Source organism: Hyperolius riggenbachi, chromosome 10 (assembly GCF_040937935.1).
Source record: "Hyperolius riggenbachi isolate aHypRig1 chromosome 10, aHypRig1.pri, whole genome shotgun sequence".
Classification (NCBI taxonomy): Eukaryota; Metazoa; Chordata; class Amphibia; order Anura; family Hyperoliidae; genus Hyperolius; species Hyperolius riggenbachi.
Genome location: NC_090655.1, coordinates 219,999,449 through 220,121,344, shown reverse-complemented (window position 1 = coordinate 220,121,344; position 121,896 = coordinate 219,999,449). Strand labels below are relative to the sequence as shown.

The window sequence follows — 121,896 nt, the reverse complement described above, 5'->3', positions numbered from 1 at the left end:
GCTGCCCGCTGAGAGGGGGCGTGTCGCTCCTGGTCCCGCCCCTTTTGCGATCCGAATCGTTCATTTTGATGATTCGGATGATCGACTCATTAAATAGATTCGGATCAAAGATCCGAATCGTTCATGATCCGGACAACACTAGCAGGCTGTGTGTGCAGATCTCTGCCTGGCCCCACAAGTTATACATCTCTGAGCAGTATATTGCTGTGCAGGTCTGAGATGAGAGGAGTGCGCAGTGTGAAGGTGACAGTGTGCCAGCAGGAAGGAGCAGATACAAGTTACATTCTATCTGCAGGAAAAGAGCTGGAGAGGACAGGAGAGCAGACAGGCAGCTCACAGCCCACTGGTGAGTAGACAGAGGATGCTCAGCTAACTGGGACAGTATTAGGAGGGTGGCTCTGGTGTGTGTTGTACCGTGTTACTTGTCAATTGTGAAAGAAATTAGTTACATTTTTGGAGTGCATATTGTTATGGTACTGGGCAGTTCAGCGCGGGGCGAGCCGAATGATGCTGCCGAAAAACTCCCCAGTGGCGTTAAATACTATTCCCCCTACGAGTTGTCGCAAATCGGAGGGAGATGTAATTCGGGGTCTGGCAGCTGCCGGAACCCTGAATTGCCGCTACACACTCCGCGCAGCATTAACCACTTGAGGACCGCAGTGTTAAACCCCCCCTAAAGACCAGGCCATTTTTCATTAAATTGGCCACTGCACCTTTAAGGCCAAGCTGCAGGGCCCCACAACACAGCACACAAGTGATCCCCCCTCCTTTTCTCCTCACCAACAGAGCTCTCTGTTGGTGGGGTCTGATTGCCCCCCAGATGTTTGTTTGTTTATTTGCCTGTTTTTTTTTTTTTAATAAAGTGTTTTTTTTTTACTACTGTTACCCCCCCTTTTTCCCTCCCCCTGCCATCCAATCCCCGTAATCAGCTGTCATAGGCTTCAGCCTATGACAGCCGATCGCCTCTGTGCCTCAGGAGGGGACAGCCGTGTAGACCGCAGCGCTGTATGGGTAATTAGATGGCGGGTTTGCGTCTAACAGTCTCCGGAGCGGCGATCGCTGCTCGGAGACTGAAGGCGGAGCTCCGCTCCACCCACCAACCAGGAGATGAGCGCGCAGCCTGTGCGCGATCTCCTGCAAAACTCTGTCCCAGGACTTCACGCCAATTGGCATGGCGTGGTCATTAACAAGTTAAAGGATACCAAATGTCAAAAAGGTAAAAGAAACAGGAGGAGCAGGCATATACTCTTACCTGTCCTGATGCTTGTCGCTCCCCTCGTTCTCCTCTCTGCCCTCCGCATTGTGCTTAAAAGCCCCCCTGGGACCCTCTTCCAGGTCGCAGTAGTCACACTTTAATGCACAGTTGCTGCCCGGGCTGCCCAAATCCAACTGCACACATCCGTGCCCGGGAGCGATCTGCGCATGCGTATAACATCAGTGCGCCTGATGGATGTGCGCTGTTGAATTCGGGCAGCCCGGGCAGTGCCTGTGCATTAAAGAACGACTCCTGTAACCCAGAAGAGGGTCCTGAGGAGGGGCTTTTAAGCATAATGCGGGGGGCAGAGAGGAGAATGGGGGGAGCAACAGGCATCAGGAAAGGTAAAAGTATAGGCCTGCTCCCCTGCCCCCCCCCCCCCCCCGTTTCTTTTACCTTTTTGTCATCTGGCATCCTTTAAAGCTTTGTCCTACAGATATAAATTCCCACTGTCATCAGATGCAATTTGGTACTTACCCCATATGCTGGTGACATTTGTTTTACCTTTACTTGAGCAATAAAAGCAAGCTATATTTTTATCTTGAAACAACCGATTCATTGTTAATTTATTTTATACGACACACCCCAGGAGTCCAGAGCTGTGCTTCCACCTGTGTGTTCACTGCTCAGCCTAGTGCCCGGCATCTCCTACCACATGTAGCATGATTACACATGACATGAGAAGAGTGAGATACTGACACTAGAGAGAGCAGGAGATGGACAGGATGTTTGAACAGGCACACTGGATGAGAGCACAGCTTCTGCTGCACTATACTGCATTTACACACTGGGCTGAAGGAGTGCAGGAGTGAGAAGGGGACAGATAGTGGCACAAGGGGACAGACACAGGCACAGGAGGACAGAAGGGGGCACAAAGTGGGAGTAGAAGAAGGCATAGTGGGACAGAAGCATGCACAAAGTGACAGAAGGAGGCACAAGGGGGCAGAAGAAGGTACAGGGGGACAGGGGATGGCACAAAGGAGGGCAGAAAGAGGCACAGTGGGACAGAGGGATGCACAGAGACCAGAGGTAGCACAAGGAGACACAGGGGGACAGAAGGATTCACAAAGGGGGAAGAAGTAGGTACCAAGAACTGAAAGAGGCACTATGGGTAAAGAATGCAGCACAAAGGGGGACAGAAAGAGGCGCAGGGGGACAGAAGGATGTGCAGGGGTGTAACAATCACCCCCGCAGTGGATGACACTGGGGGGCTGGGGGAAGCTCTCAGCCTGGCGGCTCTGAGGCTTGCACAGGGCCATTTTTAAGTGCAGTCTGGGCACAGTGCAGGAGGGGGTGCAGCAGACACACACACACAGCCGTGGGAAGGGGTGCCCTACTCCCCCTTCCCTCTCCTCGGGCTCCCCTTCAGTGCACCCACCATCCAGAAATTAGGAGCAAGAGAAACAGAAGATCCGATCACCAGCCAATACTTGCAAAGTCACCTTTCACCCCTCACACCGTTCGTAATTTATTGCCTCTGAAGAAGCTGGACATCCGGTGAAATGGCTGTTAGGCCAGAATCTTGTATCGTATGTCGGATGGTGTGAGGGGTGAATAAAAGGTGATGTTGCAAGTATTGGCTGGTGCCCGGATCTTCTGTGGAGACAGAGAAGACGGGCAGGCGTGGAGCCCTAGAAGAGGTGAGTCTCCCTGCTCGGCCGCTGCTCTAAATTCAGGGGGAGGGGGAAGCGCTGAAATGGGGCCTGAAATGAGGGAAGGGGGAAGTTGGGCCCTCTGATTTGGCCAACCATGCAATTCAATTGGTACATTCTGATTAGCACATTCTAATTGGTCCAGTCTTGCAATCCTTGCCCAGGCAATGTACCACACGCCACCAGCTAGTAAAAAATAATTTCTGAAAACATATTCTACCAATTCACATGCATCTCCACCCCAGTAATTAAATGAGCTGCAACCCCCCTTCCACCCTACACTGAGCTGCAACATGTAAAATTCTCTCCACCTCCCACCCCCCCATGACACCCCCATCCAGTAGTCAAATGAACAATTGCACAGCAGTGTCATCTGACATGCAGGATACTCTCAGAAGCCATCAGCATGGTGCCTGTTTCTTCTGTTGGAGCGCAGTGCTCCTCTGCAATCGCCGGCTTTTCATTTAGTCCGGGTGGGCCAGGCTGTATAAGTGAGGAGATGGAAATCTTTAGAGGGCTGATCAAAAAGGCTCAGTGTGCTGAATCCAGCCTGCAGGCCATACTTTGGGGACCACAGGTCTAGAGGAAGGACGTATACATGGCTTTTAACGTCTATAATGCTGGGTACACACATTACAATTTTTCATGCGATTTAGCCACCCAATTGTTTTTTTGGCACAATTTCACACTCGATTTCGCACTCGATTCTCTTATCTTCATTCATTTTTCGCATCTTTTTCAATTCACCATTATGAGAAATCGAGCGCAGAAATTATCGGGAGCAATGTCGGACATGACGGATTTTATCTATCTGATCCATCTATCACATAAAAATAAGGAACGTGTGTACCCAGCATTAGAGTGAGATCTGAGAAATAATTGGTTCAGTCTATGTAAAATTTATATCAAGCATGGGTTTCTTTTTTTCTTTTATAGATTTTTGGAGATTAGGGGGAGAATGCAAACTATATTTTCTTTACAGTTCCTCCAGTATATTGTCATTTGTCAAAACTGATATCTGGAAGTCCCTCACCTATCTATGCAAGCAAAGTGCAAAAATTTCACGCCTAAACACCACCTTTGGAGCAATCCATTTCAACAGGTCATCACTACCACAACTGACGCTATTAATCAAATAATCCTCAATAGTATCATCAATTCCATATACAATATTATGTGTATATTAAATGATGTGGGGAAGTCTAGTAGGGATATGTGAGGAAACGCAGAAAAGCCGCCGCGTGTGCCAAGAGCTAGGCGGCTGACTCCGTGTCCTACGCGGCGGTTTGCACGCGTCTGGTTGTGTGGTGGAACGCGGAAAAGCCGCCGCATGTCCTGACAGCAAAGCGGCTGTTTGCATGCAGCAGCATGTGCTTGGTGTGGCTGGGTCTGTTAGTGCACCTAGGCAGATGGAGAGCTATGCTCGCGCGGGCCTGAATTCAGGACCTTTATACCTGCAGAGGAAGTGTCAGCTGATCAGGAAGGTCAGCTGATTCCTGCAGGACTCATGATTGGCTGAATGGTTCGGGCGGGGCAGCAGAGTCCAGCAACTATATATTCTGCTGCTTATTCAGTTGCTGGTTGTCTGGCGTTGCGATCACATACGTGGGAGCACCCAGATCCGTAGTCAGATCCGCAAGTGTGCCGGGACCAGCTGGAGCTGTAATCCTACACTTAGCTAGATTTTGTTGATAGCTTAAAGTACTAGTTTGATTGTGATTATCTGCTATGACTTCCTGCTTGCCTGACTATCCTCCTGAACTCTGATCTTGCACCTCGATATTTCTGATACTCTGTTGCCGAACCTTGGCTCGTCCCTAGACTCTGTTTCTGCCTCCTGATTTTGTACCTCGATATATCTGATACCCCGTTGCCGAACCCTGCCTGCACTTAGACTCCGCCTTTGCCTCCTGATCTTGTACCTCGATATTTCTGATACCCTGTTGCCGAACCCTGCCTGTACCTAGACTCCGCCTCTGCTTTATGATCTTGTACTTTGTCTGTCCGTGTGTGTACGACCTGGCTTGTCCGACCTCGAGAACCGACCTTACTCTTGGAGGCGGTTCCCCGTCCTGTCAGTGACATCTCCTCCTGAGTGTCACTTTCAGACAATCCTTTCTACTGTCAGTCTGACTCCTCCCGTCTTGGAGAGCTCAGGTCTGCGGAAGGAATCTGTGCAGTATTCCTTGCTGCACTGAGGCCTAGTCCTCTAAGTGTTACTGTTGCACCAAACACTATACTCTACTCAGGTGAACAGAGGTTAGCTAGTATATCGGATTATCGGTGATACTGCAGATCACTTATAATCTGGTATACATCTGTATTCCCAGTGATACTGCAGATCACCGGTAATCAGGTCCTCTCTGTGCTTCACCGATCGTTACAGGATAATTTTATTTGTGCTCATATTATTTATGCTGAAGCTAACGTCCTTCTTTGCTGTACCTGTTCTGAATGCAAGTTGTGTAATTTTGTCCATATTCTGGAGCTCTGCACATCTATGCTGGTAGTTAATTCGGATACAGCCTCTGTCTGGAAGCGCTTCCAATTTCACCTTCTGTAGAAAATAAATGTAGGAATACTTATGGCTAGCTGCATCCATGTGCTTCAGCTTGCATTTTAAATTTTTAGATTAAGAATTAGTACATAATTTGCATCTGATTTTCATTCAAGGCATGTATTTAGCCCCTGTTGGGGATCTGCATGCCTCTGTTGGTTTTAATTTCATTTGCACCCTATGAGTGCTGTCAATTATTTGATGTCCTTTTAAAAAAATGTGTGTACCATTTATAGCTAGAAGCACTAGGTAAAAATAATATTTTTATTGCTAGACTAGTTGTAGGTCTTCCCTGTGAGAGCCCGTCATTATCATGGGAAGGTCTAGAAGGGAATCATTTGTGCACATATTATTTATGCTGAAGCTAATGCCCTCCTTTGCCGTACCTGTTTTGAATGCAAGTTGTGTAATTTTGGCCATATTCTGCAGCTCTGTCTGCATATCTATGCTGATAGTTAATTCAGGTACAGCCTCTGTCTGGAAGCCCTGCCAGTGTCTTCTGCTGTACAAAATAAATGGAGCAGTCCATTTTACCAGATCATCACTACCACAACTGATGCTATTAATAAAATAATCCTCATTAGTATCATCAATTCCATACACAATATTGTAATAATAGAATGGAGGGTCCAAGAGTAGGAATAAATCATTTGTCATTTAGTAAGAATAAATAATGTGTCAAAGGACAATATTTGTATTTTCACATAGGCTTTAAGGCCTTGTTCACATCTAAAAATCTAAATCGCAGATGCCATCGGTTTTCTTTTCTTTTTTTTTTTTTTTGTGCGATTTTTTTTTTATCGCCTCCTGGCACTTACCTGCGTGCTGTGATTTTTATAAAGCACTTTTCTAAGCACTTTTGCAGAGTGATTCTGTTTTTTCACTTCGTGACGTCAGTCAGGAAGTGAAGTCTTTCAGCTGGAAATGAATAAATACAATGTATTTATTAATTAAAGCGCTGGGAAAATCGATATACAAAGCATTTTTTCAAGCGCTTTATGATTTCCCTATATCTTCCATTGAAGCAAATCGCCCCCAAAATAGTACAGGCAGCACTTTGGTAAGAGGATCGGAAATCATTGCACAAGTACTTTTAGGGAAATTTTGAAAATTGCTGGCGCTTAAAAATAGCCGGAATCTAGAGATGGCCCAAACGGTTCGCTGGCGAACGGTTCCCGGCGAACTTCCGGGGTTCGCAATTGCGGAGAACTTCAAACTTTTCTGGAAGTTCGGTTCGCCCCGATAGTGCATCATGAGGGTCAACTTTGACCCTCTACAGCACAATCAGCAGGCACATTGTAGCCAATCAGGCTACACTCCCTCCTGAAGCCACTCCCCCCCCCCCTTATAAAAGGCAGGCAGTGTCAGGCTTTTCACTCACTTGTGTGCGGAAGTTCGCGAACCGAAAATCTGAGGTTCGGGTTATCTACCGAAATTGCCCTTAGTATGAACAAGCCCTAACTGCTGACTTCATTTGTATCATTCTCATTTTGTTTTTCAAAGTTTAACTTTGGTAGTGGTATATCAAATCTCCCATCAGCTGCACACACTGTAATATAAGGAACAATGAAACAAATCAGACATTATAGAGAGTTGTGCTGTAAGTGATAAATCACTGTTTTTTGTTACAGCGGTTGTTACACGTTCCAAAAGAACTTCCAAAAAACACTATTAATGAAATAATCCTCAATAGTATCATAAATTCCATATATAATATTATAATGATGGAATGCAGAGTCCGGGAGTAGGAATAAAAAAAAAATTACATTAGAAAGAGTAAAGAATGTGTCAAAGGACAATACTTGTCTTTTCACATAGATTTTAACTGCTAGCTCCATATGTATAGTTCTCATTTTGGTTTTCAAAGTTGAACTTTGGAACATCAAATCTCCCATCAACAATGAAACAAACAGAAACAAGTAAGACAGATATTATAGAGAGTTGTGCTGTAAGTGATGAATGACTGTTGTTTTCTGTTACAGCCGTTGTTACACATTCCAAAAGAACTTCCAAGAAAACAGACATCATGCCAGATTCCATCCCTAGTGACCAGGAACCAGTCAAAGAGCAGAATGTGACAGATGACAGATTAGTGACATCAGATGAACAGAGTGACAGCTGCAATGAGTCAGAGTACAACCCCTCTAATGATGAGCTGGACTCCCACTCTGACACAGAGGAGCAAGAGCAAAAGACAACATCCAAAGGAAAGTCGGAGTTCTCCTGTGATGAGTGTGGGAAACACTTCATATATAAATCCTATCTAGCGATTCACAAGAGGCTACATACAGGAGAACAACCCTATAAATGTCCAGAGTGTGGGAAACATTTCACTCAAAAACAACATCTTCAGAGTCATCAGCGTATCCACACTGGGGTGAAGCCTCTTCACTGTGATGAGTGTGGGAAAGGGTTTCATAGTAAATCAGCGCTTATAACTCACCAGAGGTATCATACAGGAGAAAGGCCTTTCCAGTGTACAGAGTGTGGGAAAAGTTATGCTGCAAAAAACATACTCCGTAAACATAAACTGTCCCACATGGAAGTCAAACAATTTTCATGTTCTGAGTGCAGTAAAAGCTTCCTCACCAGAGACCATCTACAAACCCACCACCTTGTCCATACCGGAGAGAAGCTGCATGAGTGTCCTGAGTGTGGGAAATGTTTTTCTACAAAGTCACATCTCACCAGGCACCTGAAAACCCATAGCAAAGAGAAACGCTATAAGTGTTCTGAATGTGGAGAAGGTTTCCGCCTTAAAAGTCACCTTGTTCAGCATGAAAGCTGTCATATGGTAGAGAAACCATTTAAGTGCAGTGAATGTGGGAGAAAGTTTACCCGGAAGTCTGATCTTCTTACACATGAGAGAAGTCATACAGCAGAGAAGCCGTTTGAGTGCCGTGAATGTGGGAAAAAGTTTAGCAAGAAGCATTTTCTTCTTAGTCATGAGAGAATTCACACAGGAGAGAAACCGTTTCAGTGCCGTGAATGTGGGAAGGGGTTTTCCACTAAGTTTTATCTTCATATACATGACAGAAGGCACACAGGAGAGAAGCCGTTTGAGTGCGGTGAATGTGGGAAGGGGTTTTCCACTAAGCCTGAGCTTCATAAACATGAGAGAAGTCACACAGGAGAGAAACCATTTGAGTGCCGTGAATGTGGGAAGGGGTTTTCCACTAAGGCTGAGCTTCATATACATGAGAGAAGTCACACAGGAGAGAAACCGTTTGAGTGCCGTGAATGTGGGAAGGGGTTTTCCAGTAAGTCTAATCTTCAGAGACATGAGAGAATTCACACAGGAGAGAAACCATTTGAATGCCCTGAATGTGGAAAGGGGTGTTCCACTAAGGCTGATCTTCATATACATGAGAGAAGTCACACAGGAGAGAAACCGTTTGAGTGCCATGAATGTGGGAAAAAGTTTTGCTCTAAGAATAAACTTCTTAGACACGAGAGAATTCACACAGGAAAGAATCGGTTTGAGTGAAATGAATGTGGGAAAAAGTTCCTCTGCAAGTCTAAACTTCCTAGATACAAGATCAGTAACACGGGAGAGAAACCATTTCTATGTGAAGAATGTGGGAAATATTTTGCTGTAAAAGAGACATTGACAACACATATGCTCATTCACACAGGTGTCAAGCAGTTTGCCTGCTCTGAGTGTGAGAAGCAGTTTCATGATAAGAAAGCCCTACGTCATCACCTCTCTACTGTGCATACAATAACTCTAGCATCCAGTATATCCAGGCCCACAAATAATGCCCAGATATCAGCCCATACAGAGGAGGGTCCTTTACAGAGTCCCAGATCTAGTCTTGGCTCCCCTAAAAAAATGTATGAGTGTTCTGAATTCCCCAAAGTATTTACACACAAAACTCACTTCAATTCCCACTGGAGAACTCACACGGGTGAAAAACCATTTGCATGCCCAGATTGTGGGAAGCGCTTCACTCAGAAAGGGTAGAAGGTTGCCCATAAATTGAAACAATATGGAGGAGAGAAGACATTTCAATGTTCTGAATGTGGCAAATGCTTTTTCTAAAATCTGACCTCACATACCATATGAGAGGCCACACTGGAGAGAGACCTTTTACTTGTTCAGAGTGTGGGAAAGGTTTTAAAGTGAAAGCAAATCTGGTCATTCACCATAGAACCCACACAGGAGAAACTCTTGCCTCATATGTGACAAATCTTTTGCTGACAGAGGCTCTCTGGCAAAATACAAGATAATTCACACAGAAGAGAAGCCTTTTGTGTGCTTAGAGTGTGGGAAAGGCTTTAAGCGGAACAAGGAACTTGCGTCTCATCAGAGGATCCACACTGGTGAGAAACCTTTTGTGTGCTCTGAATGTGGGAAGGCCTACAAAGATAGAGTCAGCCTCGTCCTACACCAGAAAAACCACACTGGGGACAAACGTTTCACCTGCTCTGAATGTGGGAAAAGATTCTCTATAAACTCTGAGCTTATCAAGCACAGGATGAGGCACAGCGATGAGAGACCTGTCCCTTGTCTGGAGTGTGGCAAATGTTTGAGAGATAAGTTGAGTCTGGTCATACATCAATGGAGCCACACCAGAGAGAAACCATATGAGTGTCAGGACTCAGGAGTGTGGAAAATGCTTTAGCGACCATGGAAGCCTTGGAAATCATGTGAAAACACACACAGCTCTCTAAAATGAAAGCTATTAACAGTGTGGGCTCTCTTCAAACAAAAGGACACAGTGCTAGTCTGATCAAGGGCTCCTCTTAATGTATCTGAAAACAAAAACAACATCAACTTCCCCTTATGAAAGAGGAGTCTGACATGCAGTGGGAAGAAACAGCCAGTGCAAGCACCATGGCCAGCAGTGCTGTTTATGGCTCAGAGAGTCTAACAGCTCCACTGGCTATTGTGCTTGCACCAGCTGTTTCTTCCCACTGCGTGTCAGACTCCACTCTCCATAAGGGTAAGCTGATATTGCTGTGCTTGTTTTAAACAAAACCTTGAGCGTTATTGATAAGATTAATTGAACCTCTTAGCGGCCATTTTGGGCTGAGCGGCAGCCATTTTGTTCTAAGTGGCCATTTTGTTTCTTTAGATGCCATTTCCTTTATAGTGTAACTTTTTATATTACATCAAACTAGCCAACCCGCGTCGTAGCATACACCGCATCTATCTATCTAATAGAGTACGTGCCTCAACCTTGAAGCAAGAAGAAGTAGGCTTTCCATGAGAAAATGTATGCGTGCTCAAACACCAAGTTTAACCCTAGCAAGTCTGGCTTTGCAAATCCGGCCTAATTGGCTATTCATGAGGCAATGTTCATGCAAATATGCATTTGCTTTCGCATGCCAAACTATGCAGGGTCCAAAAACCAATACCGCAAAGCGATCGCCCTGCGGGTATTAGTTCATGCTACATTAGCACTATCCAGGAGCGCCACGGGGAGGATTCTGAATGCCCCCATACAACCGGAGGACTGCGGGGTCCCAGGCTCTCTTACTGCCTGGGAACCACAGCGGCACCCCGGAGGGGGAGGCTGGGCGGCGCAGCTGCACCCCCCCCCCCCCAAGTGTGGTGAGCGCCGGGGAGAGCCATCCGCACCCACCTCCCAATATTAAAAACAGGCACTTACCTTAACGTCCATTGCGTTCTGCAACATGCACATTAACTTGGGGGCACCACATGAGAAAGGAGTGAAGCATGGGTCACCCCGAGCTTTAGAGCTCAGGGCTGGCTCACATACAACACTTCGGGGTGGGGGGAGGACAGGCGCAGACAACTCACTCCAGGGCTCACACCACCAGAGCAAGCCATCCACCACCTGCAAAAAATGATACAAAGGATACAACTGCAAAAAATGCTTTCCATGACAAAAATTTTGCGTGCTCAAACACCAAGTTTAACCCTAGCAAGTCTGGCTTTCCAAATCTGGCCTAATTGGCTATTCATGAGGCAATGCTCATGCAAATATGCATTTGCTTTCGCATGCCAAACTATGCAGGGTCAAAAAACCAATACTGCAAAGTGCTCTCTCGCTGCCTGGGAACCACAGCGGCTCCCCGGAGTGGGAGGCTGGGTGGCGCAGCCGCCCCCCCCCCCAAGCGTGGCCAGCGCTGGGGAGAGCTGTCCGCACCCACCTCCTAATATTAAAAACAGCCACTTACCTTAACGTCCATTGGGTTCTGCTACATGCGCATTAATTTTCTCATGGAAAGCATTTTGTGCAGTTTGTATCCTTTGGAGGCAGGTGGTGGATGGCTTGCTCCGGTGGTGTGAACCCTGGAGTGAGTGCGCCTGTCCTCCCCCCCCCCCCCCTCTGGAGTGCTGTATGTGAGCCAGCCCTGAGCTCTAAAGCTCGGGGTGACCCATGCTTCTCTCCTTTCTCATGTGGTGCCCCCAAATGAATGCGCATGTAGCAGAACGCAATGGACGTTAAGGTAAGTGCCTGTTTTTAATATTGGGAGGTGGGTGCAGACGGCTCTCCCCGGCGCTGGCCACACTTGGGGGGGGGGGTCGTCCACGCCACCCAGCCTCCCCCTCCGGGGTGCCGCTGTGGTTTCCAGGCAGTGAGAGAGCCTGGGACCCTGCGGTCCCCCCAGTTGTATAAAAAGGGGGCATTGTGAATCCTCCCCGTGGCGCTCCTGGAGGCCTGGAGCACACCAAAAACTGCTAGCAGATCCTAGTGCTAATGTAGCATGTAGCAGAGTGGCTGCATTGTGGTATTGGTTTGTGCATGCATTTGCATGAGCATTGCCTCATGAATAGCCAATTAGGCCAGATTTGCAATGTCAGACTTGCTAGGGTAAGGCCTCTTTTCCATGGACTGTGAATAGGCAGTGAAATGGCTCTCAAACTCTCACAACTGCTCACTGCTGCCTGGTAACTGCTCACTGCTGCCTGGTAACTGCTTGCTGCTGCCTGGTAATTGCTTGTTGCTGCCTGGTATCTGCTCACTGCTGCCTGGTAACTGCTTGCTGCTGCCTGGTAACTGCTTGTTGCTGCCTGGTATCTGCTCACTGCTGCCTGATAACTGCTTGCTGCTGCCTGGTAACTGCTTGTTGCTGCCTGGTATCTGCTCACTGCTGCCTGGTAACTGCTTGCTGAGCACACAGCTCAACAGTCCGTGGAAAAGAGGCCTTAAACTTGGTGTTTGAGCACGCATAAATTTTCTCATGCAAAGTACTTCTTCTTCTTGTTTGAAGGTTGAGGCACTTAGTCTATTATATATATAGATATATAGATTGCACATATTTTATATTTTAAGAATGCCATTGTGAAGCCATTTTTATGTGAAGTCACTAGGGAGATTTATGAAATGGTAAAGTACCTTTAAACTGTTATTCATATTTCCCACAAACAATGTTTCTCTGTCCAGTTAGCCAAGGTTGAATAACAACATCTTGCCAGGGAATGCTAATTGTTTCTTTAGCTGTCTGAACATTGCTAGAACTGCCCAAAACATAAGAACTTAGCCATAATATTTACTGTATGCAAGAATGATAGACAAGTCGTTGTTATGAGAAGGTTTAGTGCTCATTAATTATTCTCTGCTCATTATATTAATAGCATTCATTGGCTGTTTTTCCTCTATGATGTTCTATGATGCAAAATACGTCATTTTCGTCTTTATAACAGCAGAAAAGTAAATAAACCTTTGAGTGAATCTTGAACGCACATATCGCTCTGTGTGTGTTCTTTTCTTACTCCGGGGCCACCGATTTGACCGATTACCGAAGCCGACTGTGGTTTATGCATGTATTGTGTGACTGGAGTCTTGAGAAGAACCCACCATGGTTTTTATTTATTGGTGGTTATTGGTGGTTATTTTAAAAAAAGGCAGTTCTACTTACTTGGGGCTTCTACCGGCCCCCTGCAGTCACCCTGTGCCCGCACCAGTACTCAAGGATCCTCCGATCCCCTGCAACAGCTCAGTTTCACTTTTGGTGGCTGAGTCTGTTGCCGACAACTGTGCCTGCCTGGCCCTGGTCACTCATCCTCATTCACACTCCCGTCGCCGGGAGCGTCCTGCACAGAACGAAAAAATCTCTACTGCGCCTGCACAGGACGCTCCCTGGCCCTGACAGGAGGGCAAACGAGGACTCACAGCCAGGGCCACGCAGGCACAGTAGCCGGTGACAGGATCAGCTCCCCGAAAGCAAAACTGAGCCAGGCCGGGGGGCCTGAGGATCATTGAATACTAGCGCAGGCACAGAGCGACTGCAGGAGGCCAGTAGAAACCCAAGGTAAGTAAAACTGCCCTTTCTATAGCACTCAAGTATCTCTTTAAAGGTGCCCATACATGGTACAATTTTTTAAATTAGATAATTTTGTTCAATTATTCCATTAGATCAAATATAAAGATTTTTCCAAAATGTCTGATCATAATTTTATTGAAAAAAATGGGATACTCGATTATTTTTTTCTTGATCGGAAAAAAGTTTCTTTTAAAATTTAATTCGATTCAGTCGTTCTTGCCGAATAAACAGGAACATTTTTATTGTACCGTGTATGGAAACCATAAGTTTAAAAAGTTAATACACCAGAGTTGCTCTACTAGCGTGGGCTGTCTTTCAAATCGTTTACAAGTCTGGTCCATCAGTAGAAGACATGCACCAAATAGACACACAGTCCTTCTGATCACAGTGGGGTGTTGGAGGGTTCCAAAAATTAAAATTTGATTTATTGTTTAGAAGTGCCAATTTTAAAATACACATTGAATTCATTTTGAAATGCCTCCTAACCCTTCTCCCACCATCGAGCCAGCATCATCTAGTGACAACTGGGACACATTGGGCTCAATTCTGGTAGCTGTGGGAGGTGATAAAAGCATCAGTCGGGAAAATACCTCATTCGTTATTTTTTTTATTTTTTTTGAATTCTTGTACATTTTCCTGCCTGTTGCTTATAGTCGGTAAATTACCGACACAGGGGGAAAACATGCTTTACCAAGTGCTTTTCACTCGGTAAACAATGAGGTATTTTCCCGACAGTTGCCTCTTATACTGCTCCCCGATCCCCCTCCAGACCCCAGCCTGTCATTTTTCTCCGTCCACCCCCCTCCCGAGCCCAGCCTGTCATACTGCTCTGCTCCCAGACCCCCCTCCCGAGCCCAGCCTGTCATATTCAACCCCGACCCCCCCTCCTGAGCCCGGCCTGTCATACTCTTCCAGACCCCCCTCCCGCGGCACCCGGACTCCCGGAGGGACAATCAGTATGGATTCCCTTGCAGCGCTATAAAATATAGGTGCTACTCACCATTAAGGCACGCTCCTGCGTTGACCGGGCATCCTCCTTTTCCTCCTCCGTATAGCTCCAGCTGTTTACCGTACCGGGGACGCGGCTTAATGACGTCATCAAGCCGCGTCCCGGGTACGGTAAACAGCCGGAGCAGTACGGAGGAGGAGAAGGAGGATGCCTCGTGAACGCAGGAGCGTGCCTTAATGGTGAGTAGTAGCACCAATGCTTCTTAGCGCTGCAAGTGGATGCATACGGATTGTCTCTCTGGGTGGGTGGGGGGGGGGGGGGGGGGGCGGTCGGGTCGGATGATCGGATGAGGGGGGTCGGGGCACTATACTAGCTACATACTGGGGCACTATACTAGCTACATACTGGGGCACTATACTAGCTATATACTGGGGCACTATACTAGCTATATACTGGGGCACTATACTAGCTACATACTGGGGCACTATACTAGCTACATACTGGGGCACTATACTAGCTACATACTGGGGCACTATACTAGCTACATACTGGGGCACTATACTAGCTATATACTGGGGCACTATACTAGCTATATACTGGGGCACTATACTAGCTATATACTGGGGCACTATACTAGCTACATACTGGGGAACTATACTAGCTATATACTGGGGCACTATACTAGCTATATACTGGGGCACTATACTAGCTATATACTGGGGCACTATACTAGCTATATACTGGGGCACTATACTAGCTACATACTGGGGCACTATACTAGCTACATACTGGGGCACTATACTAGCTATATACTGGGGCACTATACTAGCTATATACTGGGGCACTATACTAGCTATATACTGGGGCACTATACTAGCTATATACTGGGTCACTATACTAGCTACATACTGGGGCACTATACTAGCTACATACTGGGGCACTATACTAGCTATATACTGGGGCACTATACTAGCTATATACTGGGGCACTATACTAGCTATATACTGGGGCACTATACTAGCTATATACTGGGGCACTAAACTAGCTATATACTGGGGCACTATACTAGCTACATACTGGGGCACTATACTAGCTACATACTGGGGCACTATACTAGCTACATACTGGGGCACTATACTAGCTATATACTGGGGCACTATACTAGCTATATACTGGGGCACTATACTAGCTACATACTGGGGCACTATACTAGCTATATACTGGGGCACTATACTAGCTATATACTGGGGCACTATACTAGCTACATACTGGGGCACTATACTAGCTACATACTGGGGCACTATACTAGCTATATACTGGGGCACTATACTAGCTGCATACTGGGGCACTATACTAGCTATATACTGGGGAACTATACTAGCTATATACTGGGGCACTATACTAGCTATATACTGGGGCACTATACTAGCTATATACTGGGGCACTAAACTAGCTACATACTGGGGCACTATACTAGCTACATACTGGGGCACTATACTAGCTATATACTGGGGCACTATACTAGCTATATACTGGGGCACTATACTAGCTACATACTGGGGCACTATACTAGCTACATACTGGGGCACTATACTAGCTACATACTGGGGCACTATACTAGCTACATACTGGGGCACTATACTAGCTACATACTGGGGCACTATACTAGCTACATACTGGGGCACTATACTAGCTACATACTGGGGCACTATACTAGCTATATACTGGGGCACTATACTAGCTACATACTGGGGCACTATACTAGCTACATACTGGGGCACTATACTAGCTACATACTGGGGCACTATACTAGCTACATACTGGGGCACTATACTAGCTACATACTGGGGCACTATACAAGCTATATACTGGGGCACTATACTAGCTATATACTGGGGCACTATACTAGCTATATACTGGGGCACTATACTAGCTATATACTGGGGCACTAAACTAGCTACATACTGGGGCACTATACTAGCTACATACTGGGGCACTATACTAGCTACATACTGGGGCACTATACTAGCTACATACTGGGGCACTATACTAGCTACATACTGGGGCACTATACTAGCTACATACTGGGGCACTATACTAGCTATATACTGGGGCACTATACTAGCTGCATACTGGGGCACTATACTAGCTGCATACTGGGGCACTATACTAGCTACATACTGGGGCACTATACTAGCTATATACTGGGGCACTATACTAGCTGCATACTGGGGCACTATACTAGCTACATACTGGGGCACTATACTAGCTACATACTGGGGCACTATACTAGCTATATACTGGGGCACTATACTAGCTATATACTGGGGCACTATACTAGCTATATACTGGGGCACTAAACTAGCTACATACTGGGGCACTATACTAGCTACATACTGGGGCACTATACTAGCTATATACTGGGGCACTATACTAGCTATATACTGGGGCACTATACTAGCTGCATACTGGGGCACTATACTAGCTATATACTGGGGCACTATACTAGCTACATACTGGGGCACTATACTAGCTATATACTGGGGCACTATACTAGCTATATACTGGGGCACTATACTAGCTGCATACTGGGGCACTATACTAGCTATATACTGGGGCACTATACTAGCTACATACTGGGGAACTATACTAGCTATATACTGGGGCACTATACTAGCTATATACTGGGGCACTATACTAGCTATATACTGGGGCACTAAACTAGCTACATACTGGGGCACTATACTAGCTACATACTGGGGCACTATACTAGCTATATACTGGGGCACTATACTAGCTACATACTGGGGCACTATACTAGCTACATACTGGGGCACTATACTAGCTATATACTGGGGCACTATACTAGCTATATACTGGGGCACTATACTAGCTACATACTGGGGCACTATACTAGCTACATACTGGGGCACTATACTAGCTATATACTGGGGCACTATACTAGCTACATACTGGGGCACTATACTAGCTACATACTGGGGCACTATACTAGCTATATACTGGGGCACTATACTAGCTATATACTGGGGCACTATACTAGCTATATACTGGGGCACTATACTAGCTACATACTGGGGCACTATACTAGCTATATACTGGGGCACTATACTAGCTACATACTGGGGCACTATACTAGCTACATACTGGGGCACTATACTAGCTATATACTGGGGCACTATACTAGCTGCATACTGGGGCACTATACTAGCTGCATACTGGGGCACTATACTAGCTATATACTGGGGCACTATACTAGCTACATACTGGGGAACTATACTAGCTACATACTGGGGCACTATACTAGCTATATACTGGGGCACTATACTAGCTACATACTGGGGCACTATACTAGCTACATACTGGGGAACTATACTAGCTATATACTGGGGCACTATACTAGCTATATACTGGGGCACTATACTAGCTATATACTGGGGCACTAAACTAGCTACATACTGGGGCACTATACTAGCTACATACTGGGGCACTATACTAGCTATATACTGGGGCACTATACTAGCTACATACTGGGGCACTATACTAGCTACATACTGGGGCACTATACTAGCTACATACTGGGGCACTATACTAGCTATATACTGGGGCACTATACTAGCTATATACTGGGGCACTATACTAGCTACATACTGGGGCACTATACTAGCTACATACTGGGGCACTATACTAGCTACATACTGGGGCACTATACTAGCTACATACTGGGGCACTATACTAGCTACATACTGGGGCACTATACTAGCTATATACTGGGGCACTATACTAGCTGCATACTGGGGCACTATACTAGCTACATACTGGGGCACTATACTAGCTATATACTGGGGCACTATACTAGCTACATACTGGGGCACTATACTAGCTACATACTGGGAAACTATACTAGCTATATACTGGGGCACTATACTAGCTATATACTGGGGCACTATACTAGCTATATACTGGGGCACTAAACTAGCTACATACTGGGGCACTATACTAGCTACATACTGGGGCACTATACTAGCTACATACTGGGGCACTATACTAGCTACATACTGGGGCACTATACTAGCTATATACTGGGGCACTATACTAGCTACATACTGGGGCACTATACTAGCTATATACTGGGGCACTATACTAGCTACATACTGGGGCACTATACTAGCTATATACTGGGGCACTATACTAGCTATATACTGGGCACCACACTAGCTATATACTGGGGACTATACTAGCTATACTGGGGCACTATACTAGCTATTCTGGGGCAACTAAATTCCCTATACTGGGGCAACTATGCTAGCTATGCCGCCACACCCCAGCCCCCCTCTCCTCCATAACCCGCTGTGCACTAGGTCGTGCAAAACACCCAGGCGCTCCCCCCCCCCCAGGTCCCCGGAGAAAAATTTGGCCAGAAAGTGGTCCCCGGGGCGGAAAAGGTTGGGGACCCCTGCCTTATGTGCTGTGGGATGGGCATCCGCAAGACTACTCACTGTCATGGCTTTCCAGCGTTGATCGCGCACCCTCCACTGTTCAGCTCAGGGCTACTGTTTACCGTACTGGGGACGCGGCTTGATGACGTCATTAAGCCGCTTACCCCGGTATTGTGAACAGCAGCCCGGCAGTGATCTGCCGCCAATCTCGTCGCATTTGTGGGGAAATCTGCTGCCAATCTCATCCTTTTAGTGGGAAAATCTGCTGCCAATCTTGTCGCATTTGTGGGGAAATCTGCTGCCAATCTCGTTGCATTTGTGGGGAAATCTGCTGCCAATCTCGTTGCATTTGTGGGGAAATCTGCTGCCAATCTCGTTGCATTTGTGGGGAAATTTGCTGCCAATCTCGTCGCATTTGTGGGGAAATCTGCTGCCAATCTCATCGCATTTGTGGGGATATCTGCTGCCAATCTCGTTGCATTTGTGAGGAAATCTGCCGCCAATCTAATTGCCTTTGTGGGTATATCTGCCGCCAATCGAATTGCATTTTGTGGGGATATCTGCCGCCAATCTGACTGCATTTTGTGGGGGTATCTGCCGCCAATCTAATTGCATTTTGTGGGGATATCTGCCGCCAATTTGCATTTTGTCGGAAAATTTGCTGCCATTTGACTACTTGATGAATTATCATGAGGCATGTAACTACATGATTATTTTATCTAAAATGTATCTGGTCGGACCTAATCTCTGTGAATAACACCGCTACTTACTTTGTGGGTTTTTTCGGAGCACTTTTAGGGCCCGTTCACACTTGTAATCGCAGAACGCTGGCGATTACCGCGAGTGATTTTCCCGCGATTAGCGTGGAAAAATCACTGGACACTGCGGCGGTTTTGGAGCGATCGCGATTAGCGTGCTTTGCACGCTATTCACGGTCGCTAATCGCGGAACGCTCGTCGCCGGCAAACTGCTGTCACTCGCTACATTGTGTAGCGGTTTTTGCTAAACCGCTAGCAGTTTGCCGTGAGTGGGAATCGCGCGATTCCCACTCAGGTGAGAACGGGTCCTAAGAGGCTGGGGGTCGGGAGGGGGAGGTCGGAACAAAGAACAAGCTGAAAAGGCTCCATGTTATGTGACCGATATCACAATTCTATCACAACACTGCATTTATCATGTGGTAGAGGTAGGTCTAATTATGTGAGGCAAAAGACATGCAAACACGCACCTTATTTCACTTCAGAATTCAAGTGTGAGGTATTTCACTACTAAATACCACACATTTATAGTAGAAAATTACCACATGAATTACCTCATGAAATTATATGAGGTAAAACTTTACTTAAACTACCAGAATTCAAAAGTTGATTTCCCTCATGAGGTAAACCCAATTCCATGAGGTAATTATTTACTAAACGCTACCAGAATTGAGCCCATTATCTTTACTCCAGGTACCACTAAATCTGTGACGGTGCTCTTTTATCCTAGTCATGGGATCTTCAAAGAAAAAAAATTAGGATGTCAATTTGACACTTCCACGGGACATGATAGTCCCGCTTCTCCATAGGTTTGCAGCAGCAGGATTCCTTCATGCTGCTGCGAGTGATTCGGCAGATGGATCTAAAAAGCAGCCGCATCACCCGAAGCCAGCTCTATAGTTCCGACACGCGCAGGAGTTGTAACAGGATCCCAGCTTCAAGGAAGGAAGAAAGGACGTCAGATGGTAAGTATGGGTTTTTTTTCCCTGCACTCGCTGACACCAATAACTAAAGCAGCCAGAGAAAGGGGGCAGAAAGCAGCACACAAATGCGCAAAGCAGCCACAGAAACAGGGGACAAAGCAGCCAGAGAAACGGGCAGAAAGCAGCACACAAATGGGCAAAGCAGCCACAGAAACAGGGGGCAAAGCAGCTGGAGAAAGGGGGCAGAAAGCAGCCCACAAACGGGCAAAGCAGCCATAGAAAGGGGAGACAGCCACAGACAGGGGGGACAGCAGCACACAAACAGACAAAGCAGCCACAGAAAGGGGGGACAAAGCAGCCACAGAAAGGGGGGACAAAGCAGCCACAGAAAGGGGGGACAAAGCAGCCACAGAAAGGGGGGACAAAGCAGTTACAGAAAGGGGGGACAAACCAGCCACAGAAAGGGGGGACAAAGCAGCCACAGAAACAGACAAAGCAGCCACAGAAAGGGGGGACAAAGCAGTTACAGAAAGGGGGGACAAACCAGCCACAGAAAGGGGGGACAAAGCAGCTACAGAAAAGTGGGACAAAGCAGCCACAGAAAAGTGGGACAAAGCAGCCACAGAAAAGTGGGACAAAGCAGCCACAGAAAAGTGGGACAAAGCAGAACACAGACAAAGAAGCCACACAAACCAGGGGACATAGCAGCCACAGAAACGGGGGACAAAGCATTCCCACAAACAAGGGGGACAAAGCAGCCAAACAAACTGGGGGGGGGACAAAGCAGCCACACTTGTTAATAAGGGCACATGGGAGCCATAATTGCTAACAAGTGGGACAAAAGGGGCCATACCTGTTAAGGGGAAACACTAAATAAAGAGGGCACAGGTGCCATACTATAGAGGGGAAATATATGTATATGTATATATATATATATATATATATATATATATATATATATATATATATACATATATGCGCATCAAGGGTTCCCCGAGATTTGAAAATTTTCCGAAGGGTTCCTCGGGTCAAAAGAGGTTGAGAAAGGCTGTTATAGAGTCTGGAGAAATTGGTTTAAACCCGTGAGAATTGAAGCAGATCAATTTTTACAATTCAAAATGATCTGATTGGCTGTTTTTGGCTCCACCCACTATTACATTTTGGATCCCAGTTACCCAGTGACTGACTGTACCAAGGTTGAAGTCCTTGCCAATAATTGTGAAAGAATGGCATCAGCTTATATAGTACCATTGAATAGCAATAGGTAACATTTGTCTGTTTTAAGCTTCACCCAGTTTTCAGAATACGCTACTTGCGGTGATTGCTACACACAGCCATGCAGGAGTATGCAGGAAGAGGATGTGTGGAGTGGAAAGAAACGGTGCTACAGTGGCAGCAGGTAAGGAAGGATAGAGATAAGAAGGGCCCCCAAAGTATCTGATGATATAAAAAATATGCACAGTTCTCACATTTTACTTTTAAGCGGTTTAAAACTCTGACAACATTTTCAACAAAAATGTGTTTTCCTACTTTTTATAACCCATACAATTATCACATTTGCTTTTGTGCACAAGTATTAATATTCATTTAGATATTATAACTTCCCAAAGTTCAGTTAATTTACTTTGAAAGCTGCTGGTGCATTTTATTTATAACTGTGTTCATTCTGTTTTAAAAGCTGCCAGCAGTTATTTCTCATCTGTTTTTCACTGCAGCACTCATCAGCTGAAGTCCTGCACAGCCAGAGAATGTTTACATAAATGTATCAAGTAAAGAATGTGTACACTTGATACCATTATAAGCAGTTTGGCTGCGTTCTCCCTGCAGAAGAAAGATGTAACCCTTTCAATGCTGTTTTACTAAAAAAAAACACATTGTGTTAGTATATTGTATGCTGTAAATAATCTTATAGAGCAAAGAAGAAAGTCTGGGTTATATTCCGCTTTAAGAGCTTTAGAACAATATGACTTCCACAAGTGACACACAGACCTGCTGCTACTCTCACAGCAAGTCACTATGCAGACAACAGAGACTCATTGGGGCACATGTGCTGCCTGTCCCAGCTACTCCTGGCTCCTGATCTCACCATGCTGTCCTGTCCTCAGGCTGGGAGCACACTTGTCTGTTTATGTGTTTTCTGCACAAGTAAACTGAGAACCAATGTTAATCAATTAGCTAGTGCACACTTGAGTGTATTTCCCCCATGCAGATAAAAACTGACAGCAGTGAAGCACTGCACACATTTTCTCTATCAATTACATTACTTCTGTGATGAAACTTGCATGTTTTTACACATACAGACACACATGGGGCTTGATTCACTAAACTGGGATAACTCCTATCAAGGCTGCTAGCGTTTCAAATTTTTCGATTGAAAATGTGCAATCGCGCGCAACCACAAAATGCACGCGAAAATGGACGTGATGTGCGTTATTACTATTTAGTGAATCAAGCCCATGGTGTGCATAAAACGAATACTGAAAAACGCACACAGAAAACTGACAAGTGTGTTTCCAGCCTCAGCTTATTATTACACTTACTCTGTCCTCCTCTGATGGAACAGAGCTGGCTCTGCAGACTCCTCCACCATCACTACAGTACACAACACTTTAGACACTTAAGGAGGGGGTAGAGAGGCTGGGGGCAGCCAAAGCACTGTACACAAGACCCTACTGCACACCAAATAGGGGCTATCTACAAATCTTTGTCTACAAAACTTTGTAGGATTCCTTATCAGTGGCTGAACATTGCAGTCAATAGAATAATTGTGCAGAGAACAGAAATATTTTTCTTTCTGCACCTTTAGCTGTCAGTCTCTCAGGACAGAGAGGCAGATTTAATGCAAACTGTAACTAATGTGGAACTGGACCAATCCAATGCACTTCCTGCTGATTTGCATGTAGGACTGAATTATTTGCATCTCTAGTGCTGACTATGCTCAGCTATGTGGAAAGCCAGAAAAAATTAAGTCTTTTTAAAGCTATGTCAGCCAGCTAAGTAACATTCTAACATGTTTCCCCAACCTTATTTGCTGAGCAGCAATGGCGTAGCAATAAGGGATGCAGAGGTTATGACCACACCCTATAGAGTGACAGAGACATAGCTAGTAGTTCTGGGGTTCACCAGCAAAGCTGTGATGGAGATCTCTTACATTTACACCTCCTTCCCTCTCCCCCTTGGTGACTCCCATGGTTGGGGGCTGTGGGGCGAATTATGAAACGCTTATATCTGCTATAACCGGAAGTATATAAAATCAAAACTTTAAAGGACACACGAGATGACATGTGAGATGATGAGATAGACATGTGTATGTACAGTGCCTAGCACAATAATAACTATGCTGTGTTCCTTTTTTCTTTCTCTGCCTGAAAGAGTTAAACATCAGGTATGCAAGTGACAGTTTCTGTCCGGGTTGGGACCGGGTCAGCCTATAGCATAACCCTCACTAATAAATAAATACAGCCATAAAACACTTTCCTGTCAGTAAATGGCTGGAAAGAGATAAAAATGGTCAATGATTCATGAATTTGAGCTCTAGCATACTTCAACAAAGGTGTCAATGAGCAGAGACAATGAAACAGTAAAAACTTAAAAACTAGATTTAAATCTAAAATAAAACTGTGGGATATCTAAAAAAAAGGTCATTTTTAGGAGAAGGAGGATAGAGACAATTGTTTTTCTCATCAGTTTATTTTCACCTCAGATGTCCTTTAAGGCTCCTATAAAAGGGAGCAGTCTTATTATAACATACACTCAACTATGAGTTCAAATTCAAGTATTTCTCAAGATTCTGGTACAAAAGTGAAAACAACTCATGGCGCTAAGGCGGTTAGTGTGCCTTATCTGAGTTAGTGTGCCTTATCTGAGTTAGTGTGCCTTATCTGAGGTTAGTGTGCCCTATCTGAGTTAGTGTGCCTTATCTGAGTTAGTGTGCCTTATCTGAGTTAGTGTGCCTTATCTGAGGTTAGCGTGCCTTAGCTGAGGTTAGTGTGCCTTAGCTGAACTTAATGTCCTTTAAGTAGCTTTGTGCACACTACAAGATGCATGAAGCTACATCGCGCATTGCAGCACGCACAGCGTAATGCGCCGATCTTAGCGCGCGGTGCGACAATAACGTCGCACCCGCTATACTGTAAATGATGCGACCATAAGGTCGTATAGGATGCAACAATAACAGTGCACTGATGCGCCGTTTAGGTCGCATCGTATGCGACCTTAAGGTTGCATCATGTACAGTATAGCGGGTGCGATGTTATTGTTGCAGTGCGCGATGTAGCTTTGCGCATCTTTTAGTGTGCACAAAGCTACTTAAGGGGCACTAAGTTCAGATAAGGCACACTAACCTCAGATAAGGTTAGCGCTGTAGTTTGTGCCCACTAAGTGATAAGGCACACTAACCGGCTTAGTGCCGGTTAGTGAATCAAGGCCAAAAATACTTTTACTGTGATTTATATATGATCTAGCTTAAGAACAATGGAAAACCTGGAAACAATCTGACCTGGTTAAACTACACTGGGTATCCATAAAAACAACACATATCATATTTGGGTGTGACCTTTTAAAAGGGAAAGCAAAACTTATTTTGAATGCAAAGATGAATACGGGAAAAGACCTGGGGCTTGATTCACTAACCAGCGCTAAGCCGGTTAGTGTGCCTTGTCTGAGGTTAGTGTGCCTTATCTGAGTTAGTGTGCCTTATCTGAGGTTAGGAAAAACAAGTTTGCTTTCTTAAAACAGAAAGAATTTGCGATAGTTCAGGTTGGAATGAGCTTGAGATGTCTCCCAGGGCATCACTGCTGAATATATGCAAATTAACCATTGTTACCCTTAGAAGCTAAACACACCCCCAGAACCGCTGGAATGCAACGATGTGTCAGCTTGTTAATTTGTACAGAGCCAGAATAATCCAACATTCATACAGACTGTTTCTGATTGTTTGATCCTCATCAGTGCATGGCATGGATTAATTTGGCTCTATGGAGTAGGGCTTGTAACACCGAGAGGTACAGACTAACCAGCAAGCTCATGGTGAACCAGAACTCATTGGAGTGTGTAAGGGACTACAATGGTCCTAAAAGCCCCCTTACTAAAATGCTAATAAAAACAAAAGTTTGCTTTCTTAAAAGAGAAAGAATTTGCGATAATTCAGGTTGGAGTGAGCTTGAGATGTCTCCCAGGGCATCACTGCTGAATATATGCAAATTAACCATTGTTACCCTTAGAAGCTAAACACACCTCCAGAACCGCTGGAATGCAATGATGTGTCTGCTTGTTAATTTGTACAGAGCCAGAATAATCCAACATGCATACAGACGGTTTCGGATTGTTTGATCCTCATCAGTGCATGGCATGGATTAATTTGGCTCTATGGTTAGTCTGAGGTTAGTGTGCCTTATCTGTGTTAGTGTGCCTTATCTGAGTTAGTGTGCCTTATCTGAGGTTAGTGTGCCTTATCTGAGGTTAGTGTGCCTTATCTGAGTTAGTGTGCCTTATCTGAGGTTAGTGTGCCTTATCTGAGGTTAGTGTGCCTTATCTGAGTTAGTGTGCCTTATCTGAACTTAGTGCCCCTTAAGTAGCTTTGTGCACACTAAAAGAAGCACAAAGCTACATCGCGCACTGCAGGATAACATCGCACCTGCTATACTGTACATGATGCAACCTTAAGGTCGCATAGGATGCGACCTAAACGGTGCATCAGTGCACCGTTATCGTTGCATCCTATGCAACCTTATGGTCGCATCATTTACAGTATAGCGGGTGCGACGTTAAAAGAAAAAGATCGACGCATTACGCTGTGTGCGCTGTGCGTGGTGCAGTGCGCAATGTAGCTTTGTGCATCTTGTAGTGTGCACAAAGCTACTTAAGGGACATTAAGTTCAGCTAAGGCACACTAACCTCAGATAAGGCACATTAACCTCAGATAAGGCACACTAACCTCAGATAAGGCACACTAACCTCAGATAAGGCACACTAACCTCAGATAAGGCACACTAACCTCAGATAAGGCACACTAACCTCAGATAAGGTTAGCGCTGTAGCTTGTGCCCACTAAGTGATAAGACACACTAACCGGCTTAGTGCCGGTTAGTGAATCAAGGCCCTGGTCTATTTAAGAAGCTCTATATTTCCCAACTTCCCAATGAAGTCACAGCTTGGATACCGTCATTTATGATGACAATAAAGAAAAATCTAAGGAAAAATAAACCCAATATAAACGGGACGTTTCCAATTTGCAATTTTGGAAAAGCCCACACCTTTCAGGGTGACTATATTATAAATAGAATCAAACAAATATCCAAGCTAATAACTCAATGATATCAATGTAATTGACATTTTATAAATAAATATGTGGAGTAGGGGATCCTGCCGGGCCTATAGTACCACTCCGATCTTTCCTTTCTGGAACCTCTTAGATGTGGGAGTCTTGTAAGGGCGTGTCTGTGTTCGGGTGTGTCTCCCTCTTCGGTGTCTCCTCTCCCAGGTGTTTGGTTTTTTGTGATGACTAGGCCTCATACTGTATCCTCATTACTATCTAAAAATCCGGTAACTTCTAACCAATCTGTAGTTTATCGGAGTGTCCAACCGATTGATAATAAACTATAATTCCCCCGAGCGTGCAATGTTTTTCATCACATGTAGATGTCACCATTGGCTTATTCATGGATTATACTGACTTTGTTATTGTGATACTTCTATTTTTTTTATCTCTGGACATGTAGTATTCTCCAGGACGTGTCACTATCGTATCATATTCAAAATAAGAGGTGAACTTTGCCCATATCAGTTGGTATTGCAATATGTTGAGTAGACAATGGCTGATAATCTCTTAATGCATTCCTTACACAGAAGACAGAGTTCTGTATACGATCTTATTTAACATATAATTAAGGGGCCCATACACTGATCAATCGATCAGAAATGGATTCTATCAAAGCTATCGATTTACGGCCGATTTCGATCGATTTGATCTATCTGACAGGATGGAAAATCTAGGTCGATCTGCAGCTGGCAGCAGATCGATGGCCCATAGAGTTGCATTGGATCTAAAGATGCAGTAATGCCCTGGTCGGATCTGCTGCAAATCTATAGGTGGCCATACACTTATAGATTTGCAGCAAATTCGACCATCAGATAGATTTCTGTCAGATGCCTGTCAAGTCTAATTTGACAGGAATCTATCTGATGTGTGCCACACACTAGGAACAGATTTCCAATACTGGAAATCTATTGAAAATCTATCTAAATGCATTATTGCGCCATTAGATCCAATGCAACTCTATGGTCCATGGTCTCCTGGCAGCAGATCGACCTAGATTTTCCATCCTGTCAGATAGATCAAATGAACTGAAATTGATTGAAAATCGATCGATTTGTTGATTTGAAAGAATTGATTTCTGATCGATCGATTCTATAGGATCGATCGATGGATCGATGGCTGAAATTGACCAGTGTATGGGCCCCTTATTAGTGTATGGCCACCTTTATGCCTAGTACTCACCATACAATCTTCTGTCAGATTTTTTTGAAATATTTTTCTCTAGAGACTGGTCATTATCACTGGTGCATTGTCTTCTGGTTATCTCCTGCTGAGTAGAACAATGCTTAATTGCTAGGCAGATAGATGGTTAGATAATTTCCAACATTTTGGAAATTATCTATCTGGCAGGTAAATCTAACAGAAAATCTAACAGAAAATTGTATAGTGTGTACCTAGCATTATACATAAAAACACAGGTAACTGTTTTAAATTAACCACTTCTCCAAGGCATTGTAAATGTGGTTTGTAAATATAGTTGTCTGTGTCTACATTTAAGGGGTCCATACACTGGTCGATTTCCGCCATCGAAAAAATCGATTCGATAGAATCGATCGATCAGAAATCGATTCTATTAAGTTCCCCATTTGATCGATTTGCAGCCCATTTTGATCGATTTGATCTATCTGACAGGATGGAAAATCTAGGTCGATCTGCTGCCAGCATAGCCCATAGAGTTGCATTGGTTCTAATGGTCTAATAATGCATTTAGATCGATTTCCAATAGATTTCATTCTGAAATCTCTTGGAAATCTGTTCCTAGTGTGTGGCACACCAGATAGATTCCTGTCAGATTTGACTTGACAGGCATTTTCCAGAAATCTGATGGTCGAATCTGATGCAAATCTGTAAGTGTATGGCCACCTTTAGTTAACCATTCACAATATTTTGAAGCAAGCTTTACAAACAGGTTGGGGCTTTTGTCAGCAACCAGTCAGGTTAAACATTCACGTTAACCGCTTCGGTACCAGCAGCCTCTGCCCCCTTAAGGACCAGAGACTGCTGGTCCAGTAAACCTCCGCTTTCCGAGGAACTGACGCTAAAATCCGCTGGTCACGCCATTCTGTCCCCACCGCAGGCTGCTCTCTCTGCCGTCTCTATTACGGCAGAGTGCTGGGCGGAGGTCAGGAGCTGCTTTCATTGGCTCCTGACCCTGTCAATCAGTGTAAGCCAATGGGATGGCCTTACCGTGATTATAGGGCTAGGAGCCAATGAAAACGGCTCCTGACCGGCTCACAGTGCTCTGCCATCATAGAGACGGCAGGGCGAGCTAATTGCGGCAGGGTCAAAGCGGTGAGATCGGTAGTAACTGCGGGGATACGTCGTTAATGGGATGTTGAACCTACGTCCAGTCAGGGCCACAGCGTCACCTGTTGGACATACTGTAGATTCAACCTACGTCTGTCCGGAAAAAGTTAAATAATGACTAAAGGTGGCCATACACTTATTGATTTGCAGCAGATTTGACCATCAGATAGATTTCTGTCAGATGCCTGTCAAGTCGAAGGGAAAGATCTACTTTTCTGGTCAGACAATCAAAGCCTGCCAGAGGGGGCTCCGCCATCTACACTTTCGATTATACTCCCATGGCCAGGAAACTTTCACAGGTGGTGAAGAAGAATTGGTCACTCATTACCAGAGACCATGCCCTACAAAAAATATTCCCTGATCCCCCACGTGTGGTGTACAGGAGGGCCCCCACTTTAGGGGATATCCTGACACGTAGCGAATATCGTTCCATCACACCTAGCAATTGGTTGACCAGGGAACGCCCCAAGGGAAACCATAGGTGTGGCAGATGCAAATACTGCCCGCAGATGTTAGAGGGTACCAACTTTAGACTAGGGGGCGTGCAGTGGGAGGTAAGAGCATTTATCACATGTCAGACAAAGTTCGTCTCCTACGTCATATTTTGCCCCTGCCACTTCTTTTACATAGGAAAAACAACTAGGCCACTGAAGGAAAGGGTGGGGGAGCATTTTAAATCCATCAAGTCAGGAAAGGGGTGCCCACGCCTGATTGAACATATCAGGGAGTCGCATGGAGGTAAGGCTAAATGTTTGAAATTCGCGGGACTCCTGCATGTTGCTAACTCAAGAAGAGGAGGCAACAGGGATCAGGAACTGACCCGACGCGAATCACGCCTGATCTTACGTACAGAGGCGATGGGGCCTGTTGGCCTCAATGACAGACTGGAGCTGTCATGCTTCCTTGACCCGTAGTACTGACACGTCCCTTGTTCCCACATGGTTGGCGTGGGATGAGGGACGAAGCTTTCTCCCCCCACTCCTGGCCAATTTTTAGACCCACAAACCCCCCCCCCCCCCCGGCCTGATTCCCTTATACATATCTTTGTCTACACGCTCTTCTTGTCGGCACCAATACAGGCGGAAGAGGCTTCGCCTGGGAGCTGCCGGCCCACCCCTTTGCCTCTCTTCTCTCCCCTTCCCCTTTTTCTACATTGTCCTCTGGGGACAGTTATGCTTGGTGGATACGTGACAGGATCGGGGGGTATTTGCCCCACGGCAGGACATGAGTCCTGGAAGTGGGGTACCAGGGAGTTCGGGTCACCTTTGGGGGCGGACTGTGGTCGGGCAGGTGCTGTTGGTCTGCGGGTGGCAAAGAGGACCAAGTTGGTCCCAGGGATGGGTGGTGGTCATACCCCCGTCCGTCGCCCTGGGGGGGCAGGTGGGTGCTCCAAGAGAGGCAAGTGCAGCCCTCTGTTGCTTCCCTCCCCCCCACCAGGACGGATCCAATGTACAGTTGTACTGTCGCGGACCCGCAGCGCCTGCGTGGCCTGGGGGTGTTCCGCCCCTGGAGGTGCGAATAGGGTCCTCCTTTGGTCCCCTTCTCCCCCTCTTCCCCGGCTGTAGTGATACTGTCCCCGGGTTGGCACCAGAGGATCCTGGAGCTAGTTTGAACATAGAGGTGTTTATGCCCCCCAGTACAGATAGTAAGGGGCTTAGTACCTTCTTCCCCTCTTTTTGCACTCCATTGGGAATCCCATAATATGTAAATGTGTCATGGAGATGTCCAGTTGAATAGGGTTAGGCACAGTGGAGGTGCAGTAAAGAGTCATGTAGGGCACAGGTTCAGGGACTTGACTCCTCTCACTTTCTCCCAACCTCAGGTGGTTTTTAGCAGGGCAAGAGGGTGATTTTAGATCTATAGTCTAATAAAATTTTCTTTTTAAAATATAATTGGAAAAGCAGGTAGGGATTTGAGGCACAGTGCTGACAGTCATGTGATGTGGAATGCACAGCCAAGGCACAATGAATGCACTAATGTTATAAGATGTGTCGTTTTGATGTACTAGATTTGTTTACATATAGGTCACGTAATGTTTACTGAGCACCATCACGGGATGTTTGTACAAAGTATGCATGTCACTTGTATTCGCCAAGGTATGGCGACTTGTTACACTAAATCACGCGTGCCTGACTGGCATGGCAACCACAGATGCAGGAGACGTCACAGGCCGGACTCCTCCCACTCACTCCTCTGCACAATCACCTTCCAGCACACAGGGACCAATGGCGTGCGTGGTGGGCGGGGCCTCCGAGTAACATCACGGAAGCCCGTACATGCCGCCATTTGCCCAAGGACAACTGCACGTGAGCAAGCGCCGTACCGGCGCGAAACGGCTGTCGCGCAGTCCTATCTTCCCCTGGTCACCCTCCCGCACCCGTCCATGGCACAGGTTTGATGTATCTATGAACATGTCTAAGAACATAAAGCTGTGATGTACATGTGCCTATCCATTTGCTGATTTTCCAACACTGGAAGAATAAATGTGTTTTAGGAAGCGGTGCACGGACTGCTCTTGATGTACTGTTCCCTATGTGTTGACCTTTAAGCCTGATTGCACGCTTCTGCATATAAAGGATCCAGGTTGCAGCAGGGAATTTTAAAGGGACGGGATTGTTTAAATACCACAGGTGCAGCAGACTTTTTCTTCCCCCGCTACTGAGTGCCGGGCAACCACCCCTGTCTTTGTGTAATACTGTAGATTCAACCTACGTCTGTCCGGAAAAAGTTAAATAATGACTAAAGGTGGCCATACACTTATTGATTTGCAGCAGATTTGACCATCAGATAGATTTCTGTCAGATGCCTGTCAAGTCGAATCTGACAGGAATCTATCTGATGTGTGCCACACACTAGGAACAGATTTCCAATAGATTTCAGAATTTTTGTCCCTAGGCCTTCTCTAAGGACTAGAGGACATGATCTGCGCATGGAGGAAAAACGTTTTAGCCATTTATTTAGGAAAGGGTTCTTTACAGTAAGAGTGATTAAGATGTGGAATGCATTGCCACAGGAAGTCGTTATGGCAAACTCTATACCTGCATTTAAAGGGGGCTTAGATGCTTCCTTGCGTTGAAAGACTTCCATGGCTACAATTACTAGGTAATGCCCAGTGATGTTGATCCAGGGATTTATCTGATTGCCATCTGGAGTCGGGAAGGAATTTTTCCCTTTAGGGGCTAATTGGACCATGCCTTGTAAGGGTTTGTTCGCCTTCCTCTGGATCAACAGGGATATGTGAGGGAGCAGGCTGGAGTTGTACTTTATACTGGTTAAACTGGATGGACGTATGTCTTTTTTCAACCAAAATAACTATGTAACTATGTAACTAAAATCTATTGGGAATCTATCTAAATGCATTATTGGACCATTAGATCCAATGCAACTCTATGGGCCATCGATCTGCTGCAGCAGCAGATCGACCTAGATTTTCCATCCTTTCAGGTAGATCAAATCAATCAAAATCGATAGAAATTGGCCACAAATTGATCAAATGGGTAATTTGATAGAATCGATTTCTGAACGATCGATTCTATAGAATCAATTGATCGATTGATGGCTGAAATCGACCAGTGTATGGGCCCCTTAAGGTTCTTTGGTCAGCAGAAGAGACATGAAGGGCTTGATTCACAAAAGCGTAATAACTGCTATCACGGCAGTTATGCGATCTGCCGCGTGCAAAGGATTGTGCATGTAAAAGATTACGCTTGTGTGTAAATGAAGGTGATCATGTGCAAACCTTCATTTATCACACAGCGTAATCCTTTACGTGCCAAAGCTTTGCGCGCGCAGCAGATCGCGTGATAACTGCTTTTGTGAATCAAGCCCGAAATCTTCTTTTATGTATAGTGTTGATGAAACATTTCATGAACAATCCTTCTATGAGAAGAAAATATATGAAATAATGTTTCTTCTTAAAGAGAATCTGTATTGTTAAAATCGCACAAAAGTAAACATACCAGTGCGTTAGGGGACATCTCCTATTCCCCTCTGTCACAATTTCGCCGCTCCCCGCCGCATTAAAAGTAGTCAAAAACAGTTTTAAAAAGTTTGTTTATAAACGAACAAAATGGCCACCAAAACAGGAAGTAGGTTGATGTACAGTATGTTCACACATAGAAAATACATCCAAACACAAGCAGGCTGTATACAGCCTTCCTTTTGAATCTCAAGAGATCATTTGTGTGTTCACCTTCTTCCCCCTGCAGCTCTCATCCACTGAACAGTGACAGGCTTCCTGCAGACAGCTCTGCCCTGTCTGTAATTCCTCAGTATGTGTCAGCCAGCTCCTTTCACAGCCTAACAGAGGAGGAATTTTCTCTCACTGATAAGAGAGCAGAGACGCTGCTGGCTTATGTAAATAACACACACACTGGTGTGTGCATAGAGGGGCCTGGAGAGGGGTGTGCATAACAGATCAGCACGGAAGAGTTGGCAGCCTTCCAGACACAGGGCGACAAGTCCGACAGGGGAAAGATACATTGATTTATTACAGAGATGGTGATAGTAGAAAGAGCTGCAGTAAGCCAGAGCACATTAGAATAGGTTTAGGAACTTGTAGGATGGTAGAAAAAAGGATGAAATTTTTGTTACAGAGTCTCTTTAACACTACATATATGAGACCTTCCATGAATAGGGATATGTATATTTTTAGCAATAAGGAGATTCATAAATGCCTGTCTCCATTCAATTACACATTCTTTCTCTTCAACTATCTTTACTCATCAGCCTTCAAACAAAACATTGCTTTAATAGTATCCAAGGCTGTACATACAGTACATCTCATGCTGGAAATACACGATGAGATTTTTAAGCAGATTTACTGTCCGATCGTTTTTTTGTGATCGAATTCCACTCACGTCTATGAGATATCAATCAGAAAAACGATCGAAAATCAGATCGGACATGTCAGAAATTATCCATCGAAGCATCTATCTGCCAAAAAAATCTCATGGTGTCTCTCCCAGTATAATATGTGCTTAAAGCTGGCCATACACTAGGCCGATTCCCCGCCCATCGACAGCAGATTCGATCACTGGGATATAGAAATAGATCGATCCCGTCGATCGCTCCGTGCGGGAAATTACCGTCAATCGCCCGCAGGTAGGGAGCGCGTCGCTAGCGGCGTTCGAGTGCCTGACGACCGACGCAATACAGCTGCAATACATTACCTGCTCCGCCGGCGCGACTCCCCCGGTCTCCGCTGCTCCGTCTCCGCGCTGGGCTCCGGATCCAGCAGACTTCACTTCTTCCTGTCCCGGCAGGAAGTTAAAACAGTAGAGGGCGCTCTACTGTTTAAACTTCCCCCAGACAGGAAGAAGTGAAGCCTGCTGGACCCGGAGACCAGACCTGACCAGACCTGAGCGGAGAAGAAGACAGCAGAGACCTGGGGAGTCGCGCCGGCGGAGCAGGTAATGTATGCGGGGGGGGGAGCGACGGCAGCACCACCTCCACAGATTGTGAACGGTTCAGGCTGAAATCGATTCACAATCTGTTTGCAGTAAAGGTAGCCATACGATCCCTCTCTGATCAGATTCGATCAGAGAGGGATCTATCTGTTGGTCGAATCTGATGGCAAATCGACCAGTGTATGGCTACCTTAACACTTAAGGCTGTTGCTACAACTCAAATAAACTAAACTGTCTGCTAACTAAGAAACAGAACTGGCTAGCCAGACTCACTATTAAAACGACATAAAATATCTATTATTCATAACTATGACCATCATGTATGTATAATATTTAAATCATAATACACTTGATAATCACTTTGATGAATCATACAATCCTAGAAGCGTATATTCTATATATAAGAAAAAAAAATATCTGTTTTTATTCGATCTATAAATGAATTAAATAATCGCTCATATTGGAAATCTGACAGAGCACATCTGCCTGGGGTCATCCAACAAGTGTGGCCACCATAAAAGTACTGCCCCCCCCCCCAGCTATTACAAGATGGATGAGGTTGGGGCCTGTGATGGATTCACCTGTGCCAAATGGGCCCAGCGTATGAAATATGTGCACAAAGGTGTGATTCAGAGTACCCCTTTAGGTTCCAGCCTGACTTAAAAAACAAGAAGTATTCTGTCAGTCCAAATATCCATATTCTCTCCAGCCAACCTTACATATTTTTGATACATTTTCAAAGGGATCTGATGAAAAGAGGCCGGGGCCCAAAAAACAAACAGACCCTTGGCACACTCCATCCCCATATCCTTTCAGGGAGAGATAATCCAGTGGCCTATAATCAACCTTGGAATAAAAAAATATTCATTTTACTAAATTAATCAGCTTTCCATAGATGCCAGCCATGTCAAAATGAGCAGATTATTATTATTATTGATTTATAAAGCACCAACATATTCCGTGGCGCTGTAGAAAGTAAGAAACAAACATGGGGTACATAATAATACAGACAATGGTGTACACCAATATACAAGATACATAATAAGTGACAAAATACAAAGAATGATACAAAAGCAAATTATAGAATTGGTAATGACAGTGATAAAATTAACATGATGAATAAAATGTATAATGGTTACCAACACACAAAAGGGGGAGAGAGCACTGCCCTTGCGAGCTTACAATCTAAAGGGAATGGTGGGGGGGGGGGGGGGACAAGAGGAGGGGTAGTATGCAGCAAATATATAGAGGCTGTGTGTTTTAGGATACCTAGTAGGAGTGCAATTTGGTCTTAGTACAAAGGGAAGTAGCCTAAGGTAGAACATATGCTTGTCGGAACAAGTGTGTTTTTAGAGAGCGTTTAAAGGCAACAAAGGTTGGCGAGTGACGGGTGTGTTGAGGGAGGGCATTCCAGAGGAGGAGTGGGGCGCGTGCAAAGTCTTGTAAACGTGAATGTGAGGAGTTGATTCTAGAGGAGGACAACAGAAGATCATGTGATTGCGATTGGGTTTGTATCTGGAAATTAGTGAGGATATGTACCGGGGAGAGAGATTGTGGAGAGCTTTGTAGCAGATGCACATTCATCTCAATCTCAAGGTGTTTGAGCCAAAAAGCGTCTGCCTACCAACTTCTGTGACAGAGACAGGGATTGAAATATGTGTTTAGTCTCTGAATAAAGCAGAAAATGCCAGGAGTACACATGCATCATTCTCTGCAGGGTATGATCAACTGATGCCGCAATATGATCATTTCAGATATTTCTTAGTTTTTTCTGCCTCTCATGACAGAGGGTGGAGCTGGATCATGTGGGAGACCCTGCTCATCTCCCATTATCATCTCTTACCTCCATCGGAGAAAGAGTTAAAACTAGTGGACACAGGCTGTCAGAAAGTCCCTGCCATGGCAACCATCAGGGGGGATAACTGATACTGCAGTGAGGGGCCCAGAGCTTCTGGGGGCCCTGCCCCCCCCCCCCCCCAGCGCTGGAAGGGCTGCATGTGCTGGCTGTGGGCCTGAGGCTCACTAAGACTACCAGACTACCTATACTGGGGGCAACTATACCAGGCTACCTATACTGGGGCACCACCTATAGTTGAATACCTATACGGGGGCATCTACACCAGGCTACCTATACTAAGGCACCACCTATAGCTGGCTACCTATACTGGGGGCACCTATGCCTGGATACCTATACTGGGGGCATCTATACCTTGCTAGGGCAGGGGGATGAGCTGAGACAGAAGGGGACAAGAGGTAACACAGGGGGTAAAAGAGGCACAGGGGGAACAGAGGCAGACAAAAGAGGCACAGGGAGAAAGGAGATGTGAACATGAGGTCACACAGAGGGACACAAAAGAGGCACAAACTGAGCTGAGACAGAGGGGGACAAAAGAGGCACAGGAAGAAAAGAGGGGGACAAAAGAGAACAGATAAAGGATAAGAACGGACCTACAAGTCTCTATCTCATTTGTTAACTGGGGACTACCTGTATTTTGCTAGTATTTGGCATAACCTACAACATGCCATGGTCACGCCAACTTCATCACACTGCGCATGCCGCTTTCTTCAGTGTCGGAGCAATGCACAGTTTTTGCCGCAGCGCACCTCACACATGGACACATGGGTGGGGTGGCTAGTGGGCGGGCATAGCAACCAGTGGGTGAGCCCAGGGAGGGGGGGGGGGCAGGCCTGATGATGTGTGAGGGGCCCCAAAATTTCTGATGACGGCCCTGGTCCCTGCCCCCAGTATAGATAGCCAGACATAGATGTCCCCAGTATTGCTAGCCAGGCGTAGGTGCCCCAGTGTAGATACCCTAGTTTAGGTGCCCCCAGTATAGCTAGCCAAGCATAGGTGCCCCAGTTTAGTTAGCCAAGCATAGGTTCTCTAGAATAGGTAGCCAGGCATAGGTGCCCCCAGTATAGGTAGCCAGGCATAGGTTCCCCCAGTATAGGTAAGCCAGGCACAGGTGCCCCAGTATAGGTAGCCAGACAAAAGTGCCCCAGTATAGATAGCCAGGCATAGATGCCCCCAGTATAGCTAGCAAGGCATATGTGCCCCCAGAATAGCTAGCCAAGTATAGGTGTCCCCAGTATAGCTAGCCAAGCATAGGTGCCCCAGAATTGGTAGCCAGGCATAGGGACCCCCTATATAGGTAGCCAGACACAAGTGTCCCCAATATAGGTAACCAGGCATACTGTAGGTTCCCCAGTATAGCTTAGCCAGGCATAGATGCCCCAGTATAGGTAGCCAGACAAAGGTGCCCCAGTATAGATAGCCAGGCATAGATGCCCCCAGTCTAGATAGGGAGGAGCCCCAGTGTAGATAGCCAGGTATAAGTGCCCCCAGTATAGCTAGCCAAGCATTGGTGCCCCAGTATAGGTAACCAGGCAGAGGTGCCCCCAGTATAGGTAGCCAGAAGTATTTGGGCAATCACAGAATGCAAACAATGACAAAAATAAACACTACTTGGAAACCTGAAACTGACTGAAAATCTGCAGAATTGTTAATTGGCATTGGCACAATTTAGAATTTCTGAGAAATCGGAAATCAACATTTCCAACTGGATAGTGCAGTGGGGATCCAGACTACAGCAAGAGGAGGTGGAGGTGCATGGGGTGGGGACAAAGGGGCAGGTGGGATAGGTAAGAAGGGTTAAGGTTAGGCGTGGGAGTGGGAGGGTTCACTGTGAGAATCAGTGTTGCTCGGTTACAATCCGTGATCACGGCATAGCCATGATTAATGAGCATTTTTTCACTATCCGACTTCGTGATCTGAATCCGTGATTGGGAATCGATCACGGCAGTCAATCATGAATTCAGCCGTTATTCCAAGTATTTGGTCTGTGATCATGACCGTGATCACGGGAAAAATGTCCATGATTATCACCAGAAAACATGTTAATAGCACCCTTACATGGAATAAACACCAAATTTGCCAGATATGTTAAGACTAACAGTGGGAACAAGAAGACATTTTTTTTTTTTCAAAAAGACCTTATAGCTTTTGAGAAAATCGATTTTAAAATTTCAAAGGAAAAAGTTACATTTAAATGCGATAAATGAAGCAAAACCCGCCCGACTTTAGAGGTTAACAGCAAATCCCCCTTACATCCTAGAAACACCAAATTTGCAGGATTTGTTAAAAAGATAGTGGGAAAAAATCTTTTCCTATTTTTTCAAACTTTTTTTTATGTTCAGATGGTGGGAAATGACATGGGGTCCCCCTTACCCAGCATATTTAACCCCTTGTCCCCATGCAGGCTGGGATAGCCAGAATGCGGAGCCCCGACCGCCTGGGCCTTCACACCCTGAGCTATACCAGCCTGCATGGTCCATTGAATGGTGGGGGCTCCGGGGGAGAGAAGTGGCCAAGCCTTCCCCTCCCCCCCGGAGCCTTTGTCCAATCCATGTACAAGGGGCTCTTCCCCGCCTCCGGTGCCCCAGATGTATTCATGATGGCATCTGGGAGTCCCTTTTAAAAAGGGGACCCCAGATGCCTGCCCCCCTCCCTGGCAAAATGAGTTTAGGGGTACAAAGTACCCCTTACCCATCTCCACAAAGGGTTAAGTGAAATAAACACGCAACAACAAGAAAAGTCCTTTATTAATCTTAATTGACATTAATACTTAACTGTACCTTTAAGAAAAAAGTTCCCACCCCAATATTCTCAGAAAGGTCCCACGCCAACATCCTCTAATCTTGTGAGTTTCACCTTGATTGAAGATCAAAGACGCGCCTCCGCTAACACACACGCTGCTCACCGCCACAGAGAACACAGCTCTAGCTATACTCTGTCTAGCTAGAGCTGAAAGCATCTTTGAATTTCGGCTCCAAACCTCCCCATCGGTCTATTAACAGACCAATGAGGATCCTCCTGATGCCCATTGGTCTGTTAATAGACCAATGGGGAGACTTGGAGCCACCTGGTGTTTGTTTATACCATGTAAGGGGGTTTTGCTATTTACTGCTAAAGTCGGGTGGGTTTTTAATCACAAATACTTTTTCCTTTTGAAATTTTAAAATAGATGTTTTAAAAACTAAATGTCCTTTTTGATTTTTTTAAAGCTGTAGCCACATCTCACCTTTATAATCCATGCAATTTTGGTGATTGTAGCATGTATGGGGGCCAGTCTATTAATGTTAAAGTCTAATCCGTGAACACGGACATGATCACGGATTTTACAGGCAATCACAGGGAAAATCCAAGTCAAATTCGTAAGTCAGTTTCAAATCTAGATAACATTCATGGCCTATCTGGTTTTTGATACTGCCGTGGCCGGATTTATTCAAGTCTGTGATCGGAGATTTCTGAGCATCATTGTGAGAATATGTATGGGTTTAGCTATAGAAAAATATCAGTATTTAAAGGAAACATCAGGCTTTAAAATAACAGATCTACTTACCTGGGACTTCAGGGGTGTAACAATAGACCCTGCAAGGGATGCCTCCGCAGGGGGGCCCAGAAGCCACAGGGGGCCCGTGGGGGGAAAAGTTTGAGAGACTGACAGCTAAGGGCATAGAGAGAAAAAACTTATTCTGTTCTCGCACCATTGTTATATTGACTGCATGTGTCCACAGCACAGATAAGGACTCATACACACTTTGGAATCTGTACACTGTCCCTGCTCCCTAGGGTTCGTAAAAAACATCTGTCTCTCACTGCTGCAAAGTTCTGATGACTTCATGTACAACCTTACAAACAAAGGAGTCACATTTTGAAAAAAAAGTTGTAGACTTTCCCTTTTCAGCAATCACTCCGAAAGGATTCCTAGATTCTTATCACACCCAGGCTAATGACCTTATGGCTCTAATTACTTTTACAACACAGTGGAGTGGAGATTGATGTCTTACTGTTGCTGCTTCAGTGAGAGCTTTTTGTCTCATACTGAATCCAATTTCTTGTAATAAGAGTATCAATCAGTGACATTCTGAATGTTTTGCCAAAGTTACAGTGAATGAATACTATATCTTATGTTCAGCATGTCATTGTTGTTCCTCCATATAGCATGTGCTCTCATGTAGTAAAATAATACAGCTGTGTGTGTATGTATGTACTGGGAGCAGAGCTGCAATGAGAGACTTGTTGTCAGCTGCAAGGGGCTGGAGGAAGCCCCGTGTAAGTAGATCTGGGGGTAGCATAGATTGCCTGACGTTTCCTTTAAGTCTAAGTGTTTTTATCTGCATGGAGAAAACACATTGGTTCTCAGTTTTCCTGTGCAGAAAGCGAAGGGGTGGGGGGCCCCATCCAAAGTTTCGCGGGGGAGCCCAGTGATGTCTAGTTACGCCCCTGTGGGACTTCCTCCTGCCCCTGGCAGCCTATCTGTCCCATGAAGTAACCAAGGAAGTCCCGCTGCAGCAAATGGTAGGGTGAAGTAGAAAATCTTTTATTCTTTAATCCATCATCAGTGTTACAGATAAAAGCTCATGCGTATCGGAGCAATAGGTGGCTCCTTAATCATAGCTCACAAATGCATGTGTTACACAGATTATATAGTGTATGGCCACACTCCTAGGGAATAGGATGTCCATCTTGGCCTTAAAGGTACATACATCATGGTCTAAAAATAGTGTTAACCACTACAGTACATTTCATGAATAAAAATCCGTTTAAAAACACATAGAAAACTGCATCAGTTTATAGAAACCCGTTAGTCACAGTAGCTCTGTTTAGAACACATAATATCTCACAGAGTAAATAACTACCTTTGGGAGGGAGGTGAGGGAAGAAGGAGAAGAAAGGGCAGGCCATAGAGCAGGGGAAGGGGATAGACAGAAAAATCTACTAGACAATTGGTCTGCTAGACAGAGATCGAAAAAGATGTTCCCTGGCAACTAAGTGTGTACATCATGTAAATATATATGTACATGTACACACATATAGGGGGGGGGGGGGCTATAGTAGGAAAAAGAGGGAAGACGTTCTTTGCTATTTATCATAGAACGTATTAAGATCCAGTCTGGAATTGAGTCCCAAAGGGGAACGTGTCCCCAATTTTCAGATCCAGAAAGCCTCTCATTTTAATAGCCTCCTAATCAGGGATGCTCGAATGTACCCAAATTCGATTCGAGTACATTCGAATTCGGGTCTGGGGCAAATTCAGATTCGAATTCGATTGCAACTACCGAATTCGATTCTAATTCAGTTCGGGTTCAGTAACTAAATTCGGGAAAAATGTATGTTCGGAAATTCGGGTGTCTTTTTTTTTTAAAGAAATCCTTCTCCTTCTCTCTTGTCTTCCAGGGATTTGTAGGATGTCAAAAGCATGCTCACATACATTGGCCATGGCCAGGAATCAAACCCAGGTCAACTGCTTGGAAGGCAGCTTTGCTCACCATTATACCACCAACACTGCCTGCTGAAGCCAGCCTAGCATGTATTATTGTGATATACCTTGAATATACATGGCTATCTGGCAGGGCAGTTTCTAGGCTAAAATGCACCCAGGGCGAGGGTGTTAAAATTGCGCCCCCCCCCCCCCCCCGACAGGTATACATGCCCGCAGTATAGGTTAGCCAGGTCTAGTTGCACTCAGTACAGGTAGCCAGCTATAGGTCCCCCCAGTATAGGTAGCCAGGCATAGTATAGGTAGCCAGGCATAGGTGACCCAGTATAGTTGCCCCCAGTATAGGTTAGCCAGGTAGGTGCCTCCAGTATAGGTAGCCGGTATAGTTGCCCCCAGTATAAGTTAGATAGGTAGGTGCCCCAGTACAGGTTAGCTAGGTGGGTGCCTCTAATATAGGTAGCCAGAATAGTTGCTCCCAGCATAGGTTAGATAGGTAGGTGCCCCCAGTATAGGTTAGTTAGGTAGGTGCCTCCAATATAGGTAGCCAGTATAGTTGCCACCAGTATAGGCTAGGTAGGTAGGCGCCCCCAATACAGGTTAGATAGGTAGGGGCCCTCCAGTATAGGTTATTATTATTTAGTATTTATATAGCGCTGACATATTACGCAGCGCTGTACAGTATATATATATATATATATATATATATATATATTGTCTTGTCACTAACTGTCCCTCAAAGGAGCTCACAATCTAATCCCTACCATTGCCACATGTCTCTATTATGTAGTGTAAGTACTGTAGTCTAGGGCCAATTTTAGAGGGAGCCAATTAACTTATCCGTATGTTTTTGGAATTGGAGGTTAGATTAGGTAGGTGCCCCCCAGTGTGGTTAGAGTAGGTAGGTGCCCCAGTATAGGTTAGATTAGGTAGGTGCCTCCCAGTATAGGTTAGATTAGGTAGGTGCCCCCCCAGTGTGGTTAGATTAGGTAGGAGCCCCCCCAGTGTGGTTAGATTAGGTAGGTGCCCCCCAGTATAGGTTAGATAGGTAGCTGTCCCCCAGTATGGAGGGGGGAGTCAGCCGCGGGGAGGGCAGCCCGACCTCTCCCTCCCTTCCTCTCCGCGGGCCGCCCTCCGTGCTTCCCCCTCCGAGTCTGACTGAAGGGAAGCGCTGTCACCGCTGTGTAGGGAGGGGCAACTCACCTCCCTGGATCCAATCGCAGCCGGTCTCCTCTTCTGTCTTCTCTTCATAGCCACTAATACACACGCTGCTCTTTGTAGCCGGAACCAGCATGTGTATCAGCGGCTAGTATGAAGAGAAGACAGAAGAGGAGACCGGCTGCGATTGGATCCAGGGAGGTGAGTTGCCCCTCCCTACACAGCGGTGACAGCGCTTCCCTTCAGTCAGACTCGGAGGGGGAAGCACGGAGGGCGGCCCGCGGAGAGGAAGGGAGGGAGAGGTCGGGCTGCCCTCCCCGCGGCTGACTAACCTATACTAACCTATTCATAGCCACTAATACACACGCTGCTCTTTGTAGCCGGAACCAGCATGTGTATCAGCGGCTAGTATGAAGAGAAGACAGAAGAGGAGACCGGCTGCGATTGGATCCAGGGAGGTGAGTTGCCCCTCCCTACACAACGGTGACAGCGCTTCCCTTCAGTCAGACTCGGAGGGGCGAGCACGGAGGGCACCCGCGGCGAGGAAGGGAGGGAGAGGTCGGGCTGCCCTCCCCGTGGCTGACTCCCCCCTCCATTGCAGCGCCCACAACTCCTTCGGTGCCCAGGGCGCCCGCACGGGCTGCACGGCCCTAAAAACAGGCCTGCTATCTGGGGTTCTCTTCGGACAACTGTTGAACAAAAAAGGCAAGGCTGTCCCTGGGTGGGCTTGAACCACCAACCTTTCGGTTAACAGTCAAACACACTAACCAATTGCACCACAGAGAATGTGCACACAGCCGCTGCTACACTTTCTCTTACAGGGCTATGGAAACCGTTTTGCCCATGCGATAAAGCGAGGTGCAAAAATGAAATCATGCCTAGCAGAGGATGGTTTCGATCCATCAACCTCTGGGTTATGGGCCCAGCGCGCTTTGGGAGCCAAAATTTCTTTGCACCCTTTTTTGACGTACGCATTACCTAAAGCCTTGAGGCAGGTGAGCAGGTGGTGGAGGTACAGACATATTAAAAAGTTTCACTTTGCCGCTACTAAGCAGCATCGCTACTCTGTGGCCCTGACTGGCCTTACACACACTAGCTGTGGATTTTGTCATTTCAAGTGGACTTTTTATCTCTGCCCTTTGGTAAAATCCACTCAATAGAGCTCACCCACCTGGATATTTACACAGAGGTGGAAGGGGGCAGGGAACTCTAGTGCTGCTGTGTAGCAATCTTCCTGTCACTCTCACTGGCTATTCTGGTGTATCACAGAGCAGGCTGTGTGTGCAGATCTCTGCCTGGCCCCACAGGTTATACATCTCTGAGCAGTATATTGCTGTGCAGGTCTGAGATGAGAGGAGTGCGCAGTGTGATGGTGACGGTGTGCCAGCAGGAAGGAGCAGATACAACTTACATTCTATCTGCAGGAAAAGAGCTGGAGAGGACAGGAGAGCAGACAGGCAGCTCACAGCCCACTGGTGAGTAGACAATGGATGCTCAGCTAACTGGGACACTATTAGGGGGATGGCACTGGTGTGTGTTATTCTGTGTTAAGCTTTGGCAGGGCCGTTTCTAGACTACTTGTGACCTGTGAAAGAAATTAGTTACATTTTTGATATCCTCCATTTGGTGTTGCCCATCCCTAATTTGTGATGTCTTAGCTTAGCATAGGTTAGAAACGTTTTGCTAAGTGTGGTATTTTCTAGAAAAAGGGTCTCTCAGCTTCGCACGCCAACAAGCACATGATCGCTATCAGAAGTTCAAGTCTTCACCAACCCATCTAAGACCCTCTGATAACACAGGACAAACAACTTGCTACGTGGACTATGTGCTCAAATTGTTGACTCAAAGCCATATGCTTAGCAACAAGTGTGATTGGTTTAAATTGTTGTTCTATAGATATAAATTCCCACTGTCATCAGATGCAAATTGGTACATACACCATATGCTGGTGACATTTATTTTACATAACTTCATTGTAGTGCCCTGAGCAATAAAAAGCAAGCTACTGTATATTTTTTATCTTACACCAAGTGAGTCAGTGTTGATTTATTTTGTATGACACACCCCAGGCAAGATGTCCTGTGTAACCCCTCCCCCCCCACACACACATACTAGACAATATAAACCATGGGCCGTATAAGGTAGATGCCTAATACAGGGGGTACCTGAGATCCAAACTACCCACCGATCCCGTCGTTGTTCATTGCACACCCCCTTCAATGCATTCAGCCCAACCCAGTTTGTAAATGCAGACTATAGTATAAGGTACCCTGACCAGACGTCCCATTTTACCTGGTACAAGTCCCAGGTTCAGGGTCCCCTGTCCCAGGCTGCAGTGTGTCCCAGGTTATGTCCCACTTTTAGCCACTGGGTGTCCCAGGTGTGAGACTCTATGGCCGCATGAGGTAATTTTTGCTTCATTTACTGTTTGCAGAGTCGGAGGAATCGTTTTCTGCTGTGTCAGAGGTAAAGGTAGTTGCATTTCATTTGTCGGAGGTAAGGGTTATTGCAATTCATGTGTCAGAGGTAATGGCTGCTGCAGTTATTATTTGATGAGACTGCATTTGAAACTTTGGGGTTATTGTTGCAGCATTTTGGGGGCTCATGATTATTAAATGGTATGCTAATACTGTAAGCTCAGAAGTTTCTGCAGGTTTCCCAGGCAATCTAATCCCACCACAGTCATAGTCTAATGTCCTACGATATTATTATGTATTTAAATAGCCCTGGCATCTAAGGCAGCACTTTACAGAGAATTTAGTCATGTCCTTGGCAGAGCTCACAATCTAATTCCGGCCATAGTCAAAGTCTAATGTCCCACCATATCATTATTATGTATTTATGTAGCACTTGCATCTTCTGCAGCACTTTACAGAGTACACAGCCATGTCATGGACTGACATCCATGATGCAAATCTCCCATTTTACCACATCATGGTGAAAACAGTGGGAACACTGCTTTCTTGTGTGTTTGGGGAACATTGCCTAATTACCTTTATGGCCATTTTGCTTATCTGTGTTTTGGGAAGAAACTCTGGCCCACTGCCTCAGAGTTACATTACAGTTCGCTCCACTCACACCATGTCATGGACATGCCCATTTTTCCACCATGATCATGGACATGCCCATTTTTTTTTTGTGCACTACGCACTAGCAACCCCTCTGTCCCAGGTTGAGCCAAGAAAAATCTGGTCACTGTATATAAGGATATGCGCAGTGTGATGGCATACAGGACATGGAAGCCATCTTGTGTGACCTTGTGGGGGAATCCATTTTGACTATGCTGTTTGTGTAAAATCCCATCTTATGTAAATGTGAAACCTTGTATTTAATTTCCTCTTGAGAGTGCTGGACATTCGTCTGCTATGCTAAAGGACATATGTCTGCACCATATGCCTATACCAGGCTGCCTATACTGGGGTCACAATAACTGGCTACCTATACTAGGAACACCTATACCAGGCTACCTATACTAGGGACACCTATACCAGGCTACCTATACTAGGGGCACCTATACCAAGCTACCTATACTGGGGGCACCTATAGCAGGCTACCTATACTAGGGGCACCTATACCAAGCTACCTATACTGGGGGCACCTATACCAGGCTGCCTATACTGGGGAAAGCTATATCAAGGGACCGATACTGGAAGTATGTTTTTTAATATCGTCTGGCTTGCCTTTCCAATTACTGTTTTGAGGGGGTAGGAGAGGAGGGTTGCACCATTTCGGGGGGGGGGGGGGGGGGGGGGGGGTCCAGTGATTTCTACTTATACCCCTGCACAGGTAGGCAGAAGTAGGCTTTGGATGACAGAAAGAGGAACATGGGGACAGATGGAGGCACAGAGGGACAGAAGGAGGCACAAAGGCGGACAGAAGGAGGCACAAAGGGGGGGCAGAAGATGCACAGTGGGACAGAGGGATGTGCAGGGGACAGAAGGGGAAATAAGAGGGCACAAGAGGACAGAAGGAGGCACAATGAGGGAAAGAAGAAGGCACAATGGGGGACAGAAGGCGGCACGGGGGGACAAAGGGAGGAATGGGGATAGGAGGTACAGGGGCCAGAAGGAGTTACAAAAGGGTACAGAAGAAGGCTCAGGGAGACAGAAGGAGGCACAGAGGGATGGGCAGGGGGTCAAGGTGGCACAGGAGGACTGAAGGGGGCACAAGGAGTCAGAAAGAGGCACAAAGGAGAGCAGTAAGGAGCACAAGGGGGGACAGAAGGAGGCACAGGGGACAGACAGAGGGACACACAGGGGGCAGAGGTGGTACAGGTGGACAGAAGGAGGCACAAATGGGGAACAGAAGGAGGTACAAATGGGGACAGAGGGAAGAATAAAGGGAAACAGAAGGAGGCACAACGGGGAGCAGAAGAACGTACAGGGGGACAGGAGGAGGCACAGGGAGATGCACAGGAGGGAAAGGTGACACAGCAGAGGCTGCTTGCAACTTGCAAAGTATTCACTGCACTCAACCAGTCAGAGTGTGCTTTGGGCACGAAAGTTAGAATGTTTGAGTGAGGATCATCCTTGAAACAGCACCATGCTAGTATTAAGAAGTAAATAATATATCTGTATTCAATAATTTTGCAATCCATGTGAAAAGCTACAAAAGATAAAAACATTTAAAAACAAGACTCAGATACAAATAGTGATATAGCAAACATTAGATTTTGTGTTTGCAAATTTGCAAATTTTCACCAAAAGTTCGCGAAAAAAAGTTTAAACTCAGAAAAAAAACATTTTTCTTTTTTCTGGAACCCCTGACTGTCTGTGAACCAGTATTTTGTGGTTTTAAATTTCTTTTTTTGCAGCTTCCAGGATGCGGTTGATAGGTGAGTGGTTAGGGAGGGGACCAAGTAGGAGGTTACCTGCAAGTGGTGTCCCTGCTGAGTGACATGATCTATGATTACGTCCAACCGAAGCCTCCCACCTGAATGCTGCTACGTTTATGCAATTCCTGTAATTCCTGCTAGATTTGATACGGCAGACAAAGGGTGTATACCACTGGACCTGATTTGTCGACAGGCATTTGCTGATCAGATATAAGATAGGAATGTGCTAGCTGGGAGTGTGTATTTGCTTTTTGTGTTTTGCTTCAAGCCTGGCACCCAAGATCCATCAGCATCCATCAATGCCTGTCTAGTGGAATTACAAAATTGGATGAACACCAACTGGTTGAGGCTGTGGGTGGTAGGTGGGCCACACATGATGGGTAAAGTCCATAACTCTTCCCACTTCTAACTAGCAATTGGAAAAGATACCATACAGTTTAACCACTTCACCTCAAAGGGGTTTTACCCTAATGGACAAGAGTGATTTTCACCTTTCAGTGCTCATCCCTTTGATTTGCCAATAGCTTAATTAGAGTTGGGCCGAACGGTTCGCCTGCGAACGGTTCCATGCGAACTTCAGTGGTTCGCGTTCGCGTCCCGCAGGCGAACCTTTGCGGAAGTTCGGTTCGCCCCATAATGCACATGGAGGGTCAACTTTGACCCTCTACATCACAGTCAGCAGGCCCAGTGTAGCCAATTAGGCTACACTAGCCCCTGGAGCCCCACCCCCCCTTATATAAGGCAGGCAGCGGCGGCCATTACGGTCACTCGTGTGCTGCCTGCGTTAGTGAGAGTAGGGCGAGCTGCTGCAGACTGTCTCTCAGGGAAAGATTAGTTAGGCTTAACTTGTTCCTGTCTGGCTGCATACCTGTGTTGTGAACCCACCACTGCATACCTGTGCTGTGAACCCACCACTGCATACCTGTGCTGTGAACCCACCACTGCATACCTGTGCTGTGAACCCACCACTGCATACCTGTTCAGTGAACCCACCACTGCATACCTGTGCTGTGAACCCACCACTGCATACCTGTTCAGTGAACCTGCCACTGCATACCTGTTCTGTTCAGTGGACCCGCCACTGTATACCTGTTCATTGAACCCACCACTGCATACCTGTGCTGTGAACCCACCACTGCATACCTGTGCTGTGAACCCACCACTGCATACCTGTTCTGTGAACCCACCACTGCATACCTGTTCAGTGAACCCGCCACTGCATACCTGTTCTGTTCAGTGGACCCGCCACTGTATACCTGTTCAGTGAACCCGCCACTGCATACCTGTTCTGTTCAGTGGACCCGCCACTGTATACCTGTTCTGTGAACCCGCCACTGTATACCTGTTCTGTTTAGTGAACCCGCCACTGTATACCTGTTCTGTTTAGTGAACCCGCCACTGCATACCTGTTCTGTTCAGTGGACCCGCCACTGTATACCTGTTCAGTGAACCCGCCACTGCATACCTGTTGTGTTCAGTGAACCTGCCACTGCATACCTGTTCTGTGAACCCGCCACTGTATACCTGTTCTGTGTAGTGAACCCGCCACTGTATACCTGTTCTGTTTAGTGAACCCGCCACTGCATACCTGTTCTGTTCAGTGGACCCGCCACTGTATACCTGTTCAGTGAACCCGCCACTGCATACCTGTTGTGTTCAGTGAACCTGCCACTGCATACCTGTTCTGTGAACCCGCCACTGTATACCTGTTCTGTTTAGTGAACCCGCCACTATATACCTGTTCTGTTTAGTGAACCCACCACTGTATACCTGTTCTGTTTAGTGAACCCGCCACTGCATACCTGTTCTGTTCAGTGGACCCGCCACTGTATACCTGTTCAGTGAACCCGCCACTGCATACCTGTTGTGTTCAGTGAACCTGCCACTGCATACCTGTTCTGTTCAGTGGACCCGCCACTGTATACCTGTTCAGTGAACCCGCCACTGCATACCTGTTCTGTTCAATGGACCCGCCACTGTATACCTGTTCAGTGAACCCGCCACTGCATACCTGTTGTGTTCAGTGAACCTGCCACTGCATACCTGTTCTGTGAACCCGCCACTGTATACCTGTTCTGTGTAGTGAACCCGCCACTGTATACCTGTTCTGTTTAGTGAACCCGCCACTGCATACCTGTTCTGTTCAGTGGACCCGCCACTGTATACCTGTTCAGTGAACCCGCCACTGCATACCTGTTGTGTTCAGTGAACCTGCCACTGCATACCTGTTCTGTGAACCCGCCACTGTATACCTGTTCTGTTTAGTGAACCCGCCACTGTATACCTGTTCTGTTTAGTGAACCCGCCACTGTATACCTGTTCTGTTTAGTGAACCCGCCACTGCATACCTGTTCTGTTCAGTGGACCCGCCACTGTATACCTGTTCAGTGAACCCGCCACTGCATACCTGTTGTGTTCAGTGAACCTGCCACTGCATACCTGTTCTGTTCAGTGGACCCGCCACTGTAACCTGTTCAGTGAACCCGCCACTGCATACCTGTTCTGTTCAGTGGACCCGCCACTGTATACCTGTTCAGTGAACCCGCCACTGCATACCTGTTGTGTTCAGTGAACCTGCCACTGCATACCTGTTCTGTGAACCCGCCACTGTATACCTGTTCTGTGTAGTGAACCCGCCACTGTATACCTGTTCTGTTTAGTGAACCCGCCACTGCATACCTGTTCTGTTTAGTGGACCCGCCACTGTATACCTGTTCAGTGAACCCGCCACTGCATACCTGTTGTGTTCAGTGAACCTGCCACTGCATACCTGTTCTGTGAACCCGCCACTGTATGCCTGTTCTGTGTAGTGAACCCGCCACTGCATACCTGTTCTGTTTAGTGAACCCGCCACTGCATACCTGTTCTGTTCAGTGGACCCGCCACTGTATACCTGTTCAGTGAACCTGCCACTGCATACCTGTTGTGTTCAGTGAACCTGCCACTGCATACCTGTTCTGTTCAGTGGACCCGCCACTGTATACCTGTTCAGTGAACCCGCCACTGCATACCTGTTCTGTTCAGTGGACCCGCCACTGTATACCTGTTCAGTGAACTCGCCACTGCATACCTGTTGTGTTCAGTGAACCTGCCACTGCATACCTGTTCTGTGAACCCGCCACTGTATACCTGCTCTGTGTAGTGAATCCGCCACTGTATACCTGTTCTGTTTAGTGAACCCGCCACTGCATACCTGTTCTGTTCAGTGGACCCGCCACTGTATACCTGTTCAGTGAACCCGCCACTGCATACCTGTTGTGTTCAGTGAACCTGCCACTGCATACCTGTTCTGTTCAGTGGACCCGCCACTGTATACCTGTTCAGTGAACCCGCCACTGCATACCTGTTCTGTTCAGTGGACCCGCCACTGTATACCTGTTCAGTGAACCCGTCACTGTATACCTGTTGTGTTCAGTGAACTTGCCACTGCATACCTGTTCTGTGAACCCGCCAGTGTATACCTGTTCTGTTCAGTGAACCCACCGCATCAGTGCGCATACCTGTGCAGTTAAGTGAACCCACCTACCTACGTGAGTGCACGCAGTGTGATATACCACTCCGTGCATACCCGATATGGACAAAACAGGTAGAGGAAGAGGTAGTGCCAGAGCCAGAGGAAGGCCACCCGGCAGGTCTGCGCGAGGTCGTGTAAATGTAATTTCGTGTGGACCTGGCCCACAGTACAGTGCTCGGAAGAAGGCACGTCCCATCACCTCCCAAGATTGTCAGGACGTGGTTGAGTATTTAGCGACACAGAACACCTCATCTTGCTCAGCTACCAGCGCTACTACTAGCACCACTTCCGCTGCATTTGACACTTCGCAAGAATTATTTAGTGGTGAAATCACTGATGCACAGCCATTGTTGTTACAGCCAGATGAATTTTCACCAGCTAATATGTCTGAGTTACGCGGCAACACTATGGATGTAACGTGTCAGGAGGATGAAGGACCTACTGATGGTGCAAGTTTGGATTTGTCTGAGGCAAGCGAAGCTGGGCAGGATGACTACGATGATGACGGTAATAGGGATCCTCTGTATGTTCCCAATAGAGGAGATGAAGAGGGGGACAGTTCAGAGGGGGAGTCAGAGAGTAGTAGGAGGAGAGAAATTGCTGAAAGAAGCTGGGGCAGCTCTTCGTCAGAAACAGCTGGTGGTAGAGTCCGGCACCATGTATCGCCACCTATGTACAGCCAGCCAACTTGCCCTTCAGCATCAGCTGCTGAGGTCCCCATAGTGCCCACATCCCAGGGTGGCTCAGCGGTGTGGAAATTTTTTAATGTGTGTGCCTCAGATCGGACCAAAGCCATCTGTTCGCTCTGCCAACAAAAATTGAGCCGTGGAAAGGCCAACACTCACGTAGGGACAAGTGCCTTACGAAGGCACCTGGAGAAAAGGCACAAACAGCAATGGGATGGCCACCTGAGCAAAAGCAGCAGCAGCACACAAAAGCAAAGCCACCCTCCTTCTCCTCTTCCTCCTCCATCAGGTGCATTATCTGCTTCTGCCGCTTTCTCCCTTCCACCTTCACAGGCACCCTCCTCCACTCCGCCTCTGCCCTTGAGCGCTTCCTGCTCCTCTGCCCACAGCAGCAGTCAGGTGTCCGTGAAGGAAATGTTTGAGCAGAAAAAGCCAATTTCGGCCAGTCACCCCCTTGCCCGGCGTCTGACAGCTGGCGTGGCGGAACTGTTAGCTCGGCAGCTGTTACCATACCGGCTGGTGGACTCTGAGGCCTTCCGTAAATTTGTGGCCATCGGAACACCGCAGTGGAAGATGCAAGGCCGCACTTATTTTTCGAGAAAGGCCATACCCCAACTGCACCGTGAAGTTGAGAGGCAAGTGGTGTCATCTCTTGCGAAGAGTGTTGGGTCAAGGGTACACCTGACCACGGATGCCTGGTCTGCCAAGCACCGGCAGGGCCGCTACATTACCTACACAGCCCATTGGGTGAACCTGGTGGTGAACGATGGCAAGCAGGGCGCAGCGGACCAAATTGTGACACCTCCACGGCTTGCAGGCAGGCCTCCTGCCACCTCCTCTCCTCCTGCTACATGCTCTTCGCTGTCCTCCTCCTCCTTGGCTGAGTGGCAGTTCTCCTCTCCAGCTACACAGCCCCAGCTCCGCAGGGCCTATGCTGCATGCCAGGTAAGACGGTGTCACGCCATCTTAGACATGTCTTGTCTCAAAGCGGAGAGTCACACTGGAGCAGCTCTCCTGGCTGCTCTTAAGAAACAGGTGGATGAGTGGCTGACCCCGCACCACCTGGAGATAGGCAACGTGGTGTGCGACAACGGCAGCAATCTGCTTGCCGCTTTGCATATGGGGAAGCTGACACACATACCCTGCATGGCACATGTCATGAATCTAGTGGTTCAAAGATTTGTGGCAAAGTACCCTGGCTTAGCGAATGTCCTGAAGCAGGCCAGGAAGTTCTGTGGGCATTTGAGGCGGTCTTACACAGCCATGGCACGCTTTGCGGAAATTCAGCGCAAAAACAACATGCCGGTGAGACGCCTCATTTGTGATAGCCCGACTCGCTGGAACTCGACCCTGCTCATGTTCTCCCGCCTGCTAGAACAGAAGAAAGCCGTGACCCACTACCTCTACAACTACAGTAGAATGAAACAGTCTGGGAAGATGGGGATGTTCTGGCCCGACAACTGGACACTGATGGAAAATGCATGCAGGCTCATGCGGCCGTTTGAGGAGCTGACCAACCTGGTGAGCCGCAGTGAGGGCACCATCAGCGACTTAATTCCCTACGCTTACTTCTTGGAGCATGCTGTGCGTAGAGTGGCGGATGAAGCTGTGAATGAGCGTAACCAGGAACCGTTACGGCAGGAACAGGCATGGGACCAATTTTCATCAGACCCAGCTGTTTCCTCAACACCTGCGGCAGCACAGAGGGGGGAGGAGGAGGAAGAAGAGAAGTCGTGTGCAGAAGACGAGTCAGACTCAGAGGATGATGAGCAAGGTGTTTCTTTGGGGGAGGAGGAGGAGGAGGGGACAGCGGCAGGAGAACAACCTCAGCAGGCATCGCAAGGGGCTTGTGCTGCTCAACCTTCCCGTGGTATTGTTCGCGGCTGGGGGGAGGAGGTTGACTTACCTGACGTCACTGAGGAAGAGCAAGAGGAGATGGAGGGTACTGGATCTGACTTTGTGCAGATGTCGTCTTTTATGCTGTCCTGCCTGTTGAGGGACCCCCGTATAAAAAACCTCAAGGGGAATGAGCTGTACTGGGTGGCCACACTACTAGACCCTCGGTACAGGCACAAAGTAGCGGACCTGTTACCAACTCACCGGAAGGTGGAAAGGATGCAGCACATGCAGAACCAGCTGTCAACTATGCTTTACAATGCCTTTAAGGGTGATGTGACGGCACAACGCCAGCAAGGTACCACTGCCACTAATCCTCCTCCCGTGTCCACGCAGTCAAAGACAGGATGCTCCAGCGATGTCATGGTGATGTTGGACATGCGGACGTTCTTTAGTCCAACGCCTCGCCGTAGCCCTTCCGGATCCACCCTCCACCATTGCCTGGAACGGCAGGTAGCCGACTACCTGGCCTTAAGTGTGGATGTAGACACTGCTGTGAACAGCGATGAGGAACTCTTGAACTACTGGGTGCGCAGGCTTGACCTGTGGCCAGAGCTGTCCCAATTTGCCATCCAACTTCTCTCCTGCCCTGCCGCAAGCGTCCTGTCAGAAAGGACCTTCAGCGCAGCTGGAGGCATTGTCACAGAGAAGAGAAGTCGCCTAAGTCACAAAAGTGTTAAGTACCTCACCTTTATCAAAATGAATGAGGCATGGAACCCGGAGGGCTGCTGCCCGCCCCAAGACTAAGTCAGTCCCCGCACACACAGCATCTCTGCCTGCACGCCGTGTGACTGGCTGCCTGGCTTGCCCCAAGAAGACTAAGTCGCTCCCAGTCCCTCCACACAGCATGTCTGCCTGCAGGCCGCTTGACTACCTTCTCCGCCACCACCAACAGGGTCCGGGACTCCAGGCGGATTGCTGAATTTTTTAGGCCGCTGCTAGCAGCGGCCGCTGTAATAATTTTTCTGGTGCGTGTACATGACTGCCTAATTTTTCTGGCTGCACTGCGGGCAGCTGCAACAACAAAAGAAAAGGCATGTACATGCGCCCATTCCCCTTCGTGATCATTACCTTGCCGTGGTGAAGGGGCTTGCGTATCACAATGAAGCAATGACCGGCGCCTAGATGAGTGTCTCGGGGGGCACACCCACGATAATAAGGTTGTTGCCTCATTGTGGTCAGACCAAATTTGATCAGCTGGACAGTCACTGTTCTGTCATTCAGCTACATCAGCCAGGCGACCATATGGGCTGTAAAGCCACCAAAACCTGCACTCTCGCCATGGTGCGCACCAGTCCAGCACGGCCGTCACTACACAAACAGCTGTTTGCGGTGCGTTACACGGTGAGTTTGGTGTGTCAGTGTGAAGCAGTACCTTAATTACACTACCTGATTGATGTATACACATGCAAGATGTTTGAAAGCACTTTAGGCCTGTCATTTAGCATTCAATGTGATTTCTGCCCTTAAAACGCTGCTTTGCGTCAAATCCAGATTTTTCCCCGGGACTTTTGGCATGTATCCCACTCCGCCATGCCCCCCTCCAGGTGTTAGACTCCTTGAAACATCTTTTCCATCACTTTTGTGGCCAGCATAATTATTTTTTTTTTCAAAGTTCGCATCCCCATTGAAGTCTATTGCGGTTCGCGAACTTTAACGCGAACCGAACCTTCCGCGGAAGTTCGCGAACCAGGTTCGCGAACCTAAAATCGGAGGTTCGGCCCAACTCTAAGCTTAATCACTACTTATCACAATGAAATTATCTATATCTTGTTTTTTTCCCCACCAATTAGGCTTTTTGGGGTTGATATTTGTTTTCAGTAATTACTTTATTTTCTATGCATTTTAACCTCCTGAGCGGTATGGACGAGCTCAGCTCGTCCATCACCGCCGGAGGCTGCCGCTCAGGCCCTGCTGGGCCGATTTTTATCAAATAAAGTGCAGCACACGCAGCCGGCACTTTGCCAGCCGCGTGTGCTGCCTGATCGCCGCCGCTCTGCGGCGATTCGCCGCGAGCAGCGGCGAAAGAGGGCCCCCCCTAGCCGCCTGAGCCCTGCGCAGCCGGAACAAAAAGTTCCGGCCAGCGCTAAGGGCTGGATCGGAGGCGGCTGACGTCAGGACGTCGGCTGACGTCCATGACGTCACTCCGCTCGTCGCCATGGCGACGATCTAAGCAAAACAAGGAAGGCCGCTCATTGCGGCCTTCCTTGTTTATTATGGGCGCCGGAGGCGATCGGAAGAACGCCTCCGGAGCGCCCTCTAGTGGGCTTTCATGCAGCCAACTTTCAGTTGGCTGCATGAAATAGTTTTTTTTTAATTTAAAAAAAACCCTCCCGCAGCCTCCCTGGCGATCTTATCAGAACGCCAGGGTGGTTAAAGGGAAAAACAAGGAAAAAATGAAAAAATACACGATTTCTCCAATTTCATCCCCTATAGTTTTAATATAAACACTGCTACTGTGCATAAAACCCACATATTTTATCTGCCTATTTGTCCTGGTTATCACAAGATTTTAATTATGTCCCTAGTACAAAGTATGGTGAAAATATATTGTTTGGAAATAAAGGTGTATTTTTTTGTGTGTTTTTGTTTTACTGATCTCACGTGCATGCGCACAGTCGCAGCAGCGCTGTTTGACTTATAAGACATTTTAATACGCCTGCTTGTCCTTAAGTGGATAAAGACTCTGTGCAAAACCTTGGGGTGATCCTTGATGAAAAGCTAACGCTCAGAAAGAAGGTATCAGCTGTTGTAAAGCCTTCCTTCTTCCATCTGAGAAATAGCGAGAATCAAACACCTTACCCCAGCTGAAGACCTACCTGTCCTGGTTCATGCATTTGTATCCTCCCACCTGGACTACTGCAATGCCCTGTTCGTCAGATCCACAGATAAGGTTCTGCGCCCCTTACAAATAGTACAGAATGCAGCAGCCAGACTCCTAGCCAATGCCCCCCGCAACTCACACATCTCCCCAGTACTACAATGTCGGGGGGCAGCTCATACATCTTCCCAGTACTGCAAACTATTCACTGGCTGCCAGTAAAATGGAGAATCCATTTTAAGATTTGCCTGCTGACACTGTCACATAGGTGCCTGGCTCTTCTACTGACCTCATATGCTATTGCTCCGTTGTTATTGCCTGATGAAGCGGGATCAAACCTGCGAAAGGCGTTGCATATTTGAAGTTCATAAATAAAATATATTGATTGTCTATTCTACAGTCGTTGTGTGTCTACTTGGAGGAGGTAAGTCCACCACTACCTCCTCTATTTACCAAGTATTTGGTTTTTTAAGCTCATTTAGCTTCCTTTTATCCTTTTGGCGCCTCTGTTCTCCTGCAGAATATTGAGTCCACCCTGGGTGGATAGTTGAACCCCCTTTTTCTCATCTACAGAGAGCGACTTCTTATTCCTGAGTGGGGTCAGGAAAATCTCCCCACCTGCCTTTACAGTGGTTGCCTAATAGTAACCCTGGTTTGTGAGTATTAATATTTACTCTATCTAGTAACCATTTACCAGTACATATTGCACTATTAGGGGGTCTTGGTGTTCCTTGTTTTTAACTTTTTGTATGTAAACCTGTACCATCAGGTGCAGAGTGAAGTCATTGCTTCTCTTGTCAGTGTCACCACCACAGCTGCAACACACCATTTTTTGTATGTAAAATGTACAGTATATGCCATAAGAACATCATCCTGGCCTCTGCTGCAGACGTTCATACACAGCCACGGCACACCTTGCAGAGATTCAGTGGCAAAACAACATGCCAGTGAGGTGCTTAATTTGTGACAGCCAGACTCGCTGGAATTCCAAGCTCATGATATTTGAACAAGAATAGGCCGTCAATGAGTATCAGTATGACCTGGGTGCTAGGACTGGCTCTGCAGAGCTGGGGATTTTTTTGGCGCATTACTGGGCGCACTTCATAAACTAAAGCTCTTTGCGGTTGTTTGTGGTGCGGCAAACGCAGCGTTTGGTCTGTCAGTGTGAACCAGGCCTCACCCTTACACTATCTGGTCGACATGTACACATGGACATTTTAAGCAGCACTTTATTCCACAAATTAGGAATGTAATATGATTTCTGCCCCTTAGAGATAAAAACACGACTTTGCCTCAACTATGTAATTTTTGGTGGGACTTTTGCCTTGGATCCCCGACACGGTCCAGGTGTTAGGCCCCTTGAAACAACTTTTCCATCACTTTTATAGTCAGAGACAGTCCTTATAGGTTTTGGAATTTGCCTGCCCATTGAAGTCTCTCGCGGTTCGCGCCGTTCACCAGTTCACAAACCTTTGTGGCAAATTCGCTTTCAAGTACTGAAAATTTGATGTTCGAGACATCGCTATTAGCAAATGCAGATAATGTTTTCCTAAGAAACAAGTACTGATACCATCCCCCCACTTAGCAAGTACACATTTTGGGTTTTCACTAAAGCTTAACATGCTGAGCAGCATGGGTTAAACCAGTGAGCGCACATTATGCGCAGTCCTATTGCATTAGCGTGCGCTCTTAAGTTGTGCACGCTCCTTTAGAGTGCCTCACAATGTGATGTAGTGCGGTGGCTACTACATTAATTAACATAGTAACCACTGTGCTTGTAAAGTATCATGGTCACACGATACACACACAAACCACACACACACACCACACACACTCATACACCACACACACCACACCACACCAAACCACACACCACACACACACCACACACACACACACACCACACCACACACACCGAACACACACACCATACACACATCATTCATACACACACACCACACACAGACACCATAAACACATCATTCACACACACACACACACACACACCAAACACACACACACACACACCATACACACATCATTCACACACACATACACCACACACCACACACACATACACACCACACACACACACACACCACACACACACACACACACACACACACACACACACACACACACACACACACACACACACACACATACCAAACACACACACCACACACACACACACCACACCACACACACCACACACACACGCCACACACACGCACACCACACACACTCACACCACACACACACACACACACACACACACACCACACACCACACCACACGCACACACACCACACACACGCACACCACACACACTCACACCACACACACACACCACACACACACACACACACCGCACACACACGCCACACACACGCACACCACACACACTCACACCACACACACACCACACACACACGCCACACACACGCACACCACACACACTCACACCACACACACACACCACACACACACACACCACACACACACACACACCAAACACACCAAACACACACACCACACACACACACACACACTACACACACACCACACACACACACACACACACACCACACCACACACACCACACACACACGCCACACACACGCACACCACACACACTCACACCACACACACACACACACACCACACACACACGCCACACACACGCACACCACACACACTCACACCACACACACACACACACACACCACACACACACCACACCACACACCACACGCACACACACCACACACACACACACACACACACACACATACACATACACATACACATACACATACACACACACACACACACACACATTTTTTCAAAGCAGCATATCCCCCCCACTTCTCACACACACCTCCCCCAGTGAGCTGCAGCATGTAAGAAAATCATTTATCAGAACATATTCCCTCCACCTCACACAAATGAAGCCCCCCAGTAATCCCCCCCACCACCACCACTTTCACACAATTTATAATACAGTTTATTTCGAATGCTTACACACTAAAATTACAACTTTCCCACAATTTACAGAACCTAACACTCAAAGAGCAAAATACATTCTCAAATAAGCACAACTATAAGCACATTGCCAGCTTCACACTTTTTGCAAAACTCTACACACACAGTGATTTTCAAAACACTAACCACAATTTGTGTACATTTGACTCAAAAATCATTCATATAGACATTTCCTTGCAATATCAAAGCAAAGGCTCTCAAATGAACACTCACATGAGCCAATTGGTTAAACACGGTCACCAGGTGTGCACACACACAAGTGCACAATTATGCACACACCAATCAGGGTTTTAAACACTATAAAAAGGCAACAAGATGCCAATCTTCAACAAAAATGGATGGTGTCAGAGCAAGAGGGAGAGTGCGGATGGGAGGAAGCATCCAGACAGAACAAGGTGGAGGTGGAAGCAGAGGAAGAGGGAGAGGAAGACCCAGTGGAGGCATAAGACGTGGACAAAGAAGGCAACAAAATCTTTCAAATGAAATTCGTGCTACGCTTGTGGACCATGTAATAAACCATGGACTTACAATGAGGGAGGCTGGGTTAAGAGTTCAGCCTAACCTAAGCAGGTACACAGTGGCATCAGTAGTTTGCGCATTTCGTCAAGAGAACAGGTGAGGAACCTATCTTCTGTCAGCAGTGTAGTAGTGTGTGTAGGAACCTTTTGTGAATACTTCACATAAATCGATACTACTCACACTGGGTGGTTGTCCAGTTGCAACTGGATTTTTAGATTTTGAAGAAACCCATCGCCACCCAGGTCTTACTGTAAAGGTGGGTACACACATCAGATAAAAGTCTGTGGGAAATGAAAGATCACAGACCAATTTTACCCCCTACCATGTAGTATGAGAGCCATACTCTACACAGTCTATTCTATTGAGCTGAACTCCCCATCAAATAAAAATCTGTGCAAGATGCTCTACACAAAGATGCTGTACACATGCAAAAGATCAGTTCCTGCAAAAGATCAGTTCCTGCAAATTGCATTCATAGTCCATGATATCTGCAGATCCCATACACACAGACATTCATCTGCAGATCAGACAATCATCTGCAGATCTGAAAATCCATCCTGGTGGATCTGATCTGCAGATGAATGACCGTTACAGTAAACAAAGTGTGTATGAGATCTGCAGATATCATAGATTATGAATGCAATTTGCAGGAACTGATCTTTTGCTGATACTGATCTTTTGCATGTGTACAGCATCTTTATGTACAGCATGTTGCTAAGATTTGTATTTGGTGGAGAGTTCAGCTCAATAGAATAGACTGTGTAGATATGCTCTCATACTACATGGAGGGTGGTAAGATTGGTCTGTGATCTTTCATTTTCCAAAGACTTTTATCTGATGTGTGTATCTAGCTTAAGTCCTTTGGCTTATCTCTACTGTAATATACATGTTTGGGTCAGCAGTAGAAGGAGAAAGGGGGGGGGGGGGAGGCAATCTGCAAAGAGACTTGGATCTACAGTGGAAAATGATTAAAAAAGGAAATAAAATAAATTGTAAAAATTACAGTAATTGCATTTTTACAATAAAAGTATATCAAACTGCTGTAAAATGTGCACATACTGTAATATTCATATATATATATATATATATATATATATATATATATATTCTCAATTTCCAGAATAAATTGCCTGAGTTTATATTTTTTCAGCCCTGAACTGAATTATTTATGTTTTTACAGTTAGCCTAAGAGTACAAAGGTATATTCAGCAAATACAGTATGATAACTGTATAAAGTTTTTTTGTTTACTGTAAATAAATGTTTTTTTTTAAATTGTTGCAAACGGACTTGAATAGATGAAAAGCAATACAAATTTTCATTGGTCTGAATAACTTGTACCATGTAGTGTTGAAGAATGTATTTTTTACACTTTCTCTATGGAAATGCTAACAGTGTTTTAAGTTAAACACTGGAGTGTTTAAATGATTTAAACAGAATCTGCTCATATGATGACATGTTTATCCAAGTAAATTGGAAAATAGGGTTTTGGCAAGAAAGTGTACAGTTTTGACTAATGTGGTCCATTTTGCACATATTCTGTGGTGTTGTGAAAATTGTGTGAAGTGTTTTAAAAAAATTATACATTTTTTTGAAAATTGTGCTTAAGCAATTGTAAAAAACTGTACTAAGCGATTCCACCCTCCGCACCCCTGAGATAGACCACTGAATACCCCATTATTGCCATTAACTTTGACAGCGAAAATCGAATCGCTGCCAGTCGGACAGTTTTGAACCTGCAGTCAGTGTCAACTCAAATTAAAATGTGAAATTTTGGCTCATGCCTAAAGGTCGGTGGAGCTAAAAATATCATCCAGTCATAATTTAGCTATTATAATTGTTGCCACCAGTACTGTTTTGAAGCTATAGTCAACTTGGACCAAATATTCTTAACATCGGCTACTTCAGGAAAAATTCAAGAAAAGTGGGTGGAGCCTACAATAGCTAATCACATTTCAGACAGTCATTTTAAAAATATAAACGTAGCCATTGTTAATAACAGTGTGCTCAATCTTGGCAGGGCGGGTCACAGGGTGACTGGGATCACAATTGGACAAAATCAGATTTTACCAATCAAATTGCATAACTGCTCCAATCTGACTGGTCCATTCTGATTGGTTTAATCATGCATATATTGTAGTTATGCACCCTGTCGATCTGGTTGTCGTGCCAGGCAAAGGATGACCAATCCAGTATATAGATAAGGAAGAGGCCGGCACCGACTTGTTCTGATGCAAATCTTCTTATTTATTCAGTGTTGTCATATAAAACGACGTTTTGGAGCGCAGCTCCTTTCTCAAGTAAATGACATCCTGACAAAATACATATAATTTCCCCCACTTTATATACCCACCCACCCCTATGACCCAACCAATCCTGTTGTTGGATCAAAAAGAACCAATCACCGCTCTTGCTGCAGAGCGGACTTGATGGAAAACTTACTTCTAGGGAATGGAGCCAATCACGGAGAGGCCTACACCCCATGTGACCATATGAAGGAAGAAGCGAGAGAGTAGGCGCAGCCGCCGAAGCGGATGCGCCCTTCCTCCGCCCGTCAACGTCACTGTGCCTCCCACAGGTCAGACGGACCTGATGGGAGACAGGACTCCTCTGCGCCTACACGGAAGTGTGACGCAATCCAGAGCGTAGGCGCACGCCGCTAGCACACGTGTCTGGCCTACCCCGCCCACCCCAACAGCGTCATCCGCCCCCATGGCAACCAGTAAACAGACGGCAAGTGTAAACCCTATGCCGTACTGTCAATCTGGGCTACCACAGACAGCGGGCAGCGTGAGGGGCAGCGGAGAGGCACAGCCACAAGAGATGAGGGGACCGGCAATGTACCAAGTACATGTCGGATCTCCCCATACTCAAACCGCTGTCGCCACCTGCGCAGGCGCAGGGCACATACCTGGAAAAGATTGGTTTAATCATGCAATGGGATTGGTCCAATCTGATTGGTCCAATTGTGCAATCTAAGAAGTCCTATTATGCAAAGTGATTGGTCAAATCATGAAATGTGATTGGTCCAATCTGATTAGTCCAATCTTGCAATGTGATTGGTACAATCTAATTGGTCCAATATGATTGATACAATCTGATGGACCAAATTTGTTTAGTCTAATCATGCATTGTGATTAGTCCAAAGTGATTGGATTAATATAATTGGTCCAATCATGCAATGTGATTGGTTAAATCATGCAGTTCAATTGGTCTTATTAGATTTTACCAATAGAATTGCACAACTGAATCAGTCTGATTGGGCTAACCATGCAAATCAATTGGTACATTCTGATTAGCACATTCTAATTGGTCCAGTCTTGCAATCCTTGCCCGGGCAATGTACCACATGCCACCAGCTGGTAATTTCTGAAAACATATTAAACCAATTCACACGCATCTCCACCCCAGTAATTAAATGAGCTCCTCTTCCACCCTACAATGAGCTGCAGCATGTAAAATTCTCTCCACCTCCCACTCCCCCATGACACCCCCATCCAGTAGTCAAATGAACAATTGCACAGCAGTGTCATCTGACATGCAGGATGCTCTCAGAAGCCATCATCATGGTGCCTGTTTTTTCTGTTGGAGCGCAGTGTTCCTCTGCATCCACTGGCTTTTTATTTAAAGGATACCCGAACTGACATGTGACATGATGAGATAGACATGTGTATATAGGGTGCCTAGCACACACATAAATGTGTTCCTTTTTTTTCTTTCTCTGCATGAAAGAGTTAAATATCAGATATGTAAGTGGCTGACTCAGTCCTGACTCAGACAGGAAGTGACTACAGTGTGACCCTCACTGATAAGAAATTCCAACTAAAAAACACTTTCCTAGCAAAAAATGGCTTCTGAGAGCAAGAAAGAGATAAAAAGGGAAATTTCTTATCAGTGAGGGTCACACTGTAGTCACTTCCTGTCTGAGTCAGGACTGAGTCAGCCACTTACATACCTGATATTTAACTTTCAGACAGAGAAAGAAAAAAGGAACACAGCATAGTTATTTGTGTGCTAGGCACTGTACATATACATGTCTATCTCATCATGTGCACAAAACATGCCCTACCTGTCAAGAACCGGCCCGCGGCACGCCTGCGTATACGGTTCCCGACTGCGGGTTTGACCAGATTAAGCGGGGAACAGCCTTATTTAAGCTACAAACAAGGCTGGAACCCCTCAAAACACCTCTCACTGCCACCACTAGCGTTGCTAGACACTTCCACTCTGCTGTCGAGTCCTCAGCGCGCACTCCGCGTTTTCGTATTTGGGTCAGCTTTGCGCTTAGGCCAAATACGGGAACGCCACGCACCCACACACACACACAGTTGCAATCTTACACTGTCGTGAAGCAAAGACCCACTAACAGTCGTTCCGAACGATACTGTTAGCTACTCGCACTGGCGTTGTTCGTACGTTGGGTCAGCTGCGCGCTTAGGCCAACGTATGACAAACGCCCCCACACACAATGCAATTACAATTTCCTACGGTAGTGTTGCTCAAGCGTACAATTAGGCATGAACTTATACACGGTTACACTTCAGTCTCTTCTAGGCTATGAGTGTTAGTTTAGTACGGCAGAAGTCAAACTTATTAAATAATAATTTAATATTTCAGAAAAAACATAAAACAGTGCAGAACTGAATATATACAAAAAGATTACAAAAAAACAAAGTAAAAATAGTTACAAGATAAAATGTACAAAGATAACACACAAAGCGATTTTGCTTACCAAAATAAACGGGAAATAAACGTACCAGCGTATCGATCTGGTGTTGTTGCGGGCGGTACGCACTTCTGGTCAGGAACCAGGTTAGTTCTAGCCGTGTGAGCTACCTCCAAGAACTACAAGTTGTGGCTATCCTAGCTGCGGTTTTATACTATGAAATACGCCTGGAGGCTGTAAGCCTGTGTGGACGGGGGGAAGCTAGATTTAATAACATCCTCAGACATAATTTGATTTCCCAGAGATCTGACATCCACATGTGAACAGTGTCCTATACAACAAAAGACTTTGTTAACCTCCAATCTCCCCAGGTTACAGGTGACAATTGATTAAGGCTTTCACATTGCAGCAGGATGTCCTGTGTGATCTGCTTCAAAGCAACTGTCTGATTAAGTGTTTCCTAATTACCTGTTTTCTGGCTGTCCAGAGGAACTGTATGCTAATGTCCCAGCCCCCTGCTTCCAGAGATATTCAATGCAAATGTAGTACAGCCAGATAACCATCCCTTCAAAGCAGAATACACATGTGAGATATAGCAGACAGAAAATGACAGAGATATGTTCCTGTATTTCCTAATATCATCAGCACCTCAATATATTCCTGACACGCCCCCTCTTCCAGACGGCGCCGGCAGATGATTCTAACGAATCGTCCTGCCAAAGCCGACACTGACGGCCGGGCCTGGGGGGGTAACTCCTTAGCTCCAAGCTACAGGAATGGAAAAGTTGGTCAGGTTGCTGCAATGTGTCGTTGCCCTTGGCAACCTGACGTAACCAACCAGGGGAATGCGAGTCAGTGACAACCGTGAATTTGCGACCATAGAGACAGTGCTGCAGCTGGGGAAGGGTTCCAACCGTCGCTACACGCACTTCCTCTATAGTGGCAGGAGCTATCTCTCGGTCCCTTTGGGGAACGATTATCTGCCGGTCTGCCTCCTCCACTTCGGACAGCTCAGAGGGAATAACTCCCCAGGACCCTCTCAGCCCGCCCCTCCCAGCTGGTGACCTGCTGGCTAGCCCCCTGAGCTCTTCCAGGCTGCTGTCAAATCGAACAGCCCCAGAGAGCTCAGTGCTGCCTGTCACACATTCCAGGAAGGCTGCAGACGGAGAGGCTCCTGGGCCCTCCGGGCCAGGTTCCGGATTGGATGTGGCTGACCCAGCAACATTTGCCACTTCGGTGGACAGTCCCTGTGCTGTAGACCCACTAGCGCTGCGGGTTACCACTGCAGCTGAGGGAGCGTCCACATTACACGTATCATAAACCACATCACCTTTGGTCTTAAAAACATCGGAAGGGTGAAGACCCGGCCTGGTGCCGTCTGCCCCTTCAGTGGGCAATCCATCTGCTGCAGCCCAGCGACCATTGCTGGTTACTCCTGCAGCCGACGGAGTGTCCACAGGACAAGCATCATTATGTAGCACAACACATATGATATCAACATTATCCGTCTTATACATATTGACATTTAGAACATCACATAAAACATCCACATGATCTGTATCATTACACGCATTGCTACTCAGCACTTTACAAGTAGCCTCAACAGTTCCTGCATCGATCACCTCGATAGTCCGTGTGTCATGAATGACATCATCAGTTTCTGCATTCTCCATATCAACATGTCCCACTCCAGGCCTAGGCACTGGAGAATCACTAGGGCTGGCTCCTAGCACACAGTCCATAGCCCCTGGGGCCTCACCAGCACTCCCCACTTGCACTGCGTTATCAAATAGTACCTTGCAAGAGTCCTAAACTTCTGCTGGGGATGCAGGCTCCACGGGGGTTGGATTAGGCTCATACCGGGCTACTAACCGTCCCAGGTCAGTACCCAGCAAAACGTTGGTGGGGATTTTGTCAGTTACCCCAACTTCTTTCAGTCCACTGCCGGCCCCCCAATCCAGGTGGACCAAGGCGGTGGGTATGGCTGGGGTGACACCCCCAATTCCTCTGACAGCAATCATTTTCCCAGGTATGTACTGCTCTGGGTTCACAAGCTGGGGATGTATGAGAGTCACTTCTGCTCCAGTGTCTCTCAGCCCAGTGGCAACTGTACCCCCAACCGTGACAAGCTGCAGATTCTCTGCATAGCCAGTAGCATTCCTGGTAGCACACAAAGCCGTTGGGACTTCACTGGGGTTTGAGGCCTCACTGGATTTTGGGGCCTCCCTCTTCCTCTCTGGGCAAGTCGTGCTGATATGACCCACCCTGTCACATACAAAGCATTTCCGAGTGTCAGTGGTTGGTTGCCTGACTCCAGGAGACAGCGGTGCTTGCCTCCTCTGGGTGCTGGGTGACACCGGTTTAGCCATCTGTTCTCCTCTCCAGCTGGGCGTAGTAGTCCTCCGGGACTCAGGTGCTCTATGGGCGGTGTAGGCATCGGCCATTTCCGCAGCCTCATCCACTGTCTTTGGTTCTCGATCCAGCACAAACAGCCGGACCTCAACAGGACAGGTGTGTAGGAACTGGTCTTTTATCATCAGCTCCTTCAGGGCATCCAAGGTTTCAACTGACAGTCCTTTTAGCCACTGCTGGAAGGCAGTGCACAGGTTGCAAGCATGATCCAGGTAACTGTCATTAGGACCTCGCTGCACTGTCCTGAAACGTTTGCGATACACCTCTGGCGTGAGGTGGTATCGTATCGTGCAATGATGGCTTTCTTAATTGCCTCAAAGTCTGTTTCTTCCTCCTGGGGGAGACTCACAAACGCCTCCAGGGCCTTGCCTCTCAGCCCTGGTGTTAGGTATCTTGCCCACTGCTCACGGGGCACCCCATACTGCCGACAAGTCCTTTCAAACCCCTGTAGGAAAGTGTCTATGTCAGAGTCCTTGTCCATAGCGGGGAACTTATCCAGGGGGATTCTGTGGACTCGCTCACCTTCGCGTTCTGCGGGTCCAGCAGACCGGTTCTGTTGCTGAAGTTTAGCCAGCTCCAGCTGGTGTTGCCGTTCAGCTCTTCCCTCCTCTGCTCGGAGTCTGTCCCTTTCGGCCTGGAGTCGCTGGGCAGCTTGTTCCCTCTCTGCTTGCCGATGTTCCAGAATCAGCTTTAGGCGCAGTTCGGGCTCAGCCGAACCTAGTAGCTGTAGGTCGGCTTCCAGAGATGTCATCTCCGTGTTAGGTGGATCATCCAGGACATCGTCTCCACTCGCATCCTGTGGCGGGAGCGATTCCTCCTCTGGCGTGTCGTGAGCTGCATCTGCTGACGTTGAAGCACGGGCTCGTTCTGCCTCATCATGCTCCTCGAGCGCACGAACTAACTGCTCCTTAGTCTGGCCGCTCACCGTCTCGATGCCTTTGTGCTCACACAGGTTGAGTAGTATCTCTTTGTTTTGCCTTGCATAGCTGGATGCTTTCTGAGCCATCGTGTTGCACAAAATAAAAAGAAAAAAAAAAGGGGGGGAGGGAAAGCAAACACCAAGTGTGTATCTTTGAACAAAAAAAAAAACGTATATAGATTCTGCACTGAGTAGACTTCTGTAGGCTAGTTGCTTCTAGCAAGCTTCCAGCCTTTAGTACTCAGAATAGCGAGCTAAACTGCGTACTAATGTACTAAACGATGCCACCACTGCCAGCCAATTATGTCAAGAACCGGCCCGCGGCACGCCTGCGTATACGGTTCCCGACTGCGGGTTTGACCAGATTAAGCGGGGAACAGCCTTATTTAAGCTACAAACAAGGCTGGAACCCCTCAAAACACCTCTCACTGCCACCACTAGCGTTGCTAGACACTTCCACTCTGCTGTCGAGTCCTCAGCGCGCACTCCGCGTTTTCGTATTTGGGTCAGCTTTGCGCTTAGGCCAAATACGGGAACGCCACGCACCCACACACACACACAGTTGCAATCTTACACTGTCGTGAAGCAAAGACCCACTAACAGTCGTTCCGAACGATACTGTTAGCTACTCGCACTGGCGTTGTTCGTACGTTGGGTCAGCTGCGCGCTTAGGCCAACGTATGACAAACGCCCCCACACACAATGCAATTACAATTTCCTACGGTAGTGTTGCTCAAGCGTACAATTAGGCATGAACTTATACACGGTTACACTTCAGTCTCTTCTAGGCTATGAGTGTTAGTTTAGTACGGCAGAAGTCAAACTTATTAAATAATAATTTAATATTTCAGAAAAAACATAAAACAGTGCAGAACTGAATATATACAAAAAGATTACAAAAAAACAAAGTAAAAATAGTTACAAGATAAAATGTACAAAGATAACACACAAAGCGATTTTGCTTACCAAAATAAACGGGAAATAAACGTACCAGCGTATCGATCTGGTGTTGTTGCGGGCGGTACGCACTTCTGGTCAGGAACCAGGTTAGTTCTAGCCGTGTGAGCTACCTCCAAGAACTACAAGTTGTGGCTATCCTAGCTGCGGTTTTATACTATGAAATACGCCTGGAGGCTGTAAGCCTGTGTGGACGGGGGGAAGCTAGATTTAATAACATCCTCAGACATAATTTGATTTCCCAGAGATCTGACATCCACATGTGAACAGTGTCCTATACAACAAAAGACTTTGTTAACCTCCAATCTCCCCAGGTTACAGGTGACAATTGATTAAGGCTTTCACATTGCAGCAGGATGTCCTGTGTGATCTGCTTCAAAGCAACTGTCTGATTAAGTGTTTCCTAATTACCTGTTTTCTGGCTGTCCAGAGGAACTGTATGCTAATGTCCCAGCCCCCTGCTTCCAGAGATATTCAATGCAAATGTAGTACAGCCAGATAACCATCCCTTCAAAGCAGAATACACATGTGAGATATAGCAGACAGAAAATGACAGAGATATGTTCCTGTATTTCCTAATATCATCAGCACCTCAATATATTCCTGACACTACCTACATCTCGGAGCTTGTTCACAAGTATACACCAGGTCGCCCCCTCCGTTCCTCCAACAACCTTCGCCTCACCACCCCGCGCATTTCACACTCCCATGCCCGCCTGCAGGATTTCTCAAGAGCTGCCCCCACCCTCTGGAATGCCCTTCCACCACCCATCAGACTTGCTCCCTCTTTCAACACATTCAAGCAAGCCCTCAAAACCCACCTCTTTATGATGGCCTACCCACCTCCTACCACACAGTAACTCTCTAAGGAATATTTAACAGCCCCCCCCCTAGTGTTTCCACCCCTCCCTTTAGATTGTAAGCCTCTGGCAGGGTCCTCCACTCCCTAGTGTAATCTGCAGGATCATGTGCTCTGTCCTATGACAGCCTGTACTTGTATTACTGGGCCTACCTAACCAGCCCATATTGCATGATCATGTATTTTGTACAATTTGTATGTATAACTTTGTTCTATGTGTATAACCCTATGTATGTCATCCTTGTATCATTGTATATATTTATTGTCCAGCGCTGCGTAATATGTTGGCGCTTTATAAATACAATAAATAATAATATTAATAATAATAATAATAATCGTGTCACATGTCAGTTCGGATATCCTTTAAGCCGGGAGGGCCGGGCGATATAAGTGAGTAGGTGGAAATCTTTAGAAGGCTGGTCAAAAAGGCTCAGTGTGCTGAATCCAGCCTGCAGGTCGTACTTTAGGGACCACAGGTCTAGAGGAAGGTCATGTGAATGGCTTTTATTGTCTGTAAGAGTGAGATCTGAGAAATAATTGGTTCAGTCTATGTAAAGATTATATCAAGCATGGTTTTTTTTTTCTTTTATAGATTTATGGAGAATAGGGGGAGAATGCAAACTATGTTTTCTTTACAGTTCCTCCAGTATATTGTCAAGACTGATATCTGGAAGTCGCTCACCTATCTATCACTGGCGTAACTACTGATTGTGGGACCCCCAAGCCAGGTGTGGAACTGGCCGCGGCGTCTAATAGATGCCGGGCCAGTTCATTCCCGCAGCCCGCAGTCTCCCGGGAGGCAGAGCAGGGCTACGGCAAGTTGGCTGCCGAAGCCCTACACTGGAGACTATTTGTTTCTCCAGTACAGGGCTTCGGGCGCCATCTTGCCATAGCCCTGATCTCTGCCTGTCAGGGCGGGAGATGTGCTGCTGTAGGATCGTTGGGGAGCTGCGTGCCAGATGCCGGGAGAGGAGACTTCTGCCAGGTGAGTGAATTGTTTTTTTTTCACAGGTGCATTTTTTTTTCTGGTGCCTGCTGCCCACATTATGATTTTCTGGTGCCTGCTGCCCACATTATGATTTTCTGGTAACTGCTGCCCACATTGCGATTTTCGGGTGTCTGCTGCTGCCCACATTGCAATTTTCTGGTGTCTGCTGCTGCCCACATTGCGATTTTCTGGTGTCTGCTGCTGCCCACATTGCGATTTTCTGGTGCCTGCTGCCTACATTGCGATTTTCTGGTGACTGCTGCCCACATTACGATTTTCTGGTGCCTGCTGCCTACATTATGATTTTCTGGTGCCTGCTGCCCACATTGCGATTTTCTGGTGACTGCTGCCCACATTGCGATTTTCTGGTGACTGCTGCCCACTTTACGATTAATTTCTGGTGACTGATGCCCACATTACGATTATTTTCTGATGACTGCTGGCTGCTACCCACATTACGATTATTTTCTGGGGAAATGTTGCCCAATTTACAATTAATTTCTGGTGAAATGCTGCCCAATTTTCGATTAATTTCCGGTGAAATGCTGCCCAATTTACGATTAATTTCTGGTGAAATGCTGCTCAATTTATGATTAATTTCTGGTGAAATGCTGCCCACTTTACGATTATTTTATGGTGAAATGCTGCCCACTTTACGCTTTGCGTCCGCCAGGAGAAAAAAAGTGTTGTGTGTGTGTGTGTTTACGATTATTTTATGGTGAAATACTGCCCAATTTACGATTAATTTCTGGTGAAACATTGCTGCATTAGGATTATTTTATGGTGAATCGCTGCCCCATTACAATTATTTTATAGTGAAACGCTGCCCCATTACGATTATTTGGTGCCTATCGTGGGGGGGGGGCATCCTCATTTTCGCAGGGGGGCCCAGTGGTTTCTAGTTACGCCCCTGCTATCTATGCAAGCAAAATGCAACAATTTCACCCCTAAACATCACATCTGGAGCAGTCCATATCACCAGGTCATCATTACCACAACTGACTCTATTAATTAAATCATCCTCAATAGTATCATCAATTCCATACACAATATTATATACTATATAATAATAGAATGGAGGGTCCAAGAGTAGGAAGAAATAATTTGTCAATTAGTAAGCACAAATAATGTGTCAAAGGACAATATTTGTCTTTTCATATAGGCTTTAAGGCCTTATTCACATCTGAAATCGCTGACAGTAGCGGTTTTCAGTTTCTTTAGCGATATTTTTAGCACCTCCTGGCACTTACCTGCGTGTTGCAATTTTTATAAAGCGCTTTTCTAAGAGCTTTTGCAGAGTGATTCTGTTTTTTCACTTCCTGACGTCAGTGCTTTGCGATTTCCCTATACCTTCCACTGAGGCAAATCACCCCAAAAATGGTACAGGCAGCGTTTTGGTGATCGGATCGGAATCGAACCGCTCAGATGTGAACACTCTCATAGGGAATCGTTGCACAAGCGCTTTTAGGGTGATTTTGAAAATCGCCGGCGCTTAAAAAAAGCCGAAAACACCCTTGGGGCTTAATTCACAAAAGCGTGCTACCACTTAGCACGCCCGTGCAAAGCTACTTTGCACGTGATATCATGCGCGAAAAGCTTTACGCATGCAAACGAATGACTTCGCGTTAAGTCAATAGTTTGCGCGTGTAAAGTTTTGCGCGCATTACATCGCGTGCAATCCAGCTTAGCATGCGCGTACTAAGCATACACTCTAATAGGTTAGCATGCAAAGCGCCGTAGTTATCATGTGCAAAGCGCACTTATTGCGTGTACGGTGTAACGCCATACACACAATAAGAGTTAACACGCAAGCACTAAAACTTTGCACGCGCAACACACATGCAAAATGGCTTGAACGCATGTTTGCACATGCAAAGCTTTTAGGTGTGAAAACTCAGTTATCACTGTTTTGTGCATCAAGCCCTTAGTGTGAACAAGCCCTAACTGCTGGCTTCATTTGTATAATTCTCATTTTGTTTTTCAAAGTTTAACTTTGGTACATCAAATCTCCCATCAGCTGCACACACTGTAATATAAGGAACAATGAAACAAATCAGATATTATAGAGAGTTGTGCTGTAAGTGATAAATCACTGTTGTTTTTTGTTACAGCGGTTGTTACACGTTCCATAAGAACTTCCGAGAAACTCTGTTAATGAAATAATCCTCAATAGTATCATACATTCCATATACAATATTATAATGATAGAATGGACGGTCTATGAGTAGGAATAAATATTAGAAAAATAATAATTTGTCAATTAGAAAGAATAAAGAATGTGTCAAAGGACAATACTTGTCTTTTCACATAGACTTTAACTGCTGGCTTCATGTGTATAGTTCTCATTTAGGTTTTCAAAGTTTAACTTTGGAACATCAAACATCCCATCAACAATGAAATAAACAGAAACAAATAAGACAGATATTATAGAGAGTTGTGCTGTAAGTGATGAATGACTGTTGTTTTCTGTTACAGCGGCTGTTACACGTTCCAAAAGAACTTCCAAGAAAACAGACGTCATGCCAGATTCCATCCATGGTGACCAGGAACCAGAAGAGCAGAATGTGACAGATGACAGATTAGTGACAGCAGATGAACAGGGTGACAGCTGCAATGAGTCAGAGTACAACCCCTCTAATGATGAGGTGGACTCCCACTCTGACACAGAGAAGCATGAGCAAAAGACAACATCCAAAGGAAAGTCGGAGTTCTCCTGTGATGAGTGTGGGAAACACTTCATATATAAATCCTCTCTAACTATCCACCAGAGGCTTCATACGGGAGAGCGGCCTTATGAATGTTCAGAGTGTGGGAAACGTTTCACTCAAAAACAACATCTTCAGAGTCATCAGAGCATCCACACTGGGGTGAAGGCAATTCAGTGTGATGAGTGTGGGAAAGGGTTTCATCATAAATCAGCACGTATAACCCACCAGAGGTATCATACAGGAGAAAGGCCTTTCCAGTGTACTGAGTGTGGGAAAAGTTATGTTGCAAAAAACATACTCCGTACACATAAACTGTCCCACATGGAAGTCAAACAATTTTCATGTTCTGAGTGCAGTAAAAGCTTCCCCACCAGAGGTCAACTACAATCCCACCACCTTTTCCATACCGGAGAGAAGCTGCATGAGTGCCCTGAGTGTGGGAAATGTTTCTCTTCAAAGTCACATCTCACCAGCCATCTGACAATCCATAGCAAAGAGACACACTATAAGTGTTCTGAATGTGGAGAAGGTTTCCGCCTTAAAAGTCACCTTGTTCAACATGAAAGCTGTCATAGGGTAGAGAAACCATTTAAGTGCTGTGACTGTGGGAGAAAGTTTACCCAGAAGTCTGATCTTCTTAAACACGAGAGAAGTCACACAGCAGAGAAACCGTTTCAGTGCCGTGAATGTGGGAAGGGGTTTTCCACTGAGGCTAACCTTCATATACATGAGAGAAGTCACACAGGAGAGAAACCGTTTGAGTGCTGTGAATGTGGTAAGGGGTTTTCCACTGAGGCTAACCTTCATATACATAAGAGAAGTCACACAGGAGAGAAACCGTTTGAGTGCCGTGAATGTAGGAAAAAGTTTAGCCATAAGAATGGTCTTCTTATACATGAGAGGAGTCACACAGGAGAGAAACCATTTGAGTGCCAAGAATGTGGGAAAAAGTTTAGCCAGAAAGCTTATCTTCGTAGACATGAGAGAATTCACACAGGAGAGAAACCGTTTGAGTGCCCTGAATGTGGGAAGGGGTTATCCACTAAGTCTGAGCTTCATATACACGAGAGAAGTCACACAGGAGAGAAACCGTTTGAGTGCAATGAATGTGGGAAAAAGTTCATTTGTAAGTATAAACTTCATAGACATGAGAGAAGTCACACAGGAGAGAAATCGTTTGAGTGCAGTGAATGTGGGAAGGGGTTTTTCACCAAGTCTGAGTTTCATAGACATGAGAGAAGTCACACAGGAGAAAAACCATTTGAGTGCCGTGAATGTGGGAAGGGGTTTTCCACTAAGTCTAATCTTCATATACATGAAAGAAGTCACACAGGAGAGAAACCGTTTGAGTGCAATGAATGTGGGGAAAAGTTCATTTGCAAGTACAAACTTCATAGACATGAGAGGAGTCACACGGGTGAGAAACCGTTTCTATGTGCAGAATGTGGGAAACATTTTGCTGAAAAATACACATTGACAACACACATGCTCATTCACACAGGTGATAAGCAGTTTGCCTGCTCAGAGTGTGAGAAGCAGTTTCCTGGTAAGAGAGCTCTACGTCATCACATCTCTACTGTGCATACATTAACTCTAGCATCCAATATATCCAGGCCCACAAACAATGCCCAGATATCAGCCCATACAGAGGAGGGTCCTTTACAGAGTCCCAGATCTAGTCTTGTCTCTCCTGAAAAAATGTATGAGTGTTCTGAATGCCTCAAAGTATTTACACAAAAAATTCACTTTACTGCCCACTGGAGAACTCACACCGGTGAAAAACCATTTGCATGCCCAGATTGTGGGAAGAGCTTTACTCAGAAAGGGCAGATGGTTAGACATAAGTTTAAAAAACATGGAGGAGAGAAGACATTTCAATGTTCTGAATGTGGAAAATGCTTTTTTCTGCAATCTGACCTCACATACCATATGAAAGACCACACTGGAGAGAGACCTTTTATTTGTTCAGAGTGTGGGAAATGTTTTAAAGTGAAAGCAAATCTGGTCATTCACCAGAGAACCCACACTGGAGAAAAGCCATACTCTTGCCCCATATGTGACAAATTTTTTGCTGACAGAGGCTCTCTGGCAAAGCACAAGATAATTCACACAGAAGAGAAGCCTTTTGTGTGCTCAGAGTGTGGGAAAGGCTTTAAGCGGAGCAAGGAACTTGAGTCTCATCAGAGGATCCACACTGGTGAGAAACCTTTTGTGTGCACTGAATGTGGGAAGGCCTACAAAGATAGAATCAGCCTCGTCCTACACCAGAAAAACCACACTGGGGACAAACGTTTTACCTGCTCTGAATGTGGGAAAAGATTCTCTATAAACTCTGAGCTTATCAAGCACAGGATGACGCACAGTGATGAGAGACCTGCCCCTTGTCTGGAGTGTGGCAAATGTTTTAGAGATAAGAAGAGTCTGGTCATACATCAACGAAGCCACACCGGAGAGAAACCATATGAGTGTCAGGAGTGTGGAAAATGCTTCAGCGACCATGGAAGCCTTGGAAATCATGTGAAAACACACACAGCGCTCTAGACTCAAAGTTATTAACAGTGTAGGCTCTACTAAAACAAAAGGACTGACACAGCCCTAGTCTGATCAAGGGCTACTCTTATTGTTAGCCTATAGCATGGGCTGGTACCCCAAATCTGAAAGACAAGAAGAACAACAATGTGCCTCTCTCCTGCCTTAAAGAAAAACTGTAAGGAGAAAAAGTGCCCCTGGGGAGTGCTTACATCGGGAGGGGGAAGTCTCTGGAACTCATTGAGCGAAGCCCTGTCCTCCAGCGTAGCCATGATCCAGCACCGGCACACCCCTTAAATTCACCCACTGTAGCACCTGCAGCACCCGGCAATATTTATTGGGATTTAGTGCAAGCACAGACCACAGCTGAGTCCGATCAGGTCCACTCTATTACTCAGGCTCAAGACGCCTGCACAGTAGAGCGGACCCGATTTGACTCAGCTATGTCCGCAGGAGCCCAAGGGGGAAGATGGTCTGCACCTGCACTGGATCCCAAAGGCAAATATTGCCATCTGCTGCGCACTGAGGGAGCCTGCGCTGGATCAGTGCTGCACGGAAAGAAGGGGGAGCCTCATTAGGATCCAGAGGCTTCCCCCTCCCGACTTAAAGCGGAATATAACCCAGCATTTCATCTTTGCTCTAAAACATTATTTACAGCATATTATATTCAACCAGCATTTGTTTTTACTAGACCAGCATTCAAAGGGTTACACACAGAGCTTGAAAGTTCAGTGCAAGGAAATGCAGATGCATCTGAACTTTAGATAATGTTATCTTGTGTTTACTTAAATGTATCAAGTGAGGAATGTGACACATTCTCTGACTGTGGAGAAGCAGCTCCCCACAGACAGAGAGTCAAAGCATGTCTGCTTTCAATGCATAATGAATAAAACCAGTTATTAATAAAATGCAAAGTCAGCTCACAAAGCAAAAAACTGTACTTTTGGAAACCTATAACTTCTACATGAATAATAATACTTATGCACTCATGCAAATATGATAACCGTATGGCATATAAAAAGTAGGAAAACATGTTTTTATTGAATATTATGTCAGGGTTTTAAACCGCTTTAAGTACACCCCAGGGGCACTTTTCTTTATTACAGGTTCTCTTTAAAACAAACACAACAATATAAGCTTACCCTTATGAATTGGAAAGAAACTGCCAGTGCAAGCACAATGGCCAGCAGTGACGTGAGACTCTCTGAGATAAAAACTGGAACTCAGTGCTCTTCAAGCTGCACACTAAGCTGCCACCCCCTCTGGGATTAATCTTAGTGGCATCACCTTGTGTGCCTTCTTCTCACTGCACGCCAGACTCCACTCTTCATAAGGGTAAGCTGATATAGTTGTGTGTACTTTAAGATTTAAAAAGTTAATACATCAGAGAGATGCATTGTTGCTCTGCTAGTGTGGGCTGTCTGTCTAATCATTCACAGGTCTGGTCCATCAACAGAAGACATGCACCAAATAGCTGCAGACGGTCCCTCTTATCACAGTGGGGTGTGGGAGTGTTCCAAAAATTAAAAATTGACGTGTTGTTTAGAAATGCTAATTTTAAAATAAACATTGATTACATTTTGAAATGCCTCCTAAGCCTCCTCCCACTATAGAGCCAATATCATCAAGTGGCAACCGGGACACATTATCCGTACTGCAGGTACCACTAAATCTGTGAACGTGTTCTATTATCCTAGTCATGGCATCATCAAAGAAAATAATTAGGTTGGCTTTATTTCAACCTTTATTTTTTCCCTGGTGTAGAAGATGTATCATCACTCCAACACAGCAATGTCTTCAGACCTAATGATGAGGAAGGGATTCCTCTGGGGTAATTAGAGTTCTGGTCTCTGAGTGTATTTGGTGAGATCTGTCTCATAATAAACCATTACTACTCGCTGTATACTTATATGTGACTGACTATCTGCTCCACATCATTAGTACTAAAAGAAGTCTCTCCATTCCATAAATGTGCCATTGGTGAGACATCGTCTAGAGCACAATAAGTGGTCCAGGAGAAGTAAGCCTTCCTCTGGATATACTCTGAGTCTAATATGCTAGTCCTGAATCCATAAGGTTTTGAATATGATATGCCCACTGCTAACGCCTGGTGACCCTGCTTAGGCTGTTGGTCACTTGGGCAGTGTCCTCATGTTGGGAAGGAGAGTAATTCAGCTCAATGCCTGGAAACCCAACCCAGCCAGTGAAAATACATAACCAAACCCAGGAGAGCCAAACAACTGACAATGGGAATAACCCTCCCATGCTGTATCCAAACTCTATGGCCCATATGCAATTCACTTTTTCTCCTTCGTTTTCCGCAGGTGATATTTTCACACCTTACCAACAAAATTCCATATATGCCACCAGCAAGCAAGAAAATACTCAGAATAATGTTGCCAGTACCTTTAATTGCAGAGTGCTGATAAGTTACTACTACTAGAAAACTTTAAATTGAACTAGATGGTGTCATTTGTGAAGAAACCACATAATGTTGGCTTAAATACGCTTCAGATAACATTGCCAGTCGCCTGTTGTGCATAGAGAATATAAAGAGTCTGGGGAAAATGGTTGAAAACTGTGGGAATTAAAGCAGATCAATTTTTACCATACAAAATAATCTGGCTGTTTTTGGCTCCACCAACTTTTACATTTTGGATCCCACTTACTCAGTGACCGACTGTACCAAGTTTGAAGTCCCTACCAATAATAGTGAAAGAATGGCATCAGCTTATATATTACCATTAAATAACAATATGTAAGATTTGATTGGCTGTTTTAAGCTCCACCCAGTTTTCTGAATTTTAACCTCAGTCACGGTCTGTGCCAAGTTTGGGGCCTCTGGCTTTAAAAGTGTGACAATGGCAGTATTTGAAAGTTTTACATTGAAGTTGATAGGTGAAATCTGATTGGCTGTTTGTGGCTCTGCCCACTTTTCCTATATTTTGACAGCAGTCAACCAGTGAATAATTGTGTTAAGTTTGGGACAACTGGCATTTAAACTGTAAAAATAGCAGCAGTTTATCTTTTATCATTAAGGTCAATGGCTGAAAACTAATTGGCTGTTGCTCTCCCTCCCCTTTTTTTTCCTAATTGTGAACCACAATCACCCAGTGACTAACACTTTAAGGCAGGGCTGCCCAATAAATTGATCGCGATCTGCCAGTAGATCGCAAAGGACTACTAGGTAGATCGCGAAGGACTTTTGGAAAATAGAGCGCCGGATGCTGACTGTACAGCATCGGCGTACTTTCTGATTGTGCTGCTCTGCTGCCCTATGTAGAGCAGCACACAGCCTATCAGAGGAGACGAAGGGAGAGCCGGGGGCGGACCTTTTACCTCTTCTTTCCGGGTCCGCACCACTTCCTCCCCAGTCACCGCTCAGCCTCTCTCTTGGGCAATTTGGGGATGGGATCGTTCTCGCTGTTGCTGCGTGCCGGGCTCGGAGACTTCAAATCGACAATGGCCCGCAGTGTAGAGGAGAGCGGTGGCGTAGCAATGGCACATATACTTGCTGTTAGGTCTCTGCGCCCGGCATGCAGCCCCAGCGAGCGTGATCCCAGTGTGTGGAGGAGAGTGGCGGCTGCAGAGGAAGGGGGCAGTGGGTGGAGGGGAGTGGGGGGCATTTCCAGGCTGTTTATACCTGGCTATCTATACTGGCCACATATGCCTGCCTGGCTAGCTGGGCTAACTATACCTGGATAGCTATACTGGCCACATACTGTATGCCTGGCTAGCTGGCTTAACATCTACTTAGCTATCTACATTGGCTAAATATGCCTGGCTATCTATACTAGTGCACATATGCTGGGCTAACTATTCCTGGCTACCTATACTGGCCACATATACCTGGCTACCTATACAGGACACATATCCCTGGCTACCAATACTGGCCACATATCCCTGGCTACCTATACTGGCTACATATCCCTGGCTACCTATACTGGCCAAATATCCCTGGCTACCTATACTGGCCACATATGCCTGGCTACCTATACTGGCCACATATCCCTGGTTACCTGTACTGGACACATATCCCTGGCTACCTGTACTGGCCACATATCCCTGGCTACCTGTACTGGCCACATGTACCTGGCTACCTATACTGGGGGCACCCATGCCTGTTAAACCTATACTGGGGGCAACTATGTCTGGCTACACTATATTGGGGGCACCTATGCCTGGCTACCTATACTGGGGGGAAGGAAAGTCCGCTTGATAATGTGGTAGGTTTTAGAATTTTACATTTTGGTAGATCTCTGGAGCTCGGTAAGTTTCAGAGTAGCTTGCGAGTTGAAAAAGTGTGGACTCCCCTGCTTTAAGGTTTGGGAATCATGGCATGTAATATGTAAAAATAACAGAAGTTTTATTTTTTCTATTGAAAATCAGTGATTGAAATTTGATCGGTTGTTGGTGGTTCCACCCACTTTTTATAACCTTGAAGTAAAGACCCCCAGTTACTATATGTGTGATATTTGAGGTAAATGACATCAATAATGTGAGAATGGCAGCATTTTAAGTGTTTCCCATTTAACCACTTGAGGACCTAGGGCTTTACCCCCCTTAAGGACCGGCCACTTTTTTTCCATTCAGACCACTGCAGCTTTCACGGTTTATTGCTCGCTCATACAACCTACCACCTAAATGAATTTTGGCTCCTTTTCTTGTCACTAATAAAGCTTTCTTTTGGTGCTATTTAATTGCTCCTGCGATTTTTACTTTTTATTATATTCATCAAAAAAGACATGAATTTTGGCAAAAAAAGGATTTTTTTAACTTTCTGTGCTGACATTTTTCAAATAAAGTAAAATTTCTGTATACATGCAGCGCGAAAAACGTGGACAAACATGTTTTTGATTTAAAAAAAAACCATTCAGTGTATATTTATTGGTTTGGGTAAAAGTTATAGCGTTTACAAACTATGGTGCAAAAAGTGGATTTTCCCATTTTCAAGCATCTATGACTTTTCTGACCACCTGACATGTTTCATGAGGGGCTAGAATTCCAGGATAGTATAAATACCCCCCAAATGACCCCATTTTGGAAAGAAGACATCCCAAAGTATTCACTGAGAGGCATAGTGAGTTCATAGAAGATATTAATTTTTGTCACAAATAAGCGGAAAATGACACTTTGTGACAAAAAAAATAAAATTCCATTTCTTCTAACTTGCGACAAAAAAAAATGAAATCTGCCACGGACTCACGATGCCCCTCTCTGAATACCTTGAAGTGTCTACTTTCCAAAATGGGGTCATTTGTGGGGTGTGTTTACTGTCCTCGCATTTTGGGGGTGCTAATTTGTAAGCACCCCTGTAAAGCCTAAAGGTGCTCATTGGACTTTGGGCCCCTTAGCGCAGTTAGGCTGCAAAAAAGTGCCACACATGTGCTATTGCCGTACTCAGGAGAAGTAGTATAATGTGTTTTGGGGTGTATTTTTACACATACCGATGCTGGGTGGGAGAAATATCTCTGTAAATGACAATTTTTTTATTTTTTTACACACAATTGTCCATTTACAGAGATCTTTCTCCCACTCAGCATGGGTATGTGTACAAATACACCCCAAAACACATTATACTACTTCTCCTGAGTACGGCGATACCACATGTGTGGCACTTTTTTGCACCCTAACTGCGCTAAGGGGCCCAAAGTCCAATGAGCACTTTTAGGATTTCACAGGTCATTTTGAGAAATTTTGTTTCAAGACTACTCCTCACGGTTTAGGGCCCCTAAAATGCCAGGACAGTATAAGAACCCCACAAATGACCCCATTTTAGAAAGAAGACACCCCAAGGTATTCAGTTAGTAGTACGGTGAGTTCATAGAAGATTTTATTTTTTGTCACAAGTTAGCGGAAAATGACACTTTGTGAAAAAAAACAATAAAAATCAATTTCCGCTAACTTTTGACAAAAAATAAAATCTTCTATGAACTCACCGTACTACTCTACTAACAGAATACCTTGGGGTGTCTTCTTTCTAAAATGGAGTCATTTGTGGGGCTCCTATACTGTCCTGGCATTTTAGGGGCCCTAAACCGTGAGGAGTAGTCTTGAAACAAAATTTCTCAAAATGACCTGTGAAATCCTAAAGGTACTCATTGGACTTTGGGCCCCTTAGCGCAGTTAGGGTGCAAAAAAGTGCCACACATGTGGTATCGCCGTACTCGGGAGAAGTAGTACAATGTGTTTTGGGGTGTATTTTTACACATACCCATGCTGGGTGGGAGAAATAACTCTGTAAATGGACAATTGTGTGTAAACAAATCAAAAGATTGTCATTTACAGAGGTATTTCTCCCACCCAGCATGGGTATGTGTAAAAATACACCTCAAAACACATTGTACTACTTCTCCCGAGTACGGCGATACCACATGTGTGGCACTTTTTTGCACCCTAACTGCACTAAGGGGCCCAAAGTCCAATGAGTACCTTTAGGATTTCACAGGTCATTTTTGTTTCAAGACTACTCCTCACGGTTTAGGGCCCCTAAAATGCCAGGGCAGTATAGGAACCCCACTAATGACCCCATTTTAGAAAGAAGACACCCCAAGGTATTCCGTTAGGAGTATGGTGAGTTCATAGACGTTTTTATTTTTTTGTCACAAGTTAGCGGAAATTGATTTTAATTGTTTTTTTTCACAAAGTGTCATTTTCCGCTAACTTGTGACAAAAAATAAAATCTTCTATGAACTCACCATACTCCGTACGGAATACCTTTGGGTGTCTTCTTTCTAGAATGGGGTCATTTGTGGGGTTCCTATACTGCCCTGGCATTTTAGGGGCCCTAAACCGTGAGGAGTAGCCTTGAAACCAAATTTCTCAAAATGACCTGCGAAATCCTAAAGGTACTCATTGGACTTTGGGCCCCTTAGCGCAGTTAGGGTGCAAAAAAGTGCCACACATGTGGTATCGCCGTACTCGGGAGAAGTAGTACAATGTGTTTTGGGGTGTATTTTTACACATACCCATGCTGGGTGGGAGAAATAACTCTGTAAATGGACAATTGTGTGTAAACAAATCAAAAGATTGTCATTTACAGAGGTATTTCTCCCACCCAGCATGGGTATGTGTAAAAATACACCTCAAAACACATTGTACTACTTCTCCCGAGTACGGCGATACCACATGTGTGGCACTTTTTTGCACCCTAACTGCACTAAGGGGCCCAAAGTCCAATGAGTACCTTTAGGATTTCACAGGTCATTTTTGTTTCAAGACTACTCCTCACGGTTTAGGGCCCCTAAAATGCCAGGGCAGTATAGGAACCCCACTAATGACCCCATTTTAGAAAGAAGACACCCCAAGGTATTCCGTTAGGAGTATGGTGAGTTCATAGAAGTTTTTATTTTTTTGTCACAAGTTAGCGGAAATTGATTTTAATTGTTTTTTTTTTCACAAAGTGTCATTTTCCGCTAACTTGTGACAAAAAATAAAATCTTCTATGAACTCACCATACTCCGTACGGAATACCTTTGGGTGTCTTCTTTCTAGAATGGGGTCATTTGTGGGGTTCCTATAGTGCCCTGGCATTTTAGGGGCCCTAAACCGTGAGGAGTAGCCTTGAAACCAAATGTCGCAAAAGGACCTGTGAAATCCTAAAGGTACTCATTGGACTTTGGGCCCCTTAGCGTACTTAGGGTGTAAAAAAGTGCCACACATGTGGTACCGCCGTACTCAGAAGAAGTAGTATAATGTGTTTTGGGGTGTATTTTTACACATACCCATGCTAAGTGGGAGAAATATCTCTGTAAATGACAATTGTTTGATTTTTTTTACACACAATTGTCCATTTACATAGAAATTTCTCCCACCCAGCATGGGTATGTGTAAAAATACACCCCAAAACACATTATACTACTTTTCCTGAGTATGGCGGTACCACGTGTGACACTTTTTTGCAGCCTAGGTGCGCTAAGGGGCCCAACGTCCTATTCACAGGTCATTTTGAGGCATTTGTTTTCTAGACTACTCCTTACGGTTTTAGGGCCCCTAAAATGCCAGGGCAGTATAGGAACCCCACAAGTGATCCCATTTTAGAAAGAAGACACCCCAAGGTATTCTGTTAGGTGTATGGCGAGTTCATAGAAGATTTTATTTTTTGTCACAAGTTAGTGAAAAATGACACTTTGTGAAAAAAACCAATAAAAATCAATTTCCGCTAACTTGTGACAAAAAATAAAATCTTCTATGAACTCACCGTACTACTCTACTAACAGAATACCTTGGGGTGTCTTCTTTCTAAAATGGAGTCATTTGTGGGGTTCCTATACTGTCCTGGAATTTTAGGGGCCCTAAACCGTGAAGAGTAGTCTTGAAACAAAATTTCTCAAAATGACCTGTGAAATCCTAAAGGTACTCATTGGACTTTGGGCCCCTTAGCGCAGTTAGGGTGCAAAAAAGTGCCACACATGTGGTATCGCCGTACTCGGGAGAAGTAGTACAATGTGTTTTGGGGTGTATTTTTACACATACCCATGCTGGGTGGGAGAAATAACTCTGTAAATGGACAATTGTGTGTAAACAAATCAAAAGATTGTCATTTACAGAGGTATTTCTCCCACCCAGCATGGGTATGTGTAAAAATACACCTCAAAACACATTGTACTACTTCTCCCGAGTACGGCGATACCACATGTGTGGCACTTTTTTGCACCCTAACTGCACTAAGGGGCCCAAAGTCCAATGAGTACCTTTAGGATTTCACAGGTCATTTTTGTTTCAAGACTACTCCTCACGGTTTAGGGCCCCTAAAATGCCAGGGCAGTATAGGAACCCCACTAATGACCCCATTTTAGAAAGAAGACACCCCAAGGTATTCCGTTAGGAGTATGGTGAGTTCATAGACGTTTTTATTTTTTTGTCACAAGTTAGCGGAAATTGATTTTAATTGTTTTTTTTCACAAAGTGTCATTTTCCGCTAACTTGTGACAAAAAATAAAATCTTCTATGAACTCACCATACTCCGTACGGAATACCTTTGGGTGTCTTCTTTCTAGAATGGGGTCATTTGTGGGGTTCCTATACTGCCCTGGCATTTTAGGGGCCCTAAACCGTGAGGAGTAGCCTTGAAACCAAATTTCTCAAAATGACCTGCGAAATCCTAAAGGTACTCATTGGACTTTGGGCCCCTTAGCGCAGTTAGGGTGCAAAAAAGTGCCACACATGTGGTATCGCCGTACTCGGGAGAAGTAGTACAATGTGTTTTGGGGTGTATTTTTACACATACCCATGCTGGGTGGGAGAAATAACTCTGTAAATGGACAATTGTGTGTAAACAAATCAAAAGATTGTCATTTACAGAGGTATTTCTCCCACCCAGCATGGGTATGTGTAAAAATACACCTCAAAACACATTGTACTACTTCTCCCGAGTACGGCGATACCACATGTGTGGCACTTTTTTGCACCCTAACTGCACTAAGGGGCCCAAAGTCCAATGAGTACCTTTAGGATTTCACAGGTCATTTTTGTTTCAAGACTACTCCTCACGGTTTAGGGCCCCTAAAATGCCAGGGCAGTATAGGAACCCCACTAATGACCCCATTTTAGAAAGAAGACACCCCAAGGTATTCCGTTAGGAGTATGGTGAGTTCATAGAAGTTTTTATTTTTTTGTCACAAGTTAGCGGAAATTGATTTTAATTGTTTTTTTTTTCACAAAGTGTCATTTTCCGCTAACTTGTGACAAAAAATAAAATCTTCTATGAACTCACCATACTCCGTACGGAATACCTTTGGGTGTCTTCTTTCTAGAATGGGGTCATTTGTGGGGTTCCTATAGTGCCCTGGCATTTTAGGGGCCCTAAACCGTGAGGCGTAGCCTTGAAACCAAATGTCGCAAAAGGACCTGTGAAATCCTAAAGGTACTCATTGGACTTTGGGCCCCTTAGCGTACTTAGGGTGTAAAAAAGTGCCACACATGTGGTACCGCCGTACTCAGAAGAAGTAGTATAATGTGTTTTGGGGTGTATTTTTACACATACCCATGCTAAGTGGGAGAAATATCTCTGTAAATGACAATTGTTTGATTTTTTTTACACACAATTGTCCATTTACATAGAAATTTCTCCCACCCAGCATGGGTATGTGTAAAAATACACCCCAAAACACATTATACTACTTTTCCTGAGTATGGCGGTACCACGTGTGACACTTTTTTGCAGCCTAGGTGCGCTAAGGGGCCCAACGTCCTATTCACAGGTCATTTTGAGGCATTTGTTTTCTAGACTACTCCTTACGGTTTTAGGGCCCCTAAAATGCCAGGGCAGTATAGGAACCCCACAAGTGATCCCATTTTAGAAAGAAGACACCCCAAGGTATTCTGTTAGGTGTATGGCGAGTTCATAGAAGATTTTATTTTTTGTCACAAGTTAGTGAAAAATGACACTTTGTGAAAAAAACCAATAAAAATCAATTTCCGCTAACTTGTGACAAAAAATAAAATCTTCTATGAACTCACCGTACTACTCTACTAACAGAATACCTTGGGGTGTCTTCTTTCTAAAATGGAGTCATTTGTGGGGTTCCTATACTGTCCTGGAATTTTAGGGGCCCTAAACCGTGAAGAGTAGTCTTGAAACAAAATTTCTCAAAATGACCTGTGAAATCCTAAAGGTACTCATTGGACTTTGGGCCCCTTAGCGCAGTTAGGGTGCAAAAAAGTGCCACACATGTGGTATCGCCGTACTCGGGAGAAGTAGTACAATGTGTTTTGGGGTGTATTTTTACACATACCCATGCTGGGTGGGAGAAATAACTCTGTAAATGGACAATTGTGTGTAAACAAATCAAAAGATTGTCATTTACAGAGGTATTTCTCCCACCCAGCATGGGTATGTGTAAAAATACACCTCAAAACACATTGTACTACTTCTCCCGAGTACGGCGATACCACATGTGTGGCACTTTTTTGCACCCTAACTGCACTAAGGGGCCCAAAGTCCAATGAGTACCTTTAGGATTTCACAGGTCATTTTTGTTTCAAGACTACTCCTCACGGTTTAGGGCCCCTAAAATGCCAGGGCAGTATAGGAACCCCACTAATGACCCCATTTTAGAAAGAAGACACCCCAAGGTATTCCGTTAGGAGTATGGTGAGTTCATAGAAGTTTTTATTTTTTTGTCACAAGTTAGCGGAAATTGATTTTAATTGTTTTTTTTTCACAAAGTGTCATTTTTCGCTAACTTGTGACAAAAAATAAAATCTTCTATGAACTCACCATACTCCGTACGGAATACCTTTGGGTGTCTTCTTTCTAGAATGGGGTCATTTGTGGGGTTCCTATAGTGCCCTGGCATTTTAGGGGCCCTAAACCGTGAGGAGTAGCCTTGAAACCAAATTTCTCAAAATGACCTGCGAAATCCTAAAGGTACTCATTGGACTTTGGGCCCCTTAGCGCAGTTAGGGTGCAAAAAAGTGCCACACATGTGGTATCGCCGTACTCGGGAGAAGTAGTACAATGTGTTTTGGGGTGTATTTTTACACATACCCATGCTGGGTGGGAGAAATAACTCTGTAAATGGACAATTGTGTGTAAACAAATCAAAAGATTGTCATTTACAGAGGTATTTCTCCCACCCAGCATGGGTATGTGTAAAAATACACCTCAAAACACATTGTACTACTTCTCCCGAGTACGGCGATACCACATGTGTGGCACTTTTTTGCACCCTAACTGCACTAAGGGGCCCAAAGTCCAATGAGTACCTTTAGGATTTCACAGGTCATTTTTGTTTCAAGACTACTCCTCACGGTTTAGGGCCCCTAAAATGCCAGGGCAGTATAGGAACCCCACTAATGACCCCATTTTAGAAAGAAGACACCCCAAGGTATTCCGTTAGGAGTATGGTGAGTTCATAGAAGTTTTTATTTTTTTTGTCACAAGTTAGCGGAAATTGATTTTAATTGTTTTTTTTTTCACAAAGTGTCATTTTCCGCTAACTTGTGACAAAAAATAAAATCTTCTATGAACTCACCATACTCCGTATGGAATACCTTTGGGTGTCTTCTTTCTAGAATGGGGTCATTTGTGGGGTTCCTATAGTGCCCTGGCATTTTAGGGGCCCTAAACCGTGAGGAGTAGCCTTGAAACCAAATGTCGCAAAAGGACCTGTGAAATCCTAAAGGTACTCATTGGACTTTGGGCCCCTTAGCGTACTTAGGGTGTAAAAAAGTGCCACACATGTGGTACCGCCGTACTCAGAAGAAGTAGTATAATGTGTTTTGGGGTGTATTTTTACACATACCCATGCTAAGTGGGAGAAATATCTCTGTAAATGACAATTGTTTGATTTTTTTTACACACAATTGTCCATTTACATAGAAATTTCTCCCACCCAGCATGGGTATGTGTAAAAATACACCCCAAAACACATTATACTACTTTTCCTGAGTATGACGGTACCACATGTGTGACACTTTTTTGCAGCCTAGGTGCGCTAAGGGGCCCAACGTCCTATTCACAGGTCATTTTGAGGCATTTGTTTTCTAGACTACTCCTCACGGTTTTAGGGCCCCTAAAATGCCAGGGCAGTATAGGAACCCCACAAGTGACCCCATTTTAGAAAGAAGACACCCCAAGGTATTCCGTTAGGTGTATGGCGAGTTCATAGAAGATTTTATTTTTTGTCACAAGTTAGTGAAAAATGACACTTTGTGAAAAAAAAAAAAAATCAATTTCCGCTAACTTTTGACAAAAAATAAAATCTTGTATGAACTCGTCATACACCTAACGGAATACCTTGGGGTGTCTTTTTTTTCTAAAATGGGGTCACTTGTGGGGTTCCTATACCGCCCTGGCATTTTATGGGCCCAAAACCGTGAGTAGTCTGGAAACCAAATGTCTCAAAATGACTGTTCAGGGGTATAAGCATCTGCAAATTTTGATGACAGGTGGTCTATGAGGGGGCGAATTTTGTGGAACCAGTCATAAGCAGGGTGGCCTTTTAGATGACAGGTTGTATTGGGCCTGATCTGATGGATAGGAGTGCTAGGGGGTGACAGGAGGTGATTGATGGGTGTCTCAGGGGGTGGTTAGAGGGGAAAATAGATGCAATCAATGCACTGGGGAGGTGATCGGAAGGGGGTCTGAGGGGGATCTGAGGGTTTGGCCGAGTGATCAGGAGCCCACACGGGGCAAATTAGGGCCTGATCTGATGGGTAGGTGTGCTAGGGGGTGACAGGAGGTGATTGATGGGTGTCTCAAGGTATGATTAGAGGGGGGAATAGATGCAAGCAATGCACTGGCGAGGTGATCAGGGCTGGGGTCTGAGGGCATTCTGAGGGTGTGGGCGGGTGATTGAGTGCCCTAGGGGCAGATAGGGGTCTAATCTGATAGGTAGCAGTGACAGGGGGTGATTGATGGGTAATTAGTGGGTGTTTAGGGTAGAGAACAGATGTAAACACTGCACTTGGGAGGTGATAGGACGTCGGATCTGCGGGCGATCTATTGGTGTGGGTGGGTGATCAGATTGCCCGCAAGGGGCAGGTTAGGGGCTGATTGATGGGTGGCAGTGACAGCGGGTGATTGATGGGTGGCAGTGACAGGGGGTGATTGATGGGTGGCAGTGACAGGGGGTGATTGATGGGTGATTGATAGGTGATTGACAGGTGATTGACAGGTAATCAGTGGGTAATTACAGGGGAGAACAGATGTAAATATTGCACTGGCGAATTGATAAGGGGGGGTCTGAGGGCAATCTGAGCATGTAGGCGGGTGATTGGGTGCCCGCAAGGGGCAGATTAGGGTCTGATCTGATGGGTAACAGTGACAGGTGGTGATAGGGGGTGATTGATGGGTAATTAGTGGGTGTTTAGGGTAGAGAATAGATGTAAACACTGTGCTTGGGAGGAGATCTGATGTCGGATCTGCGGGCGATCTATTGGTGTGGGTGGGTGATCAGTTTGCCCGCAAGGGGCAGGTTAGGGGCTGATTGATGGGTGGCAGTGACAGGGGGTGATTGATGGGTGGCAGTGACAGGGGGTGATTGATGGGTGATTGACAGGTGATCAGTGGGTTATTACAGGGAAGGACAGATGTAAATAATGCCCTGGCGAATTGATAAGGGGGGTTCTGAGGGCAACCTGAGCGTGTAGGTGGGTGATTGGGTGCCCGCAAGGGGCAGATTAGGGTCTGATCTGATGGGTAACCGTGACAGGTGGTGATAGGGGGTGATTGATGGGTAATTAGTGGGTGTTTAGAGGAGAGAATAGATGTAAACACTGCGCTTGGGTGGTGATCTGATGTCGGATCTGCGGGCGATCTATTGGTGTGGGTGGGTGATCAGTTTGCCCGCAAGGGGCAGGTTAGGGGCTGATTGATGGGTGGCAGTGACAGGGGGTGATTGATGGGTGGCAGTGACAGGGGGTGATTGATGGGTGATTGATGGGTGATTGACAGGTGATTGACAGGTGATTGACAGGTGATCAGGGGGGATAGATGCATACAGTACATGGGGGGGGGTGCAGCCTGCCCTGGTGGTCCCTCAGACACTGGGACCACCAGGGCAGGAGGCAGCCTGTATAATACACTTTGTGAAAATTACAAAGTGTATTATACACTTTGTATGCGGCGATCGTCGGGTTAACATCCCGCCGGCGCTTCCGTATGGCCGGCGGGATGTTGCGGCGGGTGAGCGGCGCCAGGCGGAGGCGGAGGATCGCGTCACTGATGACGCGATCACTCCGCCCACGCCCCTACAAGGACCGCCGCCATTTGTCAATACGCCGGTCCTTGCGGGGTCCACTTCCCGGCCGCCATTTGTCAATACGGCAGTCGGGAAGTGGTTAAATCAATCAAAGAAATCTGATCTGAAATCTGTCTGTTTGTGGCCCCGCCCACTTTTCTGAAATTTAATCTTAGTCCTCCAGTGACCCACTGTGCGAAGTTTGAGAACCTTGCCATTAACAGTCTAAGAGCAGTGGCAATTTTAAGTTTTCCCATTTAAGCAAATGTCTGAAATTTGATTGGCTGTTGGAGACCTCGTCCATTTTTTAAAATAAATGTTTTGGAGTCTCTCAGTTAAATACTGTGAGAATAACAGCTTTATAAATTCTCTCATTGACGTCAGTAGGGAATGTCTAATTGGTTGTTTGTGAATCCAATCATTTTTTTGAGTCTCCAAAATGTGACAGAATTTTTCAGATTGACCCCATGACTAAGGGACCCAAATTTGGTGAGTTTAACTTCAAAGATGTACGAGTGGCAAAAGTTTAACATTTTCCAATGAAAGTCTGAGGTAAAAAAAAGGGGTCTTTGGGGGACCGCCACAGGAGCACAGAGGGTGGCATCACTTAAAGCACAAGCAATCGAGTAATTTGAAAATTTCCCTGCCAAAGTCAATTGCAAAAAAGACTTTTCGGTGGTCTGCTGCAGGGGTGCAAAGGGTGGGATCACTTGTTAAAGCACGAGCAATGTACAATGTCAAAGAAGTGTGGAAAGTGTGGTGCTTCTACCCCTACAACTGTTGGAGGAGTCGCGTATAGAAAAGGGAAGGCACGGGGGGGGGGGGGGGGGGTTGGGTTTGAAGATTAATAAGTCAGAACAATAATAAGCTGAATTTATCGAAGTATCGAAGAGCAATATGTTGGTCTTTCAAGCCAACAAAATAAGAATATTAAACTAGCTGACATACAAGAATAATATGTTGGCCTTTCAAGCCAACATAATAAAGGCTGATGTCTGTCATCTTAAAGAGGAACTCCAGTGAAAATAATGTAATAAAAAAGTGCTTCATGTTTACAATAATTATGTATAAATGATTTAGTCAGTGTTTGCCCATTGTAAAATCTTTTAAATCCCTGATTTACATTCTGACATTTATTACATGGTGACATTTTTACTGTTGGCAGGTGATGTAGCTGCTACATGCTTTTTTGGCAGTTGGAAACATCTGTAAACAGCTATATCCCACAATGCAACAAGGTTCCCTGACAGGAAACTGCCAGGAGTACCACGGTCCTCAGAGTTTCTTGTGGGAGGGGTTTCACCACAATGTCAGTCATATAGTGCCCCCTGATGGTCTGTTTGTGAAAAGGAATAGATTTCTTATGTAAAAGGGGGTATCAGCTACTTATTGAGATAAAGTTCAATTCTTGGTTGGAGTTTCTCTTTAAGAGCCATATTGGAGAAGCACACTGAACTCTTCATTCGGTGAAGTTCTGCCAGACCATGTGTTGAGGTGGAACCAGCTGGTTCCCCAGATTCAAAACTTATATACAAGTATAAGTGATGACCCTTATATTATGGGAATGTGACAGAAAGGTTAATAAGATATGTATACACACTTTGGGGTAGATTCACTAAACATCGCTATTTCATAATACGCGGCATAACGCTGCAAGAGCTATCAGCAAGTACAGCAGAGCGCGTTCATTTGACAGGGGTCGGTAGTGAAATAATAAAGAGTATTGATGCTTTTAATACGCGTAATACTGTGCGCCGCTAAAGAATTACGCGCATACAAAATGATGTGTTATTAATTTAAATAGTGTGTAGTTTAATAGTGTATGCTTTAAAAACATAGCAAAGTTAGCATTCATTACCTAAAATGCACTTATCCAGCCAAACCTCAAACGGTTCCAACACAGAAGGAAAATTTAAGCAAAAATATATAAAAAAATTATTTACATTTGTCCAAGATTAGTTATTCTTTTTAAATGTCATAAATACTATTAATATTCACAGTGTTCCCAGCAGTGTGCTGCAGCTTCACAAAGTTTTATATTAAACATTTATGCCAGCAATATCATTTAAATAACTATACCATGAAAAGTCACAGTATGCATTCACATTACACAGCACACGTCACACTATTTTTTTATTTTTATTTAAGTATTTATATAGCGCCGACATATTACGCAGCGCTGTACAGAGTATATTGTCTTGTCACTAACTGTCCCTCAGAGGAGCTCACAATCTAGTCCCTACCATAGTCATATGTATGTATCGTGTAGTGCAAGTATGGTCTAGGGCCAATTTTTTGGGGGGAAGCCAATTCACTTATCCGTGTGTTTTTGGGATGTGGGAGGAAACCGGAGTGCCCGGAGGAAACCCACACAGACACGGGGAGAACATACAAACTCCCTGCAGATGTTGACCTGGCTGGGATTTGAACCGGGGACCCAGCGCTTGCAAGGCGAGAGCGCTAACCACTACGCCACCATGCTGCCCCCACACTACACAGTATCCACATGTTACATTGCCTACAGTGAAATACAATCAATAAAAGTTATGGTTGCTTGGCACTGTGCATATGAACAACACAATTTAGTTACTACTTAAAAAAAAATGGAAAGATACACATAGCCCAAAACATCTGAAAAATGTAAAGGACACACACAAACATAACACTTGTCCAGTCTCAAACTATTCTGAAGCAGGTGTTGATAAACAAACTTTATTTAGGCCAAAAACAGCTGACAAATGTTGAGGAGTACCACTTAATCCAAATGCTTGCATCATTCAACATTATGCGCGTAAACTTCTATGCGTTTAAAGTAATGCACGCTATATACTTCCAGTGCACATAGCATATATATGTTGTAAAGTGCATTCCCAGCGCATGCAGTGCATGTGTAATAAGCGCTGTCTACTCCACCGCGCACCGTGCAGTTTGTATTGCGCGCTGTGTAGTTTTACTCACACTGTGTAGTTTTAACGAGCGTAAAACATTACGCGCATGCTGAGGCGCGAAATTCATGTAGCGCTCAATTGCTATTCAATAACACTGTTTAGTGAATCAACTCCAAAGTTTAACCTTTTTGTCAGATAAGATTCCCATAATATGAGGGTCAATGGGCCTCATTCACAAAGCTTTTCTGTTATTATACTATTTTATCTCACCTTATTGATTAACTCACAATTTTTCTCTCCTTAAATGACTTAACTTATAATATACCTCTCTTTATTTAACTTAACTCATGGCTTAGCTACCCTTATCTAATTTAAAGTGAACCTCCAGACTAAAAATCTACTCAGCAGCACTGAAAAGGCTTGGTGTTTCATTAACAGTTTCAAATCATCAGAACTTTGTTTTTCTTACCCAAGCCTCATTTTTAGCTGCACAGAAGAAAACTGCCCGGGCATTTTTACCCTGATGCTGTGCAAAGCATAATGGGATTTCTAATGTTGTTGTTCTCCTGTTGTTTTGGCACAATTTTTTTTTTACATTTTGAATTTGAGATTTGAAGCCCAGCACGCGCAGCTGGGAGGGGTGATCAGGACACAGGACAGTTGGAACTGAGTCTCATGCTCCCGGTCACCTCCTTTCAACCAAAAAGATGGCTGCCCCCATGAAATCACAAACATTTCCCTGTTCTTTTAAAACAGGGTGGGTAAGAGATTATATTACCTATCTATTTTAATTAACATAACTAATGTAAATGAATGACAGTATGTTTGTTTAGGCTGAAGTTCCCATTTAAAGAGACACTTAAAGAGGAACTCCAACCAAGAATTTAACTTCATCTCAATCAGTAGCTGATACCCCCTTTTACATGAGAAATATATTGCTTTTCACAAACAGACCATCAGGGGGCGCTGTATGACTGATATTGTGGTGAAACCCCTCCCACAAGAAGCTCTGAGGACCGTGGTGCTCCTGGCAAACTGTCACAATGTAAAAATGTTCACAGACAGGAAATAGCTGCTTACAGCTGTCTCAAACGGCCAAAACAGCTAGCAGCAGCTACATAACCTGCCCACAGTAAAAATGTCACCATGTGATACACGTCAAAATGTAAATAAGGGAGAGGAAAGATTTTACAATGGGCAAACACTGACTAAATCATTTATACATAATTATTGTAAAAATGAAGCACTTTTTTATTACATTATTTTCACTGGAGTTCCTCTTTAAGGCAAACAAAAGAAAACAGTATTACTCACCTGCAACTTCTACCAGCAGCTGTCTGGTGCCCTCGCAGTTACGATCGGATCCTCCTGTCCGTCGCCGCCAGCTACTTTCACTTTGCCGACAGGCCCGGCCACGCATAGCCTTCTACGCATTTCAGTCCGCAATAGCATCCTTTGCCTGTGCATGGCGCTATTGCAGATGGGAGCGCGTAGAATGAGATGCGTGGCCAGGCCTGCGCAGGCACAGTAAGCCTGTCGGCCAAACAAAGTAGCTGGCGGCAGGGGGCAGGAGGATCCGATTGTGACTGCGAGGGCACCAGACAGCTGCAGGGAGCTGGTAGAAGCCCCAGGTGAGTAAAACTGTTTTCTTTTTTAGGCTTAAGGATCCCTTTAACTCATGGTGTAGCTCTCCTTATCTAACTTAAACCGTGGTTTAGCTCTCCTTATTTGACATAACTCATGGTTTAGCTCTCCTTATTTGACATAACTCATGGTTTAGCTCTCCTTATTTGACATAACTCATAGTTTAGCTCTCCTTATTTGACATAACTTATGGTTTAAATCTCCATATTTGACATAACTCATGGTGTAGCTCTCCTTATCTAACTTAAATCATGGTTTAGCTCTCCTTATTTGACATAACTCATGGTTTAGCTCTCCTTATTTGACATTACTCATGGTTTAGCTCTCCTTATTTGACATTACTCATGGTTTAGCTCTCTTTATTTGGCATAACTCATGGTTTAGCTCTCCTTATCTAACTTAAATCATGGTTTAGCTCTCCTTATCTAACTTAAATCATGGTGTAGCTCTCCTTATTTTACGTAACTTATGGTTTAGCTCTCCTTATTTGACAGAACTCATGGTTTAGCTCTCTTTATTTGCCATAACTCATGGTTTAGCTCTCCTTATTTGACATAACATAACACATGGTTTAGCTCTCCTTATCTAACTTAAATCACGGTTTAGCTCTCCTTATTTGACGCAACTCATGGTTTCGCTCTCTTTATTTGACATAACTCATGATTTAGCTCTCCTTATCTAACTTAAATCATGGTTTAGCTCTCCTTATTTGACATAACTTATGGTTTGACTCTCTTTATTTGACACAACTCATGGTTTAGCTCTCTGTATTTGACATAACTCATGGTTTAGCTCTCCTTATCTAACTTAAATCATGGTTTAGCTCTCCTTATTTGACAGAACTCATGGTTTAGCTCTCTTTATTTGACATAACTCATGGTTTAGCTCTCCTTATTTGACACAACTCATGGTTTAGCTCTCTTTATTTGACATAACTCATGATTTAGCTCTCCTTATCTAACTTAAATCATGGTTTAGCTCTCCTTATTTGACAGAACTCATGGTTTAGCTCTCTTTATTTGACATAACTCATGGTTTAGCTCTCCTTATTTGACACAACTCATGGTTTAGCTCTCTTTATTTGACATGACTCATGGTTTAGCTCTCCTTATTTGACATAACTCATGGTTTAGCTCTCCTTATTTGACATAACTCATGGTTTAGCTCTCCTTATTTGACAAGACTCATGGTTTAGCTCTCCTTATTTGACATAACTCATGGTTCAGCTCTCCTTATTTGACATAACTCATCGTGTAGCTCTCCTTATCTAACTTAAATCATGGTGTAGCTCTCCTTACTTTACGTAACTTATGGTTTAGCTCTGCTTATTTGACAGAACTCATGGTTTAGCTCTCTTTATTTGACATAACTCATGGTTTAGCTCTCCTTATTTGACATAACTCATGGTTTAGCTCTCCTTATCTAACTTAAATCATGGTTTAGCTCTCCTTATTTGACGCAACTCATGGTTTCGCTCTCTTTATTTGACATAACTCATGATTTAGCTCTCCTTATCTAACTTAAATCATGGTTTAGCTCTCCTTATTTGACATAACTTATGGTTTAACTCTCTTTATTTGACATAACTCGTGGTTTAGCTCTCTGTATTTGACATAACTCATGGTTTAGCTCTCCTTATCTAACTTAAATCATGGTTTAGCTCTCCTTATTTGACAGAACTCATGGTTTAGCTCTCTTTATTTGACATAACTCATGGTTTAGCTCTCCTTATTTGACACAACTCATGGTTTAGCTCTCTTTATTTGACATAACTCATGGTTTAGCTCTCTTTATTTGACATAACTCATGGCTTAGCTCTCCTTATCTAACTTAAATCATGGTTTAGCTCTCCTTATTTGACATAACTTATGGTTTAGCTCTCCTTATTTGACAGAACTCATGGTTTAGCTCTCTTTATTTGACATAACTCATGGTTTAGCTCTCCTTATTTGACACAATTTATGGTTTAGCTCTCCTTATTTGACAGAACTCATGGTTTAGCTCTCTTTATTTAATCAAGGAAGGCCTGCACACCTGATGCACAAATTTGCATTATATAGCATTTAAGCATAAGGAGACTAGCATGGGTGCTGGATCATAATTGGACAACAGTCCTAAACTATAGAATCAAAAGTAAAATAACCCACACACCACGTATTGAATTGATCAAAAATTTGTATTCAAAAGAGTAGAGCAAGGCAAAAGTGACAAGCATATATAGCTGTAGTAGCCAATAAACATCAAGGGCCACAAACACTGGGATTATACAAAATACATTGCAAATGTAACAGGTTCACAAAGGTATAATGAATCACAAGTATACTAAGTACATGAGTCTACCGCAATATGTGCATGAAAAGCATACATGATGAGTAGATAGCATACATAATGAATGAATGGCATACAAATGAACCAAGCTCAAGAGTCCAAAAACCCTCTCTTAGCTCTCTTTATTTGACATGACTCATGGTTTAGCTCTCCTTATTTGACATGACTCCTGGTTTAGCTCTCCTTATTTGACATAACTCATGGTTTAGCTCTCCTTATCTAACTTAAATAATGGTTTAGCTCTCCTTATTTGACATAACTCTTGGTTTTGCTCTCCTTATCTATTTATCTCATGAATTGTCTCTCCTTATTTGATTATCTCATGCATTAGCGCTCCTTACAGTTAAGGTGAAAAATAAGTAACCTTTGTGAATCAACCCCTTTGACCCTTAAATTATGGGAATCTGACAAAAAGGTTAATAAGATATGTATACACACATGTCCATCAGCATATGGGATATCAGCCAACAGTAAAACTGTGTCCTTTTGAGCCGGGAAATAAATGTCACTCCTGAAGAAGTGGAACATACAATTGGTTACATCCACAAAGCGCGTTGAGAATTGAGCAATATCTCAGCCTATATATATTTATTACAAGTAAACGTACATATGGCCATAATTCATCCTAATGTGATCCCGCCTGTATTGTGTGGCAAGAGCTGCATCTTGGGGTAATATTTCATGTAAGATCTTCCTTTACAGGGGGGAAATCGCAAACAACCTATAATAATGAGCAGAATAAAGAGTCTGCTGCACACTTAATAGGGACTGTCTACAAATCTGTGTCTACAAAACTTTCTATGATTCCTTATCAGTGGCTGAACAGATGCAGTCAATAGAACAATTGTGCAGAGAGCAGAAAGCTTTTTCTCTCTGCACCCTTGGTTGTCAGTATCTCAGGACATGAAAAATATATATATTTTTTTATTCTTCACTGCCAGAAAATGTACAGTGCTTTTCTAGACAGCAGTGCGTTTGAGGCGACCTCCTGTCATGCCTGTGGTTTGAAAACTCTCTGCTGGGCAAACACCATATCAGACTTCACCTGCTCGGGCCCCCTGCGGCTGCATCCCTTGCAGGGGTGATTGGTACGCCCCTGGTCAATAAGATGCTAATAATAGCATCTTGCATGCAGATTTAATGCAAACTGTAACTAGCGTGGAACCGACCAATCCAATGCACTTCCTGCTGATTTGCATGTAAGACAGATTTATTTGCATCTCAAGTGCTGAATATGCTCAGCTCTGTGCTAAGCCAGACAAAATGAAGTCTGCCTCTTTCTAAAGCTACACCAGACAGGCCTGTCAGTCAAGTAACATTCTAGTATGTCTCCCCACCTCATTTGCCAAACAGCAGCAGTGGTGTAGCAATGGTGGATGCAGAGGTTGTAACCGCATCAGTGCCCTTGGACCAACCATGCAGAGAATGTCAGGAATATGCATGCATCATTCTCTGCATGTTCTGATCAACTGATGCTGTAATATGATTTCAGATATTTCCATTTTTTAACAAATGTTTTCTTTGTTTTTCAAAAATATTACAATAAGCAGGTTAAAATCACCTGCATCAGCAGAAATGTCAACATTATAAATCCATTCAACAAATAATGAGTAACCAACTGCCAACTCCCAATCCCCCCTCCCCTCCCCCAACCCTTTCCCACCTCACAGTCATCCCTTATTGCAAGGATTATCTCTTGCAAACTGAAAATATGATACAAAAACTATTGTCTTGTGTCCATGAAGAAATTTCCAACCTGCCCAATGTGTTTTGGAGTTAGGCCGTGCAGTACCAGCCAGAGTATTTGAACTGTTCCATTAAATCATTATTTCCTCTAGTGATAAATGAGACCAGTATGAATGATTTCCAAATTTTAAAAAAGTGCTTACTACGTTTTTCTTTGTGTGATCGGGCATCTAATATATCTTGGTTGAATAAGTGGGTAAGTTCTTCTTTCACATCCCACACTGTAGGCATAGAATGGTAAATCCACTTATTGAAAACTACCTTTTTGGATGCAATTAAAATAAGGTAGACCAAGGGTCCAATGCCCTGCCTAGTCTGAAGAGAAGGAGAAGATGTTGCCTGAGAATGATCATAATAGTTGACTAGAAGCAATAGGGGGTCAAGGTCTAATTTTATTTTACAATGTTTATGAATATAGTCAAGCGCCTTAGTCCAAAATGCGGTGGACAAGACCATACACAATGGAAAAGATCTGCTTTAGGGAGGTGACATTTTGGACAATTAGGGGTATAATGTGCTGGCGGGCTAGAATATTTAATATTGCAAATTTTGCTGTATGAATACATTTGAGGAGCGATTCAACAGTTTTCTCCAACTACTATTTTCCGAACTGTTTCCAACCCAGACAGGATCTTAGTGCCAATATTAGGGTCAGTGATATCCTTATCCCTGAAAAATGGCCTGAAAAATGGATTTCATCTTGACTGGTAGGTCAACTTTCTGTAAAGATTTCTGTATCTGAGATAAAGAGTTTACTAAGGACATGAGCTCTCAACTGGCCAAAATAGAGAAAATGGTGAGCAGGGAGTGCAAATTTTGCTCTAGCCTCCGTGAAAGTCAGGAGTCTGCCTTGCATAAGAGTTATTAGTTGTCCCAATCTCACTAATCCTTTTTCTTCCGGTGTCAAGAACCCTGAATGTGACAAGCTAGCAATTGTTGTAAATTAATCCTAGCTCTCTTGCCTTTCCATAGAAAAGGAATAAAAAGCTTGATTGAGGTCTTGAATATCAGAGTGCTTCATAAGTATTGGGATATTTTGTAAGGGGTATAACAACCTGCCGAAGCTGATGGATTTGATTAGAACTGTTCGACACATTACATTTATAGGTAGATTATTCCAGTATAAGGGATGTCAATTTATGTCTGAAAGTAGTGGGGAATAATTAATAGCATAGAGTAGATCTGGGTGTTTATTAAAGTTTACTCCTAGATATTTAACTTGTGTGCATAATTTAACTGGGTGCTCATTTTGTTCACTTGGTGTAGCTTGTTTAGACAAAAACATAAGTTCACATTTAGAAATACAGCAGAGACCCAGTTATCCAGAGCTCAACTAACCTAACTAACAGAAATAATCTTTTTCACAGTGGTGAAGGCCAGCTTCTTAGGCTTTTGGTAGGTTCTGCTGTGCTTAAAGACTGGGTTCCATGGTCCTCACTAGTGTTGGGCGAACAGTGTTCGCCACTGTTCGGGTTCTGCAGAACATCACCCTGTTCGGGTGATGTTCGAGTTCGGCCGAACACCTGGTGGTGTTCGGCCAAACTGTTCGGGGTTCGCCGAACTGCTGAATGCATGGCCGAACAGGGCCCCTGTTCGGCCGAATACTGCCCCCCATGGGGTCGCAGGCATAAGGGGGGAGCATGCCCCGATCGCGGGGGGGGTCGGAAATTCCCCCCACCCCCTCCGCTAGCGCTCCCCCCTCTGCCCGCTTCCCCATACAAAAAGTTTAAAGCAAGTTCAATAGTACCTGGTGGCACTGGCTGGCAGTGGAGTGAGGAGGAGGAGGAGTCCGAGTAGCAGAGTGACGTTGAGGCCGGGCAGCGGGCGGTTCAGCGCTAGTACCCTTGTGGTACTTCCGCCCTTTCTCTGACCTCACGTCCTCGTATGCGTCATCACGCAGAGGACGTGAGGTCAGAGAAAGGGCGGAAGTACCACAAGGGTACTAGCGCTGAACCGCCCGCTGCCCGGCCTCAACGTCACTCTGCTACTCGGACTCCTCCTCCTCCTCACTCCACTGCCAGCCAGTGCCACCAGCCCAGGTACTATTGAACTTGCTTTAAACTTTTTTTATGGGGAAGCGGGCGGAGGGGGGAGCGCTAGCGGAGGGGGTGGGGGGAATTTCCGACCCCCCCCGCGACCGGGGCATGCTCCCCCCTTATGCCTGCGACCCCATAGGGCCCCCAAAATGGGCATGTTCGGGGGTCCCATTGACTCCCATTGAGTTCGGCGTTCGGGCCGAACATGCCGAACATCTGGCCCATGTTCGGCCTGTTCGGCCCGAACCCGAACATCCAGGTGTTCGCCCAACACTAGTCCTCACAAGGTTAATATACTTCCAATTACTGTATTGTAACATTTAATACAGATTTCATGATATGTATACAGAGTCAGGGATTGTACTGTATTAACTAGGCCTATTTTTAACATTTAGTCTCAAGCAACCAGAAAGTACAATTATTCGGCACCAGCCAATCCCTGTGGGTGCCAGATAACAGCGACTTTACTGTATTAACTTTAAAACTGCTTGTTCCTACGATTTCATTCATTAGATCAAGTACGTGTGACAATTGTTTATTTGGTTCAGGAAGAAAGATCACAATATCGTCTGCGAACATTGCACTGGACAATCTAGTGTCCCCCAATGTCTTGTTAAATCTGACGCTCCCCTGAGGAAGCCGGAAGCCGGCGAAACTGTTGGGAGCGCTCTCCCTCTCTCACATGGGACGCCGCGCCGCCCCAGCTACCAAGTGGTGGGATCCATGAGGCGAGATCCATCGGCCCCGCACCTAGCCCAGCGCAGCTAACTGGGCAATTGTGCCAGGACCCATCACTGCAGGCCGCTCCGCTTCTTCCATGCCTTGACGGACATCTTTCCAGCACACCATACGTGCACCAGCACTAGCTGTCTGCAACACCAGCTCCATTCATCGAGCACCCAGCAGAGTTCCGGTGTGGTGAGACTCTATTGAATATATAACGCATGTGGGATTGCTCATATTAGCTGGTGCGGCGACGGCCGTTTTTGTGCTATGAACTTACATTGCATATGATCTCTCTTGCTTTCCTGACCTGCTGAGAATGGCTGACACCACTAACCGAGCTTGCTAACTGAGTTTGCAGGACTAATCCTTTTGCTGTGGAGATATATATTTCTTGCTCTATGAAGTGCTTTGGAGACTACACTTTTTCAAAACAAATGTTCCTTGCTATATACTAGCTTCTGGTGTGCAGAATATCACGGCCGTGGTGTGCCTGTGTGTGGCTGTATGCGAGTGACCTGTGGTGACGTGTGGTGGGGTGGCCATCCCATGTTGTTTTTAAAATCACTCTTTTTGCATTTTGATGAATAAAGCTACTCTTTTACATTTTTTGATATTTGTGTTGGAGCAGTTCTTATGATTATACAATAGATGATCCTGTTGAAAAGCAGACACGCATGTCCCTCTATCTTTTGCCACTTTCCTTTAGAAATTGTATTATCTTGTTAAATCTTAGTTTATTTAACTTTTAAGAAGCATATAAAAGAATGAAATACAGTTACATATAAAATGACTTCGAAATGAGAAAGTAGCATTCTTACAACAAGAATGAAAAGTTCCAAAATGTGTAAAAATTACAAATATAAAGTCTCAGGCATATAAAGGTTATGGTTTACAACATAAGTGAAAGATTCCATAATGTGTAGTTATTATATATAGAAATTAGTAACTGAGAGGTCTGAGTGGCCACTTTAAAGAGATAGAAGGAAAGAGAAAAAGAAAGAGGAAGAGGAAAAAGAAGAGGGCTAGGGAAGTAGGAGGATGACGCAAGAAGGACAAGGACCCAACAGTGCAGTACCCTCACTGCTGGGAAGAGAGGGGAGGATTGGGGAAGGGAAGGATAGGAGGGAGTGGGGGGGCAAGGTGGGGGAAGGGGAAGGAAGGAAGAGGGTATTGAGTTGGGGGGGGGAGGGGGAGAGGAGGGAAAAGAAGTAGAGAGAAAGATAACATTAGAGGCGAGGAGGGGATCCTAAACAATGAATACACGTTATGGTGTGAAGTGAGAGGGGGTAACATCACCAAAAATGACTGGTTTAGAGAAACTAAACATAATGAGCATTATTGAAAATTGGCTATCTGAAACAGGTAACAATGAATAAAAAAGAACTTGTAAGTACTTCAACACCTGGAGTAAATTGGGATTTGAAATTTGAAATATAAGGGCCTTCCGGGTTCATGTAAGTTTGAAAGCACTGTACTATAATTAATATAAAAGCTGTGTTCTCGCCTCAGAGGTATTCCAATAAACCAGGTGTTACTGGCCTTGATTCACTAACCGGCACTAAGCCGGTTAGTGTGCCTTATCATTTAGTGGGCATAAACTACAGCGCTAACCTTATCTGAGGTTAGTGTGCGTTATCTGAGGTTAGTGTGCCTTATCTGAGTTAGTGTGCCTTATCTGAGGTTAGTGTGCCTTATCTGAACTTAGTGCCCCTGAACCCCCCTGGCGGTACAATAAATCCGCCAGGGGGGCAGCGCAGCACTTTTTTATTCTTTTTTTTTTTAAAGCATGTAGCTAGCCTAGCGCTAGCTACATGCTTCCCCCCTCGCTTCGCCATCCCTCCCACCCCTCCGATCGCCGCCGCCGCTGCTTTTACCCTTGCAGGGAATCCCGTTCTGAACGTGATTCCCTGTATGGGCTTCCCCGTCGCCATGGCGACGATCGCGATGACGTCACCGACGTCATCGACGTCGTGACGTCAGCGGGTGTTCTGATCCGCCCCTCAGCTCTGCCTGGCACTGATTGGCCAGGCAGCGCAAGGGGTCTGGCGCAGTGCGGCAGATAGCGGCAAATCGGCGGGTAGCGGCAGCGATCGTTATGCACACGCAGCTAGCAAAGTGTTAGCTGCGTGTAGCAAAAAAAAAAAATTATGTAAACCGGCCCAGCAGGGCCTGAGCGGCACCCTCCAGCGGCTTACCCCGTGCCACAGATGGGGTTACCGCCAAGGAGGTTAAGTAGCTTTGTGCACACTAAAAGATGTAGCTTTGTGCATCTTTTACTGTGCACAAAGCTACTTAAGGGGCACTAAGTTCAGATAAGGCACACTAACTCAGATAAGGCAAACTAACTCAGATAAGGCACACTAACTCAGATAAGGCACACTAACCTCAGATAAGGCACACTAACTCAGATAAGGCACACTAACTCAGATAAGGCACACTAACCTCAGATAAGGCACACTAATCGGCTTAGTGCCGGAAAACTCTTTTTTACTCCGGCGCTAACACTTAGTGCTGGTTAGTGAATCAAGCCCACTGAGTGTTAAATAATTATGGTAGGTTGGCTTATGATTATAGCCTGATAGACTAAGACACCTCTAAGCGAAGACAACCCTTTTGAATAGTTCAGAGGATTTATGATCTATCCAGAGTGACCATGTAGATAGGATGATTGGGCTGAGCCCAGATCAGATGAGGTTAAATTTTCCATGTACATAATGTCGTCTACGATTTCAACCCAGGAGATCAAAGATGGAGGGGAGGAGTTCTTCCACCCTCTGGCAATTACCGTTTTAGCTGCAGTGAGAAGATATCGGAATAAACCTTTTTTAAGAGAACTTACAGTGGCTTGCAAAAGTATTCGGCCCCCTTGAAGTTTTCCACATTTTGTCATATTACTGCCACAAACATGAATTAATTGTATTGGAATTCCACATGAAAGACTAATACAACGTGGTGTACACGTGAGAAGTGGAACGAAAATCATACATGATTCCAAACATTTAAACAGAAAAAAATTACTGCAAAGTGGCCCCTGAGTCAATACTTTGTAGAACCACCTTTTGCTGCAATTACAGCTGCCAGTCTATTAGGGTATGTCTCTACCAGCTTTTCACACCTAGAGACTGAAATCCTTGCCCATTCTTCTTTTTCAAACAGCTTCAGCTCAGTCAGATTAGATGGACAGCATTTGTGAACAGCAGTTTTCAGATCTTGCCACAGATTCTCAATTGAATTTAGATCTGGACTTTGACTGGACCATTCTTACATATGGGTATGTTTTGTTTCAAACCATTCCATTGTTGCCCTGGCTTTATGTTTAGGGTCGTTGTCCTGCTGGAAGGTGAACCTCCGCCCCAGTCTCAAGACTTTTGCAGATTCCAAAAGGTTTTCTTCCAAGATTGCCCTGTATTTGGCTCCAACCATCTTCTCATCAACTCTGACCAGCTTCCCTGTCCCTGCTGAAGAGAAGCACCCCCATAGCATGATGCTGCCATCACCATATTAGACAGTGGGAATGGTGTGTTCAGAGTGATGTGCAGTGTTAGTTTTCCGCCACACATAGCGTTTTGCATTTTGGCCAAAAAGTTCCATTTTGGTCTCATCTGACCAGAGCACATTCTTCCACATGTTTGCTGTGTGCCCCACATGGCTTGTGGCAAATTGCAAACGGGACTTCTTATGCATTTCTGTTAACAATGGCTTTCTTCTTGCTACTCTTCCATAAAGGCCAACTTTGTGCAGTGCACGACTAATAGTTGTCCTATGGACAGATTCCCCCACCTGAGCTGTAGATCTCTGCAGCTCGTCCAGAGTCACCATGGGCCTCTTGACTGCATTTCTGATCAGCGCCCTCCTTGTTCGGCCTGTGAGTGTTATGATCATGTCTGCAGCGTTTATTGCTGGCTGCAGTGGTATTGTAACCCAAGCAGTTCTGATGTCATTACATGCATTTTCTTGCATAGTTTGGTTTGCACTAGGGATGGTCGGAAATGGCAATTTCCGATTCCGCGGTAAATCCGCATTCCGCCATTGCCAAATACCGATTCCGCTTTCCGCTACCAATTTCCGCATTCCAACGCGGAATTTCCGCCGGAAATCGCGGAAATTCCGCCCGACTTTAACATCGATTTTCTCAAAAACTATAAGGTCTTTTTGAAAACTTTTTTTTGCATCTTGTTCAGGAGATTCTGCTTAATAAACTCTGAAAATTTGGTGTTTCTAGGACTTATGGGGGCTTTGCTATTAACCGCTAAATTCGGCGGATTTTTACTGTAATGTAAATGCAGAAAATAGGCAGATGCGGATTTTCTGCATTTTACATTACAGTAAAAATCTGCCGACTTTAGCGGCTAATAGCAAAGCCCCCGTAAGTCCTAGAAACACCAAATTTTCAGGGTTTATTAAGCAGAATCTCCTGAACAAGATGCAAAAAAAAGTTTTCAAAAAGACCTTATAGTTTTTGAGAAAATCGATGTTAAAGTCGGGTGGAATTTCCGCGATTTCCGGCGGAAATTCCGCGATTTCCGGCGGAAATCCGCCTAACGCACTTGCATTACCGATTTCCGCATTCCGATGCGGAAATGCAATTTCCGATCGGAATTTCGGAAATTGCATTTCCGTGGAATCCGAATGAGCATCCCTAGTTTGCACTTGAACTAGTTGCTGATTCCATCTGCAGTCACTCTGAAATTAATGACAGTTTGACATGCTCTTGTGTAAACAAACATTGTCTGCTGCAGTGGAGGGGCAGTCCCTTTCCTGCAGGCTGCATATCATTGTCTGCCTTTTCCTGCTATCAGCCTGTGATTAATTACCATTCACTTGTGTGGGAATCTGCAGGTCTGCTCCCATTGGATGACCTCAGTATAAAGAACTGCTTCCTGCAATGTCTCATGGGCTACCATAGTCTCAGACTCTATCTGTTACTCTGCTCGTGCCCCACCTCGTTCCTGGTCCGTGTGGACTGCGCTGACTCCTGCGAAGGGGTCAGCGAGTCCTCCTAGTTCTGCTCTTGTTCTAGAAGTTGTTACTTGCTTGTCTTGTGTCATATATTGGTTCATCGCCAATATATACGCATACTTGCGCATTTTGTTATTTTCCTTGTATCCGTGTTACGTTGATATATCAGTGTTGCTGATATATACGTACACGAACTGTTTATTTCCTGTGTTCAGTTAGTCAGTTTTCCAGCACGTTTTGGTAGTTTGCGCGTATCGTGAACACCCGTGCTGAGCTAGTTATCCTGTTCCTGGTCCTGTTTGTGGATTGCGTTCATCTCTGCGAAGAGATAACGAATCCTTCTGAATCCTGTTCTGTTACTGTTTGTGGATTGCGTTCATCTCTGCGAAGAGATAGCGAATCCTTCTGAGTCCTGTTCCCTGTATTACTCCAGTCTTAGTCAGAGTTTCTGCTTATGTCATATATCGGTTCATTGCCGATATATACATATGTTAGTCAGACCTTACAAATAGTTTCATTGATAGCTGTAATTGTAATACGCTAGGAAAACATACTTATTGTATATTTATCTGTGTTACGTTCATCTATCTCGATCCTGCTATTTCCTGTCTCTCCTGTCCTGTCTTTGTGAGGCACGCCATCGCCGCAACGCATTGGCTGCCTCATTCCAGTCTGTCTGGTTTTGGACGCTTGCTGTCGCTAAGTAATCGCTAGCTAGCAAGCGTTCATTCTGTCTACCTGTCCTGATCTCCTCAGTCCTGGTTTATGCGCTCAGCGCTACTTTGCGCTGAGACGTTATTACGAAAGTGTTTGTGGCTGTTCAGATCTGCACCGGCTCTGTGCACCACAATCTCCTATTGGAGTCAGTCCTCTCCTCCACTAAACTGGGGATATCCTGATCCCTTGTGCTGGTGTGTGTACCTCCTTCACGTCAGCTTATGTGTTGTATGCTGACTGTGGAGATTACACCCCCAAGCTTAACATTATGGTAGCCCCGTTACCAATCCCCATTGTGGGGGGGGGGTTCCCAGCAAAAATGACACTGTTTGTTATGGTTCCTGTTCCTTTAAGAAATTTGAGAAGCTCAATTCTGAAACAGAAAATGAGTTTTTTTCTGAATGTGCCAGGTTCCTGGCCAATCCTGAGCTCCAGGCTACTCCTGTTTCAACGTGGGCCCCCCAGCTAGTTTATGTTTTATTTAAGGGAAGATTGTTTCAGTGGGCCTACGATGTCTTGGATCATACCAATTTAAAAGAAAGACCACTGGAATTTCTAGCGTTTGTGATCCATAACTGGCTGCGCAAAACCGATTTGCCTAGCCCTTTTGATAAGCTCCTGGCAGCTTGTCAATCAGCTGCTCCTTCTACTGCCTACAAAAATAATCAGCAAGCAGATAATTGTTCTGATAACTTTTCTTCTGCTAAGGCAGCAGGGTCTAAAGCCAAACGTAAACGCTCCAAAAGAAAAGCGTTACAATCAGCGGAGTCGTTGCCCTTGGCGACTGCGCATCAGATCTGTAATGAGACTCCGCCAGTAGCAGATAATGAAATTCAGTCACCATTCAGGGGAGTCAAATGGACCTATGAAACTACTAATGAACTTTCATTGCTAGCCAGGGAAAATAAAAGTTCTTGTTTAAATGAATTATCTGAATATGATTATGAAGATATATTACAGAGTATTGAACAGATCAATTTATTCGTGCAGCAACGGAAATTTGCAGACACTACAGTTCAACACTTGCTACAGGTATTGGAGATCCTTAGGAATAAGAAATCGGCCAATCACCTGCTAAATAACCCAATGTATGTTTCTGCCACTAACACATTTGCAAACTATGATCAGCCGGAATGCTCAGCTGTTAAATATGCATGGGATCCTCCATTTGAGAAGGGAGAGATGGAAGCCCTGGTCTATGAATGGAAGAAAGATGCAAGTTCATTTTGTCAGTTTTACAGTGCAAAAAGTGAATTAGTATTGAATGCATGCATTAAGTCTGCCTATAACCTAATAAAAACTGGTGTGTGTGGGTATGACTTTGTGGCTCCATTGATCGATGTGTGGAGAATGATTCTGGACGAATTTTATGCGATTCAATCAGTTGATACCAGGGAAGACACACTGTCAAGTGGAGATTGTTCCACTTCCTCAGTTCCTGAGGACTCGCCTGCTTCAGCACCTTTGGCTGATTCAGCGAGTGATTCAGAGCTCCTTTTGTGTGAAATTGAAGTTCCTGTAATTCCACCCTGTACCATGGATAACTCAGTGTTACTTCCCAGTAAGACAGAAATTACTAATACTTCCTTAATCTTGCCCTGCACAAATTTCTCAGCAGAGGACCCAGAGGTCCTGCTGACTTCTGAGTCCAGCCTAGCCAGTACTCATGAGTCTTTGTTCAGTGAAACAGACACCAGAAAAATCTTGCCTGTCTCTGCAAACACTTCTGCAGAAATTACCTGTGTTAATAAAGTTCAACTCCTGTCTGATCCAGCAGATGCCAATAGATGCACTACATCAGTTTCTGAGTCCCAGCAATCCTGTCCAGAAATCTCAGAACCCCAGCATCTGAATTTTCCAATTTCACAATTGAATGGTGATTTAGATGCGCAAACATTGTGTTTTGATCTTCCTGTTTCTACACCTCACTCTAGTTTCATGAATAACTCAGAGCGTCTGCTATGTGAGTCCGAAATCGCAGAATTATTACCGTGTTCAGAAAATGTTCCAGTGAACTTGCCCTGTACCATGAATTGTGCAGTAGATCTCTCCAATGAAACTCAGGTCACAGAATCATTATGCAGTCCAGCAGGTGCTTCCATGGTTTTGCCCTGCAGTGTGGACTGTTCGGTGATCCTGTCCAGTGAAGCTGTGGTCACAGAGTCTTATGCTTCACCTAGTACTTTGGATACTTCAAACCCTCTAGCAGAACAGTCTGAGGCACTGCTTACCTCAGTTGGTGTTGCAGTAATATTCACTTGTCTAGCAGCTGTTTTGGAATTACAGTCTGCTCTAATAAAACTTGATGAATTTCTGCCCAGCGAAGCAGAAGCCATTGAAATATTGTCCTCGTCAGCAAGTGTGTTAGATACCTTGCCCTGTACACAGTCTGATTTAACCAATGTTGTTGAGTCCCTCTCCAGTGTTGTAACAGCCGAGGAACTCCAGCCCTGTCCTCTGAATGTTTCAAAAGTCTTGCCCTGTAACATGGATAATTCTGACTCGCTGGAAAAAATAATAGAAATCTCAGAATTTCAGTCCGGGTTAATGAGTGTTTCTGAAACCCAGCCCTGTATCCTGGAAAATTCTGGTTCTCTGGCCGGTGTGGCAGAAGTTCCTGAGTCCCCTTCCTGTCCAGTGAGTTACTCAGTTTTGCCTAGTTCAGTGGGGATTGCTGCACTACTGACTTGTTTTGCAGCCCTTCATGAGCTCCAATCCAGTGTATTTGATGAGTCTCTGTCTAGTCCAGAAGAAGTTATGGGAACCCTGTCTAGTTCGGTGCATACATCAGAAGATTTGTCCTGTCTTGTAAATGCCCCTGAACATGATTTGTTAATAACTTTGCTGGAATCAGAGACATCTAAGTCTAATCCTGCATTTTTTAGTGACAATCCAGTAACTGTGAAGTCTAGTCATGATGATTTTTTTTTGCCCAGTCCTGGTTTCGGTCCTACCTTGACTGACTTTGAGGTTTGCAGTTCCTTGACATGCCCAGAAGTCTCTCTTGTGCCAGTGTGCCCAGATGTGCTTCGTATGCCAGAGTGCCCAAGTGTGTCTGTGTTGGCGTACTCACACGCTTCCCTAGTGGAGACATGTTCTGATGTTGCCGGTTGGCCTGCATGCCCGGAGATGGTTCTGGTCCCTAAAAACCCTGATCTTGATGTTTGTCCTTGTGACCCTGACTCTAGAGTTGCCCTGGGTTCCATAGGGGTTCTTGATGGTTCTCCATGTGAACCTAAGGGGCGTTCTGACCTGTGGGGATCTCTTTGGAGCTTCCAAGTGTTCTGGGAGATCTCTGAGGAAACTTGTCCTGGTACCTTGGACTGGTTCAACGGTGGGTTTTGTGTTGGTGGGGACAGTTCCGGTGGGCATTGCAAAGGCTTTGGCGTTTTTGGACAGTCCCGAGAAGGCGGTGGGTATCGCTCAGAGAGTTTCTGGGGGCTTTTCTCTGGAAGTCGTGGTTCTAATGGGTATCACACTGAGGCTTGTGGTGCTGACGGGCATGGTTCTGTAGTTCTGGTTCTGATGGGTCCAGTCTTGTGGGGACTGATTCTGGAATTTGGTCTTGCCGGGCTGTCCCGGTCATCATGAATTATCAGTCAGATTGTTTTGTTGGGAATTTCAGTTTCAAAAAGCGTCTGGTATCCGCTTTTAAGGGGGGGGGTAATGTTATGATCATGTCTGCAGCGTTTATTGCTGGCTGCAGTGGTATTGTAACCCAAGCAGTTCTGATGTCATTACATGCATTTTCTTGCATAGTTTGGTTTGCACTTGAACTAGTTGCTGATTCCATCTGCAGTCACTCTGAAATTAATGACAGTTTGACATGCTCTTGTGTAAACAAACATTGTCTGCTGCAGTGGAGGGGCAGTCCCTTTCCTGCAGGCTGCATATCATTGTCTGCCTTTTCCTGCTATCAGCCTGTGATTAATTACCATTCACTTGTGTGGGAATCTGCAGGTCTGCTCCCATTGGATGACCTCAGTATAAAGAACTGCTTCCTGCAATGTCTCATGGGCTACCATAGTCTCAGACTCTACCTGTTACTCTGCTCGTGCCCCACCTCGTTCCTGGTCCGTGTGGACTGCGCTGACTCCTGCGAAGGGGTCAGCGAGTCCTCCTAGTTCTGCTCTTGTTCTAGAAGTTGTTACTTGCTTGTCTTGTGTCATATATTGGTTCATCGCCAATATATACGCATACTTGCGCATTTTGTTATTTTCCTTGTATCCGTGTTACGTTGATATATCAGTGTTGCTGATATATACGTACACGAACTGTTTATTTCCTGTGTTCAGTTAGTCAGTTTTCCAGCACGTTTTGGTAGTTTGCGCGTATCGTGAACACCCGTGCTGAGCTAGTTATCCTGTTCCTGGTCCTGTTTGTGGATTGCGTTCATCTCTGCGAAGAGATAACGAATCATTCTGAATCCTGTTCTGTTACTGTTTGTGGATTGCGTTCATCTCTGCGAAGAGATAGCGAATCCTTCTGAGTCCTGTTCCCTGTATTACTCCAGTCTTAGTCAGAGTTTCTGCTTATGTCATATATCGGTTCATTGCCGATATATACATATGTTAGTCAGACCTTACAAATAGTTTCATTGATAGCTGTAATTGTAATACGCTAGGAAAACATACTTATTGTATATTTATCTGTGTTACGTTCATCTATCTCGATCCTGCTATTTCCTGTCTCTCCTGTCCTGTCTTTGTGAGGCACGCCATCGCCGCAACGCATTGGCTGCCTCATTCCAGTCTGTCTGGTTTTGGACGCTTGCTGTCGCTAAGTAATCGCTAGCTAGCAAGCGTTCATTCTGTCTACCTGTCCTGATCTCCTCAGTCCTGGTTTATGCGCTCAGCGCTACTTTGCGCTGAGACGTTATTACGAAAGTGTTTGTGGCTGTTCAGATCTGCACCGGCTCTGTGCACCACAATCTCCTATTGGAGTCAGTCCTCTCCTCCACTAAACTGGGGATATCCTGATCCCTTGTGCTGGTGTGTGTACCTCCTTCACGTCAGCTTATGTGTTGTATGCTGACTGTGGAGATTACACCCCCAAGCTTAACAGTGAGTTTAGGTGGACGGCCTTGTCTTGGTAGGTTTAAAGCTGTGCCATACTCCTTCCATTTCTGAATGATCGCTTGAACAGTGCTCCGTGAGATGTTCAAGGCTTTGGAAATCTTTTTGTAGCCTAAGCCTGCTTTAAATTATTCAATAACTTTATCCCTGACCTGTCTGGTGTGTTCTTTGGACTTCATGATGTTGTTGCTCCCAATATTCTCTTAGACAACCTCTGAGGCCGTCACAGAGCAGCTGTATTTGTACTGACATTAGATTACACACAGGCGCACTCTATTTAGTCATTAGCACTCATTAGGCAATGTCTATGGGTAACTGACTGCACTCAGAAAAAAGGGGGCTGAATAATTGCGCACACCCTACTTTGCAGTTATTTTTTTTTTAAATGTTTGGAATCATTTATAATTTTCGTTCCACCTCTCACATGTACACAACTTTGTATTGGTCTTTCATGTGGAATTCCAATAAAATTGATTCATGTTTGTGGCAGTAATATGACAAAATGTGGAAAACTTCAAGGGGGCCGAATACTTTTTCAAACCACTGTACTGCCAGGGATCATGGAAAGGAGAGCAATTTCTGGAGATGGTGGTACAGATTTCCCACAGATATCACTATAGATCTTGAAGACTGAATCCCAGAAGGGGGTGAGTAAGGGGCAAGACCACCAGATGTGGAGTTGAGAGCCAATCTCTGAATGGCAACGCCAGCAAAGATCAGGGACAGTCGGGAAGATCCTATGTAGATTCTGGGGGCATCTGTACCAATAAGATAATAACTTAAAGTTTCTCTCTTGGAAGCGTGAAGAGATTGAAGAGACATGCGTGAGTTTGAATGCTTTAGAAATTGTTCAGGAGTAAAGGTCTTTCTAAATAAGTTTCCCCAATATTTACAGTATGTGTAATAGATAGCGGAGATGCCACCGCAGCGGTGAGCGGCATGGCGGCTGTCTCCGCGCCTCAGCTGGCGGCTTCCGCTGCGCAGTTACATGTTGGAGTTTTGCCTGGTCCTTCAGATGCACATAGACTGAGGGCTACGCACGCGCGCGCCAAGATATTTGTGCGAGTAGAAGGGGAGTCAGCTGATCAGCCGGTCAGCTGACTCCAGCAGTGCTCCGGATTGGCTGAGTGACTGGGGCGGTGTTGTGGAGCGCTCTCAGTATATATAGGACCTGCTTGTCAGTCCTCATCTGCTGTTGCAAATGCTACGTGTTAGCACTCAGACCTTAGTCAGATCCCAAAGTGTGCTAGAACCAGCAGGAGCTTGGGATCCACACTTAGTCAGATTCTGTTGATAGCTTAAAGTACTAATTGAATTGTATTATGTGTTATGACCGTCTGCTAGCTTTGACTACTCTCTTCTGCCTACTGATTCTGTGCCTCTGCCTAGCCTATCTGATCTTGTTGCCGACTCAGCTTGAACACTACTCTGATTTAGCCTTCTGTCTTTGTACCGTATCTGTCTGTGTGTTGCCGAATCTGCTTGTCTGACTCTCCTGCCCTCACCAGTGAGCTTAGGTACTGGTGAGGGACTCTCAGTACAGTTTATCACCTGCTCCTCAGGTTATTGATAGCTGCAGTACAGTCTTAATCACCTGCTCCTCAGGTTATTGATAGCTGCAGTACAGTCTTAATCACCAGATCCTCAGGTGATCTCCTGCTGCCGTACGGTCTGAATCACCCGCTCCACGGGTGATCAATACCTTTTGCCGCTCCTCGGGTGAACTGATCACTAGTTCGTCTGCATCTCCAGCTTGCTGGAGTACTGATTCCTGTGTTCAATAGAGATATCTCCCTCTACCAGCTCCTCTGGGAAGTGGGTATCTCTATCTGTATTACTGTTGCACCAAACACTTATCCTTACATCTGGTTGTCCTGTGTCTCACTATGCTTGCATTATTGGGTGATTCTGCAGATCACCACATAATCAGGTATAGCATCTGTATTATTGGTGATACTGCAGATCACCAATTATCAGAAAATCTGTTCTTGCTGACACCAATCGTTACAGTATGTAGGTAATTCCTCAGAACTCTCTTCCCTCAGCAGCCCATATAGGAAAGATACAGTATGGGTGGGTTTAGTTTGAGTAGTGCAAAAGTTCTCAAAGGAGGTGAGATCTCTGGAAAAGGTGGATGCATCACCTAGATTCTTCCAAAAGGAGGTAACTTGTCTCCAAATTAGCTAGTCTTCACCTAAGAATAAACCTTCCTCTGAGATAGAAAAGCCTACTGAAGAGGAGGATCTAATGTGGCGTAGTTGGGGCCAGGAATTCCTAGAGAGGGATAGGAAGGAGGTGTTTCTGAGTCCGGGAGGAAATGCTGGGTTGTCAAAGACTAGTGTCAAGGGGCTGGCGGTAGATGACAGTTTGAATTTAGATCTGATTTTCTTCCAGACTGTAAGTACCTGAATGACTAGGTTTGGTAAGTGGTAGGATGAGGGAATGAGGTCAAGTGATATCCAAGGGAGAGCTTTAAGTGATAAGGGAGATAAGGATGCCTCAAAGTTTGATTCTCAAATTTCTTTGTCTACGTACATCCAGTCAATGACACGTGACAGGATAGCAGCTTTATGGTAGAGGCTCAGGTCGTTAAGACCCAGCCCCCCCCCCCCCCTGTCTTTGTGACAAATGAATGTAGAGTGTGAGAGTCTGGGTTGTCAAGAACCCCATGTAAAACGGATGAACATACATTTTAAAGATTTTCAGTAGGAAGGTGGTATTTGGATTAGGACTGTTTGGAACAAATATATGAATTTAGGTAAAATATCCATTTTCAGAATATTAATTTTGCCAAACCAGGACAGAGGGAGATTAGACTATTCCTGTAAGTCTTTCTTGGTCTTTCCTTGGATGGGTAGATAATTAAGTGAATATAGTAGGGAAGGATCAGCAGGTACTTGTATACCTAAATAGTATATAGATGTGGGTCACCATTGAAAGGAGAAGGAAGATCTAATTGTTGACATGGTCTGTTTAGGGATAGAAATGTTAAGGCCCTCTGATTTGGATATGTTGACTTTGTAATTGCTGACCTCTCCATATAAAGAGCATTCAGCTAATATGTTGGGAAGTGAAATTTAAGGGTTAGTGACGTATAAAAGGAGGTCATCAGCATACAATGCCAATTTAGGGGTCATATTATTAATTGTAATGCCATGTATTGAGGGGTTTGTACGGAGGGCGATAGCAAAATGTTCCATTACAATGGCATGAAGGAGTGGGGAAAGGGGACAACCCTGTCGGGTTCCATTGGAGATTAGGAAGGAGTCAGACAACTATTTATTCTTATGTAGGCAGAGGGAGTTGTGTATAGAGCCATTATTCTATTCACTATTTGTTGGAGAGAGGACTTTAAGAAGGGCCATCCCACTCTGTCAAAAGCTTTTTCAGCATCTAATGAAAGTAGACAGAGTGGAATGGCCCGTCTCTTCGCAGAGTCAATGAGATCAATTGTTCTAGTAGTATTGAGTCGAGCTTCCTTAACAGGGATAAACCCTACTTGATCTCCATTGACTAAGGAAGGAAGTAGGGGTTGTAATCTTTGGGATAATATTTTGGCATACAATTTGAGATCAAGATTAATAAGAGATATGGGCCTGTAACTGCCACATTGAGTAGGATCCTTCCTCTTGTTATGTATGAGGGATATATGAGCTTCTAGGGCTTAGTTGGGGAAGGAAGAAGTAGGGGATATTGCATTGTATGTTTTAGTCAAAAGGGGTACTAATTGTGTAGTGAAGGTTTTGAAAAATCTATCTGAGTAACTGTAGAAGCTTTCCAGAGGCGCCAATAGAATAAAAGTCACTTAAACGAGCTTAAAACCGATGGGGCAGTGGTGGGCCTTGTTTGACTGTTGATGCCACAGTCCTTCCTTTGTTTGCTTTGTCTGCATGGATGGGATAGGCCCACCACTGCCCCATCGGTTTTAAGCTCGTTTAAGTGACTTTTATTCTATTGGCGCCTCTGGAAAGCTTCTACATATTGCTAAGTCCACCCTTGCTGGAGGGTTGTACTCATCTTCTTCCCATCTACAGAGAGCGACTTTTAATCCTGAGTGGGGTCAGGTTAATCTCCCCACCTGCCTTCACAGTGGTTGCCTAATGGTAACCCTGGTTTGTGAGTATTAAATTGTTATATTACTCATTATTAATTATCATCTATACAATATCACACTATTGGGCTCTTGGTGTGTCCCCTCCCTCTATCTGAGTAACTGTCTGGGCCCGGGCATTTGCTAGAGGGCAGGTTTTTAATGGATCTCAGTAGTTCAGTTTTGGTAAAGGGGGATTCAAGAGTTTGTGTTTCTTCCTCAGATATGACCGGCAAGGAATTGTCTTGTATGTATTTATTTATGCGAGCTAGAAGATGTTCTGTAGTGGAGGGGTTATTATTTTTCTTAATATTATACAGTCTGGAATAAAATCTGACAAATTCCAGAGAGATGTGAGATATGCGGGAAGATTGGCATCAGTTCTGTTGAGTAATTGAATTTATATGGGTTTTATTAATTTTTGGATGAATTTACCTCGCTAGAAGCCTACCACATTTACTATCATATTGATATTCCCCATCCCATGTCCCTCATTCCCCCTGCTTTGGCAATGCCTGTATTGAAGCTTGGTCATGCCAATAAAGCTATTTTTGATTTTATTTTATTTGATATTATGTTTTCCTGATCTTGTCTCTGTAGATCAAGTATTTCTGGTCTTTGAGATGTATTAGTTCTTGTCTGTTTTTGAAGAGCTCAGAGAAAATTTGTGGAGAAGGTTTAGATTTATGGGAGGCTTCCAGGGAGGCAATCTGAGTCAGGAGTTTATTAATGGTATGAAATCTCTCTTTCTTTAGGGGAGAGCCATATTTAATGAATATGCCCCTAAGTACGCATTTCCATTTCAATGTTTCCCATTGTATGGGGAGAGAAGTTTTGTCATCAGAGTGAAATGCCAGAAACTCATCAATGGCTCTAGATATCTCAGATTTACATAGGGGATCCTTTAAGAGATTGTCATTTAGTCTCCAGGTCCAACCTAGAGACTAAATGGAGCATTAGGTAATTTACATGAAAATGTAATTGGTGCATGATCTGAGCCAAAGATGAGATCAATGGAGGCCTCTGGTGACAAGTCAAGAAGTTTCTGGGAGACTAACAGGTAATCTATCCTGGAATAGGATGTTCTGGGGAAGGATTAGTGACTGTAGTCTTTAGAAGTGGGGTGAAGTAAACACCAAATTTCAAAATGATGTAAACGACGCAGTTGCTTTTTGAGGGCAAATAGGGCTGCTGAGGAAAGAGAGGACTTACCTGAGGAAGTATCTACAGCTGGATCAAGAGGGATATTGAGGTCTCCTCCTAATATTATAGGTCCTGAAGCGAATTTCTCCAGACGCCTGAGAAGAGAAATAATGTAAGGAATTTGACCTTGGTTAGGAGCATAGCAGTTACAAATGGTGACGAGTTGGTTATGTATTGATATTTTGGGTCCACTTTTCACATGCTCCCTTGGCTGGGAGCTCTCTGTGTATGCTCAGTTTGTCAGACTGTAACTGCACTTAAGTAGAATGCTCCCAGCTATGGCAGCACGATGGGGAGGCACACGGCCAGGAACAGTGCATGCGCAGAGTCTGGCAACCTAGCTGGATTGTGTGGAGTTCGCAGAAGCACAATGGACTGGACTGGAAGGGTATTGAGGGAGCTGATGGACTACAGGGGACTGGAAGGAACCCCAGGTAAGTAAAGATCCTGGTCTACCATTCATTGGTTTGGTTTACTTTAACCACTTGACCACCGAGGGGTTTTTCCCCTTTAGGACCAGAGCAGTTTTCACCTGTCATCATTACTCCCTTTCTTTCACCAATAACTTAATCACAACTACATGATCTATATCTTGTTTTTTTCTGCCACCTATTAGGCTTTCTTTGGGAGGTACATTATGCTAAGAATTATTTTATTCTAAACACATTTTAATTGGAATAATAAGAAAAAAAAAATATTTCTCAGTTTTCGGCCATTATAGTGTTAAAATAAAACATTCTACTGTTTATAAAACCCACACATTTTATTTGCCCCTTTGTCCCAGTTATTGCAACGGTTTCAAATTTTTCCCTAGTACAATGTATGGTGACAATATTTTATTTGGGAATAAAGGTGCATTTTTTCAGTTTTGCGTCCACTACTATTTATAAGCCTGGAAATTAAAAATTACAGTATTATACCTCCTTGACATACCTATTTAAAAAGTTGAGTCCCTAAGTCCCTAAGGCAACTATTTATGTATTTTTTATGTACAATATATATATATATATATATATATATATATATTGCATATATATACAGTACAGACCAAAAGTTTGGACACACCTTCTTATTCAAAGAGTTTTCTTTATTTTCATGACTATGAACATTGTAGATTCACACTGAAGGCATCCAAACTATGAATTAACACATGTGGAAGTATAGTACTTAACCACAACTGAAAATATGTCATATTCTAGGTTCTTCAAAGTAGCCACCTTTTGCTTTGATTACTGCTTTGCACACTCTTGGCATGCTCTTGATAAGCTTCAAGAGGTAGTCACCTGAAATGGTCTTCCAACAGTCTTGAATGAGTTCCCAGAGATGCTTAGCACTTGTTGGCCCTTTTCCCTTTACTCTGCGGTCCAGCTCACCCCAAACCATCTCGATTGGGTTCAGGTCTGGTGACTGTGGAGGCGCAGCACCCCATCACTCTCCTTCCTGGTCAAATAGCCCTTACACAGCCTGGAGGTGTGTTTGGGGTCATTGTCCTGTTGAAAAATAAATGATGGTCCAACTAAACGCAAACAGGATGGAATAGCATGCCGCTGCAAGATGCTGTGGTAGCCATGCTGGTTTAGTATGCCTTCAATTTTGAATAAATCCCCAACAGTATCACCAGCAAAGCACCACCACACCATCACACCTCCTTCTCCATGCTTCACGGTGGGAACCAGGCATGTAGAGACCATCCGTTCCGACATGGTGGTTGGTACCAAAAATCTCAAATTTGGACTCATGAGACCACAGCACAGATTTCCACTGGTCTAATGTCCATTCCTTGTGTTCTTTAGCCCAAACAAGCCTCTTCTGCTTGTTGCCTGTCCTTAGCAGTGGTTTCCTAGCAGATATTCTACCATGAAGGCCTGATTCACACAGTCTCCTCTTAACAGTTGTTCTAGAGATGTGTCTGCTGCTAGAACTCTGTGTAGCATTGACCTGGTCCTGGGGCGGTCTGCATGTGAGCCAGTTTCTTTGTAGCATTTGATGGTTTTTGGACCTGCACTTGGGGACACTTTCAAAGTTTTCCCAATTTTTCAGACTGACTGACCTGCATTTCTTAAAGCAATGATGGCCACTCATTTTTCTTTACTTAGCTGCTTTTTTCTTGCCATAATACAAATTCTAAGGGCCCATTCACACCTGAGCGGGAATCGCGCGATTCCCGCTTATGGCAAACCGCTAGCGGTTTTGTAAAAAGCTCTACACATTTTAGCAAATGGCAGTGTTCTCACTGCCGCGTTTGCGGTTAGCGATAACCTCAAACGCGTTGCATGCAACAGTTTGCCGGCAATTAGCGTTTCGCATTTAGCGATTGAGATTAGAGTGCAAAGGACGCTAATCGCGAATGCTCCAAAACCGCCTCAGTGTCCAGTGATTTGTCCGCGTTAATCGTGGGAAAATCACTCCTGCAAAACGCCGCAGTAATCGCTGGCATTTTGCGATTATAGGTGTGAACGGGCTCTAACAGTCTATTCAGTAGGACTATCAGCTGTGTATCCACCTGACTTCTCTACAACGCAACTGATGGTCCCAACCCCATTTACAAGGCAAGAAATCCCACTTATTAAACCTGACAGGACACACCTGTGAAGTGAAAACCATTTCAGGTGACTACCTCTTGAAGCTCATCAAAAGAATACCAAGAGTGTGCAAAGCAGTAATCAAAGCTAAAGGTGGCTACTTTTAAGAACCTAGAATATGACATATTTTCAGTTGTTTCACACTTTTTGGTTATGTACTATACTTCCACATGTGTTAATTCATAGTTTGGATGCCTTCAGTGTGAATCTACAATGTTCATAGTCATGAAAATAAAGAAAACTATTTGAATGAGAAGGTGTGTCCACACTTTTGGTCTGTACTGTATATATACTGTTTGGGTAGTTAATTTTAGGAGTAAGTGTAGGTATTTTAGTAAATAAAATGTGGTGTGATATAGTTTTACTATTTGGCCACAAGATGTCCTCAGTCATTATTTCCGATTCACGTACCTAAGGACGTGAATCAGAAATAATGCGTGGCAGTGTAACCACCGGAAGATACAACGACGCAGGCATCTAATAGATGCCAGCGTTCATTGATTCGGGGACTTAGATTTATGAATGGGAACTGCGTTCCCATTCATTAATGTCCCCGCTAACCGGCGGTAATGGTAGCACGCACGCCTGTGCGCAGGAGCGGGTGGCAGC

The 121,896-nt window shown here is 45.0% G+C and overlaps 1 protein-coding gene and 1 pseudogene across 1 annotated transcript; both read left to right on the top strand.

The window, feature by feature from the left end:
* The first annotated feature begins 219 nt into the window (after positions 1 to 219).
* Positions 220 to 10,089, top strand: LOC137536828 (zinc finger protein 420-like; annotated as a pseudogene).
* Positions 10,090 to 10,301: 212 nt separating this feature from the next.
* Positions 10,302 to 78,503, top strand: LOC137536827 (zinc finger protein 585A-like). The gene is made up of 4 exons (XM_068259020.1): positions 10,302 to 10,410; positions 20,673 to 20,828; positions 22,072 to 22,185; positions 73,845 to 78,503. The coding sequence occupies exons 1-4, from the start codon at positions 10,302 to 10,304 to the stop codon at positions 76,616 to 76,618; spliced, it is 3,153 nt and encodes a 1,050-aa protein (XP_068115121.1). The 3' UTR covers positions 76,619 to 78,503.
* The last annotated feature ends 43,393 nt before the right edge of the window (positions 78,504 to 121,896 follow it).

Bases quoted from the DNA above. Each gene is read 5' to 3' on its own strand.
- LOC137536827 (XM_068259020.1), top strand. From the start codon at position 10,302: ATGGCCAGCAGTGCTGTTTATGGCTCAGAGAGTCTAACAGCTCCACTG. The intron at 20,829-22,071 runs GTAAGTATGGGT...GTCTGTTTTAAG, and splicing joins GGAAGAAAGGACGTCAGATG to CTTCACCCAGTTTTCAGAAT. The intron at 22,186-73,844 runs GTAAGGAAGGAT...TTTCTGTTACAG, and splicing joins CGGTGCTACAGTGGCAGCAG to CGGCTGTTACACGTTCCAAA.